The sequence below is a fragment of the Cynocephalus volans genome, chromosome 11, assembly GCF_027409185.1.
Source record: "Cynocephalus volans isolate mCynVol1 chromosome 11, mCynVol1.pri, whole genome shotgun sequence".
Classification (NCBI taxonomy): domain Eukaryota; kingdom Metazoa; phylum Chordata; class Mammalia; order Dermoptera; family Cynocephalidae; genus Cynocephalus; species Cynocephalus volans.
In genome coordinates, this window is record NC_084470.1 from 118,696,715 (window position 1) to 118,839,017 (window position 142,303).

Consider the following 142,303-nt stretch of genomic DNA (forward strand, 5'->3'; position numbering starts at 1 on the left):
GTGGGAGCTAATAAATAAATAAATAAATACACAAACAACCTGGGGGGAGGGAAGAAGACACAACAATTACAATTCCTTGAAGCTGATACAACAAGCGAACAGATATGAGGTTGTTGGGTGGGAGTGGGGAGAGGGAGAAGGGAGGGAGGTTTCTGTAATGGGTCACAATAATCAATCACATTGTATATTGACAAAATAAAATAAAATTAAATTAAAAAAATAAAAATAAAAGTAAATATAAATCATGCATTATCCCTTCACTAGCAATGGATGGTAATGAATGCCCAAATTGACATACCCACACAAGAGAGTCCCCGTGTGAGTATCACTTGGAAGATTTTGTTACCAGCAACACCCAAATCAGTGACAGTCCCCATTCATACAGCATTTGTTTTTGAAACACTCCATCAAGAGTCCCTGTGAATGTAATGACTACATAATCATCCAAGATCAATCTAGGTCGCGATGTTATCACTTGCCCAGGACTTGAATGGACTCTTTAACTTAGCATTTGGAAAAGGAAGAAACCTATCAAGGAGAAACAAAATAAAGTATGAGTAAATCATTTAAAAAAAAACCCTCTTTGCTTTGATGTCATGAAATTCTCCTATATTTTCTTCTCATTGTTTAAAATCTTTGTCTTTTTTATCAAATTCTTAATACTTCTGGAATTTTTATTTTAGCTTGCAAATGACGGAAATTTATTTCTCACAGTTCTGGAGTCTAGAAGCCCATGATCGTGACAGATTTGGTGTCTGGTGAAGACCAGTTTCTTGGTTCATAGATGATGCCCCCTCAGTGTTTTTTTTTCATGATTCAGTTTCTTTAATAGTTATAAAATCATTCTAGCTTTCTATTTCATGTGGAGGCAATTGTTTTCAGGTGGGCTTTTTTTTTTTTCTAGGCATTTGTCTATTTCACCTAAGAATACAAGTTTACTAATGGAAAGTTATTTATATAATTTCTATATTATTTTTAATATTGCAGTTAGCTTCCTTTCTCATTTCTGATATTGTTGTGTGTGCCTTTGCTTTTCTTACTTGACAAGAATGATCATGTCAAAGCAAGAAACAGAGCATGCCCAGGATCCTAAGGCAGGAGCCAAAGGCAACATCCCTCTCTCCTCCCCAAGAAGCAGGTAAAGAGCACACCAGAAACACCACTTCCACGTGGGTGACCCACCATAGCCACCATCATAGCCACAGCTGCTGCAAAAGTGGCTCAACGCCACAGCAGTAGCCACAGCCACCATGCAGATGACCCACCAGACACTCAACTGCATTGACACAGGGAGAGTCACCAGCAGAGACTAGAAAAGGAAGAGGACGTCTCTCTCCTCAGAGCCCACTCCAGAGTAATAAAAGAAGCAATGGCTCTACCAGATATCAATGTAGAGATACTAGAAATACAAAAACCCAAGAAAACATGACACAACCAAAAGAATATAGTAATTCTCAAATACCAGACCCTATAGAGAAGGAAACCCTTGAAATGACTGGAAATGAATTCTGAGCAACAATCTTAAGGAAACTCACTGAGACACAAGAAGACTCAGTTAAACAACATAATGAAATGAGAAAAAAAAAACTAGAATATGAAGGAGGAAATTTACAAAGAGATTAATACCTTAAAAAAGAATGTAGCAGAACTCATGGAACAGAAAGATTCATTCAATGAAATAGAAAACACAACTGATATCTTAGGCAGCAGGCTAGAACAAGCAGAAGAAAAAATTTCTGATCTTGAAGATAGTCTTTTAGAAATAACCCAAGTGGACAAAAAAAGAAAAAAAGAATTTTAAAAAGTGAAGTAAAGGGCCGGTCCTGGCCCATGGCTCATTTGGGACAGTGTGGTGCTGATAACACCAATGCCATGGGTTCAGATCCCTACATGGGAATGGCCGATTAGCTCACTTGGGAGAGCATGGTGCTGACAACACCAAGTCAAGGGTTAAGATCCCTTTACTGGTCATCTTAAAAAAAAAAAGTGAAGAAAATCTAAGAGAGGTAGCAGACAACCTTAAACACACAAACATTTGAATCATGGGTGTTCCAGAAGGGGAGGAGAAAGGAAAAGGCGTGGAAAACCTATCCAACAAAATAATAATGGAGAACTTCCAAGGTTTAAGGAGAAACACAGACCTTCAGATCCAGGAGGTTCAAAGATCCCCAAACAGATTCAACCCAAAAAGATCCTCTCCAAGACACATTATAGTCAAACTTGCAAGGCTTAAAGACAAAGAATCTTAAAAGAAGCAAGAGAAAAGCATCAAGTCACGTATAAGTGAGCCCCTATCAGACTAACAGCAGACTTCTCAACAGAAACTCAACAGGCCAGCAGAAAATGGGGTGATATATTCAAAATACTAAAAGAAAAAAACCTGCCAGCCAACAATACTATACCCAGCAAGGCTATCACTCAAAAATGAGGGGAAAATAGTGTATTTTCCAGACAAAGAGTGCAGGAATTCACCACCACACAACCAGCCCTACAAGAAATCCTCAAGGAAGTTCTGTATCTGGAATTCAAAAAACAATAATCACTACGACAAACCCATGAGAAAGAACAAAACCCACAGAAATACAAATGAGCAAGAAAAAGAAACTAAATCTTACCACACAAAAAACGATCGTGACAATGTAATAACGCCATAGCGTTATTTCTGATTTTAGTGATTTCAGTCTTCTCTCTTTTTTTCTTAGTCAATCTAGATAAAGGTTTGAAAATTTTGTTGATCTTTTTAAAGCATCAACTTTGATTTTGTTAACTTTCTCTGTCGTTTTTTAATTCCCTATTTCACATGTTTCTGTTGTAATCTTTGTTATTTAATCCTTATATTTGCTTTTGGTTTAGTTTGCTTTTCTTTTTCTATTTTATTAAGGTAGAAATTTACATTACTGATTTGAGATTTTTCTTATTTTTAATATAGGTGTTTACAAGTATAGATTTTTCTCTTAGCACTGCATGAACGCTGCATCCTATAAATTTTGGTATGTTGTGCTTTGATCTTTATCTCAAAGTACTCTCTAATTTCCCTGTGATTTTTCTTTTTACCCATTGTTTATTTAGGAGAGTGCTGTTTAATCTCCACACATTTGTGAGTTTTCTAAATTTCCTTCTGTTATTTGGTCAGAGAACATATTTTCTATGATCTTAGTCTTTTTAATTGTATTAAGACTTGCTTTATGGCCAAAAATAAAAAATAAGTAAAGAATTATCTTGTCAAAGCCTTATTAATTTACTTTTACTTTGTTTGGTCTCTCTATCTTATATTTCTTTTTTATTTCATAAGTGTTCTTGGCTTATTTTCATTCTTCTCCTTCCCTTGGGTTTCTTCTGATTCTTTTTCTAATATCTTTATTTGGATACTTAATCCAATTTAATTACTTAATGTTAAGCCCTTCTTCTGTTCTAATACAAGCAATTTAAGGTCATAAATTTTCCCCAAATTTCTACTTTAGTTTTGAAATTTAGCATCTGTATTTGTTTAGATTTAAATATTTTTAATTCATAATTTTTAATTCATATGATTATTTCTGTTTTAACTCTTGAGATATTTAGAGGGATCTTTTAAAAATTCCATATATGTGGCTTTTTAAAAATAGGTATATTTTTGTTACTAAATTTCAACATAATTGTTTTGTGATCAGATAAAAATATGTTTGATACTGATTCTTTGAAATTTGTTTAAAGTCAATTTATGGCCTGTAATAGTGGTCATTTCCAGTGGGCCAACCTTGTTAATTGTTTTATTCATAAATATATTTTTAGGAATTCACAGACTGGAGAAATTTACCTATCAAGGCTCCTTTGAGTAACAAATTATTAACAACATGCTCCAGCAAATATAGGAGAAAGGCAAGGCAGAGAAAAACCTGGGACCCAGAAAACAGTAGCTCTCACTCGGCAAAACAGTGACAGCATATAGTCTGACAGCTGTGCAGCTGGTCTCTTAAGCAAACAGTCCCTACCAAAGCAGGACATTCAAAATCTCCAGGAGGAAGGTGTTCCACAAAATGCAGGATTCAAGCAGTCTAATACCATCCTAAGACTTTGGGAAAATGTGGCCCAGGACAAACTCCTGTTCACTGATATGCCAAAGCTAGGGTCCATTAGACTTGGGGCCTTCAAATTTATCAGGGCATCCAGAGAACATGGCTCAGGATGCTTGGGTTTGCCTCTATGAGTGGAGCAGACTGAAATTGTTGGACTGTGGGGAAGCTGATTAGTAGTCACTTGGTCTCTAACTAGAGCAGGGTCACACAAATAGGTGCTGGCCTCTCTAATCTTATCAAGGGTGGTCTCTAAACTTCAACCACCTGGAGTCCACAGGAAGAGCCACTGGGGTGATGGCAGAAAATGTCCAAACTTCTACTTATCTCATTCCTTTTATTTCTTGTGAGTGTGTGCATATTATAATGTACATAATAAATTAGTGAAGTAGGGAATGTATATGCATGTATGCACACACACAGAGTGCATAAATAGTCAGATATTTTAGCTGATGAGGTGCATAATTATAAATACTTGGAGACCCCTGATAAACAATAGCTACATTGGGAGAGACATTAGAAACCCTCTCAATGCCAGATAGAATAATAATAATAGCAACTATTGTAGTGACTGTGTGCCAGCTGCTATGCAGGATGCTTTTCACTTATTATTTCAGTTAATCCTCAGAACTACCTGTTAAAATGAATACTATTTTTCTTATTGAATAGATGGGAAAACTGAGACTCAGAAAAGTTAAGCAACTTGCTTAAAGTCACTTATTATGTGACTTTAGCTCAAATAGCCTCCAGAGTACATGCTCTTTTCCATTAGCTGAATGTTCCCTTTACACATTTCAATACTGCCATTTGTTATGGGTGAAACTGTGCACCCCCAAAATTCATATGTTGAAGTCCTAACACCTAATACCTCAGAATATGACCTTATTTGGAAATAGGGTCCTTACAGTTGTAATTAGTGAAGATGAGGTCATACTGGAGTAGGGTGGGTCCCTATCCAACATGATGGGTGCCCTTATGAAAAGAACACCCACTAAAGAGATAGATATACACACAGAAAGAATGCCATGTGAAGACTGGAGTTAAGCTACCCCAAGCCAAGGAGCTACAAGAAGCTAGGAGAAAGGCCTGGAACGGATCATTTTCTAACGTCCTGCCAATACTTTAATTTTGGACTTCAAGCCTCCTGAATTTTGAGACAATAAATTTCCATTGTTTAGGCTACCCAGTTGCAATGGCAACCTTAGCAAACTAATATACCAGTTATTAGCTTACTAGAAGATGAGACTAAACTAAATGTTTGGAGCAGGAAATAGAATTGAACTTCTTGCCAGTGTGTGTATAAATACAAGGGACTTTTTGGGACAATGATTCCCTAGTCTTCTTTCAAAATGCCCTAATTATATCACTAATTCTTTTCGAAGACTCACAAAACAAAGGCTAGTCTTACTGAGATTAAACAAATGATTGAAGATGAGTTTTTAAATTCACTAAATTATAAAACCACCTAAAACAATAAAATGTGGCAGCTAAGAACCATTACTCTAGAACCCGATGACCTGGGACCATGCCTTCTCTGACGTTTAGGAAAGCTCACACTCCTAATGCTAATGTTTAGCAAACTCCACAGCTAACACTGATGGCTGGCCTAGAGAATGAACAAAAATTCTTTTTTTTTTTATTGAAACATAATTGATTGCACATATCTGTGGGGTACCACATTGAATATCAATACCTGTGTGCAATACGTGGTATTCAAATCAGGATAATTACTATACTCAGCATCACACTTGTAATCATTTTTTGTGGCCCTTTACCAATTTCTCAATGACCCTCCTCTCCTGTCCCTTTCCCACCTCTGGTGGCCTAAGTTCTGTTGTGAGTGAGAATTCTTGATCATTAGTCATATCATAGCAGGATAATAAGAAAACTGTAGCTTACCTTGAAAAATCCCAAATTCTGCTTAAACATGGTAGATTAGATAACAGATACAATATTTTATCTCTACTTTGTCCCAAAATCCCATTAAAATGACAGTCAGAGAACTTAAAACAACAACAACAACAAAACAAAAATCAAGAAAAAATCCACAAGGACAAGGGAAACAAGGAAAGGAGATGATACAGAAGTTAGACGTTGGCAAATGCTAGAAGATGAAAAGCAAGTGAGAGAGGGGTAACTGATGCAGCAGGGCAGAGACCATGGGGACACAGGCCGGCAGAGAGGGGAAGCCAGTGAGAAGCAAGCCTTTGTGCTGCTGAAGCCACAGAAAGCTCAGGAATTAGAGGCATGTAGTGCTCAGAAGGTGGGGTCGAGAAACATGGCTAAAAATAAGACCATTGACTGCAAGTCTGTGTAGCAAAAAGACTACCTCTCTTTCACCTCAGGAGGAAATGGTTTTCTACTGAAGGGAATTTACAACAGATAAACTCCGTGAAAGCTGATAGAATCACTTTCTGTCAGACCCAGGAAAACAGGGCCACCCAGATAATCCAAGACAATTCCCCCATCTCAAGATTCTTAACTAATCACATCTGGAAAATTCCTTTGCCAGGTAAGGTAACATACTTCTTCACAGGTTCCAGAGATTTGGATGTGAACATCTTTGGGGGGGACCAATATTCTGTCTACGACAGAGGTCATTTTAGGTGGGATTTGAAATGACTCCTGTCCATTTCTCCTTCCTGAACAGACCACTGTAACCTTTGGTCCACAGAAAACTCACTTCTTTGCCAGGATGGAGTCTGAGGCGCAGGCCGACCTCTGGGCAACAACAGTTTCCCGTGGCTTGCTCCACTCCCAAAGAAGCCAGCCAACCTGCCTCACCTCTCCCCTGGATTCTGTGGGCAGGAGCTGGGGATCATTGTAACTGCAGGGAACACACGCACTCACGGAGCGCTCAACTGAAGCTCATCCCGTAGACTTGAGACAAGGGGCAAGCACCAACCTGCTCCTTCAGTGGGGTAGGAAGGCCAGTTGCAGCACAGCCTTCTGCAGAGAAATGGGCCTCACCACCTCCCAGTCTCCCCCGCTACCATCTCGCATCCTCGATATTTTCAAATTGAAAGATGTCACCTTCACCGATGAGATCGGCAAGGTCTCACGGTTTGAGAAAACCCTAGTAAGGTCAGCATAGGCCTTTTAGATACTGCTGAGGAGAGTGTAAATATTTTGGATGGCAATTTTTCAACATGAATGAAAAGGCTTTAAATGAAACAAAAGCCGTTAAATAAGGGATTGGTTAAATAACTTAAAGTCTTTGTGTATTACATAATGCTTTGTAATCACCTGAAGCGATGTTAAAGAAGATTAATGACATCAGCAAATAAATCTTGATATATTGACAAATGAGAAAAACATGGGTTGAAAAATAGTATTTATAGGGCCAGCCCGTGGCTCACTTGGGAGAGTGTGGTGCTGATAACACCAAGGCCACGGGTTCGGATCCTATATAGGGATGGCTGGTTTGCTCACTGGATGGGCATGGTGCTGACAACACCAAGCCAAGGGTTAAGATCCCCTTACCGGTCATCTTTTTAAAAAAAAGAAAAGAAAAGAAAAACAGTATTTACGGATTGGTCTAATTTTGTGGGAAAATATGTATGAGAGATAAACCTTGAGATGTTAAAGTTGGGTACCTTTAAGTGATAGGGCTATGAGTAAACTTTAATTTTCTTCTTTGGCTTTCCTGTATTTTTGATATACAGCTGTGAAACTGTGTTATTATTTTTATAAGATTTATGTTTTTTAAATGGTAATTGCAGTGTTAGGTCATTTATTTGAAGTCTTTCCATTCTTTTGATGTAAGCCTTTATTGCAATAAATTTGCCTCTTAGTACTGCTTTTGCAGTATCCCACAGGTTTTGGTTTTATGTACCTTTATTTTCATTAGTTTCAAGAAAATTTTTGATTTCCTGTTTAATTTCTTCTTGGACACATAGGTCATTCAGGAGCCTATTGTTCAGTTTCCATGTATTTGTATAGTTTATTAATATCCATAATATACAAGGAATTCAAGCAATTACACAGTAAAAAAAAACAAATAACCCAATTAAAAAATGGGCAAAGGAGCTGAACAGACGTTTTTCAAAGGAAGACGTACAAATGCTCAACAGGTGCATGAAAAAATGCTCAACATCGCTAGTCATCAGGTAAATGCAAATTAAAACCACATTGAGATATCATCTCACCCCAGTTAGACTGGCTATTATAAAACGATGGTGAATAACAAATGCTGGTGAGGGTGTGGAGAGAAGGGAATTCTCCTGCACTGCTGATGGGACTATAAATTAGTAACCACTATGGAAAACAGTATGGAGGTTTCTCAAACAACTACAGATAGATCTTCCATACCATCCAGCAGTCCCATTTCTGGGTATATACCCAGAGGAATGGAAGTCATCATGTCAAAGTAATACCTGCACTCCCATGTTCATCGCAGCTCTGTTTACAATAGCCAAGATATGGAACCAACCTAAATGTCCATTGATGGATGATTGGATAAGGAAACTGTGGTATATATACACCATGGAATACCACTCTGCCATAAAAAAGAATAAAATTCTCCCATTTGCAACAACATGGATGAGCTTGGAGAAACTTATGTTGAGTGAAATAAGCAAAGCACAGAGGGATAAACACCACATGTACTCACTCATAAGTGGAAGCTAAGAGAGAAAGAAGGAAGGAAAGAAAGACCACAGTGGTGTGTTGGACTGCAGAGGTAGAGAACATACCTAGCCATACAAAGTGGAGTGGGAGGAAAGGTGGAGAGGGAGGGAGGTTGGGGATAATTGGGCGAGGGACATAGGGTACAATCGCAATTTGTGGTAATGGGCATGCTGCCAGTATGGATCCGGCCTTCACATAGTAGGCACGAGGGGTGACAATCAGCTTTGTATCTCATGAATATTCGTAACCAATTTAAAAAATAAATAAATAGTAGTTTTCTCCTATCTCTGCACAGTTGTCTTTAGGAATTGGTTCTGATGTAAGTGGGGCCTGTTGGGCATGGTAATGTGGAGCCTTCTCACTGTGAAAGGGGACCAAGAAAATTGCCTGGCAGGGACAGGGTGAAAGGACATTTCACATCAAGACAAGTAAGGGTGAGGCGAGCAACTGGATGGGACAGGTTTTGCAGCCAATGCTCTATTAATAGATGGCATGCCTGCCCTTCAGGGGCCCCAGTGAGCAAACATTGGTTCTGTGCCCACTAAGGAGGAAAAAGAGGACATTCTGTTTGAGCCTCAAAGGGCTGGTTATGGAGAAAAAAAATGTATACAGTCGTTACAAAGGTATGCATTAATGAATTCAAAATAATATAATACTGGCTAGATTATATACATGGTAGGGAAGGTGCAGAGAAAATAATCAGAGGTCTGAGAATTTGTTCAGAAAAAAGTAGGGTAAAATACACCAATGGCTAGATTAATTCCAGCCAAAAAAAAAAAAAATACACCTCAAGGTGTGTCTCGTGTCTATTATGCATATTAGATTCTCATAATGTGATTGGGAAAGGAAGGGAGGGAGGAAAGAAGAGAAGAAGGAAAAAAGAAGCAACATTTCAGGTGGGAGGTGGCTAAGCCAGTGGCTTGCAGAATGTGGTCCCCGGCCCAGCAGCATCAGCATCACCTGGGAAAGTGTCAGAAATGCAGGTCCTCAAGCCACTCCAGACCTACTAAATCAGAAACACAGGGGTTGCGGCCCAGCAATCTGTATTCTAACAGGCCCTCCAGAGGATTCTCATGGAGCTGAAGTCTGAGAGCCACTGGGTTAAGCACAGACATAGAAGCCGATACGAGCAGGTTGTGGGTAAGGAACCTGGCTTTCCTGGAGGGAAGAAGCCATATAAGGGATTCATGGGAGACTAGATGGGAAATTTAGGGGCTAGGAAGGCTTTAGATTATTGGAGGTAAAACAGGTTACATTTTTTTCACAAACAATATGGCTGGTATTTACATATAACTAATATGAAGAAAATGTGCTAAAGAGAAAAATCACCCACACTTAGCTTAATATTTTCCCTGTTCCATGTATTTGTTCATATGCATAGGTAATGTTCACACAGTTATAACAAAGTTTGGGAGTTTGTTTATTTTGACGTTTTGTAGTAGACAGACATTTTGATACATTGATCAATCAATGAGTTAAAATTTTTATTTTGGCTTATGCTGTTGTATTTTACATCTTTGCTCTCCTTAGACTGTCTCTGAAGGGTTGTTACAGCACAACTGAATAGTAAAATAACCAAATGTTGAGTTACAAACTTCAAAAAAAGTTGAGGTCCAGGCCAAACACCTTGGAATTTGGAAGTAAATGAACAGTGAGAGTCAGTTTCTCTCATCTCAGAGAATTGATAAAGTGTGCTGGGCTAGGGCAGGGCTGCAGAGAATCAGAAGGAAAGAGATGTGCCTGGCCTGAGGCCCACCCAGTACCCAACCTGCACCCCCAGGACCTCAGGGATGAGACCTGAACCACCTTCCTAAAAAGAACCTGGGAAGTGGCAAGTGTCACAGTGAGGTCCTTCCACTTAGCAGCGTGTGAGAGCAGCAAGGGCTATATGACCCAGTAAAGACATGAGGACCCAAGAACTCCCTGCAGCCCTAAGGGTGGTTTCATGATACAGATCAAATGTGGCTGAGACAGAAGCTGGCCTGAAAATCTTCCATATTAGGGAACAGAGGACAATCCAGGTCCCGCATGGATTGATGACCAAAGCACAGAGAAGTCAATGGACATCCAGGTGGATGCCAGCAAGAGCAGGTATTGGCAAAGCACAAACCCAGGGAAAAGCAAGCAGCTGGGAACAGCGAGTGCCAACGGGTCTTTGAATAGCCTGAAATTACCCAGAATCAGCATAATCGGGCATACCAGGGACGTACCACTTGGCATAACAGAGGCTTGAAAAGGAAAGTAAGTTTTACTATAGAAAATTAAAGAAAGTTACATTTTTGGCACAACTGAGTATGTAGTCTAAGATTCATACTTGCCACAATCGTATAATATTTTTTCATGTCTTATAACACTTGATTATTATTTTAATTGACTGTATCCCCATCAAGTGACTATACTGTATTTTATTTAATCATTTCCCAGTTCCTGAAAATTAAGATTGTTTCAATTTTTATACAACAAAACTACTACAACATAACAGTTAACCTGCAACATTTATCTGCCAGACTAAGCGTAGGGAATTCAGAGGTGGAAAAAAACCCACAATGTCCAATTATCTGGGCAGAGTATCAGATGTGTAAAATGATCATCACAACGAAGTATGAATGAGATTAGAAAAAGCATATATAACTTTAATCTTCTTTTAAATTATTTCCTTAGGATAAGTCCCAAATAGTGAGATTCCTGGATTATATTGACAAATTGCTTTCTTAAAGTGTCAATTTAATCTGCAATGAATAAAGGTTTCTGTTATGTTACACGTGTAATATCCTTTGACTGTTATACATGCTGTAAATATTTTCCAACTCTTTTGTTTTCCTTTTTATTTGTTTATATTATGGGGGGAGGGGAGTTTTTTAAAGTTTTAAATTTCTTTTTTCCTATTTTCTTTCTCCTACGATTTTAAAGCTTGGAAAATTACTCCTTTGGAGATATAATACATACTCATTTTTATTTTCTGCTAGTTTTTAAAGGTGATTTGATTTTTCTTCAATTGTTGAATTAATTCATCTGGAGTGTATTTTAGTAATTAATCAAAGCAATTTATTTTCTAAAGTGCTAGCTAAGATTATTCTTCCTTTACTTATTATTTGGTGACATTGCTTAAATATAAAATTCTCGCTGTAAAAGGAGAGTATTTTTTGAGATATTAACCTGGCAACTCCTAGACTCTGATTTGCCTGTGACTCCCATACATTGAATTAATGGCACCCATGGCTTCATGGGAAAGGAAGAATCATCAAGAACGGGCAAGCTACTATTATTTTTTTTTTTTTTAAAGCAGGGGGCCAGAGGTTTGGAATGCCAGAGCTTAGAGAACTAATCACGGAACAGATCATTGATCAGAGAAGAGCATGGAATACGATGTCAGTTCCCATTCCCACAGGAAGGGGGAAGTTCCTTCTAGTGCTGGGAGTAGGAGCTGGGTGAGAGAGGCAGCAGAGCAGGGCAAAGGATCAGCTGAGAGGCTCTGGCTCCCTTCCTCACCCCAGGATGAACACTGACAAGAGGTGTCACAGGGAAGGAGGGCGTGTCATGGATAAGTCAACCAACTGGATAGATTTGGGAGAGTCTGAGAACTGATGCCCTTCACAACTTGGGCAGAGCTTGGGGAAACTACAGAGCTGGAAGAGAAACCCTTCACCAAGTGGGATGCCACGTCCAACACTATCCAAGAAAGAAGTAGTAATGACTGAGGCACGTGCTGAGGGCAGCCTCTGAGGGTCCCCACACCACAGCATGCTGGGCAGAAACAATCTAGAAGCTTCAGGCACCCCATGGAGATGAGCAATAGCTGGGAGTCCAGAAGAGGCCAAGGTTCTGAATAAGGAAGCTCAGGGTGTGGAGCACTTGTCCCCAGAGGCAATGGCAAGGACCAGCATGTGATGCCCATGGACGGGATCAGGCCAGCTGCGCCCCCATCACCAAGCAGGACAAGAGGCATCTCAGCAGAGGCCAGGGAGGACCAGGAGATGTCTGAGCAGTACCACTGCACTGAGACACCATCCTGAGAAGGGGCAGGAGAGACCCCTTCAAGCTGTAGGAGTTGGAGCTTTGAATTTAGTGTTTTAAGAAATTAAGTCACCATGAACTTCAGGTTGAAGTATCTTGCCAATGTCACCTTATCCCTGCTATCCTAAGTTATTATGAAATAAAAGTTTTACTTTTAATCCCCCCAAATCTGAGTAATATGTTAGTTTTGAAACCACCACCACCAAACACAGACACAGACATACACACAGACACACACACAGACACAGACATACACACAGACACACACACGGACACAGACATACACACAGACACACACACAGACACGCACACACACACTAAGTTCAGCCCTTTTGGGGTTTTTTGTTTCTTTATTGATTTAAAATGCATCTTTAAAGTCAGAACAAAGCTTTAAATGTGTTTGGGGCACACTGTGTTCACAGGCAATGTAGAAAAATGTCTTTTTCTCTTTTCATAGACATAGTTTGGATTTCTTTATTCTTTGTGTCAGAGGAACTCGAAACTCTTCCCTGTACTGTTAACTTTGTGTGAAGTATATGAGGGTCAGCACCGCTAGCAAAGGAAGCTTCGTGCTGCGAATGAATGTAGGAAAGTGGGACAGTTTGGAAAAGTCTGCCAGACTTTCCTTGGGAAAATTCCTGCCCATCCTCTAGCTCCCTTGCGGTCCCTAGGGGTGACCAGACATTACCTGGGACAGTCCTGATTTACACCTGCTGTCCCAACACAACTGTTAGAAGCATCCCCTTTCACTCTCGGAAGTTTTCTGGTCTGAGGTGACTCCACGGTCACTCTAGCAGTGGAGTCTTTGTGGCACAAGGTGGCAGTAGCTGCCCATGGATGGAAAAGTCCTGCAGCTTATCGGCCCTTCCAGCCTGTGGCAGAGAAGGTGGCCCATTTATTTAACCCAGTACAGGGCTCAAATTATAGCCCCAGACTAATGGAACAGGGGTGCCTTAGGATGCAATGGCTTAGAAAGGGGTCCTGTCATCCATCCCCTGCTGTGGGACAGGCCACACAACCCTCCCGGCAACTATGAGAGAAGATATCCCTGGGCTGGGAATTCTCAGCTTGTGAAATTAGGCTTGTTCAAGCATTCCCTGTGTGATATGCAGGGCAGGGTCCTGTCTGCCAGCATTTCTGAGATCTTCACCTCCAGAGGCACTAGTCCTTGCACCACTGCAGACTGTTTGGATATGTGCAACCAGCCCATGGAGAGGTAAACATCCAGAAGTATCATCCTGATGATACTTTGATTGTCAGCTCGCCTTTTTTCTTTTTCTCCCTGTTGTGGTTTGAAATGTACCGATAAGATGTGTTAAACTTCTAAACCTGGTACCTCGGAATGATCTTATTTGGAAATAGGATTATGGAAGATGTAATTAGCTAAGATGAGGTCACATGGAGTAGAGTGGGCCTTTAATCCAGTATGACTGATGTCCTTGTAAGAAGAGGAGAAAAAGAGACACACGGGGAAGACGGCCGTCTGAAGACAGAGGTAGAGATTGGAGTGATGTTGCCACAAGCCAAGGAAGAGCTGGACATACCAGAAGCTGGAAGAGGCAAGAATGGATCCTCCCCTATAAGCTTCAGAGAGATTTGATTTTGGACTTCTGGCCTCCAGAACTGTGAAAGAATAAATTTCTATTGTTTTCAGCCACCCAGTTGGTGGTACTATTTTAACGACAGCCCTAGGAAATGGAAGCACTCCTCTCATACTTGCTGACCCCCTGTGTTAGTTACCTATTGCTGCATAACAAGGCTACCATATAGTTAGCAGCTTAAAACAACACACACAGATTATCCCCTGGTTTCTTTGGGTAAAGGTGCTGGCACAGCTTAGCTGGGTTCTCTGCAAGGCTTCCATTAAGGTGTTGGCCAGGGTGGGTTCTCATCTGAAAGCTCAACTGTAGAAGGGTGCACTTCCAAGTTCACATGGTTGTTGGTAGGATTCAGGTCCTTGTGGGCTGCCAGACTGAGAGCCTTTGTTTCTTTCTGGCTGTAGACCAAAGGCAGCCCTCAGTACCTTGTGTGTGGCCCTCTCCACTGGACAGCTCACAACGTGGCAGCTGGTTTCAACACAGCCATCGAGGGAAAGAGTCTCTTTGCAAGATATGAGTGTTACAATCTTATTATTATGTATCTTAATCATGGAAGTGATCTTTCGTCCCTTTACTGTATTCTATTGGTTATACACATAAATCACAGGTCCCACCTACACTCAAGGGACGGGAGCACACAGAGCATGAACTCCGGGAGGCAGGGATCACAGGGGCCACACTCCATAAGGGGAGTGGACAGCAAATTCCTCAGGAATTAAGTTTCCAGGCTGAATTGGAAAGTCTCTACTGCTCTTCCCAGTCACGGTCTCCCCACACATTTAAGAGATAAAAAATTATTTTTTCTTCCACATTCCCAAATTAAGAGCAGCTTGTCACTGGCCTATGGAATGACTCCTTTCCCAACTTTCCTCCTCTTTCCCTGCTGTCAATAGCACCATGGCATACAAGGAGGTTCCCAAATCCTGGGGTAGGGGCAGAGAGCTACCCCTGAAGCAGGCTGACCCAAGACAAGGACAGGTTGTGTTCCCCCAGAGTCCAATGTGTATTCTCTTCCTTTGGGGCAAAAAAGAGCTACGGCTTAGACCCGTTCACCTCTTCCTGGCCTTTGCTGGCCTGCTGCTGGGCTCTAGGGTCAGTCACATTTTAGGGCAGGGATAGTGCTCTCCTGATAGACCATGTCTCTGCATTTTCCCATTACCCTCTGCAGTTAGGTTGGGACCATGTACCATGTGACTCATTCAGGCTAATTGATGGAGGAAGTTTGGTGTGACAATTCTAGGTGAAGAGATTAAAAGCCAGCGTATGTCCTCCATCCCTTTCTTTTCTTACTCAGCAAATGCCACAAGACGGATTGGTCCCTGAGATGTGGGGTGGGGCAGAGTCCCTGCCAACCCCCGTGGGACTTCGTCTGCATGAGAAGTAAAGTCTGCTATGCTAAGCCACTGAGATGTGAGGGTTTGTCTATTGCATCAGCCTAGCAATAAGTAGCCTGATGTACGACCTTTGTCTGGGTTTCTTTATCAGCCCCCAGGCAAAATGTTGCAAAGAAAAGCTCAGCCGAGAACTTCTAAATCATCCTCGACCTGCACTGGAGTAAAGACATCTGCCAGGGCCACTTGGACGGCAACACTGACTCTTGGTTCTGTTCTCTACCACTTACAAGTATGTGTTCTTGGGCAAATTATTTAACCTCTGTGCCTCAGTTTCCAGAACTGTAAAATAGGGTTCTACTCATACCTGCTTATGTGGTTTTTGTGAAGAGTAAATAAGTAAAAACACGTAGAACAGTGACATAATTCCTGGCTCACTGTCGTTGTCTTGGCTGGGGTGTAGTTGTGCATCTGGGGCACGGAGCAGGCTCTCACCTTAAGCTTTATCCCCAGCCCAGTCAGCACAGGACTCTGGGGGCTCCTCCTCAGTCCAGGAAAAGGACTACACTACCCACCCCCCAAACAAGTCTCAATTTAAATGCCTTCTGCCTTCTGCTTTCGTTCCCCAACTCCCTCTCTTTCAGGCTACAACCTTCCTTTCCTGAACACTAGAGGATGCCTCAGGCTGGCACCAGCCAAAACTCCAGTTCAGACTCTCACTAGGAGTCCAGGCAGCAGCTGGAAGGGCCTGGGCAGATGGCCAAGCTTGGAGCATATCACTTGTAGAAGGAGATGGTGTTAACCTAAATAACAAACAGAGAGAGGCTGTCTAAAAGAATAACGAGTTTATCTGGGAATATAACACTGTGCCTGCCACAATGAACTATGTGTGTATTCACAGAGGTAAAGGGACACAAAGGTGTTTAAAGGCAATAGAGAAAAGTACATGTAATTTGTTTGGAAACAAAGAGGACATTGGTTACAGGGGCTGATTGCAGGAGTTGACACCAAATCATTAGTGAAAACAGAGTCAGGCAGTGTTCTTGTACATCTGGCCAGCTGTCCTTGGGACTCACGTAGCAAGTTGCACTTTGAAAAGTCCTTGGTGTAAGTTTTTGTTACCGGTGTACTGTGTAAGAGAGTCTTTGTAACAGTTCTTATCACAGGAGTGTATGCCTCAGGGTCCCTTCGCAGCCTCCTGGCTACATTGGCTTCATTTACTTATTAGTTGTTAGAGGTTGATGCAGTGACTCCATTTTGATTCTGACAACTGTCACAATGGGCTTTTCACCACCGGAGTGGCCGGCCAACGTTAAAGTCACATGGCACATTTTCCTATTCCAGACCACTTTCTTGGAGCCCTATTCTTCTCCTTCCTAATAGTGATCAACACTTGTAAATCACTCACTTTTGCACAAATTTGTTTCTATGCTGATTGGTATACCATCCCTCTCCCCACCAGACTATCAGGAGGGAAGGGATATACTTGTATTATTCACTATCCCTTTCCAGCACCCAGGATAGTGTCTGGTGCATAGTAGCTTCTTCATAAATACCTGAGGACTCATTAAATTGATCCCCCTATCTCTTCTCACCTCCTACCCCGCCACCCCCCTCCCTCTTCAACACCCCAGGAACATCACCTGGCCTTGTGCTACCCATCACGACCTCCCCAACCTCATCGCCTTTGGTGATTGTCACAATTTCCTAACAGGTTTTCATTTTTTCAGATGCTTCCCTTTCGATACATTTTGTCTACTGCCACTACCCAGCTCAAAAAAACATTATACACAGGCTCAGTTCCCAAATGCTTTCAAGACCTAATGGCAAACAAATTCATCTAGAAGGGAATAGCTCAGACCGTAGCGGGGAGGGGTGTATTGAACTTCCCTGAGGCTCCAGAATTCCTGTGCGTATCGTGGGCATAGTGATACTGACTCACTGGGTTGTTGCAATACTTAAATGAGAACATGGCAGGCCTGGGGATTGGCAGAAAATAGACATTCTAATAAAGAGTGGTTATTGTATCAATAATGTTGGGAAAATAGAATAGTTTGGTCAGGGCGCTCGCCTCCGGTCCAGTTGGGTGTGATTCAGCATTCTTTGTAAGCAAATTGTGTGTGTGTGTGTGTGTGTGTGTGTGTGTGTAGTTAGTGCGCATGTGCACCAGTGTATCTTTTTAGCTTTGTTTTTATTCTTGTTCATCAGAGAGAGAAAGAGAGAGAGTGTTTTGGTGAAGCAGGCAGGTGGGTATCTGCCTCAGATGTACTCCCAGTGTGGCCATGCTTTCCAACGTATGGCTCCAAGGACCTTTTGGCCAGTTACCTAGCTCATCGACCTGCGTGAAGAGGTCTGGTGACCCAGCCTGGTGTGAAGGGTTTGTGACCCAGTCTGTGAATGGGCTTGAGGGGTCTGGGAGCTCCAGACCCAGCCCTGACTCGACAATCAGCCCAGTCAGTGCAGGATTACCAGCAGGTAAAAGAGCCCGACAACTAGCGTGGTCGCCTAGCTTTACAACTGGTGTCACAAACAGGATTAAGAGTCAGACAAATAACATTCTATAATTTTAGTCCAAAGGAATAAGGAATGCTCAGGTGAAGAAACAGAAAACTCTAGGGAACCATTTCAAAGGCTACTGAGGGAAAGGGAGCAGATTTAATCCCATACTTCTTTCAGAAGGTATTAGGAGTACCAACAAGTGGGAATTAAAAGGAGTTAGGTTTTTCTCAAGTAGAATTTCCTAAAAATTAGAAATATTTGAAAATGGAATTGGCTTTGACTGAGTTTCCTGTCACTGGAGGTACCCAAACAGAGGCTGAATACCCACTTTTTAAAGAAATCTTTGAAAATGTTATGCGTTGAGTAGAGATTTGAATGGGTTCACTTCTAAGGTCCCCTACTTTATGATTCCATGAGAATTTACCCTTCTATGAGAGTCCTTTGCTAACTTCTCTGGCTCATTGAATTCTTTCACTCTTTGGAGATCTTATTTTTTTGATATGTAAGTCTGTGTTGATATCTGAGTTCTTGTATTCCTTTTACAATTAGGTGGTAAATTTCTTGAGGATAGTAACCTTGTATATACACCTTACTACCCACTTCCAAATGTACCTAGCATTTTACTGGATAGTCTGTGAGTGCTTTAAGATTTACAGGGAAGAGGGTGGGCTTACTTTTAGAGAGGAAAGCTCCCATGCCGAAGTGGGTGGAGCTGCAAAATTTCTTTCCCTTTTCTCCTTCAAGATGAACCTCGGTTAATGAATTAAACGATTAGGAAGGAGATGACCCCAGGAACACTGGTGATCCTATGTGCCAGCTTTTGAAGTGCAGAGTGGATCTTTACTTCTTTAGGCATCCTTGTGTAGGAGCCATACAAAAAAAAAAAAAACCCAGGCAAATGAAGTATTAAGGATAATGATCTGTGAAGGTAATTTGCTTTCTTAAGTAATTTTTGTCCGTATAGGTAGTGTGAACAAACAGTACTTTAAAACTTAAATCAACTTAAATCAAGATTAAATTCTCCATTATTATGGAGCCTGTTCCACTGCAGCAAATCTGGAGATTAAATATACTTGCTTGTTTCAGTATTTGGTGGCAAAATGATCCTTGAGATCCCCCTTGTCGTTGGGTCCTGTGAGATTTCAGACAAGCTGGGCAAGTCATGTAATAATCTCTCTGTAAAGGAAAATTGGCTCTGCCCCTTCTATTTCATACACATATACAGGTTTAAGTCCAAAGAGAATGGAGACATGGGGGGGCAATGGGACTCTGGAACTTGGGTGGTGACATCAAGGTGAATGACCACCCCAAATTTTAAGCTACCAGAGTTTTCTAAACCCTCTGAGTCTGCAGAATTTTCCTTCCTGTTGCTATTAAGAGCTAAGTACTCTATCCCTCCCCACCCTCCCCTCCTCCACCTTGCTTGAACACAACACAGGGGCCTCTCCACCATCTCAGCTCCTAGTAACTAGGTTTATAAACTAGGCATAAGTCATAGCACAACTCAGTCAGGCATGTGCTGGGTCTGATAATGAAAGAAAGGGACTATACCCCTCAAATGAGCTGCAAGTCCTAGCCAGCATATGCCAGAAAAAGTCAGAGTTTATGTAGATCCTGAAGGTGTTAGATCAAGGCAACTGGAATATAAGCTAGGTCAGGGGAGAGTTTATTGATTTGGGAGCACTCTCCAGAGATACAGGATTTAACACTCTGGCAAGGACCCCAGGAGATGATGTGACCTTGCTGTTCAAATGGCTCCTAGAAGCATGAAGAAAACAATGGCCCAAGCATGAGGAAGTTGAAATGCCAATACCATACCAGCAGGCAGTGAAGGAAGAAATGAAAACACTCAAGGAAGTGAGCATATCCACAGAGTGGATATACCATAAGGCTAGAGAACTCCAAGATGAGTCTGTTCCATTAGAAGGCCCAGAGACTGAACCTTAACAAAAGCCAAAAGACACGAGCTAGTGAGAAGGACACCATCATCACTGAAAAGATCAGTTGGCCCTCTCCTCTATAAGCCAGCACTGATGGTAGAAATACATAGAAAATTTGGCTCAGTGATACTGATGGTGATGATAGGCCCAGAACCAAAGAAGCCAGGTGGTGGCACTTACTGCAGAAGCCAGGTAGACACAGTTATTATGAACAGTCTGTTAGGTTGGAGTGGAACCAAAGTGGCCTGACCTACAGAGAGTTATAGAGATGATTAAAAGAACAAAGTGCCCTAGAGGCAAAATAGGCACTCACCAACAGGGGTGTTTCTTAGCTTCTACCTTTAGAAGAAGACAAGGATGGATGAAAAAGAGTCTCAGGGCAATAGCACCAATGTCATGATCCCTTGGCCATTTTCTGGACCTGAGCCAGTTATCAGACTCAACTCAGCCAGATCTGCAGGAGAAAGAACCCTGCAACACCACAGCAAACACACACAGTAATAATTCCTATCAGTCTTTCGCAAAGGGATCCACAGTCATTTATTTGGGCAGCTGTACACTGGGGAAAGGGGACTCTCAAATATTCTGAGGACCATTGGACACAGGGTCCAAGCTGACATGATACCCAGAGAACCAAAGCATCATCACAGCACCCTATTCTAACTGGTGGGAAATATGCGGACCGCATAATAAATAAAGTTCTGGCTAAGATCCGGCTTACACCCAGTGGTAACTTCTCTAGGATGTATAATTTGGATTGATATGCTTGTTAGTTGGATTATCGGGTCCTAATACTGTGGGTTAAGAGCTATTGTGGTTGGGCCAGGTAAAACCAAGTGAAGCCTTTGAAACTGCCCCACCCCAGCCAAGATATAAAACTGTATCACATGGTAGGGGTGATTCTGGATATCAGTACCACCCTTAAGGATCTAAAGGATGCAGGAGTGATAGTTCCTATAATTTCTCCATTTAATTCAATAGTTGTCTCCTGCAAAAATGAAGTTGACCTTGGAGGATGACAGTAAATGGCCACAAACTCAACAAAATAGCAGCCCCGATTCCAGTTATTGTGTCTGTTTATCTGCTATGAGTAGATTGGCACAGCCTGAGGTATGTGGTATGCAGCTTTGATTTGGCAAATCCATTCTTTGCTATTCCCTTCAGATAACAGCATTAAAGACCGTTTGCATCCACATGGATAAATAACAACATATATTTACAGTTTTGTCCCAGAGCTACATTAACTTCTCTGTCCTCTGTCATAATATTGTCCAAAGGAATCCGGGTCATCTAGACACCTGAAGAAAGTCACATCAATCCATTATTTGATGATATTACACTAATCAGGCCACATGAGCAAGAAGTGGCTTGCATATTGGAGGCCTTAGTAAGACACATGTGGCCCAGAAGGTGGGAGGCAAACCCCATGAAGATTTAGGGATCTGCCACATCAGTAATATTTTTAAGGGTCCAATGACCAAGGCCCTTCCAGGAAATCTCATTTAAAGTAAAACATGAAATTACACCTTGCATCTCCCACCACTGACACATCCGCTAGACCTCTTTTGTTCTGGAGGCAGCATATTCCACACCTGGGAATACTGCTCAGACCCATATACTGAGTGACACAAAAGACTTCGACATTTGAGTGAGATCCAGAGAAGGAAAAAGCTCTGTAGCAAGTCCAGGGTGAGCTCTAGCCCTGCCACTTAGCGTTAGAGGTATGGGTGATAGGAAAAGATGCTGTACGGAGCTATGGCAAGCCCCAATGGGATAATTACAACCTAGTCACAAGGTCCCCTGTGATTCTTTTGCCAGACCATGCCATCTGCAGGGGAGAGTCGCGTGCCTTTTGAAAAACAACTCCTGGTGTGATACTGGGCCCTGATGGAGACACACTACCTGGACCCAGGACACCAAATGGGTATTCATCTGGAACTGTCCATCGTGAGGTCAGGCAGGCCCAGCAGCAACTCATCATAAGCTGTAAGTGGTACATCTGTGGCTGAGCAGATGTACAAGGACCCAAGGGCACAAGCAAGCTGCGTGAGCAGGTAGCCCAGACCCTCAAAACAACTACCATGTTGTACGAGTGCCCCTCCCCCAGCTCACAAAGGGCCACACAGGAGCATACCTTCTAACCAGACGGCAGAGGAGGAGAAACCCAAGCTTGATTAATAGGTGAGTGTGTTTGGTATATAGGTTCAAGTTGAAAGTGGACAGTAGATGTACTACAGGAGTAGTCTTAAAAGACAATGGCGAGAGAAAGTCCTTCCAGTGGGCAGAGCTTTGGACAGTGCACTTGGTTATCTATTTTGTGTAGAAGGAAAAATGGTTTGATGTTAAGTAACATACAGAGGCTGAATGTAGAGAAATGGCAAGATTGGGGTAGAGGCACGTGGATGAACAAGGGAGTAGGCTTAAAGTGTGATGATCTTTGTACCATATGCTAATGCCCACCAGAGAGAATCCACCATGGAAAAGACACTAAACTGCCAAGCAGACAGAATGGCTTGGCCACCTATCATCAGCCAGCTTCCGTCATCAGCCACTCTGGTGCTGCCACAATGGACACATGAGAGAAGGAGCCACGGTCAGAGGGATGGAGGCTGTGCATGGGTCCAACAAACAGCATGGGTTCCCACCACTCAAGGCTGTTAGCTGCCGTTGCTCTCAAACGTTCACCCTGTCAGCAACAGAGATGAGCAAGAGTCGCCCGTATAGCACCAGTGCTTGGGGAGACCAACAGCCTCCTCAGTGGCAAGTTAACTATTTGGAGCCATTCCATCCTGCAAGGGCCAGTGATTCATTATCGCGAGATAATGTCTATTCCAAATAGCATCTTAACCAAATAATCGCAGCCAGGAAGAAACATTTATTTCAATTCCCAGACTCAACTCATTCCAGAATGATTATACTAAGAGCTGTTGGTGATCGTGTTTTTCTACAGCAATCCATACCAACATCCTGATGTAAGCTACAGCTAAGGTTTTAGGCTACTACAATTCCCATCTATGAAATCAGCTCCTGGGATTCTTTACTCTGTGCTTTTACCAGCAGTCTGTACATGAACTTCAACTGTCTCAGCACTCTCCTAACTGCCTTGGGAACACCTTCTGTGTTTGGGGATTGAATGTTGCTGGATCACAAGCTTTGCTATCAATGAGCTAAATGATGGCTGAGGTTGTAAAAGCCTGCTAATTGCCATTATAAAACGATTATTTGAACTATAAAAATACTTTGTTCTGTTGTAATCTGGAGGAGTGACGTGTCTCATAGTTCACCTTCCTTTGCGAATTTCTGGCAAGTGATCAAGGAGTTGTAGTGACACAATTGTTTTTAAACAAAGTTTTCTTCAATAAATTCTGGACTGAGCTTGGAGGGAAAATGTGCTGTTCCAGCAGATACCAACAATAGAAAAAAAGAGCTTACAAAGTGAATACCACAAGCAGAAAACTGCAGTAATGTATAAGGAAGAGTATCAACCTTGACTACCAAGGAAGGGTAAAGTCTTGGGTGAGCCACATGACTGCATAACACCCCTCTGTCCATCGCTGTTATTATACATTTAGAAAAATGTTTTGGAGTAGGAGGAGATCGGTATGGATTGTTTTATAGCATGAGTAAGCTGTCTTTGTTTCGGTTAGCTGTTTGCTGATTTTTACTCTCATGTGAACTTTCAGCAAATAAAATACTGGTCTAAAGCTGGGATTGAGAGATTGGAAGTGGAGTGGGGACAGGAAGTAGATAAAGCTCTTCCCAGATATGACATTTGGTCAAATATAATTTAGCCTGACTCTGGTAGCTAGCGCCTGAAATCAGAAAGTCACAGTGTCATAAACATACATTAAAAAGCCCCCTGTGGCTTTGCGCTGGGCAGAAAAAAATCAGGTATCCTCCCAAGAGAGGTAGCCAGTACAGAGTTCTCCCCCATTAAACTTCAGAGAGGGGACATCGTAGCTCTGGGTCAGTTCCCTGAAAAATGGCCCAGTGTGTTACAACTAATTGTACTTTATGTCTTTAGTAATCAAAAAGTCTTCAAAGTCTTCAAAAGTGGATGGAATAAAAAAAGTACAAGATGCAAAATGACTGTATCATTTATAAAATGATAAAAACACGACAATCATTTACTTAAAAATATAGAATCAATCCAGAAGTGTCCTCAGAGAAGAAAGCAGACCCTGTTACTAACAGAGTTATAAAGGAGACAGTCTTCACAGAATTAGATCTCTGACAAGTGGGGCTTATCCAAGTGGATGACATACTTAAAATGCCCCAATATTTCCCTCTGGAAAATAGTTTATGAGTTGGAATAGATGAAAACCCTCAAAGGGATTTTTTGAGGGTTTCATCATTATAAGACACCTGCTCCCTGTTGCTTTAAGCTAAGCTAGTAATATTATCAGCTAATGTTTACTGAGAATTTACGGCATGCTAGGCACTTTGAGTTACATGGATTACCACATTTAATCTACACAATAACTTTATGAAGTAGGTGCTGTTTTCTCCTATTCAACAGATTAAGAAGACACGTTTTAAAGAGAAAATGTAATCTGACAAATATCACTTTCCCAGTAAAAAGTAGAACTAGGATATTAACTTTGGAGGAGGGGGAGTCTGACTCCAGAACCTATGTGATCAAGCACAATGCCACCTGAGGAGCTGGGAGAAGTGAATCTAGCCAGGAATTATCCACCTCTCTACCACCTGCATGAGGATCATTCGATTCTGGCAATTAGCTTCTGAAGGCAGAGCCACTGTGTACAGTTCTTCAGGTTGTGCACTGCTCAAAGATGCCACACCTAAGGGGATGCCATTCTCATAGTACATGTATTCTGACTTATGTGTGAGGCAGTGTGGGGGGTGAAGATCTGGAGCTCTAGGACTGGAGCTGCTGACCATGTCCTGGGACAGTAGCACACACAGCTGTGCACACTGTCACTGGCACACACACACATACATGCACAAGACTGCCCTGTACCAGCTGTTCTCCAAGCATTGTTTTCCTTCCTCTCCTATTGTTTTCAGTGACTTGCTTCCTACCCCCAACCTGTCTTCAAACCTAGAAGGGGGGGCCGGCCTGTGGCTCACTCGGGAGAGTGCGGTGCTGAGAACACCAAGGCCCCGGGTTCGGATCCCATATAGGGATGGCCGGTTTGCTCACTGGGTGAGCATGGTGCTGACAACACCAAGTCAAGGGTTAAGATCCCCTTACCGGTCATCTTTAAAAAAAAAAAAAAAAAAAAAAAACCTAGAAGGAGGATGTGTGGAGAATACATGCTGCCATCCATGGTTGTGCAAATTGTGCAACAGTTGAATTTTTTCTTAAGAAAGAGACACTCTTTCTAATTGGCCTAAGGGTGCCATATTATCTATTAGGGGTTCTGATGAAGGCCCTTAACTACAACCTGCAGCACCCCTATTCCCTTAAACCCCTTAGTTGTCGAGTGCCTTTTCTGTGCCAGATACTTGAAGGTCACTTTAAGACCAACAGAGATAGGAAGGTCACATCTTTTACAAGAAAAGGACCCATTCATAAACTATTTTCCAAAGGGAAATATTGGGGTATTTTTAAGTATGTCATCCATTTGGATAAGCCACACTTGTCAGTGTTCTTGTTGCATGAAGATTGTCTCCTTTACTGTATTGTGCTTTGTCCAGGACATGACTTAGTAACCACCAGGCCATGCAGTCAAACTGGAGTCAGTGTCCCAAACTGCCCAAATTGCTTTTCCATGGAAGTTGGAGGGACCAGGTCAGCTGCAGGGCACCAGCTGCCAGCCAGACAGCAGGGGAATTCCTCTCCTGGATTCTCAAGTTTCCCTTTTCTAGTGCTCACGTTGTTACATCTTTTGTCCAGGAGATGCCTGAATGGGCCAGCTAAGCTGGGGCATCCCAGCAAGTGTGGGATCCTGGATTGGAGGGGACATGATAGGAGAGGATGTAGCTCAGTATGTTTTCCTTGAAGCTACTGTCACCATCCCTGGGAAAGTCTGCAGGAATAGGTGATAGTAAGAAGGACAAGGAACCAGGACTTGATGCGAGTGGCAGAGAGGTGAATGGCAGGGCTATACCTTGCACCCTGATCTTCTGGTGCTGGCTCCAGCAGCTTTCCAGCCGTGACTTCTCAGTCCCCAGGTTCAAGGAAAAGCAACTAGAAGATGTCCAAACACCAACGTCTCATGCAAAATACAAGGAAAAGTCCAAGTGGATCTTATTTCTGGACTGAGATGGATGGAGAAGCCCCAACTGAGCCCAGAGAACAAAAGGTGAGATGAGGCTTTCTTCCAGGAGGTGGGATCTTGCCTCTGAATGTGGGTGGTGAGCTGTAGTAGTGGCGGGGTCCTTCCCAGAGCAGGTGGGCTCCTTCCCAGGGGGCTAGATAAGGACTCTGGAGTTCAGGCCACAGTGTCTCTCTCTCACCTCCCTACTCTTCTCTCATGCCCACCAGAATGCACAATTCCTTAGAAGCCTTGCATAATGTAGTACCAACAGCTGTCAGAAAGAGAGGAAACATGGTGATAATATAGGCAAAGCTCTTCTTCATAGTGGAGAGAAAAGGAGCATTGATCAAGGTCACTATGCCAGCCTCAGGCAAAGCAGAACCCCCCAAGCCCTGGTTCTGTGCTCTTCCCTCTCCACCACATAGCTCCCCCCTTTTTGCCTACTGCCCGGAGGAGGGGGGAGACAGAAGAGAAGTGGGGCTTGGAGGGGCAGAAGAGATCTGGGAAGTCATATGCCAACTTGGGCTGAAGATGAGCTGGATGCCCTCCCAGCAGGACCAGAGGGACAAGAGAGCTCCCCCATGTGACCTCATCCCCTAAAATGCAATGCACTGAAACCAGGCCTGTGGTTCTAGGCTACTGAACGGGGCTCCCTGTCTCCTGGAGAAAGGATTTCTGAAGGTCATGGCAGTGGGGGGGGGTGACTTGGAGACACTCCATTGAATGTTATCCTCCCTGACGCCAATCAAGACTGATAACCCTCTGGAGACATTTTATCTCACACTCTGTGCTTCCTCATTGCCCCACGGAGGCAGCTTTTCCTGCTGAAGCACAGAGATTGCTGCACCACTGGGCTTCAGAGGAACCGGGCAGCGGGGTGCAGAGACTTTGGCCCAAGCTGTGCTGCCTCAGCACTTAGGACTTTAGAAAAATTAGCCCAGGGGAATGGATTAGGTGCAGGTACACCCTGAGAGAGTCCAGGGGAGGGCAGGAAGCCAGAAGCTCTGTGCAGCAGGGAAAGGTCTGAGACCACCATGGCAGTGTCCAAGATAGGGACTTGCTGAAGGGAAGGCACAGAAGGAGGTGTGAGGAGCCTGGGGGCTTTTCAAAACCTGGCCACCCTTGGGGCTCTACTGGATAGAGCAGCAAAGGCCTTAGTGAAGATGGCTGGCAGAGCCAAGCTGAGGTGACAACTGCACCTGGAGGGCCAACCCAGGGATGCCACCTTCTCCTCTGCTCTCTCTTCCCTCCTCCTTTCTTTCACCTGCTACCCTCCTTCCCTCTCCCTCTTCTCCTTCTCTGTCATCTGTTTTCTCCAATTCCCTTTTCTCCTCCCTCAGGTTTCCTCCTGCACAGCCTATGTCCCAAACTGGTCAGTGTCTTTGCCTGGCTTAGTCTAGTTGTGGGGAAGAGTGAGAGGGTCCCCGGCCTTGGGCCAAACCATTGACTGTAAGCTCCTGTTCTTAACATTAGTGAAGTGTGCATTAGAGCAGGAAGGAGAAAACAATGGCTAACTGTAGTTTGTCTTTTAAAAAAATCTATGGGTCCCAGGAACTGCAGATAGTAGATGGATTCAAAGAGAAGATGTTTAATCGATCAAAAGCCATCCGTGAATACTCTGTGGGGAATACAAAAGAAGTATAATGTGCTATCTGTCATTTTAATCAGCAAGCAGTGAAAGACCATTGAGTAGTTCTCACTATGGTGTCTGTTAAAAGAGGGGTGGGCCCCCGTTCACGGGAGCTGTGCACTGCTGCCTACAGTGTGCTGGTCCTGCTTCAGAGCCTGGAGGTAGAGGAACGAGACACAAAGTCCTGCCCTCAAGGCAGGGGGAGAGACCAGAGCAGGAGCGAGATGAGCATGGACTGGGGGGCAAGGAAGGCTTTCTAGAAGTCGTGGAGAAGAAACAGAATAGGACCCCAGTGCAAACGCTTCTTGGCCTGAGGTTTAATTTTTTCTTTGTTTAAAAGTTTTTTCTCCACCTACCTTTACTCCCAATAACGAAGGTTGAATTTTCAACTCCTCGTTACAGACTGGAGGCACACAACAGTGAAACAGAAAGCTCTCCTTGAAGAAACTGATTCCCTTCTGCAAAGAGGAAGGGATGAGGAGAGAAGGGGAAGGGGACTATTGTGCACCACCAGGCACATTGCCAGGCACTCCACCACAATGTCACTTGAGCCGTTCAACAACCACCCCATACAGATTCTCTCATTCCCCCGGAGAGGAAACTAATCGTGGAGACTAACTCTTCCAAGGTCCCACAATTCCAATTAAGTTTTGAACTTCAAACCTGTAATCTTTCCACTATTCAATGCTCCTCCCAAATCCCAAGCTCCATGCTGGCCAGTGGGAGCAGGGGCTGGAATCCTACGGAGGGACTTTCTCCTCTTCTGAACACAGAAATGTCAAGAGTAAGGGGAATGTTAACCTTGGTGGTGGTGACCCAGGCCAAATGTGCGTGCTTAGGAGCATGAGCAGAGTCAGGCTTTCTCCAGGAGGGCAGTTCTTGTCTTGCTCTCAGATATATCCAACGCAGCTCCTTCACTGAGCAAACTGAGACCCCAGATCCCACCGCCACTCACCTCAGCTTCTCATTTGCCTCCTCTTAGGTCTCTTTTCATTTACAGTGCTTTTTGCAGGTTGCCAACCAGAGGGCAGGATGGAAGATGTCCCTCCTGCTCATACTGTGCCTTCTACAAGGTGAGTCCCAAGCACAGCCCAGATTCATGGCTCACAAAAACCAGACCTGAGTCTTCCAGATGCAGAGAGTCCTGGTGGGCACTGCAGTGGCATTTGGCACAGTTTGGACACATCCCTGGGTTTCTCTCCTGGGATCCAGGGAATGGTCAGATCTGGGCCCAGAAGGAATGAGAGGGGCAAGAACTTACATGCCTCGATGACTTCTAGAATATTCACTGTTTTGACATTCCCCACGTCTCTGCTCTGTGCCACTTAAGTTGATGGCTGGAAGTCAGCTGCAATTTCAAGCAAAGGTTTCCAGGGCTGCAAAAGAAAGCAATAGCGATGCTTCACTACCACTCGTTCTGCGAACACTCTAGTGCCAGGCCCAGCTCCAGGGACATAAAGATGAAGACCCCACCTTACTCTTAAAGAGTTTAGAATCTACAATGAAACTATATGGGTAAATAAAAATTATATTCATTCATGCACTTATTTGACACACATTTATGAAGGGCTTATGAGGGGGCACTGGGGACAGATAAATGAAAGACAGGATCCCTGTTCTAAAGGTCCTTGCAGGACAGAGTGGTGAGGCCGGCCAGGCATAGGGAAGGCTCAGATGACAAATGACCTTGTCTCCATGCTGTGTTACCTGAATTTTATTCTGATGGTAATGGGGTGGAGGGGCACTGAAGAATGTAGCGAGTATGTGACTAGTGTGTCCAGTACCTACAACCTAGTCCCAAGTAGACGCTTAGCAGATAATTGCTGAATGAATTAATGCATGAGTGAAAATGTTGTGATAATCCCAAAAAAGGATTAGCAACTGTGCCTGGCTTATAAACAAATCAGAGTTTTAATGAAGCGAAGGTAGCCAATACTTGAGTAAATATTCTCTTTGTGATATAATTCTACCACCTCTTCATTTTAATCTCTCACTGCCCTCTTAAAAACTTTTCAGTAGGAGCAGGCTTCTCTTACCCCCAAATGAAAAGTCAAGCAGGCCCATGATTTTTCTGCTAACATATAGGTAATAAATTACTTGCTTTTTAAAGTCTTAAACATTCTAAATTCAATCATTTTAAGCATCCAGTTACATATTTTGATCGGCACCTTCTACCCCTCTGCCCCATCCAGGCAGCTGCTGCTTGGGACCCCAGCAGGCTCATAACAGTGGAGGGTTAGGAGGGTAGGAGGGTAGGCCAATGGGACAGCCTGGCACTCTCTGGATCGCTACCTCTTCCTCTTGTGGGTGCCTTTGTGGGCACCTGTACAGCCCCTGATGGCCTGTCTCCTCCTTTGGCCCCAGGTTCTTCTTTGGCCCCTCCACACAGAGGACTCATCTCAGACAGCTGCGGGCTGGCTGTCTCCCATCCAAGACCCACCTCTGGGCCATGGAAGCACTTGCACCTTCCTCAGCCCTCTGCTGGTGGGAGGCAAGTTCCTTCGTGAGTGCAAACCCTACCATCCCTTTGTCCTGCCACAGACCTCTTGCACTTTCTTAGACCAAGTCAGGCTCCAGTCATGGCCTCCCTCCAATGGCAGGCATCACTCGCCTCTCCCCAGTGGTAAGGCTTCAGCTAGATAAGAGATTGGAGCCATGACCTTTCATCGGACTGGGCTGGACATATAATTTTAGACCAGAATTGACTTTTTCTAATTCAAGAGAGACTATGAAAGCTACCATATGTGAGATCATGTCTGAGATTTCATCAAGGAGCACAGAAGTCCACAGAGAAAGTATAAAGAGGCAGGAGAGAAAGAATAAACTTTGTTTCTGCTTGCAACCTGTCAAATTCAAGTCATTCAGGTAGCTGGCCGTATGCTGCGGCTCAACTATGAATTGTCTTTATGCCTATTGCCAAAGCAGACATATTCACATTACCACTTATCTGTGCCTTCACAGTGGCACTTGGTTGTTTCCATTTCTACAGAAAAATGGCCAGTGCGAAAAATTTTGCAAACACTGATCCTGGAATGTACCCACCAACCAGAGCAGGACTCTGGTATTTCAGGGCACCTTGTCCTTTTCAGAGGAAAAGTATACCCACATGTTCTCACTGTTTAGCTTCTCTTGTTCACATTCCATGCAAACCAGAGCCCTTCTGTCCAACACTGCCTCAGCCCTCCTACGTGCACCTAGATGGCATCGTTTTAGACACCTGCACTGGAGCACATGAAGCATCCAGTCTCTGGATGGACTTGGACGGGAACCCCTAGCACATGATAAGTGTTAGCTAAGTGGAGGGTGAGATTATCATTGCATTCTCATCTTTCAGGAGGGGTCTTGGATGCAGCTCCTTTCCATATCTCGGGTGACTCCTGCTGTCCTGATGGCTAAGCTCTGCCATTTCTACATTGATTCTGCTCTACATTCACAGTGCTATTTTCTGACCTGACCGCTAATTGTGGCAGAGTTTGGAGCTTGTACCTCCCCAAACAGTGACTATCCTTACCGCTCTCTCGCCTTTGCCTTTTTTCTCTGCCTGCAGCTGCGAATGCATTGAAGGGCCCAAGACTGGTGTCTGGCGATCCTGGGGGAGCTGTCACCATCCAGTGCCATTACACCCCCTCATCAGTCAACAGGCACCAGAGGAAGTACTGGTGCCGTCTGGGGCCCCCGAGGTGGATCTGCCACACCGTTGTGTCCAGCAGCCACTACACTCACCATCGCTATCAGGGCCGTGTGGCCCTGGCAGACTTCCCACAGAGCTGCTTGTTTGTGGTGAGGCTGTCCCAGCTGTCCCTGGACGACGCAGGACACTACCGCTGTGGCATTGGAGACAGAAATGACATGCTGTTCTTCAGCATGAACCTGACTGTCTCTGCAGGTATGAGCACATGGCTGCTGGGCCAAGCTGGGCAAGCGAGTGTTAGGAAGGAGGAGGTGCAAGAGAAGGCTGAGAGCCGAGTGAGCTTCACATTTTAGGGCATGATGATGAAAAGCTGGGGTGAGGCAAAGACTTGAAGGGGTGGGCTTCCTCCGGAAGGAAGGTGGGTATTAAGAAAACTTCCCATCAAAGGCACATAAGCTCTCCCACCCCATTGCCCCTGAATGTTGTGGAATGTATATTGGGAGATAGTCCCAGAAGGTAGTGAATTGGATAATGCGGCTTCTTAGGGCCTGTTGGCTCTGCATTCATACATGCAGAAGAGGGGTGACAGGGTATAGCAGGCACCGCAGGCGGGACGGAAGAGTTGACGCCAGCTCTTCCTAAGACCCTCGCTAAGTCCCTCAGCAGGCAGCTGACAGCCACCAGGCCCACACCGTAAGTGGCAGTTTCCGGGAGTTGATCTGGAGTCAGGCACCCAGAGTGTAAGGAGGGGCATCCAGGCTGTGAAGGCCCCTACAGAAGAGCAGGCAGGGTGGCAGCAGCCTGGGAGCAGATTCGTTTTACGACATGCTGCCATCCGACCGTCTGCTGAGGCTGGCTGCTCTGCTGCAGCAGGGGTGTTTCTTTCTTTTTTCTTTTTTGAAGAGCAGTACCTGATGGGCTGTGGGCCTCCAGGGAAAGGGAAGCATAGGGGTCCTGGACAGCTAGAGAGAGAATATGTGGGTATGGGAGAAGGAAACAGAAATATAAAATGTCAATATTTGCAACAGACTAGAGAATACATCCGGGTTTCCCAAATTTTTCTTTTAACCAACATATTGGCCAAAGTGAGGTTGCATCCTATTTAGCAAACATTTTGAACCCAACATTCTCTGTTAAATCCAGGAGGTGGCCTGGATAGCCTTTTCATGTGGTCTCCTTCTGCTGTTCGCACAGGTCCTTCCAACAGCACCCCTACTGCTCCTCTGGCTGCCGGTGACCTCATCATGGGCTCCTCAGGAACAACCCCTCCAGTGGCCAACAGATGGACCCCAGGAACCAGCCAGACTATAGAAAGATGGGGAACAGAGTGGAACAGAATTGCTCCAACTCCAGGAACCAGCAAAACCACAGCACCAGCTAAGGGAAGACAAACCCCAAGAACAATCAGGACAGTAGCTCCAGGGACAGGCAGCTGGGAGGAGGGTTCCACCCAGGCAACAGCTCCCATTCCAGTGAGTCCAGCTTTAAAAATCAGAAGCATGTCCAGTACAACAATCAGAAGCTCAGTAACAAATAAAGCTAGGGTCAGCGAGGTCGAGACCAAGATGACCACAACCAAGGCCGATAGGCCGAGGGAGGAAACAGAGAGGGTCAGGATAGCTCTGGATCCTCTGGAACAGCACCTCCAGTGGCCAACAGATGGACCCCAGGATAGTCCCCAGGATGCAACCAGGAAGGTCATAGGAACCATTAAGCCATCAGCCCTGGTTTCAGAAAAATTGGCCTGGGAAACTCTCCAAGAAGCAACACCAGTTTCTAAGCAACAAGCCCTGGGCTCCACTGAAGGAACCACCCCAGCTGCGGGCGTGTGGACCTTGGGAACCACCAGCATAGAGACGGTGTCTGTGGAAGGAAGCACTGAAGGGGACCTGGCCACTGCTGCTGGAGACAGTGGTCCCCCAGCAATGACCAGCCAGGCCCTGGCAGCAGGACCCCTGAGACCCTCTGGTGAGGAGTCCTCCGTGAAGAGGTAACCCCCAGACCCTTCCCCTCGGGCAGGGCCCCCAGACCCATCCCCTGGCGTGCCCTGTCCTATAGCTTACTCTCTCCCTTTGTACCCACAAGACAATAAAGGGCAAAGGACATACATGTCAGGCAGCCTCCCTCCCTCAAGTTCCCTGCTGTGAGAATGCTACTTGAGTGGTTTTCAAACAAAATCTAAACGATAGAATGACAGAATATTTAGGCTGGAAACTTTGGGACTTTTTTTTAAAGGTGAGGAACAGAAGCTTCAGAGAGGGGAGGTGACTTGCTGGAGCCACAAGGAAAGTGGCTTTCTATAGTCTGGCTGGGTCCTGGGGTTCATCTCTTGGTGCTGGAGTTGGTGGCAGAGCCAAATGCCAAGGCTGGCGACCCTGAGCCTCCCCCTTGGTCCTCTTTCTCATGAAGACCCTCAGCAGGGCCCACACACAGGTGGGTGGGGTAGGGCAAAGGATTCGGGGCTTGGGAATCCAAGGACGGCAGGGCTAGTCTCAGCTCTGCTACTAACCAGTCAAGGGAATGGAACAAGGGTGGCCAATTTGCCTTGGCCTCAGCTTCTCCACCTGTAAAACAAGGGGCATGGGTAGGCCGAATGGTCATTAATTTTCTATCCAGCTTCAGCCTCCATTCTCCTGTGCTCTTCCCATCCCCACCCTCGATCCTCCCACTCCAGTGTCTTTCCAGAAGAGGAAAACAACTCTCGGATCCTGACCCCAGTCTCTGCCGTGCTGGGCCTGTTCATGCTTGTGGCTCTGGTTCTACTGCAGAGGAAACTCTGGAGAAGGAGGACATGTGAGTTAAGTTTAAGCAGCCCCAAGGTTAGGGAGAGCAGTGCTTGTTCTCACCTGACACCCTCAGAGCTGGGTCGAGGTAGAGTCGGTGCCAGGACTTCTGAATGTAGAACAGCTTAATTTTAGTCTCAGCCATTTAACCACTCTTGGCCTTGGTATCTTAATGAATAAAATGGGGAAATCGTCTCTGTACTTATGTCTCCATGGCATCCCAGAGCTTAAGGAGAAGCTCTTTAGAGGATGGCAAGACATGTGTGAACTGCAGGCGTAGGAGCCATCAGCAACCCCGGTAGCAGAGGGCAGGAGTGCAGAGCCCAGACCCAGGACCAAAGTTTGCATTTGTACCCTTCTTTACGGCCTGCTGAAATTCCCTGACAGCAATGTGCCTAGGTTTAACTACTCTCAAAGTGAGTGCTCCATGGTGTTTAGGCCTGGTGAAGAAAGCGGGGGATTTTCTGGGGGCTAGTGGAGGAGGCTAAGTTTCTTAGATCAGGACACTGAAGGCCTGGCCCAAGCTCTGTTGATCTAAGGGCTCAGTTGCAAGTCTTCTGTGTTGGAAAGTTCTCAAAAACTGCAGTGGGTGGGAGTGGTTCTCAGGGAATCCAACCCAGAGCTGTCCACACTTAAAACCCTCACATCCTGCTCTGTGTCTCTGCAGCTCAGGAGGCAGAAAGGGCTCCAGGGGTCACCCTGATTCAGATGACATGCTTCCTGGAGCCAAATCGCCAACCAGACCAGCTGCCCCATGTGGAAAGGAAGATGCTCCAGGATGGCTCTGCTCCTACCCAAGCCAGGATGACTGTCCCAGAGAGGGATCCAGGACCCTGAGGAATGGAAGATAAACACCTCCAGGGCCCCAGCCCCTTCTCATCGCCCCTCCTGCAATCCACAAAGAGGAGCTAATGAGCTGCGGCACCACCTGGGGAAGAGGCTGACCATCCCCGGGCCTACGAAGGTCAAGCAGCCTCCATGGCCAAAGGTGACATATGACTCAAAGCAGCCTTTGAGAAAGGACGTGTTAAGCACTGGAAGAGGTCACCTGGGAAAAGTGTGGCATCTCCATTCCTGGATGTTTGAAAGGACAAGAGACTTCTAATCAATGTGAAAAATGGAAAATTCTCTACCATCACTCCCAGCCCTTGCTGGGTGCCCATCGTTAGTACTCAGCCCGCTGCTCACATTAAATGATGTTCACGTGTCTCAGGCTCACCCTCTCAAGTAGGTTCTAAGCTCTTTTAGGACAGCAATTATGCTTTATCCATCTCACTATGTCCCCAGAGAACTGCCAACTCAGTAGGACCCCAGTAAATATCTGTGACTGATTGGCTGACTGGGAAGCACAGGCTCAGTGGCCTCTGGGAACCCTGCCCACGAAAGAGCTCTGAAGCCCCCTGGACATTTGCTCCTTCATTTAGGAGTCACCTAGGTGACCCTGTAGGCAGGTGGTTTCTGCGTAGAGACCAAAAGAAGAACACTCATTCCTCAAATCATCACTCCCCATCGGACCTCATACTCTTTATCCTGGAGACCTCTTGACTCAGTCAAGATTTTCTGGGATTTTCCTAAATTCATGGAGGAAGAAAGTATTTTTCAATATATTTTCACCTACTTCATAGAGCTCCTCTTGTTCAGCTGGTTATAAATCCTTGATATCAAGTACTGCTCATGAAGCTGGAAAATGGTTGTTGGAGATGGGTTGGGGAACCAGAGAGGAATTCTGTGTGGATTCTGCCTAATCCCCATGTTCCCTCATGCCTGTTGGGGACTCTTGCTTCCCCCATGGCCCCACTGTCTTTTCAGGAATCCCATCCGCTCTTTTCTTTTGCCAAATCTGTTAACAAGCTGTCTGGGCTCCATATCTGGAGAGAGCAACCTCTGAGCAGTAAAAGCAGAAGAGCAAGAAAGGCTCCAATAGCGAGTTGAGGATGGTCAGGTAGACATTTCCAGAAAGTTCAGCTCTGCCTTCTACATTGTTAGCAGCATCAGAAATCCTTCAGTGACACCTCTTCATATCTGCTCCTGAACCCAGACACCGTAGCAAGAAAATCAAGGAGTTGCAGTCTTCGTGGCTTGTGAGAGAGACCTGTCGCTTTGAATAAGTAGGGAAGTTGTGTGTATTTAACCCATCATGGAATGTCAGGGCTAATGGATCCTTGCAGATTAACTAGTCCAAAACCCTCAGTCTAGAAATGAGGTAACTGAGGCCCAGTTGGGGTGATCACTTGTTTAAAGTCACTCAGCTAACCCATTTAGTAATAGTAGTAAGGACTAGAAAAGAGAACTCATGACCTCGGTCTAGTGCATTTTCCACCTTACCATTGCTAAGCAGTGTATCAAAGCGAAACTAATCATCAAAAATCAATGATACCACAGTCATCCTTCCAGGCTATTTTCATGCACACTATCTCAGTGACCTGCCCAAAAAACCTAAAAGAGCAACAGGACAGACACCATTATCCCATGCCACCGGGGAGGAAGCAGGCCCTGCGAGGTATGTAATTCAGCCAAGGTCACTGGGCTCATTAGTGGCAGGGATGGGCTAAGAACCCAGACTGTTTGTTCCACCGAACAAGTGTTTTTACCAGGAGCATTACCAGAACACCAGATTCTCAGGATGTGAAGAGATGTTTTGAGGAAAAGAAGGCTTGGTAGATCAAAGAAGTTTGGGAAATGCTGAGTTAAACAACAAGCAGATTCTTCCACGTAGGATTTTTCATAGCCTTTGATACACTGCGGTGCATTGTGGATAACCCTGTGGATAATGTGTATTCCCCAAGTGTTGGACTATTGTGTTTGGTGAAGCAATCTCACACAACTGGAGTTCCACAGATCACTCTCTGTTTGAGGCAGCCCGATGCACTAAACCAGGGGTCGGCCAACTTTTTCTGTGAAGGGCCAGAGAGAAAATTCAGACTTTGCAGGCCATACAGTCTCTGTGGCAACTGCTAAATTCTGCTGTTGTAGCATAAAAGCAGCCTTGACGTATAACAAGCGATTGTGACTGTGTTCCAACAACAGTTTATTAACAGAAGCAGGAGGCAGCTGGCTTTGGCCCTTAAGCCGTCATTTGCCCAACCCTGCACTAAGCCATAAACCACCCAAGACTCTCCTGCTCCCACCCTGATCTGAAGGATTAGATCCTACTCTTTCTCAAGAGCTTCCCTGACCATCCCTCTCAGTGACTTCTCCTTCCTCTGGACTGCTTTAATACTTTCTGTCTAAAATTTAGCAGCTAGAACATCCTATCTGACTCCCCATCCTGGGGAAGGAGGGCAGAGAGGAGGGTACCAGCCTAGCAAGGGCGTTGGTCAAGTGGTGGAGCCAGGAGCAATTCCAGTAGTAAGGGTGTGGTAGGGAAAGCTGAGAGCCACCAACAGGAGGAGCCGGTACAAGTTCAAAGGGCCAGAGCAGAGCCAAGGTCAGATTTCAGGGCCAAGAGTTTAGAGAGGCAGAGATAAGATCTGAGTAAATGCTTTGCAGGGAAGGAAGTGGGGCAGCCCTGGGGTGTTTACTGCTCTCCTTTATGGGCTCACTGGTGCTTGGAGAGGGGCCGAGTGTGGACTTAATGGGCCAGAGGCAAGACAGGCGGAGAAGGCCGACTCCATCTCTCCTACTGTCGGTGATTTTTTTTCATCTCCTATCCCCGGCCAGTACGATGCCCACACTGCTGAAATGAGGGCCAGGGAAACATCCATCACTAGGCTGGAATCAGGGGAGCCCCCATGGGGGTTTCTAATCCAGGATGCAAGGAAGCCATTGACTTTCATATGATCAAGCCGATTCTCGGGTTAGGACACAACTCTCCAGTTCTCCTTAACCTCCTACATATTAATGCTGCTACCACTTCTTAACCTGTCTCTACACAGTAGGCACCATCCCAGGTGTTTTCACATTCTAGATCACGTTTGATGCAGCATTTCTGTCAGGCAGGTATGATGATTCCCATTTTACAGATAAGAAAACTGAGGTCCAGAGAAAGTAAATAGTTACACCACTGGGGAAAGGACATATTGGAACTTGGACACGAAGCGGTTCACCTGCACAGCTTATATCCTGGATCACTGGGCCACCTGCCTTTCTCTTTGTTTGGATTTACGCCCTGGGTAACTGGTCAGGACCTTTCCTGTTTAACACTCTAAAGACTTGCTTGTTTCTCTCTTTTAGGCTCATGTATGGAAGGTTTCATCATCATTTCCCGTAATTTGTTCTCTTTCCCCTAACTAGCTTATTCCTGTACTGACCTAGTGAAGCGTGAAAAAGAGTTCAGGGAGCCAGAACTGAGAGCTAAAAATTCAGGCTTGACATTTGTGCAAATAGAGATCAGATCTTAATTCTCTGTGGGGGCGTCCATCTACCTCAGGTTACCCAGGATAAATGCTTAGGGTCAACTAAGCCAACTTTTCACTGCTCTTCATTAACACTTTGGGGACTTCTTCCTGCCCTCCAATAGCCAGTGTGGTCTGAGAAATACTGAATCAGTTTAATAACAGCCTCAGTCAGACACAAAGAGGAAGGTACTTCCATGGAAAGATCTATTACGCACTTCCGTCCCCAAGCAGACATGGATTACTTGATTATCCTCCACTGGTGCAGATATCCCAGCTCTGAGAGCTTGACAAACACTGAATGGAGAATGGAGATTCTACATAGGAGATGAGCTCTCTGTGGGTGGCCCTGCACGCAGAGTGTAGTGCCACCAAGCTTTCCATTTCTCATTAAGCGACATAGCTTGCCCTACAGGCTCGGGCCTTCCCAGGCCAGCCTGCTCCCTTTGCTGTCAGCAGGAGGATGAGCTGTCACCCCCTCGTCCACTCTGTAAGGGGTCAACTGAAATCACACGGACAGCAGAGTGATGCCAGTCACAGGAGAGGACCCTGTGCACACCTTGGAAGCATGTAGAAATCACAAGCAGACCCCCACTGTGCTAAAGACACACGTCCACTCTGTAGGACCTGGACTCTTCTGCGTCTGCCTCTCCCAACCACTGGCCTGTTCCCAGTCCTCGCTTATTTGCTCATGTATCCAGATCTACCAGTTCCACTCTGAGCATAGGGAGTCAAACAAAGGCCACTTCTTTCCCTGAGTATTTTAGAGTGGAGGAAGAAGTCAGGACTACCATATAGAAAGGCCTTTTCCAGAATGCCCCACAATTGGTCTGAAGGTGTTACACTTCACTGCAGACAAGAGTTCGGGAAAAGGGAATCTGGGAATTTGCTTCCTTGAGGCCTGGCATGGGAAGGGCAGACTGGCTGGTGAATGCAACGGGTCAAAACTTTCCATTTTTCCAGCACTCCACTCCCCCACCTCCACCAGTGTAGTGCAGACAAATAAAAATTAATTACGGTTTACATCACCAGAAAGAAACAGACTCCCATTCTACAGATGGGAACATTGAGGCTCAGATGGGCACAGGCTGTAGGGGATCACAGGGACTAGCTATTTTTCCAGTGGCTGCCGGCCAGGCAAAACTTGGGCTGAGGGCCAGGCTCAGACCAGGAACAAGGAAACAGCAGGTCTTCAGGAGGACCCCAATGGCTTATGAGAGGGGCTGGGCCCTGTCACCTGACACCCCACCTGTTGACTTTGGATGTCTACTCCCCAAATCTTCCTCCTTCTGCACCTCCCCAGCAGGGTGTGGAGGAAAGAGAGAGCAGGAGAACGGTTTGGTAATTGCAGAAAAGCTTTGCTCATTTGTCCCAGCCTCTCAGAACCAGAGAACTAAAGCTCGCTGGAGCCCGGGGACTAGGTCCAAAGGGGATTTGAGAGGGCCTTTGGACCAGGGCTGACTTTCCATTTCCGGGGCTTTCATGTTTGGCTTCACCTCTTGCTGCTGCCTGCGACAGCCTCCTCAGGGCAAGACACGGCCAGTCTCAGGAGGCTCCCACCATAGTCTCCACCTTCACCTCCAGCCACCAAAATGATAAAGGGGACCGATAGCCCCCACCCCAGAAGCACCAGAAGAAATGTGTTCATTCTCTGAGTCAACTGAGCTAGGACAGCAGGCAAGGGCTTGGATCTGGGCAGTGACACAGGGAGTCAGGTGGTCAAGGAGGAGGGAACTCTGGTGTTCATGTAAAAAAAAGATAAGATTTGAAGCTCACATGCATACATTTGGCCAGTAAGTCAGCCTCTCCAACACTATCTAAAGACTAGAGCCACTAATCTGACAACAGCCTTCGCCCTCCTTTCACACTCCTGCACCCCCACCACCCAGCTTGCCATCCTGTGACTTTTCCCTCATTATAGTTGTTCCTGGCGTTGACATGATGCTGTCAGATCATAGATGCCATACCCCGAGCTCCTTAGGAAGGACCCTGGGAGCCCCTATAGAATCACACAATAGTCAGGCAAATATGGAGTCTTTATACTTAATTCTCCTCCCTCACCCACCTGCTCCCTGCTAGGAAGACTCACCTGGGAAAAGCCTTAGGCCTCTGAACATAAGTCTGGACTCAGAAACTCCCAACAAATTTGCCCAAGCCCAGCCAACCAGACTATTCCAGTTCCAACTATCCTAATGAGATCCCAAGCAGCAGCTACACAAGGGACCATGTTGCCAGCCAGCAGCACTGTCGTTGCCAGGTGGGCAACAAGGGCACTGATCCATCCCGTGCTCTTCTCCCCCAGCCCAAAAGGTAGAATTGGTCCAAGAGGAACAGATATGCTCCTGCCAACGGTGACAGCTAGGGTCAGGAAATACTACATCATTATCTGTTGATGGGGGCATGAGTAATTCCAAACAATCAATACCCCTCAGAAAGGGGGATATGTTATTTAGCTTTGGCAGATTCATTGTCACAATTCTATTTTCTAGGGAGTGATACTAAAATGACTCTATATTCTAAGGTTGAAAGGAAATGCTGGATTACAGGGCTGGTTGGCCAAGGATTAAACATTGGCTCCAAACAGGGGTTAAACATTGACTCAGCTAAAGACCTGCACATAAGAGCAGAGAACTGGCAGTAAACAGCATTTCATCTGCCCACTCTTATCTCATTCTTCTGGCAAGAGCCATGCTCATAAGAACCATCCTCTCTGAGGGATGCCCAGTGGGCAGAGGAGGATGGGGAAGGACTGTATGTCTTGGGTCTCCCCTTCTCTGTTAGTGATTGGGTCAACCCATAGTCTTGGAGCATCAAGCTAATAATGACAGCCTGAGGGTTGGATCTGTGTGGGTCTGTGGGCTCCATCGTCTCCAGTCTTCTCTGGATTAACCAAGGTTGTAAATGGAAATCCCTTGCTATCTGTAGAAACATAATCCAAAGGATTCATCTTGAGAGTGAAGGCTTTGGGAAGTGGAGGAAAATGCCCAGTGCTGGAAGACCTTGGTTCTAGACCTTTCTATGCCATTATCTTACCTTGCAAATGAGAGCAAGTCATTTCTCTTCTCTGTCTTCAGTTTTCATCATTCTGTGGGGAATCACTCTGAGTTCTGAAATCCGGTGCTGTCCCATTCCTCTGCTACCGAATCATAAGCACTTGTCAGATGCCAGCCACTGCATGTATTACACTTAATCTTTATAACATATTTATGCACTAAGTATAATGAGCCCCAGAGACATTGAATAATCTGTCCAAGGTGCCCTGGCTAGCAGGTGTCAATGCTTGGATGTGAACCCAGGGTGGTCTATGTCCAGAGCCCATGCTCTTTCCACAAGGCTGCACTGCCTCCCCATGCTTGCTACCATCTGGCTCGTGTGTTTCTTGACAGTGTTGTACGTGGGTGATGACTCCACAATCACACTATCTGCCCTTGGGGAACAGGGACACACATTCCTGTATGTCTCCAATCTCCCTGGACCTTTAACTGGTCATGGTCATAGTAGATGCTTGTGGTAGGCTGAAAATCAACCCCTCAGAGATAGGTCTGTGTCCTAATCCCTGGAACCTGTAAATATGACCTTATTTTGGGAAAAACGTTGTTGTAGATATGATTAAATTCAGGATCTTGAGATTATCCAGGTGGACCCTAACTGCCATCACAAGTATAAGAGGGAAGCAGAGAGATATTTGAGAAACACAGAAGGAAATGGGTCCATGGGGACAGAGATTGGAGCAATGTACCTCCAAGCCAAGGAATACCAGCAGCACCCAGGAGCTGGAAGAAGCAGGGGACAAATTGTCCCCTAGAGCCTCCACAAGGAAGGTGGCCCTGCTGACACCCTGATTTTAGACTTCTGGCCTCTCAAACTGAGAGAGAATAAATTTCTATTGTTTTAAGCCACCAAGGTTGTAGTAATTTGTTACAGCAGCCACAGGAAACGAATTCCATTCTCAGTCAAAACACAGAATTCTAGAACTGGAAGAGCATTGGGAATGATTGGGCCCTGCCCTCTCATTTAACAGATGAAAAGCCTCCAGGCCTAAAGGAGACAGTGATTTGCAAAGGTCACTCAGCAAGTTAGAGGCAGAACCAGTACCAGGACAGAGAAGTTCTGACCTCAGACCAGTCTCTCTCTGGATTTCTCTACACTAACTCATGCCGAGTCCCAGAGCCATGAAAGTCAAAGGAGAAGCAGTTCTTCTTGTATATTTTCTTGTATTATTACCCTTAAAAGGAGGGGGGGGATTGAGCAGATCAGGTGATGTCAGTTTGGGAACGCATGATTATTGCATCGTTATTAGTGAGTCAGGCAGTTGGGGCCTCTTGGCCAGACCGTCCTCCCCTCAGGGCTAGGGTGCAGGGGTTGCTACAGGGCCACCAGTTTCCAGAAGGGGAGGACACAGTGCGAGAGGGGAAGCTAGAGTCTCCAATCACACCACCAGTGTGTGGCTGACCCCAAAATAGGATGCAAGACTTGGACTTCCTGGCTGTCCCCTGGGTTCTATTTCTCATTTTCCCCTTTCCCTAAGCTGGACCAGTGGGGTGTGTGGGCTTCGGGTATGTGGGGGTGTGTGTGTATGTCTGTGCACATGCATGTATGTCTGACACGATCTGCTAAGACAGTTTTGAAGACTACTGGGAACATGAACCAGGACACGATCTAGTAAAAAAAGACCCACTATCATGGAATAATGGAGCAGGGAAGGACAGCCAGGCCCCCCGAGGCTTTGCTCATCAAGTTTCTATGCCAGTACACAGTGGGCCTCCCTTAACCCCTCCTCCAGCCCAGACAATGAGCCACAAGTTATTCCCTGCTTTGGGGAAAACAGATTACTGAGAAATGAGAAAACAAACCCTACAGGTATCCTCACTATTGAGTTCAAATGGAGAGAGGTGTAAGACAGAAAACCTTTGATATCTGGCAGAACCTGGCTTGTCTCGTCACTGTCCCCGCACATCTTTGTCTCCCCTCGCATCCTCCCACTGGATACCCAGCCTGGGACTGGGGAGGAGAAAGATGACAGAAGAGGAAGAAACAGAGCTCAGTTGTCGATGTGTCTTTGTGCCCTCCCACCTACCACCGTGGGACTGAGTCTGGGCTGCAGCAGAGGAGAGGGGATTAACAACAATAGAGATATCCAGATGGGTCTGGAAATTCCAGGACCCAAGGGAACCTGCACCTTGCCCATCCTGTATAGGATTTCGGTGGTCTCCAGTCTTTCTAATAGCCATTGCACCCCCAATTAATTCAGGAACGTTGGAGCGCAAAAGGCTACAAGGGATGTTGAGGGGGAAAGGGACTCTGTCACATAGGGTCTCCCAAAGGCTTTGGAGAGAGGCGGACCAGCCAGACATACCCTGCACCCACAAGAAGGGCAAGGAAGGGCTGAGGGGCCCTGGAAGTCCTACCCAAAGGAGCTCAGCAGCAGGGACAAGGAGGACACAGAGTGGACCACAGAGCTCTCCAGAGGGGCAGAGACAAAGGCCCACGAACCAGGCAGGACAAGTCACATCACAGTGGACAAAACTATTTCCTTCTGGAGCACAAGGCCAATGTAGCACTGTGACAAAGCAAGACCACAGTAATGGACCACTCCTCAGGGTAACACTGGCCGGCACCCCACCCGTGACTATTCTTCCCAGATTTAACAGAAACCCCAGAGGAGAGAAGGGATACAAAAAGGAAAGAAAGTTCATTCTGGAGTAAAATGACTGAGATATTGGATTGAATTTGCTTAGAAGTGACTAGGTAATTTTTTTCTTACATCATTCAGATTATGGGTTCAGGGTCTGAAGTTAAGCTCCATAATGGAACATAGGGGGGTTGGGGGTTTTTTTCCTTCCCATTCAAATCTGTGACTGCGGTTAACAGCCACAAGTGAGCGAGCGGTTAGCTAAAATAAGACGCAGGGCTCTGGCTGCCTTGTGCCTCCGCAGGGCTCTATTTCTCCTTTTCTCCTTCCCCTTCTGGGGTTTGGCCTATAGGACTCTGTAGGGAGAGCCTGTTTAGGATGGGATGGGGCACTGGTAGGATGGGGCAGGATCTCTTAGGGGGGCGGGATGGGGGCCATATGTGTGTGCGTTGGGGAGTGGGCTTCATCATGTGACACAAGACTGCTATGGTCATTTCGGGAATACCTGGGAGTTCCACCAGGTCATGTCCTGGGAAACCACCCTGGACTAACTGTGGTAAGGAGGAAGGTCGCTACCCTAGCTCAGCAGGTCACACTCTCCTTGCTGTGGGGCCGAGCCGCGGCCCTAACAAGACTCTAAAGTCAGCCATTTCCGGAGGAGCCCAAAGCAGCCAGAGTCTTCAATTCTTCCAGGGACTAAAAGGAAAGAGGCAGGACCCTGAGACCCCAGAAGCCCTGGGGCTGATGAAAGGGGCTTTGCAGAAGGTGTGTAAAGGGCGGACTTAGCCCAGGTTGAGTATCCCAGGGACTCGGGGGTGGGGGGTGGTGGGGGTTCCCGAGTGACTGGGAATGTGAGACCAAGGACTAAAACAGCCATTTCTGCCACCTGCGCCCAATCGAACGAACGTCGGCTTCATACCATGCATTGGGCCAGGCTTTTGATATCTAATATCAGGCTATATCCTCCACCTGTAGATTTGGTATTACTACCCCTGTTTTCCAGATGAAAAGAAATACGAAGGTGACTTGCCTAAGGTCTTGTGGCTAGAAAGTGACAGATAGGTTGTTCATGTTTGACGCTCCATCCACATCTTGCAACTGCAAAGATGAAGGAGTCCCAAGTAGCAGAGTCTCCCCAAGGTCAAGGGAAAGCCAATGGAGCCAGCCAGGAAGACTGAAATGAAAGTAAGAGTCATGTGCCCCTGGCCGGCCGCCATGCCTATGGGACAGTGGCTCTTTAAGAGCCAGGTGTGGGTCAGGCACTGAGCATAGTTTCAGTTTTGGCAGCAGCAGCATCCAGCACCCTGTTGGCAGCTCCTAGAGAGGCAGGGGTGACAGACTGGCCGGCAGGCTGTGCCCCTGAGACTGGATCAGCCGGAAAGAAGGAAGGGGCTAAAAGTAAGTGTGGCTGCTCTGGGCTCCCCAAATGGGATGCTCTCTGGGAGGGGACCTGGATGGTAGCTCAGGCAGTCTCTTACAGTCCCGGCTCCCAGCCTCACAGAGAGGGGGCTGAGGAGGACAAGGGGGGACTGCGTGACTGTGGGTGGTGGGGGAGTAAGGTGCATGTGCAGTGGGACAAGTAAGGACACGCATACGTGCGGAAGCCCCCCCCTCCTTTTCTACAAGATACCAGCATTAGGCAGCTCTTCTAAGTTTGGTCCCCAATTCCCTAACTCCTCTGCAGTTTTTAACTGTGTTACCTGAGGCAAGTCACCTAATCTCTCTGAGCCTCAGGTTTTTAATCTGTAAAATGTGGATGTAAGTAATACCTATTACTCTAAAGGTCAATGGGGGTTCAAATGAGAAAATATGTATTAAATGGCTGTGTGACCTCCAGAGCGGATTAACAATTGTTTGGTATTTTTCCATTTAGTTAAATTACTCAAAGATTGATTGAGCACCAGACAGGCCTGGATTCCAGATAACGCAAAGAAAGTGCTGGCACACAGCAAGTCCTCTGCTAGTCTTGTTTTTCACCTCCAGCTTTCTGGTGAGGACACGTTCAGCCCATTTTTCTAGGCTTCTAAGAGGGTCTGAAGTCCTTTCTAATTTCAACCCAGCTTTGTTCCAGCAGAGTCCTGCCACCTGAGACATACGTGTGTATCATTGTATATCATCCTGCCCTTGCTACAGGTAGGAAAAATAAGGTCCTCACAGGACACTGAGTAAGGTGGGGCAGAGCCACCCCCAAGGCACAGGGGCATTCCTGTGTCCTGATGCAGCCAGGAAGCTTGAGATATGGCCTCCCCTCTCCTTGCCTATCCTGACAGCATCCGCAAGCCAGCTGTGGCACCTGCTAGGCACAGGCCAGCCGCGATCAGGCTCCATCCCCAGATCCCTTCGTGCATCTGCTACAGTGGCTTTGCCATTGCCTTCTCCCTTTACTGGGGAAATCACAGGTTCCTTAACATCTGCAGAGGGGATGTACCAATTTCAGGGATTTGAGTAGGAGGCAGCTATCTGGTGGCTACAATGAGAAGTTCTGCCTGAAGCCAGCTCTGGAACTCTCCATCCAACCTTCTCCCTACCCTAGATGTGATAAGGTAGTAGAAAGAAGACTGAACCGGGAGTCAGGAAAGCAACTCACTCTGTGATCATTGCCCATCTCATAGCAGCCCTAGACCTCTGTGGTTTTAGTATATAAAAAGCGTAATGACATCGGTGTCCGTTTAGTAAATCCATTTACCCTAGGCTTTCACAGCTTCATCTCACTTCCATCTGAAACAAACCTGAGAGGTAGGCAAGGTAGGGATCAGGATCCCATTTTATAGCTGAGGAAACTAAGACTCCAGGAGTTTATGTGAGTGTTATCAAGAAAGTCACCCAGTAGGTATGAATGGTGACATTTTGGGACAGCCATTTTGATATGGCCGTGAGGACATTTTGATATCGCCTAAGAAACAAATTGCCTAACTTCAAAAAAAAAATTATTATTGCCCCTGCATTGTGCTCAGCAGAGACCCTCATCCATGGTCTGCCCTCTCTGCGAGTGGGCTGGGGCGGGGGTCCAGAGTCGCTGGCATTGACACACTGTGATGGAGTAGAAGGAAGCTTCGGCATCAATGTGCCGGGTTACGGGAAACATACCCTACACTTGGTAGGTGCTAAATAAATAGCAGCTAATATTTTTCAGGAAGAAATTTCTCTGTTGGCACCTACCTCTGGGTCCAGGTGTCTCTTCACAGGAATTGCCTTTCTTGTGAGAGGCGGAGGGCAGAGCACTGAACTAGCCCTCTTCTCTGAGGTTGGATGTCCTGCTCCTTCCTCTCCTGACTGCTTCCTCTCGACAGCGAGACCCTCCGAGGTACAGCAGAGTGGCTCAGAGCATGTGCTCTTCATCCAGAATCCCATCTCAGTCACTTAGCAGCTGTGTAACCTTGGGCACATTTCTTCCCTCTCTGTGCCTCAATTGTCTCACCTGTGAAATGGGGTTGCCCATTTTGTCCTACCTCCAAGGGCAGCTATGAAGATTGAACAGGTTAACACATATAAAGCACTTTCAAAGAACTCAGTTTGTGTTCTAACCTAGTCCTAGTGCTGGTCTCCTTTCTCGGCCATGTTGGTCCAACCAGAGTAACTCATTCCCAGCTTGAAAGGATGCTCAGCAAGGAGACTTCTATTCTCCTCTCATTCTATGACAGGAGAAAGGACAACACTGTGTTGATTTTAGAGAGGACAGGGGAGAGGAACTAACATTTTTTGAGCTTGACACCATACTAAGGACTTTACATCTGTTGTTTCATTTTATCCTTATAGCGACGCTCTGTGCTAGGTACAATGATCTCCAGTTTACGGATGAGGAACTTGAAGCTCAAAGAATCTAAGTAGCCTGCCCCAGATCACACAGCCGCCAAGTGAGAGAGCTGGTGGCCAAGCTGGGGAGCCGGTGCTCTGTGCCACGCTCAGGCAAGTGCACAGGCCACCTCCCCTCCTGTGCTAAGAGTGAGGGTAACCTCTTACAGTCGAGGAGCACTTCATACTATTTAAGTGCTTCCATATACATTATCCCATTACCCCCACCCCATCCATATTCCCTCATTCCACACTAGCCCTTCAAGCTAGAAGAGTCAGGGACTATTATGCCCCAGTTACAGATAAGGGAGCTGAGCCAGCATATTTCGCCCAAGTGGTAGAGCTCTCCTTGTGGCCTGCAGCAGAGCAGGATGCTGGACTCAAGGCTCCTCTTCACACAGTTAATTCCAAGCTCACTTTAGTCTGTGCTCCTTCTCTCCACCCATGGGAGATTAGAATGACAGTCCCAACCGGACTCAGGCAGCACCTCTCCTAGAAGTGGGGAAGGGCATTCTCAGTCCAGGCTAAGGAAAACCCCCTCCCCAGCCAGGCCAGCCACTCTACACTCCTCTGAACTCCAGAGCTTCCTGTTCCTCCATGTTCGCTAAACAGAGGATGAGCCCAGAATTTCTGCAAGGTCTCCAGGCCACAAGGCTCACCAGAAGCCAAGCCAGAACCTGGGTCCAGGAGATCCTCCTTCTTCTGAAACCTGAAATCAGATGGACAAAGGTTTGGACTCCATGCTATGAGAGCTGAGGAGCAGTCACTTTAACTGAAGGGGAGTTGTCTCCACTAATCTCGTAAGGAGACAACTCCATTCTCCAGCACAACATACACCCCTGCCCCAATCCACAATTGTGTGACATGTGTTATTAATATATTGTGGATAATAATTCATTGAACTGCGAATTATCTGGAACATCTCAGCCTCCTCCATGAAAAAACAACTAACTCCTGGTTTAAGAACCAGAAAAGTGTCTTCATGTAATAATATACTAGCATAGTTATAACCCAGTAAAACAGGTCCCTCTGCTCATTCAAGGAGTGATAATGGGTTAGTGATCTCAAGTTCCAATTCTGTCATGGGTCTTGGAGTCAAGAATGTCTCTAACCCTTCAATTTCCCATCTGCAATATGAAGGTAATGACATCTACCTCTGCAGTTGCTGTGCTAATGAATGAAGTCATATAAGAAAGAACCTAGTAAAGCATCTGGCACATAGTAGGTGCCCAATGAATGCTATGTTCTTTCTTTCCTTCCTTAAGCAAATCCTTTCAATCCAGCTCCAATCACCCTGGAACTGGGGCCTCCTGTGACTTGAATCACCTGGGTTTGGGAGAAAGTCTGTTTGAGAGAAAGGGGTACCTAATGATTCTCAAAGCACGGGATCCTTTCAGCTGCTAGCAGAGAAAATGTGCTCCAATTTTAGCTTTGGGCAAAGAAGAGTTACTGAGAGCATGGGTGCCTTCTCGTGCTGTCATCTCCCTGGAGACTAGGCTTTGTGCTTCCTTACTGATGTCACCCTCAGCCAGATCTTCCCTTCCAGCCATGCGTGCCAGATGCTCTCATCCCTGACTTGAGACTATGCAAAGGGTAAGGGGTACACATACATGCCCCACTCCATGCAGACAGGCATGGCCACCCAAGCATGTCACAAAAGGAGAGGAAGTCTGGGCCGAAGTCGGGACCCCCCACCTTGGAAAACCTGGTATCTGATTCTGTGACTCAGGGCAAGCCACTTCACCAATCCAGAAAAGGGGCTACATCCCCTCCCCCAGCCCAGCCCATAGAAAGACTCACTCTGGTCTTACAGAAATACTAGGAAGCTCGCTTATCTAGAAGTGAGGACAGGGACCAGAACCAAAGGTAGCCACTGCTAGCCCGCTTTTGGGGCTCTAAAAATCACAGGGCATTTTGTCTTCCCACTTGTAACTGCACCCAAGGCCAGCACAAATGGCAAGTGGTAGATTTCCAGGGACTTTGCTTCCAGCCCATCCCAACTATTCCAGAGAAGACAGACTTCCCAGCCTTCTGAAAGTCACTCCCACCTGGGAGCTTCTCCCATGGCCACCTGCCGTGCCCACTCAGGTGATCCCGCAGCCAGCGTCCCCTGAGAGCATCCAAGTGTTTTTGGCTAAGGCACCACTTCAGGAGTTAATCATCGGCCTGGTGAGAAAGGTCTGGGTTGATTAACCAGGCAAGAAATCCTCAAGAGTTGCGACCTGACACCCATATTTGTCCCTACCCTACCCCCCTTACTCTTCCAGAGAATGGAGAAACAGAATACCTTTATCTCCACAAGGAAATAAAAGTGTTCCTTCTTGGGAAATTCCCTTACAGAAGTGAAATAACCAAGATAAACAACTCTATTGCCTTTGGCCCAAGCTCATGAAGGGAGCCTCTGAGAACAGGAGCAGAGGCCAAGGTGGCGAGAAAGGCCTGGAGACGATGCCGGCTCCCTCCTGCCTAGAGCTTCCTTATCTTTACAGTGCTCATTACTGCCCAGGGCTTATCATCATTGTTTTCTCCTTTAACAGTCTCTTTGTCAAGTCTCTTCCAAGGTTTAAAGTCTGTCAAAGTCTGTGGGAAAACTGGGCCTCCTCTCTTCTCCCCTCTCCTCCAGGCTGCAGTTTGGATCCTGAGGACAGCTGCAGGAAGGCAGGGCCCTGGGACCCTCAAATCTCCCCAGCCAGCCCTGGGCTGTGTCCTGGTGTGACAGTGTCCACACGGGCTGCACCCTGTGAGTGGTCTTATCTTGGCTTCTCCATCTCTGTCTGCCAGACCTCACCAGGCAGAATTGCAAAAACCATAACACCTACGTTTAACCTCGACCTTACAACCAAGTCACTTGGAAACCTTGGGCACATCATTCAGCATCTCAAGATCTCTATTTTCTTATCCATAAAATGGTTGTGATTATATCCGTCTTATTTAGAGGGAAGTTATAAAGTTCAAGTGAAATAATGTAAATGATAGTGCTTTGACAAGCAATGGGCTCTACAAGTAACAGGCATAAGCATGAGGTATGCTCATGCAGTTGTATTTGAGGTGCAATGCAGAGCAGTGGAGAGATTAAGAGCATGGACTTTGGAGTCAGACAAACCCGGGTTCAAATCTTCCCCCCACCACCCACAGACACCTAACACCTGTGTGATCTTTTCATGCGCTGCATAATGATGTTTTGGTCAATGACAGGCCATGTACACAATGGTGGCTAAACCATATAGCCTAGGTAGGGAGTAGGCTATACCACCCAGGTCTGTGTAAGTTCTCTCCATGATGTTTGCACAATGACAAAGTCATCTAACAACACATTTCTCAGAATGTGTCCTAGTTGTTGACCTTTAAGCCTTAAGCTTAACCTTTAAGCTTTCATTCCCTCCAGTGTAAGATATGAATAAGAATACCCACTTCATAGGATCGATATCAAGTTTAAATGAGATAACACATGTAAATTATTTAACATAGTGCCTGGGGCATGGTAAGAGAGAAATTGGTGGTGATTGTGACCGTTATCATTACATTTACAACCTTAATAATTATTAGACCTCCTCTATGGATCTCAGTTTAGTCATCTGCACACATGAAAAATTATGCCAGCCACCTCCACCTCCCAGGGATGCAGGGAGGGCAGCAAAAACAGAAAGATGGTGCCACGTATTGGTAGTAAATAATCACCTAGCAAGATGTTCCTGAGACTTTACAGTGTGCCCAGGACCTTGCCTCCTGAATAGGGTTACAGAAGAAATGGCTCCATGAATCTATCCCAGAGGAACTTGCAGCTTAGTTGAGAAGACAAAAACTGCTTGTAACTATTGAGGAACAGTTAGTACCATAGATGACAGGACTTCGAGTTGTTATAGGAAAGGTGGAGCCATTCATTCATTCATTCAACAGGATTTACGTCGGTTGCTGGAGATACAAAGCCAAGTAGGTGCTACTGAAACTCTAAGGTCCATTAGTCTTACAAGATGGCGGAGCTTCATCTCCTGGGGTTATTGTCTTTCAGCATTTCACACCGGAAGTCACAGGTGGCACAGCCTCCTCAGCAGCCACCAGCAATAATGTTCTTCCTGCTTGCCTGCATGCTGGCTGTCTTCCCAGGTGAGTCTGCCAGGTCCCAACTCCCCAGAGCTCTACCCCCTTCACCCCACCCTCCTCCAGGATCCAGTTCCCTGGGGACACTGAAATCAGGCTCATCCCCTGGGAGGCCCCTCTCCAAATGTATACTCCCTGGGGAAGGAGTCACATAGTTAATGCAGATTAGCCATGTCTGAAAATGGATTGGTGAGCACCGGGGATCATGGACAGGAATGTCAATGCCTAATTTCCATTAGGGATCTGGTGAAGGGTCTTCTCTGGGAATAAAAAAAAGACCTTGACCTCAAACCAAGCATCTCCATGATTTGCTATGGGATTTGGGGAAAATCACTTACGCTTCCTGGCTCTCGATATTTTTATCTAGGAAAAAAGAAAATCATCTACAAAGCGTTTTTAGAAATATAAGGAAATAACAGATAGCAAATGCAAAAATGGCATTTAAAAAAAAAACAACGGATATCATAAGTTTTTTGTTCCACTGTCCTTAAAATGGTTATCATTAATGAATTACATTAGAGTTTAACAATGATTAAGCAATCATTTTTCCCAATCGCAGCAATTGTCTGGCTGTAGGACAGTGAATAACCCACAGACGACACATGAGTTGGATAGAAAATTGCACGTCCTCAGGGTGGGCTGTGTGGACCCCTTCAGCAGGCTTTACTGCCCAAGGGCCTCAGAACGCCTCTGTCTTCTGTCCCCACAGTGGTCTCCATGAAGAGTCCCATATTTGGCCCCCAGGAGGTGAGCAGAGTGGAAGGTGATTCAGTGTCCATCCAGTGCTTTTACCCCCCCAGCTCCGTCAACCGGCACACCCGCAAGTACTGGTGCCAGCAAGGGGCCAGCGGCCACTGCACGACCCTCATCTCCTCCACGGGCTATGTCTCCAAGGACTATGTGGGCAGAGCCAACCTCACCAACTTCCCAGAGAATGGCACATTCGTGGTCAACATTGCCCAGCTCACCCAGAATGACTCCGGGCGCTACAAGTGTGGTCTGGGCCTCAATATCCGAGGCCTGTCCTTCGATGTAAGCCTGGAGGTCAGCCAGGGTAAGGACCAGCCTCCCTGGGCTTCTGGGGGAAGGTTAGAGGGAATCATCTCAGGTGCAACGGGAAGGCTTGAGGAAGAACTTCCTGACAGGGAAGCGTGTCCCAGCATGGGGTCAAAAGGCTCCCCCCACCGTAGTGAGTCAAAACCTTCCATAATAGGGCATGAAGGGGAGACAGATGGGCCTACCCAGGGGCAGTGGGCAAACCTGTCTGGGTCTTCTGGGCCTATAACATTTTAAGGTTTACTGAAGCCCTAGCTTGGAAGGGTATCAGGAGAACAATTTCTCTCCTTGTGTTTATTGCATGTGGTACCAAAGGTCTATGAGCCTAAAAAGATAGAAAAAGCTGGGAGAGATTCACAGGGATTCCTAAATTCCTACCATCAGTGTACCTTCAGATCAAGGCCTTGAGTCACCAGAAGGCTTCTTTTAAAATGCATTTTTTAAAAAAATCTGGAATCCATCAACACTACCAGCATAAATTAGATTACCAGTTCTTGACCAAAGGCCAGGATCCTGAAGGGACGGGGTGCTGAACAAGCCGGTTCTAATGGAAGAAAGAGAAAAAAGGAAAGCTCTTTCTGACAAGGGTTCGATAATAAGGTCGTTTTAGACAGTCAAGGGCAACTTAAAGTAGAAAGAGCTCTTAAGAGAGGAAATTTGCAGGGACTTGCAAGGATGTGTTTTGCTCCGTTGAGGTATACATACTGTTGTCTGTGAACTAGATAAAGAGGTCATTCAAGTGGTGATGGAGATTCGTAAAACCACAGAATCTTAAGAGCTGAAGAGAGCTTAGAGTTCACCCTACCTGGACATCTAGAAGAACATTGCAGACGATGGGTATACATCCCAACCCAGCCACCAATTAAACTTTCTAAATAGAGAAACTCACTACTTTAGAAGGCAGCCCATTCCATGTTTGGACTGCCGTAATTTTTAGAAAATTCTATTGCAATGCACTGAAATCCACTACCTTGAATATTCTGTTCATTTCAACACATGTTAATTTGGGCACCTACTGCATATGAGAGTACCTCAAAACATTTGTGGAAATATAGAATTAATATGAATCTTTCCATGAACTGTTAATGAGTACCCTCGTATAGGCATTGTGCTGATTACAGCAGGTAAGTCAAACGTGAGAAAATGTGTCTCTGCTCTCTAGGAGCTTTCAGTCTGTGGGGAACATAATTAAGTATACACTGGACTGGATGTCATGAATGGCATAGGTGTAAGTACCAGAGCACAGAGGGGGGAGAGGTTAGTGCCAGCTTGAGGAAGGTTTCATAGAGAGATGGCAGTCAAGCTGGGCCTTGGAAGACATATTCTGACAGTACCCCTCTGGGAAGGAGAGCATTCCATATTATAGGCCCACCCAGACCCTCATTGGGAACATCAATTAGTTCTGTGTTGCAAGAAAGTAGAATCACAACTTGCCCCCTTGTCCCTCATTCTGCAGGTCCTGAGCTTACAAATGACACAGAAGTCTACACAGTAGACCTGGGCGGATCAGTAACCATCAACTGCCCTTTCAACCGTGAGAATGCTGAGAAGAGGAAGTCCTTGTGCAAGAAGACAGGCGAGGACTGCGAGCTAGTTATTGACTCCAATAATAATGTGAACCCCAGCTATAGTGGCAGAGCAAGCCTTCTTATTCAGGGCACCAGCCAGTTAGTATTCAGCGTTGTCATTAACCGACTCAGGCTCAGTGATGCTGGGCTGTATGTCTGCCAGGCCGGGGATGATTCCGATGGTGATAAGAAGAATGCTGACCTCCAAGTGCTAAAGCCCGAGCCTGAGCTGGTTTATGGAGACCTGGGGGGCTCAGTGAACTTTGATTGTGCTCTAGGCACTGAGGAGGCAGATGTGGCCCAATTTCTGTGCCAGGCGAGCAGTGGAGACACCTGTGATGTGGTCATCAATACCCTGGGGACGAGGGCTTCAGGCTTTGAGGGCAGGATCCTGCTCAATACCACAGAGAAGAATGGCCTCTTCAGTGTGCTGATCACAGGCCTGAGGAAGGAGGATGCAGGGAGCTACCTGTGCGGAGCCCACCCCGAGGGTCTGCTGCAGGAAGGCTGGCCCATCCAAGAGTGGCAACTCTTCGTCAATGAGGGTGAGACCATAGTGGGGAGTGGGCAGGGATGGGGCAGTGTGGCAGGTGAGAGCCTGGCTCAGCTCCTGGTGAGTCCACTCATCAGATTCACAGTCAGTCAGCAATGTTCACTCACTGACCAGCCCTGCACCCGATGCTATGTGGACAGCTGCACAGGAGCACTGGAAAACACAGCCTCTGCCTCGTGTTAGTTCCTAACTTCTCTTCTCTGTTATCGAAGCCTTTTGATGGCTGTCCCTGCTTAACAGAAATGAGGAGGGTGAGGCTCTGATTGAGGCAAGCCCTGCAGACTGGGTTTCAGCGCCGTGGCAGGCCCCTCAGGGCTGTCTGTTTCCTTCCCCAACCCCAGAGCAGGACAGGCACCTCACTCTCACACTCAGATGGGAAAAGGATTGGTTACCTTGGCCACAAAGCTTTCCCAGAAAGGCAATGCCCCAGCCTCTAAATTCTTCATGCCCACATCTCTTAGGGTCATGTGTCATTGAGCACCATCTAGCCTACTCAGCTCTACGTTGGCCAGCCATCAGTGACCTAATGGTGAAATCGTTAAATCCCTGCTCCTTCTTGCCCTGGAGCACTCTGCATAGACTTGCCCTTATGAGAAGCAGCAAAGCAGTGCTTGCAGTTCAAAGCATCTTTCCTTTAAAGGGTACATGTTTCCTGTGCATCCTTTCTCTATCCAACTCTGGGTCCTGACCACATTCCTCTACATGTTCGTCACCCGGGATTCTCTCTGGACCTCAGCTTTAGCTGCTTGGAGAATAGCTGTCCTTCTCTTTGAGATGCCTCTTAGAGTCCTTAACAATTTACCTCTGCTACATAGTTTGTATTTTAAATCACACCATTCTAAACATATATTCTTAATTTGGAAACCATCCATCTGGCCATTTTTGTGGAATGAGCTAATAAATGGACAAAAACTTACATAGAGGAGACTTTGTAAGAAACCAAAGGAGAAGTGCTACTCGTCTCTCCTTCTATGCCCTGCTCAGGATAGAGTGGGAAAGAGGAATGAGGTGTGCAGCCTGTTGGTGAAGGCCACCGGGGTCTGGTCCTGGTGGCTCCAGCTACAGGCTCTGGGACATTAGGAAAGTCTGTTTCGTTTTCTGAGAAGGGTGAGGAGCTTTGTCTAAACTTCACTCTGCTGTGGCTGAGACCATGGGGAAAAGGCCACTCAGGCCATGCAAGCCTGTTCCTATGTTGCTGTTCTTCCATCCCATCTCTGTCTGTGCTTTAGAGACCGTGATTCCCCGTAGTCCCTCTGTGGTGAAGGGCGTAACAGGAGGCTCTGTGGCTGTGCTCTGCTCCTACAACCCTAAGGAAGACAACAGCCTCAAGTACTGGTGTCGCTGGGAAGGGACTCAGAATGGCCAGTGCTCGCTGCTGGTGCAGAGTGAGGGGCTGGTTCAGGAACAGTATGAGGGCAGGCTTGCACTGTCTGAAGAGCCAGGCAATGGCACCTACACGGTCATACTCAACCAGCTCACCACCCAGGATGCTGGCTTCTACTGGTGTCTGACCAACGGTGATAATCGCTGGAGGACCGTCAAGGAGCTCAAGCTTGTTGAAGGTAAGAGTTTGCTGAAGGGGCAAGTAGGAAGAGAAAAAGCCCCAAGACCTCTCCAGCTGGCAGCAGTATCATTCCCTAGCTACTCTTCGTGCTGTCTCACCCATGTCCATGCTGATGGGTCCGACTTCAGGAGAGAGCCTACCTGTCCAGAGGTCACAACATTTTCAGACCTGTAACAAGCACCTCACACTCTTCAAATTACCACAGGCAGCACCTCCCAGTGTCAAGAACATTGGCCTCTTTTGCAGTATGCAGGCATCAACTGAAGTAGAGTACTGCAGATAGCTCTTTGTATTGAGTCTGGAAGAGAAGGAAGAATAAAGAAAGCGAACCAAAGTCCATGTGCAAAGTTCTATGTTCTGTGATAGACTGCATTGATCGTGGCATTCCTCAATAAAAATTATTGCATAAGTGCATAATTACATTTAGGTATTATGCATAACGTGTTTATTTGCAATGCTATCCAAAGAGGAAATGTGGACAAAGGTCCCCAGCACAGTCACTTCTCTGCAGCATCTCCAAGTGCCAACTTCTGTGCCTATTTCTTCCGCCCTCTCTGTTCCAGGAAAACCCAACCTCAAGGTACCAGAGAATGTCACTGCTGTTCTGGGAGAGACTCTGAAGCTTCCCTGCCACTTCCCGTGCAAATTCTACTCCCATGAGAAATACTGGTGCAAATGGAGCAACCAGGGCTGCCAAGTCCTGCCCAGCCAAGATGAAGGCCCCAGCCAGGCCTTTGTGAACTGCGACCAGAGTAGCCGGCTCATCTCCTTGACCCTGAGCTCAGTCAGCAGGGCGGATGAGGGCTGGTATTGGTGTGGAGTGAAGCGTGGCCACTTCTATGGAGAGACAGCAGCCGTCTACGTGGCGGTGGAGGAGAACGTGGAAGGTGAGTCCCAGAGAACAGGGCCTGGACCCCATGGGACCCCAGAGGCAGGACTCCTTGAAGGCCACTGCCTAACAGCTTCTCAACCCTGAGGTTTGGTGATAAGAGGTTGGGGGGGGGGGGTAGGTGAGATTTAGGCCCCACATAGTCTCATTGAACTCTCCAAAAAAGGGCATCCCAAGTAAATATACAAACTAAGTAAAACTAGTGGGTTTGCTATTTAACTTCAGCATTAAGACAGGTCCCACAGTTGCCCCTTCAAAAGAGATTGAAGTCCTTTCTATATCTAGAAATTTTCCTCTAGATATACAAATTTCAGAGTCACAATCATATGGTGTACACTCACACCTCCCTCTGCCAAAGCCTGCTTTCAAGAGAGGGCCAGATACCTTAATTTAGAATGTCTGAGCAAGAGCATTAAGGCAATCTCATGTAGTAAGTTTGCATTTCAAGCCTCTTTTAAAAATGTCACAGGAAATGATTTGTCCCTAGTGAGGGTATTTTTAGTCCCCTAGAAATCCTGCAGTGCCTGGGTCCAGCAGGTCTGGCTCACTGAGGAGCCCCGTTGCCAAACTACCACCAGGGGACAGCACTGTCACACCTAGCTTTGCCTTCAGGAGGCCTGGGGCAGGGTTTCCAAGCTGAGAAAAATCTCCCTGATGCAAAGTAAGGAGTCTGCCCTTATGCACAGCTAGATCTATGTCATGGAGGCTTGAAGATGGAAATGAATTTGGTAGTAATGGAGCAGGGATCATCTGTGACGAGCTAGAGAAGCTCCCTTGTTTCTAATGGCATCCTGGGTCCCACCCCAACATCCTTGAGACCTAATCCTGACCCTGTGGTTCCTAATGAAGTCTCGCACCTCAGACTCCCTAACCTCAAGCAGTAAGAATGTGGAGAAAAGGCCATAAAGCAGCCCTCACTCTGTTCTGCTCTAGGGTCCTCCGGTGTCAGCAATGAGGTGGTAGAGTCAATTGTCAGGGGGAGAGAGAACAAAGCCATGCAGAATCCCAGGCTTTTTGCAGAGGAAAGCGTGGTAGAGGATGCAGCAGACCAAGCCAGTGGCAGCAGAGCATCCTCGGATCTCAGCAGGTGAGCTTCCCACTTGGAGAACACCCCAGAGGCCGAGGACTGGAGGCTGGGCCACCAGGTCCAAGGAGGAGACTGTTCCACACTTGAATAGCGGGGACAGTCTTACTGCCTCTGCTTGTGCTCGGGAGGGTCCTGTGGTGCCCTCGGCCCTTCTCGCATGGCTGGGGCTGTATCTACAACTCAGTTCAATCCCTCAGGACTGGGAGGCAGAGAAGGCCCAGTCCTCGCCTTGGCCTTGTCTGGGAAGGCTTCTTAAAAGAACAGAGCTAAGGAGCAGTATCAGGAGGACAGAGTGAATAAACCTGGGAGGAAAACCTAGTTGGAGCCAACCTGCAGGCACATCCTGGGACCCCCAGGTCTCCCTTCCAGTGACTAACTAACTGGATCCTTCTTCTAGCTCTGAGGGACAAGGCAGGAGCTCCAGAGTGCTGGTCTCCACCCTGGTGCCCCTGGGCCTGGTGCTGGCGCTGGGGGTCGTGGCTGTGGGGGTGGCCAGAGCCCGGCACAGGAAGAATGTTGGTGAGTCCCCAGATGCCTCCCCACCCCCACCTCTGATCCCCCACCCTTCGTCCTGGCTCAGCTGCCCCTAGAGGGGGGCCGCTACCACCTCTTCTTGTTCATAGGCTGCAGCACAGGATTCCGAGAAAGCAGGGTGGGGAAAGATAAACGTAAATGCTGCTGTCCCAAGACCATCTCTGGAAGGCCATCTCTGATTGCTCAGAGTCTAAGTTCAGAGGTGGAGCTGTCAGGAAGAGGAGGTGGGGATGCCCGAGGCCTGGGCCTCAGTTTCCTCGTGGCTCAAGACAGGGATGAGAACAGTCACCTCGCGGGGCTGTCGTGAGGACAAAAGGAGGTGCTGTGCATTGAAAGGTCTCGGAGTGGCAAACGAAGGTCAGGGATTACTGAGTCTTGATTATACATGAACAGGGACTGGGAAGGAGATTCAGGTCATTTCCTTCTGCTTTAGGTCATAGTCAAAGGCAAGCAACTAAAGACACCCAGCCCCTCAGCTGTCTTGCAGGGCTGCAGCAGATCCTCTCGGAGAGGGGCAGCACATCCAGGCTCCTTTGCCCTGGCCCCTGAGCCTGCATCCCCTCCTCTTGCTCCCCAACAGACCGGCTTTCCATTAGAAGCTACAGGACAGACATGAGCATGTCGGACCTCAGGAACTCCAGGGATTTTGGAGCCAATGACAACATAGGAGCCTCTCCAGACACTCAGGAGACATCCCTTGCAGGAAAAGATGGTACGTCCCTCATGAGGGAATGCTCAACCCCTGGAGAGCAAGAACGGGACCTGACCCCACCTGGGCTGGGACAGGAGGCTAGTGAGTGCTAACCCACACCTTCTCTTCCCACAGAGTTTGCTGCCACCACTGAGAGCACCATGGAAATCATAGAACCCAAGAAGGCAAAAAGGGTGAGGGTGAGGCAGGACAAGGCAGTCCCACTTTGTGACCAGGAAATGCAGCATGAGGGACTGCAGTTAGACACCAGGAAAAATTATCTCAACGTGAGGGCTGATCCCAGCATGGGGGAAATGGTGTTAATCGTATTCAGGAGGACTTTCGAGGGAGAGATGCATCTCAGTGGCTGTGGGGTGTTGATGTGCACGAGGCTGAGGAAGGTGGTGAGCTCATGGATGGGCTGCCAACCTGCAGGCGGGAGAATGAGGAAGGCGGGTGCAGAAACGACGCCATCATGGGCGGGCAGATCAAATGTCACACTGGTGATTACGTGGATGCTCTTCCTGAGTTGTGGGACCCGTGGTCCACGGGTCACCCTGCTCCCTTGAGGGTTTGCTCAGGACCAGCCTTTTGCTTGGGCCTGGAAGACATTTGCTCATGGTGGGAATCTGATAGTCATTAGAAGCCCCTGCCCACCCCAACCAAGTGCCATGTTACCTGAAATCCCACCAGAGGCAACTCCTCCCCCCACGCCTTCCTGAGGCTCAGGGGCCTAGAAGGGTAACACCTTGAGCCTCTAATCCTGAGGCGTTAATGCTTTTTTATCATATCCACTCCCCCCTCGACATCCCCGGCAGAGACCCCTGTGCTTAGCACAATTAGATGAAAGACTCAGCCCTAGAGACAGCCTTCCCCTCCAGCCTCGTTGTGCTGAAAAGCTACCTCTCTGGGCTGGTGGAAAAAGAAACACATAAGCTGCCCTGGCTGACACCAGCCAAGGCCACCTTGCCCGTGGACTGTGTGGGCACAGCTTCTGGGGACAGGCCCAAGCCACAGAGATGTTTCCACCCCATGTGTCGGAAGGAGGTAGTGAGACAGAGGGAGATATTTTTAGAGGGTGAAACTTTGCATTTGTCCTTGGTGAGCATGGGGTCTAGAATGAGAACTGTGAATTGCACTGGCTTGTGCTGCTTGGGCCAAGATCACAAATTCGGGATACTGAGTGCATCCCTTCCCTCCCAATCCCCACCCACTGGGCCAATGCCCCCAGTGCTGACTCCTCTCCTGTTGTGCCCTTAGTCATCCAAGGAGGACGCCGAGATGGCCTACACAGCCTTTCTGCTCCAGTCCAACAGCGTGGCCACCGAGGTCCAGGACGGCCCCAGGGATGCCTAGGCAGTGCCGGCTGCTGCCCCCCACAATCCCATGACAATCACCTTCAGAATCACATTGATCCTCGGGCCCTCAGCTCCAGGGGGCTCCACTGCCTGCACTCACACTCACCTAGGCTTTTCCTACCTGTCCTCAGAGGTGTGCTGGTCCCTTTGTAAGTGGCATCAAAGCCTGGCCTAATTTGAAGGTGGGTGTCCTGTCCCTGTTGGGGGTGGGTGGCATGAGGAACTCCCACCCGCAGCTTATTTCTATTGAGAGAACCTAAGGTGCGGAAGAGAACTAAGCTCACAGAGGAGCCTCTGAAAGAAGAAAGACCAGGGTGGGATGGGAGCCAGTTTCAGAAAGCAGAGACATTTAGAGCCTCTCTCTGCACCCTTATTGTGGGATGTCAATGGGATTTTTCCCTCCACTCCATCCTGCCCTCCCTTCCTTCCTCTCTTCTCTTTCCTTCATTCAAAAGATGTATCTGAATACGTACTAGAATCCAGGTGCTCTGCTAGACTCTGGAACAGATAAGCCTCAGGCCCCCGCTGGCAGCCTTTCTGTAAACATCGCTGAACCCTGGAAAGCCGCAGCTCCTCTCAGTTATTTATACTCACAAAGGCCTGAAATTCTCACCAGATATCCTCACCTCTGCCCTTATTGGGGACATCATAAAATGTCAGGAGTCCAAAGCCCTTAGGGATCCTATATGATGGGCATACATACAAGGAACCATAAACACACATTCTTACATTGCACAGGTGAGCAAATTGAGGTCCTGAGAGGCAAAGTTTTTCTCAAGGGCATCCGGGGAGATAAACTAGCATCAAACTAGATTTGGCTTCTACAAGAGCCCCCACCCCCTGTTGGAGGCAGAGTTTTAGAATAAGGAGAAGGAGGAGGAGGAAGAAGAGAAAAATGCAGAGACTGATCTTTCCCAGGCCCCATCTCAGGGAAGATGACCCTTTCCCTTTCTGTCACTCTCCCAGATCTAAGATCAAAGAAAGGTCAAACACTCATAGCCTCTCATATCTGAAGAGTTCAAGTGGAAGGGAAGGAAAGAGGGTGTTTGACAATGCTGGGAGGGACTGGTCTCCAAAGAGCCAAAGCTTCAGGACTTTTTCCCTCTGAGCTCTGTACTTCAGCTAGCATCTGGTACTTGCTGACAAATCAGAATGTGACTCAATTAATAATTAAAGACTGTGATTGCCACCAAGGAGGCTCAGACTGCATCTGTCCCTCATACCTTCTGTCTCCTGGACAACTCCTCCAGAGTGTTTTGCTTTGGTTCACTTACAGACACCCCAGGACATGTGTCTAAACCAAAGTCTCCGCCAGCTCCGAGGCTGGGCAGAGGGGGACTGGGAGAGTGCCTACAGGTGGGACAAGATTATCTTCAATAAAAGAATAGTTTTGTGTCTATTCCAGTGGTCAAGACCCCAAATTTCTATTTTGCAGAACATGATTCAGATTATTTATAGTGAAATTAACTGAAAGCAGCTATAACCAGTGTTTTTCTTGGGCATTAAAAAAACCCAAAAAAACCCCAAAACCATCTTGGTGAAGCACCGATGAGATACTTAACCTTGAATCTCATGCCTTCCTAGGCTACCCTCTAAGATCAAGAGGCTGCTAACCAAAACTTAGGTAACCAAATGTGGAAACTCTTTCTATAGGACTAGCAACTAGAAACCAGTTATGTGATAACTTGGGTTTTAGAATTGTTGATGCAAAGTCTCTTTGGGGGAACAGTAATTAGATAAAGAACCCCCTTGTCTATTAAAATTGTTCCTAGGGTCTGGCACTAAACTATGCCTAATCCTATACGAAGGTCCAAACTCTCTGTGGGCAGCTTGCTCCCCTGTTTCGTCCCTAGACAATTCCACAGGGCCCCCATGTGTGGAGAGTTCTCTGGGAGAGTGTTCTTCCCAGTCTTATATCCTGCCTGGCCTTTGCTTCTACCCAGGCCTTGTGGATAATGCCTTGGATGCCACATGCTTCCCGGGCCTGCCCTTGCCCAGTACTCAGACTCCAGTCCTCCTCTGGTCTCCCCTCCAGCTTCACAAACTGCAGTGCCCAGTCTCAATTCCCAGGCCCCACCCTGGGTCAGAGCCATGAGCTCCTCCCCAGCCAGGAGAGATGGTCATCAGGGATGTTTATTTCTCTCTTCTCTATGATGGGGATGCACCAGATTGCAAGGTGTGTCAGGACCTATCACTGTCTTACCCCCTGGGAAGCTGCTGTCACCCCCAAAGGGCCATGCCTACAGCAGAGGATTCAGATATAGTTTCTGTATTCATGCCAGTAACCAGCAAGCTATTCCTGAGCTCCAGTAGCCTATCCTAGTCCCTAGTTCCTAGGCCAGGAAATGTCACAAAGGCCACAAGCAACCTTATATTATTCCTAATTGATATTGTCGATGGGTGACAGCAAGTATGATAGTTACTGCCCAAAGTACACCTTCTCCTTGTGCAGCACGTTGGACAGAGAAACTCTTTTATGAGGAAGAAAGCTAGTCCACAGGTTCCAGGTGACATGAATTTTGGGGAGAAGCTATTCAGCCCAGTACAAGGGAATGACGATTAACTGCAGGACTGATGATAATAAACCCAATTAACAATGATTAGTGACCAGCAACCATTCAGGGAACTACTTAAATATTTGATGACAGGGAATCGCCCCCAAGTTCTCGAATTACCTTGATTTTTTTTCTTTTTAGAAGTCCATTATGTAATGATACTGAGGCCCAATGGTTGTTAGAAATTTGTTTGTAGCAGTTGATTTTGTTTTGTAAAGCTAAAAAAAAAAAAAAAAAATCTCTAATTTGTTTAAGACTTTTTTAAGACTCAAGAGAGAACATCTCTCCTAAGAACATTAGACAGCTGACAGAGGAAATGACTGTGCTACGGTCTGTGAAGCTGGTCCCTAGAATAGACAAACATGTAGAGTTTCCCACCCCATACCCCTCCCCCAGCTTCCCTAAAATGATCGACTCTGCTAGGGATTCTGAGCAACACGTAATGAGAGATCATCTCAGAAAGACTATATACCTAAGTGGACAGTGGGCACTCCCAAGAGAGAAGATGGAAGACTGTGCCCCAGCTGGCCATAGAGCTAAAGCAGGAACGGACAGACCATCCAGCCATATCAGCCAAGTAGTTCTAGAGTTCTCTTCCAGGGCTGATCAAGAAAAGGGTAGCCAGGCTGCTCTCACTAGAGCCAACCATCTTTGTCCTAGATATGGGGACATGAATATTCTAAAATCCAGGGTTTTGCTGATAAATTGCATTAAAATTCATCCAAAATTTCCACGTATTTGGGATTTTATCCTCAGAACACCAACAGGAATATAGCCATATTCAGGAAAGAAATCTTAGTCATCCAAATTCCACCATTTCTTATAGAAGAAAGTCATAAGTAGACGTATTGTAAAGGTGGACAAGAAAGTCTGTGGTCCAGGTTTCTAGAAAGAGGAAACTGCAGAATGCCTGAGCCAAGTGCCTGAGTCACCTGTGTGGGGGGGCAAACAGCAGGGGGCTGCTGCTGGTGAGTCCACCAGGCAAGGGGATTCTCACTGTCTGTCACTGCAAAGAGCGGTGTTGGGTCATGGGCAGGACCACCTGAGGATGGAGGCCCTCTGTTTGGAAAGGCTCAGGAGATGGCCCTTCGGAGACTGGCCACACGAGCAGTCACACAGAGTAATGCAATAACCACCCCAGTGACCAGGGCTAACCTCTGCTGCACTTACCGTGTTCCAGGCAGCGTGCCAAGCCCCTTGTGACGCTGACCTCTGCAATCCCCTCAACAGCCCTGTGAGAGATGCTCTTCTCAGCCCGCTCTAACACAGCAGGGAGAGCAAAAGCTGAGTTAAGGGGTCATTATGGGGAGTGAATAAATACACCTAGTCCACGGACCTGCCATCGGGCTGTTAGGCCACCAAGTCCCTGTGTCCCATGTACCTCAGCCTGTCAGAGGTGCTCCTGGGAACAGGAGCACCAGGCGGTATGGCAGCTCTGAGAGTCAGAGTCAGAAAGGAGAGAGAAAATTGGGGGGAGAAACAAAGAGAGTAAGGATGGTAAACCTTGCAGTTTAGCCAGGGGCCCCACCCCTCAGACCCTCAGGCAGCATCTGAAGGTAGAGATTGGACAGGCTCAGGTCTGGGAGTTTTGGTCCCCCACACTCCAAACCTTCACCTCCTACCTGGCAGTCCTCAGAGTCCCAATTCTTGCTCTTACCAACCCAATGGAGTGTTTTTAAGGTTTTGTTGTGGCGATACATGATGTGAAAAGCTCTCCTGCCCACTCTCAGCCCACACATCTCCAGCACTGTCTGGCAGGCCCCACCACCACGCAGCCAACCCCTGGGCTCATGGACGTATGCCCGTGTGCACACACGCACACGTGACACTCCACACCTTCTCATGCTCACACAACACACACTCATAGCCACACATCCCACACGCACTCACTCCACATGCACATGTCACATGCCATACACATCGTATACCACACAGTGCACACCCACACCCTGACAACTGCACACCTCACACTGATGCATCACACAACAGACAGGGCACACTCACACTCCACATGCTACACTCACAATCACACTGGACACGTACTTCACACACTCACAGATCACAGTTACACAGACATTCACACTCACACACGCTCACACCTACTCACACACACACCCCATTCATTTATTCACAGTCTCTCTCTGTGTCTCTCTCTGTCTCTCCAAGGTTACCACAGGCCTCAAGCCCAGTGGACGGCAGAGCCCAGCTGTGCGACAGCTGGAGGGCATGGGGAAGAGCCCTCTAAGTAGGGAAGGTAGGGATGATTGAACTGAAAGCCCCAGCAGCCGGTCACACTAACCAGAGGCCCGAGGTTGCCCTCTTGAGTCTTGGAGGGCAAGACCATTTGGTGGCTAGAGGACATCACAAGACAGCCGCTCCGAGCCAGTGGAGACCGGATGGCTGGGGCAGGGCAGAGCAGGGTGCTCGCCCCCACACACGCTTCCTCCACACCTGCTCTGAGCCTCACGTTCAACCTCCAGAGCGGATGTTGTTTTGTGTTTTGGAGAAAGCGTGTGACAAATCCGGTGTGTGGGGGCGAGTGGGGAGGGGTGCACACATGACCACTGAGGAGCCTAGGGGCTCCCTCAGCTGCACCCTCCCAGAAACAGCGTGGGAATGGCCTGAAGCCTTGTGGGCATCAGAGGCTGCAGCGCCTGCAGGGGCCCTGGGAGTGACACCCAGGAATGAGACATCCAGGAATGAAGGCTGGGAGATCCTCCAGTAAGTGGCAGCCTGGTGCATCTCCACATGAAAGGGCTCTTCAAGCACATCTGGTTCTGTGATTTCTGCTGACCTCACAAAAGCCAGGAGAGGTTGGCAGGGCAGGGACCATCCCTGTTTTATCGATGAGAAAACTGAGCCCCAAGGAAGCTTCCCAGGGCTGGAAAGCGCCGAGCCAGGACCAGAACCCAGGTCTTCTGACTGTAATCCAAAGCTCTTCCTGTGACACCTTGTGACCTCAGTACCCTCCCTTCTCCCTCAGTCAGTGGGTCTCACTCTCAGACCCTCAGGGTCCTGAAGGATGGCTCTTCCAGGCTGCTGTAACTTCAGGCAAAGTCACTGTATGACCTGTCACACCCTAGTCCTGCACTGCTCCTGCCAGAGGGCAGCACCTTATGGAGATGGTTGGGGGAAATGAGGGCTGAGGAGCTGGACCAGCTGTGGTTACAGCCCAGGAACTATGTTCTGTAGGGGAAATGCCAGGGATCATCTAGTCCCACCTTCATTTATTTTCTAGAAAAAAAAATCGAGGCTCAGAAAAAAGTAGTGAATTGTTCAAAGTCCATAGTTAGTATCCCATTTAGTAGGTGCTCAAAAGTATTTGTAAATTAATGAATGAGCTAATGACTAACTAATGTTAAGAACTACAACCAGCATCTTCCAACGTCAGGCCCAAGTGTCTGTCCCTATAACCTTCCTTCGATGGGAAAACTGATGATAAGGCTCCTCTGTGCTGATGGCAGGGACAGAGCAGGTGACTCTGGGTCAGGAGTCAGTTAATACACACAAAGCATAGGAGACCCCTCAAGAAAAAGTGTCATGGCAAAGAAACATCAGGCCTGGTGGTTGCTCATAGTCTCAGGGTGCTTCCTGGAGGCCCTTTGAACCCTGGCGACCCATTCTCACTTAAAACAATGTAATTTTCTCAGCTCCTGACTTCCGCTGTGGTTTGCTGGTGTTTTCTTTTTTTAGTCGAACACTAGTTAGCAAACAAGACAGGTTGTCATTTCCTCATTTTGAAGCCTTGCTCCTCGTGGGGGTCAGAAGCCTATTTCAAGCTCCGGATTGTGAGAGCTCCTGGTGAGCAGTGGGTCTCTGTCTCCCACTCCGGGGGCTCTTGGGTGAGACCTTGCTCTGGAAGGAACCATGGACCTCTTGCTTTGGTCACTCTACTTCCTGCCAGGTAAGTGCTGCCGGGAGGCACTTCAGACTTCCTGTGCGGTTTGGATTGGCCACAGGTAGGGGAGTTGCCAGGCATCTCCAGCTCTGATGTTTCTGGACAGATTCACTGGCAAACCAGTACCTAGGGCAGACACTTCCGATCAGGTTAAGGGCTGAAGGTGTCCCCTCTCCTCGATAAATTTGCCTATTAATATGGGATATCGAAGCAGGTGCCTCCCAAGTTCTTACTTCTACATTCTCTTTCTTTAGATCTTTTTTACTTCTGAATTTCCAACTTTCAACTATAAATGAAGACTCAGTAATCCGTTCAGTAACCCTAATCTGTTTCCTGATTTCCATACCTCAATTTACAATGGTCTTCTGGCCACCCTCATTTCTGTATGCCACCAGGATCTCAAATGCTACTTGCCTAACAACTTACCTCAGACACCTCACAGGTTGCCATCCAAACCAGCTATTCTGTCTGTCTTTCAGACATCGGCCACAAAATGCCAGAATGGCTTTTCACCACCTCTTCCTATTTATCCTCACCCAGACCTTGGTCCAATCAATAGCCAGTTCATGTAGTTTCTAGACCCACATGTACTGGGATGAGAAGTGCAGTCTCTACTAGGGAGGCAACAGAAGAAATGGAGAGGAAAGGAGCTCACGATCACCTCCTAACTCTCTTTCCCACGTCCTCCAACTCAGCCTGCATGCAGCTCCAGATCTGTTTCCTGAAGCTTGATTCTAATCATTGGATTGCCCTTCCCAAAAACCTTCAATGGCTCCCACTGCCTACTGAGTGAAATACACACTCCTCCCTTGGACTGACTGTTTACACTCTGAGCTTTCCACACTCCCTGCACTTTCCTAGCTTCCAGACAAACAGGACATCCCCATGAATACACGCCACACGTTCCTGCCACCACGCCCTTGCTCATACTGTGCCTTCTGCCAGGAACACCCTTCTTCTCACCTTTACCTTTTACAGGTTCTTCAAAATTCATTTCAAATTCCACCTCCTTCTTGTAGACATTCCTGAGGCCCCTCTTCTGAGCCCCAGTAGCTGATCACATTCTGCCTTGTATTCTGGGTTGAAGTGTGTCCATCTTATTTGGTTTATTAAATGAAAAGCTCCTTGAGGGTCAAAATGGTTTCTTATTCGTATTTTCTTTCTACATGATGTCTTGAGGATGGAAGAAACTCAAATATTTATTGAGTTGAAGATTGGAGATACCTAAATGCCCAAAGGAATGGAGTTTTGATGAGCTGTCAGACTCTATGAGGGTAGTAGGACTTATATGTGCACAGTGGATGATTAACTAGACTGAGCCTGAGAAGGAAAATGGGGTTGGATGGGGAGTAGCAGATCTAAAGGAGTGAAAAGTACCCAAACAGAACCACCTCAGTCTGTCCCGAGCAGCCCCACCATTCTAGCAGGGTCAGCGGGGTCCCTTCTCTGGGCCCCATCCTTCTCCAGTCATGCCCTTCCCCACAGGGTAAGGAGTCTGCAGTCTCAAGAAGATGTGCTCACCCCAAGCCCATACCCACGCCCCCTCTTCTAGACCTGGAATTCCCTGTTCAAATGACTCTGGGTCCATTTTCAATGACTATGCAAGCTTCTATCCTGCGTCTCTCCTTTGAGGTTGACCCCTATGCTTATACAAGATGGACACAGGTAGATTTGGGGAAGGAGGTGATGTGTGTGGAGCCTGTATTTGCAAGCTGGGCTACCTACTATGTATACACCAGGTCCCCTGTGGTGTGGGCAAGAGTCAGAAATGTAACGAGAAGGGAGACAGGCAGAGGCTGGGGTCAGGAAGCCTGGAGCCATTTTTTCCTGCATAGCTATGTTTTACAGTAGACTTCCAAGGACTGTGTAAATTTGCCAAGATAGTGGAATAAAACATTCTTTTCAACAGTTTATTAGCTTTATTTATCACTTAAAAATATTTAGACATATGATATTTGGGCTTTTATTTGTACTTCTGCTCCAGGTCCTGAAAATGTTGGGGTGGGCTTGACCGCTAGACCCCAGTACATGAGACACAGGCTGTGGGCCACACTGCCTGGGGCCCTCTGTGGCATTCTGTAATAAAGCAAGATGGTACCATACAGCATGGCCTTTCAAACCTTTTTAACCTTGACCCATAATAATTATTATTATAATGATACATACACATGATGTTGTGACCCAATACATACACACTCACACAACTAAAATTTATTCTTGATTCTTTTTTTTTTTTTATTGAAGCATAATTGATTCTACATATCTGTGGGGTACAGAGTTGAATATCAATACCTGTGTTCAATGTGTGATGAGCAAATCAGGATAATTAGCATGTTCATCATTACAAAACATGATCATTTCTTGTGTCCATTAACCAACTTCTCACCAACCCCCTCCCCCTTTCCCACCTTGATCCTTTAATATGAGGATGAGTTTTGGGCATTGGCAGTTGGGTAGATGATGGTGTCATTGGAGGAGTATGTGAAGGACAGGTTTTGGAAGAGAAATCAAGAGTTCCTTTTTGGCTTTTGTGTGTTTGGAATACATTTTATATATTCAAGTGGAGTCCAAGTGGAGATGTCAGAGAGGCAAGTCTGGAGCTCAGAGGTAAAGAAAAGACTGAGTTGGCATGAAAAGCCATGGGAGTAAATGAGCTAGCAAGAGGAGAGAAGGGGGAGGGACAGAGAAAAGAACAGGCCCAAGGACCAGGCCCTGAGCTGGCCCAACACTGAGAGGTGGCTGGAGAAGGGGCAGGAAAGGGACTGAAGAGCAGCACCGTTGAGTGTACGGTGTAAAGGAGCCAGGATGAGACAGTGCTGCAAGGTGGGAGGGCTTGATTCTGTCAACTGCTACAGAGAGGTAGAGTAAAAGACAACAGAGAAGTGACCGCTGAGTGTGGCAACGAGGACAACGTTGGTGACCTTGGCACGAGCAGTTTGAGTGGAATATTGGAGACAAACTTCTGATGGGAGTAGGTTGAAGAGAAATGGGGCGGTGTGGAAGTGAATTGATTTAGGGAATTTGACGACTCATTTGAGAGGTAACAGAGAAGGGCGTGAGCAGATTCAGAGCCTGGGCGTAAGCTATGGCAATGCTAGCAGAGAAGGAAAACCCAACGGTGCGGGGAGAGACAAGGCGTAATAGCAGAGGAGTTCTAGAACAGGCGGGAAGGATAGACTCCGGACACAGAAGGAAGGACTGGCTTTGGGGGCAGGGGGACACCATTCACTGTGACAGGACAAAGGTCACACAGCAGGCTGGACACAACTAGGTTGTTGCTGTATATGGAAGTGGAAAGCTGAGTGGGACTCTTCTTATCCTTTTTGGAAAAAGTTCCATGCTCCTTTCGATAAACACGAAAACCTCAGGCCAGCTCTCCTCTCCCCAAGATTCTGCTCTGACTTGAGTTGATCGGGTCCTCAGCTCCACTCCACTAGAAAATCACCACTAATAGTCTGTCTCCAGGGCATCCCCAGCGCCAAGGCTCTGTGGACTTTACCTTACTCTGCAATAGGAAAATCATAGGGTTTTTTCCCCCATGTTCCAAACATGCATTAACATCCAATCGTATATTGTTGGCCGGGCCCCAGACTCAGCAGCTTTCCTTGAACTTCATCCACCCAGCATTGGAGCAGGGAGGATCCGGGCAAGCCAGGAACTTACCAAAAGCTCAACCCTGAGCAGAATGAGGCCGCGGGAGCTGTCTGCACAGATGATGACCCCCATTTCTGCTCTGTCTTGCCCTGGTCCATTTCATAACATCTTGCTCTTGCAAAGGCAGCCTTCAGGCCCCCTTTCTGGCTGGGCTAGTTTCATTCAAACACCTTCACATGCTCCCCACCCTCAGTGTCCAGCTTTCCACAAAGATGTGGGCTGGGCTGTCTGGAGGCACAAGGTGATTCCCCAACACCCTTGATTGGGCCTTGGTCCTTTGATTGGGACTGTGTGACCAGTAATGCTTCCATTGAGGGGTTCCAGTCGTGAGGCTTCCTCATGACTCAATTTCCAGTGGGTTTTAAGCAGTGTTGGGTTTTCCACGTGGGGGGGTTCCACGTCAGATCTTGTGTCTCACTGGCCCCTTGCCTCTCCCTGCCACGGTAACATCAGCCACACTTTTAGATCTCAAAATGCTCCTGTAAATGCTCCCTCTCCAGGCCCTCCCCGCCCTCCCCTAACCTCCATCTCTGTTCCCATGATTGTTTCTACCTCTTTACTGTTGTCCACATTCTTCCCTCCACCTGGAACATCCTTATCCAGAAGCCTCCAGCCCCACCTCTTTCCTGCAGCTTTCCTTGACTGTCATTTGACTAAAGCCCTTGGTGCTGTTCTTCATGTATGGTCTGTGAATAAGTTTCAGTATGTTTGTGAACTTCTCTCCCCCCATGGACCTGCTACGTCCTCTCTCACACCCCAGCCTTTGTGGGACTGTTCCATCTATCTGGAAGTCCCTCTTGTCCTCTGTCCCAGACTTCCAGCCCCATCCCAACACACACACATACGTATTACCTTACGAACCCTCTTCCCAGAAGTATGCAGACACTTCCTGGGACCCACTTAGTTGACAATTACTCATGCATGGCCTTGCCCTCTTCTGCAGATGGCTCAACTGCATTAGACATTCCTCTCTCACCCAAGGCAGAAGCTTTTTGATGTCAGGGACTCATGAACCACATCCTTTATCCTCCCCCACTCCACACCCTTCCCAACACACATACAAGGTGTGCACACCCGTGTACACACGCACACACACTCATACACACCCTGGCTGTCCTTCCTCATTCTCTACCTCAGCGATGAGCATTGTCATTCTGTCAGGTGCTCTCTGTTCCCATTCCTTCAGGTAACCACTTAGACATCGCTTCTTCCAGAAAGCCTTCCTCAAATGACACCATCCCCCTGGATGAGGCTCCTCTGCTCACTCCTTCCAAGGAACCCCATGCCATCTCTGTCATGGGATTTGTTTCACTGTGCTCTAGTGGCTGTCTATTGGTGTCACTCACTAAATGATGTCTTCTGCGAGGGAGGGATACCGGCTATCTTACTACCAAATGAAAGGCATTCAATAAGTATTTGTTGTATTATTTAATAAATAGAACTGTGGATAAATGGTTGGATGAATGGATCTGAGCAAAACAAAACTGGAAAGGAAAATCTCTTGCAGCATAACCATACCATGCCTCCCAACACCACACTCAAGTTGCTTTGGGGTCACCCAGGCAACTTAAGTCTCCTTGGAGTGGGTGTCGTTGTTTTGACTAGATTCTCAGGAGTTTGGTGTCTGGGTCTTTATGGATTTGGGTTTGGTGATGAGGCCTGGGCTGGGGCTGAGGGTTAAGGTAAGGCTTGGGCATAGGGTTGGGGGTGGACATAGATCTGGTCTGAGGTTGTGAATAGGGTTGGGGACAGGAAGGAGCTGAGAATGAGTCTAAGAGTGGACATCAGGATAGAGCTAAGAGCTGGCTGAGGCTGGGCTGATAACCGGGATGGGGCTGGATCTGGGATGCGTGTGAGGCTGGGCTGGGGCCTGGGCTAGGGTTGGAGATGTGGCTAGGGTTGTGATATAGCTGGAGGTGAAGCTTTCTCTGCATTAACTCCCTCTTCTTTCAGTATCTGGGGTTCTGAAGAGCCTCCCAGAAGTAAAGCTGGAGGGAGAGCTGGGCGGATCAGTTCTCATCGAGTGCCCACTTCCTGTAATGAACGTGAGAATATATCTGTGCCGGGAGATGGCTAAATCTGGAGTGTGTGCTACCGTGGTGTCCAACACCAACTTTGTCAAAGAGGAATACAGGAGCCGCGTCACTCTGGAGCTGTGCCAAGACAAGAATCTGTTCCTAGTGGAGGTGACAAAGCTGACCAAAAGTGACAGCGGAGTCTATGCCTGTGGGGTGGGCGTGAACACAGACTGGGCCAAGACCCTGCAAGTCACCCTGAGTGTCCACAATGGTAGGTGCCCCAGCTGGCTGACTGGAGGCTCAGACCACCCAGAAACATTTCCACTCAGGAATATTGGGACAGTCATCTAACAGTCCCCCAAACTTTTATGCTATTGCCATAATAGCCAGTCCAATTATAATTGGGATCTACATAGCTGAAACCTCATAGTCAATTAACTTTGTGGTCCATGGAATTTTCTGTCCAAAGTGGATGAAAGGAACAAGTTAGGAGCTCTGTTGCTGCCCATCCTACCCAGGGCATGAGGGGAATGGGGGCTTCAGATAGAGGAGAGGCTTTGAGACTGGAAGAAATGGGAAGCAAAAGGACATAATTGTCCCATGAGAAATGTCAGGGATGAATATTTAAAAAAGACACCCATTTATTAAGCTATATTTGTAGGCCATACTTGTTACTTGATGGTCTGATCTTTTATTTCTCTTGAATCCTGCTTTTCTGCTTTTCTTCACTGACTTCCCTACACACATGCAGCACTAATTCAACAGCCTATAATCCCAATGGCCTCTGATGGTTTTGCAGGGAATATTGACTGAGGTAGGGGGAAAGGATATTTCTTTAAGGAAAGCCCCAGCCCAGTCCCTTTTCCACTCCTCTCAGTGGACTCTGTCTTCATCCCGTCACTGCCATCCACCCTGGCTGACTCAGCTTCAGTGTACACCAGCAGTCCCTTCCCCAAGCCTCAGTCTCCCCCTAGAGACCACCAACATGTTCTTGCTTCCAACAGAGTATGAGCCATTCTGGGAAGAGGAGCCGACACCTGAGCCTCCAAAATTGTTTCAAAAATTTCTGCGCCTGCAGATGTCCTTTTGGCAGATGTCTGCACATGCCAGTTCTGAATTCATATCCAAAGGTCAGTTCACGAAAGTGAGGGTGGGAGAGGTAGGGGATGCTGTGGCATTGTGAAAATGGGGGACGGTGTGTGTGTCCTGTTCATAGAGTGGCTGGCAAAGCAGAGCTGAGTCTCAGATGTGTGTTTCCCTGCCTTGGGAACGTGAACCTCCCTGAGATCTGCTTTCCATATCCTTCAAACCTATCCTGCAGCCAGGACATCCAGCCCTCACTGCAGAACCTAAACATGACCACCAGGTGGCACCACAAGTAACAAAGTTTGCGCTCCATTCACAAAATCTAGCTTTTTAATGAATGACGGACGAAACCAACACTGGGCAGACGTTTCCCAGCTGGAGGTCATCATGCCTCCTGCTCCTCACAGGGCTGTATTCTACCTGCTGGCATCTAGTGATTTTAATAACTCTATCCAGCAATTAAAAGACGAATGATGAGCATATGATACCTTTACATTTCTTTTATTTTTTTTTATTTTAACATTTAATTGTGCATATTTCTGGGGAACAGTGTGTTGTTTCAATGCATGCATACAGTGTACATCGGTCCACTTAGGGTAGATAGCATAGCTTCATATCCGTTAACCCACCACTTCCCCTGCCCCACCCTCTCTCCACTCTGGCCTCTGGTAACCACTATTCTACTCTCTACTTCTATGAGAACCACCTTTTTTTCCTTTTTCTTTTTTTAGATTTCACATATGAGTGAGGTCATGTGGTATTTGTCTTTCTGTGCCTGGCTCATTTCACTTAACATGATGGTCTATAGTTCCATCCATGTTGCTGCACATGACAGGATTTCTTTTAAATATATATATATATATATACATCTGAATAATATCCTATTATGTATACATAGCACAGGGGTTTTTTAATCCATTCATCAGTTGATGGGGATTTAGGTTGGTTCCTTCTTTTGGCTATTGTGAATAGTGTTGCAATGAATGTGGGCGTGCAGGAGTCTCTTTGATATATTGATTTCACTTCCTTTGGATATATACCGAGTAGCAGGACCCAGCAGTGAGATAGCTGGGTTGTAAGGTAGATCTATTTTTAGTTCTCTGAGGAAGCTTCATACTGTTTACTGTTTTCCACGATGTCTGTACCAACTTATGTTCCCTCCAACAATGTAGAAGGGTTCCCTTTTCTCTGCATCCTTGCCAGCATTTGTTATATTCTGTCTTGTTGATAATAGCCATTCTAACTGGAGTGAGGTGGTATCTCATCATGGTTTTAATTTGCATTTCCCTGATGATTAGTGATATTGAGCAGTTTTGTTCTTTTTTCTTTCTTTTTTTTTTTTTTAAGATGACTGGTAAGGGGATCTTAACACTTGACTTGGTGTTGTTGTCAGCACCACGCTCTCCCAAGTGAGCTAATTGGCCATCCCTATATATAGGGATCCGAACTCGTACCCTTGGTGTTCTCCCAAGTGAGCCATGGGCCAGCCCATTGAGCAGTTTTTAATGGGTCTGTTGGCCATTTGCATGTCTTCTTTTGAGAAATGTCTGTTCAGGTTCCTTTGCCCTTTTTTAATTGCTTTGGTTTTTTGCTGTTGAGTTGAGTTCCTTATATATTCTGGATATTAGCCCCTTGTCTGATATGTAGTTTGCAAACACTTTCTCCCATTTTGTAGGTCATCTCTTCATTTTGTTGTGTCCTTTGCTGTGCAGAAACGTTTTGGTTTGATGTAGTCTTTTTTTTTCTTTTGCCTTAGTTCCCTGTGCCTTTTATAGTGTACCCATTCCCATTTCGTATGGTGTTTCCCCTATGTTGTCTTCTAGCAGTTTCATAGTTTTAGGTCTTAAATTTAGGTCCTTAATCCATTTTGAGTTGATTTTTGTGTATGGTGAGAGAGATACAGGTCTAGTTTCAATCTTCTCCAAGTGGATATCCAGTTTTCCCACCACCCAGTTTTCCCATTTGTTGAAGAGGCTGTCCTTTCCCCAGTGTACATTTTTGGCACCTTCATTGAAAATCAGTTGGATATAAATGCATGGGTTTATTTTTGGGCTCTCTATTCTGTTATATTGCAATACCTTTACATTTTTATATCATTTCCCAGTTTTAAACGCATTTTGACATGCAATATTTTCATCATATCTTTACATATACCCTGTGAGGTTGATACATTAATTACACAAGGGGATCCTGCTGGGTACCAAGAGGGACAGTGTAACTGAGCAAATCATTTAACCAAGGTTGTGACTGATAGGTATGGGATGGGGGAGAATAGATAACCACACAAAATAGCACAAGACAGAGTGGGAATAGAACTACAAACAAAGCCTTCCCCCTGTCCAGAGGAGGGCAAGCGCTTCTGCCTAGGAAGTCATGAAAGGCTTCCTGGAGGAAATGGTATCTGAAGCAAATATATATAGAATTGACTAGGTATCTATCACATGCTCAGAAGGCGTTTCAGGCCATGAGGACTGCAAGAATAAAGGTAGTCTGGGTGAAAGGGAAGAGTGTATTGAGAAAAGCGATGGTGACCCAATCCTGTTGGAAACTAGAGTGTATATATGAGAGGTCACTTTTTCCTTCTGTCTCTTGCAGTTACCACACCAGCTCAAAGGACAGAGGCTCCTCCAGCCAACCACACCTCCCCCACCACCCTAATCAGACACTACCCTCGAGTTTCCAGAGCATCTTCAGTACCAGCTGCCAATCCCTCAACCCTACTGCCATCCACCACAGCTTCAAAGACCCCAACTTGGGAGGGGCTGCTCAGGCCCCAGACAGCCAGCTACAACCACCACATCAGGCTGCACAGGCAGAGGTAAGAGGCCTCCACAGTTCAGGAGGGGCTGGAACCCAGGCAAGGTAGGCTAGAGCTAGGAGACCCACTGAAATGTTCCTGCAATGTCCACTATTAGAGACCTTCTTGGCTTTGTCTCTAGAAGGCCACTGTGAAATATACTACCCATGAGTATAGCACATTAACTCATTAGTGCCATTAACAAGAATATCTTGTCAATGCCCCAGCATTGACACTGTAGAAAGAGACTCAAGTCTTTCAGTAACTCAGATTCATTCAAACCTGTTTTGATGGGAAGAACAAAACGAGAATAAAATTAGAATGAACTATTCTCCTATTCAATATTAAAATTACTTTCATCTGTGATCGCATATATTTCTATATCGGACAGCACTCGTCTAAAGGCCGGGGTGCAGCTCAGGGAAGTACTGCAATTGACCACTAGGGGGCAGCATTATAGCATAGTCCAAAGAAAACCTGTAGTAATTGGAATTATTTGTGCCTAAGCAAAGACAAACATGTTAGTGAGGAAAGGAACCTCCAACATCATTTGGGTTCTATAGATGGGGAAACTGGGGCCATGTGAGCTAAGTGGTTTCAAATATAATCAGGACTCCTAATTCAGCAAATCACACCAACCTACCTACTATTGGAGAAGATACCAAGTAAATTCAACCAACCACTGTTAGTCTCTACCATGTGCCAGGCATTGTGCTATGTTCTGAAGATGTAAAAAGATAAAAACATGCAATATTCAGGTCTTACTAACACAGGTCTGACTGTGATAAAGTTTGTAATAGGCATGAAAATAAGAATTAAGAACACAGAGCACGAAAAAATTGATTCTGGCTTGCCAAGATTGGGGAAGAAAAGAGGACTTACACACTGTCCCTTTAAGAAAGTAAGATTTCGATATGTCGAGAAAATGAAGAGGAGACCTTCTAGGCAGAGGAAGCACTGTGCGATAAACATCCTGTCTTCCAAAGTTACAAGAAACTAACTCATTTAATATTTCCAATAATCTTGTGAGAAAACCGAAGTGCAGACATTGTAAGGGGAACCGGCATTTATTGAACCCTACTATAGGCCAGGTGCATTAAATTCTTTACGACCACTATTTTGTTTTATTCTCATAACAGTTCATAACTTATGGGGAAATAAGGCTCAGAGAAGTTGGGAGACTTGTTCAAGATCACGCAGCCAGTAAAGGATAGAATTTGAATTCGAACCCAAGTTTCCTAAGTCTATAGACCAGTCTCTTTGGGGGAAATGGAGAGAGTTTTGTTAACAAAGAGACAAACCTGAGTCATCTCCAAAACAGCTGGCACAGGAAAGCTTCCTTAAACCCCCCTCCCTTACTAACCTTGTCTTCCTCCCTCTCTCCCTTTCCTTCCCTCTCCAGAGCATTCGACTATGGCTCACAGTCTGGGAGGGAAGGCCCAGGATTTCACATCCTGATCGCGACCTTCCTAGGCCTTATCTTGATAGCACTTCTGGGGCTGGTGATGAAAAGAGCCATTCAGAGGAGGAAAGGTGAGCGGCGGGGCCGGCGCTCCAGTAGGGAGAGCCGAGCTATCCAAAGAGCACAGAGTACTCAGATCCCTGCGTGCACGTCCCGGGGAAACTCGGGGAGTTTTCCATGAGCAGCCCGGAGTGTAGGCAAGTGGAATGGCGGTCAATGACGTGGAAATGGGGACGAGAAGCAGAGCGCTGGGCCCTTTGGTCGTCAGGCTGTGCCTCGCACATTCTGCACACTTTGACGATACCCCTGCTCGTCAGGCCCGGGGAGGGAGGCGGCAGCCTTTAGTTTGGGAAGGTTGGGTGGGGAAGCCGCGGGCCTCTGATGCCATTTTCCTCTCTCCTTCCCGGTGGCTTTGCCGAGAAGCCCTCTCCAGGCGGGTCCGCCGACTGGCCGTGAGGATACGCGCCCCGGAGGCCTCCCGGCGGCCCGGGTCGCTGCGGCCCCTAGCGTCGCAGAGGCCGCACTCCCAAAACAACGTCTACAGCGCCTGCCCGCGGCGCGCTCGGGGACCGGACGCGGCGGGTGAGCGGACGCGGCCGGCGGGCGGCGGGCGGCAGGCGGGAGGAGCAGGAGCGCCCGCGCCGAAGGTGCGCCCCGCGCCACGGCTGGGGAAAGCCCCTGCGGCAGGGCCGCGCCCCCTCCCCGGGCTCCCGTGGCGGGGCGGGGCTGGGAGCTGGGGGCGGGGCTAAGTGGGGATTGAAGCCAGGCCACGCCCTCATCTCGGCGCTCCCCTTCCCGATAGGCGAGAGTGAGGCGCCGCTGCCAGGACCCGGATCCTCGGCGCCCGCCCCGCCGCAGGTAAGCTCCGCCCCTCCCCTGATTGGCAGTCGTGGCCCGAATGGGCGGCCCCAGCCCTAAGCGCGTACCCGAGGGCGGTTACTCCAGCCGCGTAGCCGAAGGGAGCGGGCTTTCCCAGCAGCTCCTGGGCCCGGGTCTGGGAGCGAGTTGTATCAGTTTTCTCCCGTGATAACGTCAGGAGACTACCCAGGAATGGTGGTGGACTCAGTTGCATGGCTTTCAGCCAAGCATTTCTCATGGGATAAATGCTTGCTGGACGCTGGCATCTTAGTGGAGAATGGTAGATGTAACTGCAGTGACGTGTAGGGCGTTCACGTGTAAGAGATTAGATTCTCAGGAGGTCCTAAGGGAGTGGAAGCTACCTAGTTTCACCTTAATGTGAGGGAGAACTTTCTAGTACACTCTCTATGATGAGAGGCCATTTACCCATCACTGGAGGCAGTTAGATCTGGTCCAGAGGATGAGCTGGCAGAGATGTGGACAGGATTCAACGTTGTGGGTGATTTGGGGTCATCGTTAAATCTAGGAACGGATCTAGGGGACTTGGGTGTCCATCAGTGGCCATTGATGGATGGTAAAAAGACTTTAAACTACCTACTCATCTTTGTTTTTCCAAATTAAGAAGAGGAAATATTTTATTCTCATAGCTCACAGTAGCTAAAACACCATTACCTCAGGAACCAGAGAAAGACTGCCAAATATCCCTGTTTTAATTAGTGTAGACGAAGCTAATGCAACAGACTCCAGAACACAGGGCTCACAAGATGGAAACCTATTTTCCCCTCAAGTAAAACTCAGGCAGAGGGACGGGAAGAGATGGCCTGAGCCACAAGGTCATCCAGGGAGTCAAGTTCCTTCTGTCTTATTGCTCCACTGTCCCCTGGAGTCTTGCATAGCCCATGGTCAGTACTCAGTCACATTGCACATTCCAGCCCAAGGAGGGAGAAAGAGAAAGCTGCTTCTTTAAGACTGTGACCCTGAAGTTTCACCTATCACTTCCACTCACATCCCACTGGCCATAAGTTTATCATGTGACACCTCCCTTCCAGGGAGGCTGATAGCCCTGGCTGGGCAGTCATGTGCCTTGCTAAGAAGCAGAGAATGATACTCAGCAACAAGTAGCAACTCTGCCACTGTCACCTCCACCTTCTTGAGCCTGCCCTTACCCACCCCTGCTAGACAAGGTTGGCATCAGCTTAGGAATGACCCAACAGAGCCTGTCCGTTCTACCCTTCCACCAGCCCTTTTCTCTGGAACTGCCCTGTGACCACACAGACCCTCACCTTGGCCTGTACCTTGCTCAAAGCTTACCATACCTCCCTATTTGAAACTCTCATTCCCACTATTAAGGCAAAACATGTGATGGAACGAATTTACAGCACAGTGCGTATACCTAATGGCTGATTCTTTTAGCTTTCACAGGGAGTATTTTCATTTTTTTAAGCCAAATAAATTAGTCTCAAATGATGAACTGTAACAGGCTGTGGGAGATGTATTTTTGAAGCAAGCTGCTGCTGCTTCCCTCTTTGTAAAGTACAAAATGTAAAAAAGTTCCTTTCAAAGAGCACTCACTGAATGCCTGCTATGTTCAGAGTACTGCCTTCCAGTTCTCAGAACTTGTGTTTAAAAACGTGAGATCCCCACCATGGCCTATGAGTGGATGTCACAATAACTGTGCCGTGCTGGGTCATTGGCACAGTCCTGTTCTCCCAGAATTGGCCATCCTGAAGGTCGATGACCCTGAAGTTTCTGTCTAGGAAGACGAGCACCACCGTACCCACATGGTATGCCACCCTCCTCCCCCGCACCACCCAGCCCACTCCTGGAATGCACTGTCATGTCACGTCACGGCCTGCCTCTCTGAACCCTTCCAGGGGCTCACGGGGTGACTCACCCTACTTCTGAATAACTCCCTAAAAAGATGCATATTTATTCCACGGTCATATCATCTTATCCCTGAAGGGATAGTCTCTCTGGCAGCTGGGTCTCCTTCACACCTGTGCTTAGCCACATGATTTTAGTCTGAGCCTCATTTAAGGCATTTCCTGCCCGTATTACATCTAAATGTTTTCCAGTTACCTTGGGTGAGACATCACTCTGAAATCCCCGGGGCTAGCCCACTCAATGGAGTTCAGTCATGTCTGTGTCTTTGCCTTCTGGAACTCAGCAACCAGGCCCATACACTCCATTCTCTGCTGTGGAAACCCACCTGGAGAGATACTAAAATCACCCTATTCAGGTCCACTGATGCTTCTTTGGTTGTTCCCAGGTGTCTGAAGGTCCCTGGCTCCCTGCCCCGTCTCTAAAGACCAGCTATGAATATGTGGGCTTCTACCACCAGCCTGCTGCCACGATGGAGGACAATGATTCGGATGACTACATCAATATTCCCAGCCTGACTCACCCACCCAGCTGTCCCCTGGGCCCAGACCTTGGTGCCAATGAGTCTTGTCTGTCTGTTGATTTCTGATACCTGCTCCATCTATTCTTGGAGCCCTCATTACCTCCCATGCCCCATCTGGACTCTCATCCCCATCTGCCTGTGCCCTGAGCATGGCTCTGTCCCCAGTTCCTCTTGCACACCTTTCCAGCTCGCTGTGGTTGTCAGTGGACTCTGGCCATACAGAGAATTTGTCCCAATGCCGCTTGCCTCCTTTCCATGACATCTTACAGGCTGTGGGATTTGCAGAGAGTCTCCTCAATATCTTTGATCACTGTGTCTTTGCTGCCCTGGTTCTAGATCATGTGGCATCAGGCTGGAGCGTAGGCCTAGCTGTTGCTTCAGGAGCCTCACACAAATAGGAGGGTGCTTTTAAAAGTTCATGGAAAAATAGAATTGGAAGATAATACAATTTTTTCCATGAACTCTTTGAAGTACTCTCATAGAAAGCCCTTGAGCTATACCCATAAGGTAGGGGGCCTGGTATGAAAACACCCCTGGGAACATCTTTGCCCTGATCCAAAGGCAGGCACCCGCTAGTTAGCTTCTACTTATCTCTAGTGCTATGTAAGGGCAATTTATTTTGATGTGATGCTGTATTCTAAATTTTCAGAACAAAGCTTGTTTGTGTTAGTGAGATATACATATATATCCGTAAGTCCTCTTTACTGTAAGTCTCCCTCACTTGGTGCACATAAGTACCCTGACCCTTGCATCTCCCCTCTTTTAGAAATAGTCTGTCATCTCCTTATCCTTCTTCTGTAGCCTAGCCCCAATATTTGTGCATTTATGTTAACTTTGGCCTATTTTAGTCATCCAAAACCATTACGTTTCTCTGCTGTCAGAAATGGACCTCATCTCCTTGCCAGTTTCAGACAGCATATGGCAAGGTGGGGAGGGAAAGCAGTCTGGGGTTCCTGAAGGGCCAGGGGCTCTGCAGGACTTATGTCATGGAAGAAGAGATAGCCCACCCCCTACATATGCTCTTCCTCTTACATTTTTTAACCAAGGTGATAGTTGAACACTACACCTTGGGATTGATGACAGTTACATAGAAGCAAGGTCAGAGTCGGACACTATATCTTGGGATTGATGTCAACTACAAAGTTTAGCCAGAGCTAGAGAATTTTCCCAGATACAAGACACAGCCTTACTGGGCGCTTATCCAGAAATAGAAAGGAAAGGCTGCCAGACTTGAGTTGTGCTGCCTTCTGTTATCAGGAAGCATCATCACAGGTTGGACGGTACATCCAGGTACAATGACACCGTCAGCAACGTCCGCTTGACACTGGCGCTCTCTCACGTGGCAGATAAGAGAAGAATGAGTAAGACAGGAAAAGGAAGGCACTTAAGGAAAAGGGGTGGTGGGGGGTGGGCGCAGGAGTGGGGGCGGAAAATGAAATGCTCAGTGAGAATCCATTTTGTGTCGGACAGTTCAACCTACATTTTATCTTTTATTGTTTGCTTTTCAAACCGGCGCCCCTTTCCCCCACCCCAGTGCTCTGTCCCTGCAGATATTATAAGACAATGTTATTTCCATGCCCTAAAGTTCAATTTCATATCCTAGCATCATTGTTCCTCAACAATCCACAAACATGCAAAAAATATGATTTATTAAATGTTCACTGAGCCCCCATCCACTGCCCCACACTGTGGCAAGGACCATGGGGGACACAAGAAAAGCACAGGGCACTGTGTTCTGATGCCTTCATGGAACTTAGAGTCTCACAAATAAATATAACGTCAGTTGAAACACTGACAGTAATTAAATAGAGTTGTAATAAATACAGGAATCCACTTTGTAGATCATTCACAGCATCCAGAGGAGTCTTCCATGACTGTCGTTGGGTCTATTGAAAGAATGACATCTTTGAAGACACGCCTGGTCCAAGAATGGAACCTAGGGCCAAGGGTATGAAATGCCCAGACAACAGCAGAGGAAGGGACACCTGTTCTAAATGATACAGAAATGAATGAGGAGGTTATCCTGGTCTAGGCATTCAGAGCTGGTAGAATTTCTCCATCCAGGTCAAGAGAATGTCCACTTCCCCAAAGGCTTTGGTCAGAGCTGCTTCTATGTCCAGCTAAAGAGAAAGGAGAGTAGAAGGTCAGCCACGTTAGCTATGAGCATAGTTTTCCCTCCAACCTTCCATGCCTGAAACAGGCCTGGCTCCAAATCATGGGCTAGGTCACCTTCGGGATGGCCTCTGTGATTCCACGTGCTCATCACTTGTCCCCATCTGTGTGTTTGTTTACTTCATTGGGTGAGGACCCAGTGACTGGCAGTCAGCGAAGGTCAAGGGAAGAGCATCTGGTGCCAACAGCAGAAACCATGGGATCCAGCGTGGTGGGTGCGGCCCCCACCTGAGCCCCAGTGCAGATGGGAGATGAGGCCTAGGGACCCCTTTCTGTAGTGCGTTGCTGCTCTTCATCATTTATGTATAGACTGATGTATGTTTCTTGGAAAAGTGATCAAAATCACATATGTTTGGGGAGGGGCTGGGGATAAGATTTGGATTTTTTTGGTCTTAATTTGGGCAAAAGTAATATTATTTTCCATAATTTCTCTAGACCATTTGAGTATTATGGAAAATACTGCAGATATGTATGGGGGGGCATCTCCCTTCTCCCTCCCCCACTTCTGACTTCAGTTGTCCAGCTCAAGTACCATAAAGCTCTCTCCCATGGAAAGTCCCTGATAGTGAAATCATCTTGTAGGGAAATATAGCATTTTAACTTGAAAACTAGCAGGAAAAAAGACCACTTACTTTGCAATACTTATACCAAATATATGCTAATGTATGCAAATATACCTGTGCTCCTGCCTAAGTCAGATGGCTCTTGGGGAAAGTCTGGTGGAGTCACCTGCATTAAATTTCTGCATTAAGTCTCTGAGGCACCCTTATATGACAATTTAAGCTAGACTACTTCTGCTGGACGGGCAAGCTCTCCCACCTTACCTGTTTAAATGCTCCCTGAAACAGCAGAAACCGCCTGTGCGCATTCTCACTGGTGGAAAACATCTCATTTTCCTGCTGCATAACAGAAAAAGAAAGTTGTGCCAAGTGTCAGGCAGGAGCAGACGCACTTTCCCTCCTAGTCTTCCTGGTGATTCCAGAAGGTCTCCAAAGGCCTGAGAGTACAGGGCTGAATCCTGCATCCTCAAGGTAGCCAATGTCGAACTCCCACCATGTAGCAGGGGGTGCCTTCCTGAATTCTCACACCAATCCCACCAGGTAGAAGTGAGCCATCCTCACTTTACAGATAACAAAACTGAAGCCCAGAGAGGTTGAGCGCCTTGCAAAGGGTCACCTAGCTGATTAGAAGCAGAGCTAGACTTGAACCCACAACTGCTGGTGTCCAGAGCCTGTGCTCTTTTCCATGACACCCATGACTCCCTTGTTGTGAAGTAGAAGCCAGGAGTAGATAAGTGGAGAGGAACATTCTCGAAACATACCATTTCCTGGGGCTCCTAGTCCCAGCTCTGTTCTACTCACACTGGGTTGCAGTTTTGACACGATGACCATAAAGTTGTTGGCCAGAGTAGAGAGTGACTTCAGCATCCTGACTTCAACTGTTTTACTGTGGTAGTTTTTGAAAACGGTATTCAAGTAGAACTTCAGCAGGGCACGGATGAGGTAACAGCTCTCAGCATCCTGGAGAGAGTCGGGTCACTGCGGAGCTGAGGCCTGTGCCTACCCAGCCCCCTGGAGGAATAGCCTACATGCCACCCAAGGCAAGATAAGCACAGTGGAGGTAGAGACTTTCTAGGAGATGATGATAAACATTAGATCTGAAAGGACCTTCAGGGGCCATGTAGAGCCCAGGAGACACAGCCAGTCAGTGACAGGCACAGTCTTCATTCCCAGGACTCCTGAATCTCCATCTGGTTAATAGTCTCTTTTTTCTATGCCACACAGCTTTTCTAATAGCTATGGGGAGGAGAGGAGCCCTGAAAAGCACTTGAACTTGGACTTGGTGGTTGACAGTTGGCAGGAAAATGACTAGGAGCAGAAGAAATGCAGAGAAAAGAAAACAAATGTCCTCGAACACAGCAATTGCACTCAAGTCCCCTCAAGCTTTGGAAGCTGAGCACCATTCAGGGATCAGGGATCAGGGCTCAGTACATTTATGCTCACTGACTGACTATGGCTGGGCGATGGGAAGATAGTGCTGGGTGAGAGCAAAGGATGGAAATGGGAGAGGGGAGGTGAAACTACACAAGCAAAAGATCAGTGGCAACTCTCTGGCTAAATGGAGCTTTCTCACAAGCCTCAACGCCCACGCCTCCCCATGCTGGCACGCGCACGCACACACACACACTCACACACACGCACATGCACTCACGCACACACGCACACACATGCGCATGCACACACGCACTCGCACACACACGCACACACACACACCATGCACACGCACACACGCGCATGCACACACACAGACACGCACGCACACGTGCACACACATGCACACGTGCACACACACTCTCACACACACACACTCACACACACACACTCACACACACACACACAGCAATAACCACAGACACTGACTGTCCTGGCTCGCTGCCTGGCCCTGTCCTGGGTAGGTCAGTCCAGGGCAGAAATGAAGGGCTTCCATCAGCCTCTCCTAAGACGACCCCCACCCCACCTAGAGTAGATCAGCCCCACAGAAGGAGGTGGCACCCTTCCCCAAGGTCTGATTACCGAGACGTTCTGCAGAACCTCCCGCCGCAGCAACCGGACACTTATGATGTTATCCTGAGCTTGCTTTGGGGACAGAAAGAAATGATGTCTCCAGGTTAGAAGTCAGCATAGAAACCAGCCCTGCAACTATGTGCTGCTTCCCCAGACCCCTAAATCTCTCCAGTCTGAGAGATCTCAGAGGCTGGAGAGGACTGAAGGAGGACCCAGGAAGAGTTATGCCAAGCTGGCCCTGGGGAGAGGGTACAAGGTTCCAGTCATAAAAACTATTAAGCTGGACACTCCCGCCCTCCACCTGCCAGGGGCAAATGGAGTCCCAGGAGTTCTTAGCCTGAACACGGACATGAGGAGGGACCTGTTGTATTCCTTTGGTCATCTGAGACTGGAGGAAATAAGCCTATTTGGTGTAAGAACAACTAGGGGCAGGAATTTGCCTCCCTGTCCCTAGAGCTTGTGGGGAGGACGGCCTGGGAGCTGCCTCCTGCCCTTGCAGCCGCCCACTCGAGTTCTTGCTTTTACAGCCAGAGTCCATCTAGATGAAGCCTGCGTGAATCAAGCTCTCTTCTTTCTGTCCCTTGGGCTCTGTTTATTTTACTAGAGGTTGACCACCACATCTTTCTGAGCCTCAATTTCCTCATGTGTACAACAGGGCTTGTGGTGCCTTCCGGCCTCACAGCTATTGTATAGGAAACCAAATCGCCAGCCGCGAAGGCTCCATAATCATAAAACATTAGCCTCTCCCTGCAGTAACCCACCATGGCTGAGTCCAGAGCAACACTTTACCCACCACAGTGTCCTTCACGGTCCAGAAGGCCTCCCACAGGTCCTGGAGGACTACCCCCTCCACTCGGCAGGGCCCAAATCGGAATTCTTGGCCCTGCACCCCTGGCACCTGGCTCCAGAGAAGCAGGATCAGAGCAAGGCAGGGGAGGGTAGCCATCTGCATTCGAGAGCCCATCTGCAGCCAGGGAAGGACAGGAAGATCCTGCTGAAAGAGAGGGATGCATCCCCCTGAGGTGGCACCCTCTGTCCAGGAGTGATTTACTCCAGAATAATGCTGCTTGGATCTGCCTAGGCCAACCTTGGGGACACACACAGGAAGCATGAGACTAGGGCGGGTTCCCAGGCTAGAATGTTACAAACCTGTGGCCTTGCTGGATGCACTGGGGTGGAGCAGGGGTCTTTGTGCCCCTCCTCTCGTGCCTGCTGGGCTTGCCATTGCTCCAGCTGCCCGTCCCGCTGCGCCCATCCACACCCTGCACCTCCTTTCCTGTCCACGACAGTTCTCTCTAGCCTCTAACCTGCCAGTCAGAATTTGACTGAGAAGAATGAAGAAATGGGAGCTTCTCGTGTGCCTAAGAACACGTCCGGAGAGCCCAAACTCGGGAGGATAGAGAGCTGAAGTCGACGTTTGCTTGCCTGAGTTCTGCCCGTCAGTCACCAGGCACACTAAGGTGGGTCTTTTTCTCCTCCCAGGAGGCAGCCAGCCCTGATCCCTCATCACAAGGGAGCCGAGGGGTTGATCCTGGCCCCCAGGAGAGGCACAGAAGGCAGGATAGGCTCACACCCACTCTGCCACCTCAACCAACCGACTCACTCTTGACTTCAAGAATTCATTTTTGAAGCAATTGAAGAAGAGGGAGGAACTAGATTTCCAGATGAATCACTTTTAAACCCTTCCTGTAATGTGCCAGTTGAGGATGACTGTGTGAAGAGCTGCTAAGCTAGAGGAACTTAACACCATGATCCATTTATTATATCTATGCTGAGAATTCCTTCCCAGTGCCTTCTCTGCCCTTTGCTTTCCTTCCTTCCTTCCTTTCTTCCTTATGTCCTCCCACAACCACTTAAGAACCTTTCTTATTTAGGGCACTGGTCTCACACCTGAAGAATCTGTCCTCCACTCCTAGACTGGGCAGGAAGACCAGAAATGACATGTCTTTGGGATGATGGCAACATCTGGGCTAGGGCAGCCATGCGGCCTGTGCCCACTACCCTGTGTGACGCAGGTCTGCGCCTCGGCATCTCCCTCAAAGTCTTCCCATGTTGTTTTTGCAAACTCCACAAGCTTTGCAGCCTCTCTTGCAAATTCATCTCTGGGTCTCATAATTCTCCTGGCTTTCCTCCCATCCAGGCTAAATTCTTCTGGATGTTAAACTGGAGAAAGTCGCTCCATGTCCACAGTCATGTCTTGTCCTTGCATAAACACTCAAAAGATGACTTCTGCCATCCCCCCTCGACTCCTGTTCCCAAATCAGGCAACAACAGTCTCATGCATCAAAGCAAAGTATTCAAGAATCCACATTGCTCACCTTGGGTCCTATCAGCGATGCTTGAGGGCTAATGGTTGGAGGTGGCTGTTTCTTTTCATAGAGGTGGAAGCTGGGCAGACACCCCCACCATTTGCCGATTGGGGTTGAACTGTGGCCAGAGGGTTTCTGTCCCAGTCATGGGAGTTGTTTCAAAAACAAAGGTGTGCAGGCAAGCAAGACTCTGTGAAGATTTGTATATATGGGGGCTGTTGGGGGCGGAGGAAGAGTAGAGAGGTGGAGAAAGGGAAATTGGTCATGCTTTCCTAGAGAATTGCTTCAGTGACTAGTCACCTTCCCTATAAGGCAGTGTGGCAATGGAGCAAGCAGCTCCTGTAGTGAGATGAGATCTGGGGCTGAGTTCAGGCTCTGTCACTGGCTGTGTGACCCACGGCAAGTCTCCTAGCTTCTCTGAGCCTCAGTTTCCACGTCTATAAACTTTTTTTAAAAAAAATCTGTCCCACCTTTCCCAGAGAGAAGGTGTAAGGAGCAAAATACAGAAAGACACAGAGGTGCTTTGTAAATTCTGTACACGTACAAATACATAATTACTGTGTGGAGTACACCAGTCTCCTTACCGTCAAAATAATTCAATAATTATGCCCTATTAGTGATGGGACAGTAGCCCAGAGACTCAGAATAACCCGTAAGTATCTCTCTTTTAATCCCTTGGGGCTAGGAATTTGAGGAGTGTTTCCTGACATGCAGCCACACATAGTCCCTAGGATTACAATGGCTCAACCAAAATATGCCTCTTCTCAGGTTCTGGAAACCAGGAGGAAGAAAGAAGTGTATGCATGGACAGGCCTGGAAAGCTGGGTGGCCGAGTGTCCTAGTGGGCAAGCCTAGACCTGTGCTGCTCTGCCTGGCATCACCGAGGGGACACAGGCAGTGTGGCACATCAGGAGAGCCCGTGCAGTCACGAGCTCTAACCTTATGTCTAGAAGCAAGACGCTCGGGCTTCAGTCTGCCCATGTATCAGATGAGGGCATCAGCTGGAGCAGTGTTTTCCAAAGCACATTCCACAAAATCTAGTCTTGAGAAATGCTTATCTTGCAAGACACTCTGTGAAACAAATGAGTTCATAGGTTGATTAGAGAAGCCCAGTACAGGCTAGCCCCTCTTGGAAATGTGTAATGCTCCTGGAACAGTAAAGACTTTGAGAAGTCTGGTAGGGAGTGAGGGAATGTGTTTAACTTTGTTTAACCCAGCATTTGCATAAGTATTTGATCGTGTCCCTGAAGAACACGTTTTGGAAACTCTGGGCTCTCACTCAGAGATTGGCAAACTACAGGCCACGGGCCAAATCCAGCCTGCCACTGCTAAGCTAAGAAAAGCTTAGGCCTGTGACCTAAGCATAGTTTTTACGTTGTTAACTTATCGAGAAAAAAAATCAAAAGAAGAGGAATATTTTGTGACATGTGAAAATAATGTGGAATTCACATCTCGGTGTCTGTAAAGAAAGTTTCACTGGGACACAGCCAAGCCCATTTGCATTGTCACGGCTGCTTTTGTGCCACAACAGCAGAGATGAGTAGCTATGACTGAGACAGTATAGCCCAGGAAGCCTAAACCATTTGCTGTCTGGTCCTTTACAGAAAGTTTGCCACGCCCTGCTCAAATAACCCTCCCGCACAAACATTCAAGAGGTTCCATAAACATGGGTCCAGGCAAGAGAAATGGGAGTAAGAAGGTGATGTGAGGCACAGGATAACTGTCTCCAGCTCAGTGGAGAAGCAAGAACGGGGGACACTGGGCAGAACAGGCCCTTGGCAGACCCTACCCAATCTCTCTGGCACCAGCACCCCTCTCTCCATTGCACACTCTGTGTGGTTTTTCTTAAGCAAACAAAATCCTTGCGTGCAATCCCAGCCGGCAGCCTGCTTTGTCGTCGGAGCTGCTAGTTTGAGTCCGTTGTTCTTGGAAGTCCTGAATCCTGCTCTCCAGCCTAGGCAGGAGCCATAGCACTCTTTTTTCCCTCGGGATCTAGGGCATTAACAAAAGTCTATTAACTCCTGTTGGAAGAAGATGCCAAGAGGCAGAGATGAGACAGAAGAGAAGACCTGATAAGAGTGCTAGGGCAGCAGATGAGGGGGAGGCAGGAGAGGGCTGGAGAGCTAGACTGCTAAGGCAGGAAGCTGAGCGGGCAAGTGAGCCCCCAGGCAGCTGCAATCATAGCAGGAGCGATGAGCTGTTACCAGGGCAGGCTAGAACAGAGGCATGAGGTAAGGGTATGCCTCAGCAGCTCCAGGAGATCCACCTGAGACCATGAGCAGCTCACTCCATCTAAGGAAGGAATAATATAACACGGATAGACCAGGGAAATGCATGCCCGGACCTCAGCCTCAGGTGAGCTTATTATAGCACCATTACTTGAGAGGGGAGGGCACGGAGAGAACTCAGGGACCTTGGCCCAACTTCAGCTGAGACTGCTGGTTATGAGCACATGCTTTCAAGGCTGGCAGATCTGGGTTCAAAATGTGATTGAGCCACTTATGCCCTCTCCTGGCTTCAACTTCCTCACCTGGAAGAGAGTCCTCACAGGGCCATGAGGACGCAATGACATGCAGCCTTGCTCGCAAAGTGTGGTCCATGATCCAGCAGCAGCAGCGATACCTGGGAGCTTGTTAGAAATACAGTCTCAAACTCTTTCCTAAAACTACTGAATCAGAATATGCATTTTAGAAGTTCCCAAGGTGACACTCATATACATGAAATTTTGAGAAGCATCTACCTAAAACACATGAAGGGCTTAACCCAGTATCTTCCACGTAGCAAATGCTTAATGAACAAGGGCTCCAAGTGAAGGGAGAAAGGACTAGAGCGGGCGTTCTCAGTGGAGTGATTTTGCTCCCAAGGGACATTGGACAATTTCTAGAGACAATTTTGGTTGTCATAACTGGGGAGGGGTGCCACTGACATCTACTGGAATGAGCCAGAGATGCTGCTGAACATACTACAGTGTGCAGGACAGCCCCTCACTACAAAGAATTATGTGACCCAAGAGGTCTATAGTGCTGAGGTCAAAAAAGCCCGAACTAGACAGCTATGGAGGAAAGAGCTGGACCAGAAACAGAAAAAGGTAAGAAGGCAACCTTACTGGAGAGGAAGACAGTGGAATGATGAGATGGCTGAGGGGGTGGGAAAGACAAGATGGCAACTTGGAAGGCTGTGCCCAAAAGCCCCCAGGTAGGAGCAGATGGGTGAGGCCCGGCCTGCTAGCTCACCCCTGGGAAACCCCACATCTCAGACTTCAAGAGGTTGTAGAAAGTGATTGGTCCTTTAGTACACATCCATGTATTTTTATCCAAACTCCATCCTGAACCAGACCAAGACCTGAGGCTCTTCGAATCTATGAAAGAACTTGGGGGGGGGGGTTCTTTTACAAAAATATTGGGTGGAAGAAAAGTTCATCTGAGAGTAAACCTTCACGTACAAGGGAAGTTTTTTTTTTTTTTTCAAAATACACTTTTTTAGATTTAGGGATTTTATTCTGATAATTTCATGCCCCTTCTGTCCAGAATATTTCTCTGCAGAGACTGAATTTTACACGTGGGAAATAAATCTACTCACATTCCACACGCCCTATGAATTCCTCTAAACCTATATACAGAGAAAGGGATTGAACCAAAATAGTGAAGAATCCCTTCTCCACTTCTGGATTAGGCAACAAAGAGCTCACTCTTAAACCTAAACTTCCTTTCTTTCTGATTGATGAAAACGCCATGCAGGAGAGAAGGAATGAGTATATTCATTTGAATTTCCTGAGAGCCAGAGATAAGAGAAAGTTACATCATCATTTTCTTCCAGTGAACTGAGTTTAATTTTTGCTCTAAAACAGATTTTTATCTCCCCAATTGTCTGGAAACTCATGTGGTAATGGATGTGGCATACCTGGGGATTTTGTTAGCCCTCTTCCCTGAGTTAACTGCAGCCACTCCAGGAGCAGGGATGATGGGTGGATGTCCACTGGTTGGCCCCCTTAGACTGACACTCTGTCCTTCTGCCTTCTCCTCTGTCATCAGTGCAGTACACGATTTATTTTTACAGACATTTCAAGGGGAGAGAGGAAACACAAACATAAATTATTCTTACATCTATACAGCATACTTAGATATACAAAATACTTCCAAGTGAATTTTCTCATTTGACACTCACAATGACCTTTTGAAACAGGGAGGACAGATATTACTATCCCTCTTATCATATTAGTAAGCTGACAGTTAGAACAGTCAAGTGATTTTCCCTGGGTCCTGTAAAGAGATGACAGAACCAGGACCAGAGAGCAGGTCTTCTGGCTTTTAGTCCAGCATTCTTTCCCCGACCACACTTCAGTGCAGCTTCTCAGTCTTTCGTACACGCGCTCATTCATTAAACAAACATTTCCTAAGCACCTACTGAGTGTCAGAACAGGCTATACAAAAACATGAATTACTATGATAACATTTACGTAAAATGTCCAGAAAAGGCAAATCTAGAGGGACAGAAAATAGATTGATGGTAGCTTAGGGCTGGGAGTTAGAGTCAGGGTGGGTGGGGGAAATGGAAGTGACTGCTAAGGAGTATGATGTCCCTTCAGGAGTTAATAAAAATGTTCTAAAATTAGATTATGGTGATGGTTGCACAACTCTGTGAATACATTAAAAACCATTGAATTGTACACTTTAAACAGGTGAGCTTTATGGTATATAAATTATATCTCAGTAAAGCTATTTAAAAATGAATTAAGACAGTCCTTGTGTTTTCATGACTCAGTAGAGTGGAGATGCACTTGCACACAGGTAAATGGCAACACTGTGTCATGGGTGCCCTTAACAGAAGGATGGAGCTGGTGGAAACACCAAGGTAAGGCATCTCTGGCAGTGTTGGCACAGTGCCAGAAAGGGTGCAAAGGCACTAACGCTACCCACACGCACAACTGGTTTATAAAGAATGTGCTGCACCACACCCAACCAGACCCGAGGTGAGGGGGCCTGATTAAACTATTCTATTTTCGGGCCGGCCCGTGGCTCACTCGGGAGAGTGTGGTGCTGAGAACACCAAGGCCCCGGGTTCGGATCCCATATACGGATGGCCGGTTCGCTCACTGGCTGAGCGTGGTGCTCACAACACCAAGTCAAGGGTTAAGATCCCCTTACCGGTCATCTTTTAAAAAAAAAAAAAAAAAAAAAAAAACTATTCTATTTTCCCAACAGGAAGGAAGGAAGGATTCAACCAACTGAGAACAGAAAATATTCAGGAAAAAAAAAAAACAATAAAAAATAACACAACAAAAAATAATGCAAACTAAAAAAAATACAGTATGACAACTGTTTACATTAGCATTTAGATTGTATTAGGTATTATAAGTAATCTAGAGGTAATTTAAAGTGTACAGGGTGTGCATAATTTATATGCACATACTGTGCCATTTTATATCAGGGACTTGAGCATCCTTGGATTTTGTTATCTGTGGGGGAGTCCTGGAATCAAGGACCCTACAGATACCAAGGGACGACTGTAAATCCTATTCTCAAGCATTAATTTGGGTCAACACTCCTAAACAAAAAAAATCCCTCCTTTTCTCCTATGCAAATCCATTCTCTACACCTTCAGGAGATTTTTAGATTCCCAAACAGCACTAATTTCCCCCTCTCCCGTTTTCCTAAAGTGTTACTGGTCCCTCTTTGATGGTATTGACATCCTTCCCTGTCCCCTGGCTGTCTCCTTCACCAGGCTGTGAACTCCCCAGGCACCAGTACTGAGTTTTATCCGTCTCAGAATTCCCCCTCAGAACCAGGCACAAGGCAGGAGCTTAGCCAGAATTTGTTGAATAAGTAAATTTCATATGACTGGTGTGACATAACTCCTATATTAGTCCGTTTTTGTGTTGCTATAACAGAATACCTGAGACTGGGTGATTTATAAAGAAAAATGACATTTATTGCTTACAGTTTCTGAGGCTGGGAAGTCCAAAGTCCATCTGGTGGTGGCAACAGTGACCCAGGGGCCTCACATTGCAAGATGGTGGAAGCAGAGAGAGAGCAAGACAGACTTTCCTCTTTTTTTTTAAAGCCCTCAGAACCATGCCCTTGACCATCATTATTAATCCATTCACTACTGCACGGTCCTACAAACCAATCACCTCTTCAAGGCTCCACCTTTCAATTACCATGATAGGATTTCCCACCCTCTTAATAGTCACAGTGGGGGCTAAGTTTCTAATACATAAAACTTGGGGGACACAATTCAAGCTTCAGTGAGTTTTGGGGGGATATAATTCAATCCACTATAACCCCCCACCCCATCTCTTTCCTGACACACAGGTCTTAAACCCCTTCGAATCTTCAAAATGATGTGTCTTTTTTATACTAATGAGTTGACTGATGGCTGGGGACTGCTGCCAGGGGAACCAACCATGTGGTTCTTAAGGGTTGAAACTTTCAGCTGCACACCCCCATCCCTACCTCTAGGACAAGGAGAGGGGCTTAAGATTATCACCAGTGGCAGGGATTTAATCAGTCGTGCCTAGGTAATGAAGCCTCCATAAAAACCCTGAAGGTTGGACCGAGCCCGTGGCACACTCAGGAGAGTGCGGCGCTGGGAGCGCGGCGACGCTCCCGCCCCGGGTTCGGATCCTATATAGGAATGGCCGGTGCACTCACTGGCTGAGAGCCGGTCACGAAAACGACAAAAAAAAAAAACCCTGAAGGTTGGGATTCCAAGAGTTTCTGGGTTGGTGAACATGTGGAGGTGCTGGGAGGAGGACTCGGCCAGAGATGGCATGGAAGCTCCATGCCCCATACCTTGCCCTGTGCATCTCTTCCATCTGGCTATTCCTGAGTTGTGTCCTTTTATAATAAACTGGCAATGCAATAAGTACATAAATTGTTTACCTGAGTTCTGTGAGTTATTCTAGCATATGATCTAACCAGAGGAGGGTGCTAGAGTTCCGATTGATAGCTGTTGGGTCAGAAGCACAGGTGGACTTGCGATTGGTGTCTGCAGTGGGGGCAGTCTTACGGGACTGAACCCTTAACCTGTGAGATCTGATGCTATCTCCAGGAAGAGAGTGTCAGAATTGATCAGCATTCAAGTAGGAAACCCAGTAGGTTCCCACTGAGAATTGGAGAGTTGGTTAGTGTGGGAGGAAAAAAACCCATACGTTTGGCAGCCAGAAATATAGGTGTGAGTAGAGTAGTACAATTACTACCACATAATTTGGTCCCCATATCTAATTATGCACAAGGTCAAATAGTCTCCCGGGCTACTTGTCCTGAGGTCTCTTCCAAGGAAGGTTCCTCCTCTTTACGCAGACAATGGCCACAGTCTGTGACACATGACCTGCGTCTGATTGCAGTATTAGAACACCTGGACCATCATCGTGTGTGCCCCCAGTATAAGAGTAAAAACTCATGAAATGATGTCATGACCACCCATCTGGATGTAGAACCCCAGGGAAACAGGAGAGTGCCCTGGGTCTGAGAACAAGAATATCTTAGTCTTACCACTGGTGCTGCTGCCCTGCTGCCCTGCACATGTCATGTACTTTCTCTGTACCTACTGACTCACTCTGTCCAAGAGGGAAAATGATCCCCTTTTCGTCTGTCTTGCAGACTCTCCTCCAGTCTCATCCTGCTTTAAAATCCCTCTCCGTCACGTAGGAAATTCTTCTAAATCCACCAGTCTGATCATATTATTCCTCGGCCCCCAAACCACTCACATCCATTGCTCTTTTTTTCATTTTTGTAACTTCCCCACATGCACCCCCCAAAGCCTCGTACAGAACTTCCTACCTATCAGGTGTTCCTTAAATGTGGTTGTTCACGAATCAATTCTTAATTTCAAAGTCAGGAAATGGAATGTATTTATGTATTTAAGGGGGAGGATAATTAAATTGCTTTTTAATTTTGTGTGCTTTTCAACTGGTTATTTCTATCGGTAAAAGTCTGTATAATGCGATGTTATTCCACCATGAGAAATAATTTCTATTACATTCTTAAAAATAAAAACTTCTATAACATTTTAGGTTTAAAAAAATCAGGCTGCAGATGGCATATACAATATGATCCCATTTTTGTAAAAAATAAAATGGACATGTGTTGAAATCATCTAAAAAGATCAATACTAGGTTTAACAAGATTATCTTTAACAGGTGAAACAGTAGTAGTTTTCCTTCACTATGGCTTACCTATATTTTCCAAGTTTTATACAATGTGCAAACCTTTTTAAAAGTTATTTTAAATTTAAAAGAACCACTGGTTTCACCATTGCCCACTGAAAATTGTGGAAATTCCCTGACCTGGCACCGCACGTTCTGAGACCTAGTCCGTTCACCTTCCCGCTCTCTCTCTTGCCACACCTCTGCACAGTGTGCTGCCACCCGTGAGGATGTTCATCTCCAACTCATGCCTCTATTCTGCTGTCCAACAGGATCTGGAATGTCCTTACCACCTGCCAAACACTAAGCACCCTCTATTGTCTTGACATGGAAGCATGGGATATGGTGTCGACTGTTAAAAGCAGTTGACACATATACATATATGCGTGTATATGTATACATACATACATGTATATAAGTGTGTATGTGCACACGCACACACATACACATCTTGTTAAGGATGCTTATTTTGAAGGAATCAAATTACAGCTGGGTGGAGATCCCAAATTGGCGTTGGCTGCGGCGGTTGGCGCAGAGGAGCTGAGGTGGAAAAGGCGGCCACTGGGCCTTAGGCAGCCAGGAAACTTGTGGACCTTCCTCTTGCCATCTCTTAAGGGAGGACCACTGCTGGTGGCCGGTCGTGGGGGCTGACCGCCACTTTGCCCCCGGCAGGAGAGGCTGCCTCATTTACAGGCAACAGCTTTGAAGTGTGGAGCAGGAAAAGAACTGTTTCTTAGCTGCAAAAGCGAGTCTCTAAACAGGGAACATGGCGCCAGTGCTGCTGTGGATGCAGCCAGGATCCCGGAGGCTGGGGCCATGCTGAAAGCGACCAGCTGCCCTATTCAGGATTCGAGGTTTCAGGCCGGCATAAAAGAAGATTCCTGGGAGTGCCTGAGCCACACCACGGGACCGACGTAGCAGCCCGAGGGGGCAGCGGCCGAGAACAGGGAAGGCGACAAAGCAGAGGCAGAGAGGGAGCCGCCCGACCCGGCACAGCCCTGTGAGTGACCCCCGGCCCAGCCCTGCTCGGGGGGCAGACGCCTGCCCGGCTTCCGCCTGCCCCACCGGGCCACTCACTGCCCCCGGGGCTGCCTCCATTTTCTCAGGTGGTGGCAGCTCCAGCCCAGCTCAGCCAAGCCTGTCCTCCTCACCCGGCTCGGCTCCTCACTGAGCCTTCCCACTTGCTTGCCCTGGTGCGGGGCTTCCCGGGGCCTGCGGGCCGGCTTCCCCTCCCACTCCCTCCGCGGTTCTCTGGCGGGGCTGGTGGCATGGGGCGTCCCCGGCCAGCATCGGGAGGGCAAGGAAGTACGGGCTGGGCCAAATGTCACTCCACCGCACCCTGGGCTCCAGCCCCCGGTAAACTTCCTGTTACTGGGAGGCAGATACCATCTCTATGGCCACCAGTTCGGAAAAACGCCTAATTGATTTATGGTTAGGAATAGTGTGCTTGGAGAGTTCCCAAGTTTGCTTGAACCTGCCAGAGAGCTGACTGCAGGCGGGCACCAGACTCAGTCCGTGCCGGGGGGATACAAAGGTGAACCGTGTGTTGTGGGCTCCTCCCCTGAGGAGCTCACGCTCTGGTGTGGGAGATAAAACAAGTACACAAATAACCGTGATACCAGGAGGAAGGGGACAAGTCCCAAGAAAGATCTACACAGTGCTACAAAGGCACCCAGAGTGACCGGTCGTCTGCACCTAGCAGAAACCTGGTAGACTTCCTGGGCAAGGCAGTGCCGAGCAGGGTCTTGAAGGCCCAGCAGATAGACGAGGGTTGCAGAAGACACGTCCCAGCCCAGCCCAGTGTGCACAAAGCGGGGAGACTTCCAGCTAGGGAGGCGGAGACTCAACAGAAACCACACACCCTGTGGGGTCGCTACTGCACGATCCAACAGCCCGGGCCAGAGTGCATGGAACAGAGAGAAGTCCTGCACAGGAAGTGGAAGCTCAGCAGAGACCACACCCCTGCGGTACCGCCCCGTGATCCAGCAGCCCAGCAGAGTCCAAGCTGACCAGAGAGGTGGCTCCCCAGAGAGGACAAAGACCCGAGGCAACCACACACACAAGGCACTAGAGGCCAACTGAGCAGTCACGGAGGTAGCCATACCAAATTGGCAACCAAAGCAACATCTTAGTTAGTCAATAGCCTCAAACCAGTGGACTGTGAAACGCCCTGCCACAATGAATAAACATAAAAAAAAAAGATACCAGAAATACAAAAAATCAAGAAAGTACACCACCAAAAGTTAATAAATCTCAAATTCTAGATCCTATAGAACAAGAAGCCCTTGAAATGACTGACAAGGAATTTCGAGTGATAATTCTAAGAAAACTGAATGAGATACAAGAAAACTCAGCTAGACATCATGATGAAATGAGGAAAAGTATACAGGACCTGAAAGAGGAAATGTACAAGGAAATCAATGTCCTGAAAAAAAATGTAGCAGAACTTGCTGAACTGAAGAAGTTATTCAGTGAAATGAAAAACACAACGGAGAGTTTAACCAGCAGGCTTGTCGAAGTTGAAGAGAGAACCTCTGAACTTGAAGATGGGCTGTTTGAAATAACACAAGCAGACAAAAAAAAAAAGAAAGAAAGAAAAAAGAATCAAAGACATTGAAGAAAATCTGAGAGAGATATCAGACAACCTTAAGCGCTCAAATATCCGAGTCATGGGTATTCCAGAAGGGGAGGAAAATGGAGATTGCGTTGAAAACATATTCAACAAAATAGTGACAGAAAACTTCCCAGGTATAGAAAAAATCACAGATCTTCAGATCCAGGAAGCTCAACGATCTCCAAATGTATTCAACCCAAAAAGGCCTTCTCCAAGACATGTTATAGTCAAATTGGCAAAACTCAGAGACAAAGAGAGAATCTTAAAAGCTGCAAGAGAGAAGCGTCAAATCACCTATAAGGGAGCCCCAATCAGGCTAACATCAGACTTTTCATCACAAACCCTAAAAGCTAGAAAGGAATGGGATGATATATTCAAAATACTAAAAGACAAAGATTGCCAGCCAAGAATACTCTACCCTGCAAGGCTATCCTTCCGAAATGAAGGGCAAATAGTATATTTCTCAGAAGAACAAAAACTGCGGGAGTTCACTGCCACACGACCACCCTTACAAGAAATCATCAAGGGAGTACTGGGTTTGGTTCCTGAAAAATAGCTAACACTGCCATAAAAACCCAAGAAAAATCAAAACCCACTAGTATAATAAAAATGGCATTCATGAAGAGAAAACAAACAAACAAAACCACTATCTACAACCTAAGGAACCAACAAACACAGAAAACAAACAGTAAATCAGAAAGCAAGGAACAAAAGATACCTAAGACAACCAAACAACCAATAAAATGCTAGGAATAAATCAACACCTTTCAATAACAACTCTTAATGTAAAAGGCTTAAATTCCCCAATCAAAAGACACAGACTGGCTGACTGGATCAAAAAGGAGGACCCAACTATATGCTGCCTACAAGAGACCAACCTCACCCATAAGGATTCACATAGACTAAGAGTGAAAGGATGGAAAAAGATTTACCATGCAAACAGAAAAGAAAAACAAGCTGGAGTAGCTATTCTTATATCTGACAAAATAGACTTTAAACTAAAAACCATAAAAAGAGACAATGAGGGACACTACTTAATGATAAAAGGACTGATCCATCAAAAAGACATAACTATCATAAATATGTACGCACCCAATGTTGGAGCAGCCAGATTTATAAAACAAACTCTATTAGACCTAAAGAAGGAAATAGACACTAATACCATAATAGCAGGGCACCTGAACACCCCACTGTCAATATTAGACAGATCATCTAGGCAAAGAATCAGTAGAGAAACACAAGATCTAAACAATACTCTAGACCAATGGGAATTGGCAGATATCTACAGAACATTCCATCCAACAACCTCAGAATATTCATTCTTCTCATCAGCACATGGATAATTCTCCAGGATAGATCACATATTAGGTCACAAATCAAGTCTCAATAAATTCAAAAAAATTGGAATTATCCCATGTACTTTCTCAGACCACAATGGATTAAAACTAGAAATTAGTAACAAATGAAACTCTGGAAACTATACAAATACATGGAAATTAAACAGCATTCTACTTAATGACATATGGGTCCAAGAAGAAATCAAGCAGGAAATCAAAAAATTTATGGAAACTAATGAAAACAATGATACATCATACCAAAACCTGTGGGATACTGCAAAAGCAGTATTAAGGGGGAAATTTATTGCATTAAATGCTCACCTCAGAAGAATGGAAAGATGGCAAGTAAACAACCTAACACTTCACCTTAAAGAACTAGAAAAACAAGAACAATCCAAACCTAAAGTTAGCAGACAGAAAGAAATCATTAAGATCAGAGCAGAACTGAATGAAATTGAAACCCAAAAAGCAATACAAAATATCAATGAATCAAAAAGTTGGTTTTTTGAAAAGATAAATAAAATAGACAAACCATTAGCATGGCTAACAAAAAAAAGAAGAGAGAAGACTCAAATAACAAAAATTAGAAATGAAAAAGGCGATATTACACCTGATTCATCTGAAATACAAGGAATCATTCAAGACTACTATAAACAACTATACGTCAACAAATTTGAAAATCTGGAGGAAAGGGATAAATTTCTGGACACACACAAGCTCCCAAAACTGAACCGTGAAGACGTAGAAAGTTTGAACAGACCAATAACAATAAAGGAGATTGAAGCTGTTATCAGAAGGCTCCCAACAAAGAAAAGCCCAGGACCAGATGGATTCACAGCAGAATTTTACCAAACATTCAAAGAGGAATTGACACCGATTCTTTACAAACTATTCCAAAAGATTGTAACAGACACAAATCTCCCAAACTCATTCTATGAAGCAAACATCATCCTGATACCAAAACCAAGTAAAGATATAACCAAAAAAGAAAACTACAGGCCGATATCCTTGATGAATATAGATGCAAAATTCCTCACTAAAATACTAGCAAACAGAATACAGCAACACATACATAAAATTATTCACCACAATCAAGTGGGATTCATCAACATACACAAATCAATAAATGTGATACACCATATTAATAAAGTCAAACACAAGGACCATATGATCATCTCTATAGATGCTGAAAAAGCATTTGATAAAATTCAGCACTCATTCATGACAAACACCCTCTATAAGTTAGGTATAGAGGGAAAGTATCTCAACATAATTAAAGCCATATATGACAAACCCACTGCCAATATTATCCTGAATGGGGAAAAGCTGAAAGGTTTTCCTTTAAGAACAGGAACTAGACAAGGATGCCCACTCTCACCACTCCTATTCAACATAGTTTTGGAAGTACTAGCCAGAGCAATCAGAGAAGGGAAGGAAATAAAGGGCATCCAGATTGGAAAAGATGAAGTCAAACTGTCCCTGTTTGCAGGTGACATGATCCTATATATCGAACAGCCTAAAACCTCTACAAAAAAACTCTTGAAATTGATAGATGATTTCAGCACAGTAGCAGGATACAAAATCAACAAACAAAAATCAGTAGCATTTCTTTTCTCCAATAGTGAACATACAGAACGAGAAATCAAGAAAGCCTGCCCATTTACAATAGCCACCAAAAAAATAAAATACTTAGGAATTGAGTTAACCAAGGATGTGAAAAATCTCTATAATGAGAACTACAAACCACTGCTGAGAGAAATTAGAGAGGATACAAGAAGATGGAAAGATATCCCATGCTCTTGGATTAGAAGAATCAACATAGTGAAAATGTCCATACTACCCAAAGTGATATGTAAACTCAATGCAATCTCCATCAAAATTCCAAAGACATTTTTCTCAGAAATGGAAAGAACTATCCAGACATTTATATGGAATAATAAAAGACCACGCATAGCCAAAGCAATGCTGAGCAAAAAAAATGAAGCTAGAGGCATAACACTACCTGACTTTAAGCTATACTACAAAGCTATAATAACCAAAACAGTATGGTACTGGCATAAAAACAGACACACTGATCAATGGAATAGAATAGAGAATCCAGAAATCAACCGACACACTTACTGCCATCTGGTCTTTGACAAAGGCACCAAGCCTATACACTGGGGAAGAGACTGCCTCTTCAGCAAATGGTGCTGGGATAACTGGATATCCATATGCAGGAGAATGAAACTAGACCCATACCTCTCACCGTATACTAATATCAACTCAAAATGGATTAAGGATTTAAATATACACCCTGAAACAATAAAACTTCTTAAAGAAAACATAGGAGAAACACTTCAGGAAATAGGACTGGACACAGACTTCATGAATCCGACCACAAAAGCACAGGCAACCAAAGGAAAAATAAACAAATGGGATTATATCAAACTAAAAAGCTTCTGCACAGCAAAAGAAACAATTAACAGAGTTAAAAGACAACCAACAGAGTGGGAGAAAATATTTGCAAAATATACATCTGACAAAGGATTAATATCCAGAATATATAAGGAACTCAAACAACTTTACAAGAAGAAAACAAGTAACCCAATTAAAAAATGGGCAAAAGAGCTAAGTAGGCATTTGTCTAAGGAAGATATACAAATGGCCAACAGACATATGAAAAAATGCTCAACATCACTCAGCATCTGGGAAATGCAAATTAAAACCACACTGAGATACCATCTAACCCCCGTTAGGATGGGTAAAACCCAAAAGACTCTGAACGATAAATGCTAGCGAGGTTGTGGAGAAAAGGGAACTCTCATACATTGTTGGTGGGACTGCAAAATGGTGCAGCCTCTACAGAAAATGGTATGGAGTTTCCTCAAACAATTGCAGATAGATTTACCATATGACCCAGCTATCCCACTCCTGGGAATATACCCAAAGGAATGGAAATCATCAAGTCGAAGGTATATCTGTTCCCCAATGTTCATTGCAGCACTCTTTACAATAGCCAAGAGTTGGAACCAGCCCAAATGTCCATCATCAGATGAGTGGATACGGAACATGTGGTACATCTACACAATGGAATACTACTCAGCTATAAAAACGAATGAAATACTGCCATTTGCAACAACATGGATGGACCTTGAGAGAATTATATTAAGTGAAACAAGTCAGGCACAGAAAGAGAAATACCACATGTTCTCACTTATTGGTGGGAGCTAAAAATTAATATATAAATTCACACACACACACACACAAAAAAAATAAAAAAACCGGGGGGGGGGGGAAGAAGATATAACAACCACAATTACTTGAAGTTGATACGACAACCAGAGGGGACATTGGTGGGGGGAGGGGGGGAGGGAGGAGGGAGGGAGGTTTTGGTGATGGGCAACAATAATCAACCACAATGTATATCGACAAAATAAAATTAAAATAAATAAATAAATAAATAAAAAACAAATTACACGCTGGGCAAACTTCTATTTTCATCTTCAAACTATTTTGTATAACTTGCGTTAAGAAGATAATACCTACTACTCCAGAGAGAGAGATTGAGATTCACACTAAAATTTTTACCTATCCTTCAAGGGCTCTTCCTTGCAGTCATTTCCCAAAGCTGGAAGGTATTTCTGTCATGCCTGAACACTGCAGCAATTTGAACTTCTTTTGTGGTATTTAATCTTCTCTTTCTTTCTCTTCTGGAGTAAAATCTTGGGAAGACAAAGGGACAGATCTCATCTGTTTCTCTTTTCCTCACACTGCTCAACACAGCTCAGAAGCTTGTTGAATAAATAAACTAATGGTGAATGCGATAGTCAATAGGAGGAGTGTTTAGAATGATTTGAAATCTGCACTTTGTTGGTTGATCTCATTGTATGAATGATGAACTTTAAATCCCAAAGTATTCTAGGTTGGACATCCACTTGAAGGTTTGATAGACGTTGCGGTTGTACCTCACACCTATGATTTTCCTCTTCTTGGAGCACAGAAAACTACACGACACTGTTTCGTTGAAGTCAGGCATGGCCATGTGACTGTTTTGACCAATGAAATGTAAGTGGAAGAAACATGTGTCATCACAGGTGGAAGCATTTAAGGGCCAGTGCACAATTCCTCATGCTTTCACATCCTTTGCTTATGTCGAGATGGCAGCATTATAGGACAGTAGCATTTCCTTCATCCTGGGTCTGAGTATCCACAATGAGCAAAGCCCCATGCTAACCGTTACACTTCTCACTGTGTAACGGAGATGCAGAAAGGATTACTCAAAGCAACATTAATGCAATGAGAAGCCCAAAGGGACTGCACCTCGGCAACTCCTCTGTTAGAAGGAGAAACTGGGTACAGCCCCAATTCAAAGTTAGCTTCTGTTCTTAATGTAAAGACAAGGAAGTTTTACAAGAAAAATGAGTTGATACAATCATTTCAAAAGGACACAAAGACATGGGCAACATGACAAAAGTTATCTATGGCTAAGTATAGCTTAAACAATAGAAATTAGTAACATCATTCAAATTAACAACATGACATTCCAAAGTACAATTTGTGAAAAACTAAGTAGATCAAACTGTGATCATTATCTAATCTAAAATATCACCTCTCCTTAAATGATGTAAGCAAAAGTTACATTCCTATGATTAAATCTAAGTATAATTGTCTCTAAAGTTTCCACCAATGAACAGCTTGCCCTTAGCAAATATTTTTTCACATTTTTCCCTACAGCAATTCTTTCAATATCTTTTAACAAAATCAATACATTAACAACCAGTTAACAATCAGTGTATACACTTACCTAAACAGTGATTAGGGCTGATTAGGGCTGATTAGCCTACTAGCTGTAGGCTTTTGCCTCCTAGCTGAGGACTTTTGTCCCATAAGTTTTTTAGCTAAAGCTAACATCTATCAGACATATAAAATAAGTGAGAAATAACTTTTGTTGTAATAAGTCACTGAGAGAGATTAAGGTGTTGTTTGTTACTGCAACATAACTTACCCTATCCTGACTAATACAGAAGGGATGTTAGAGTGAAGAAGGATTTAAACACTTTTAAAGGTTTAAAATAAATTTAGATTCTGCTACAGTTAAATGAATTTAGACTGCTACAGACAATGCTATAGACCCCTCAGACAATGAATTTAGACTCTGCTATAGGCAAGACTGTGATTGCATATGCTACTTAGACAACTCATAAATCTCAGCAATTCTCAAATTCCTCCTTTGGTGGAAAGCACTGCTTTCTCCTTGAGCACAGTGTTAACAATGCATTCAGCAGGGTAAGGCCAGGTTATAGCCAGATGCTAACCAATTTGGAATCCAGCAATTGGCTGCCTAGTTCACTCAGAGGGCCACATAATAGGTACAACAGCTCCAGACTGGATGATGGATGGAAGAATGAGAGTTTATCTTTCAATCTTGGTAGTAGTGATGTAGGGGACCATTCTACTCACAGAAGCCTAAAATGCCATAAAAAGTTTAGGACAAACCAACACACACACACACACACACACACACGCACGCACGCACGCACACACGCACACACACACGCACGCTCACTACATGGATTTTAAAACTGGCAAAGAAAGGCAGCCTAAGGCCTGGCTGGTCTGAGCTTGCCCCAGAATAAGAGAAACGAGATCATGTCCCTGAAAAGGCTTACATAGGATGCCTGAAATGCAAAATGACTTGGATTCTTAAACCAAAATCTTTTCCTTTTTTCCTTTGGCTCCTCATCTCCAGCCTTTGCCCACAGCTAAATGATCAGAATCTTGTAATCATCAAAAGTCAAAGGAATGACGAGGAATAGAAGTTACTTCCAGCAACAGCCGGTGGGGCTTTCTCCACTCAGACTCTGCCTTCAACTTCCGAAAAATATCCTCCTGGAAAATGCATTACTCATGAAAATGGAGAGACGGGGTTTTCCCTCGTGGAGTATTTCCTGCCTTGAAAAGTCACCACCTCTCTTCCCAAGCCAGAGAGATGGCTCCACAAAAAAATTGGATTTAGTTGCTTAATCCTGTTTGAGTGGATTCTGTTATCTCACAATAAAATAATAAAAATAGTTTGAATAGCGTAAACTGAATGTCCATGTTTCTGTAGCCTGTGATTTGAAATTAGAAATAAAAATTCAGACCATGGTCTCATCCGCTCATGTAGACATAGCAGGCTCTTGCAGAGTCTCTGTCCAAGAGTGTTTTGAGAATTCCCACAGGGGTGTTCCTCCTAAGTCCGTGAACCAGTCTGTGCCGTCAGGACTGGCCGAGCCAGCTCCAGCAAGCTCCAGCTGCTGCCCCAGTGACGGAGAGAGTGGGACACCCCTCACCAGCTTCTCAGCGCCAATTTGCTCCTGCCAAAATATGTTGCAAGGTCGCATCCACCCCACCAGGGTGATTGGGCCCAGAGTGTTGCAGAGTTCAATGAAGCAGCTCTCTCAGTTTATACTCAGAACCCTTCTTGACTCCAGGATGCCCACATACCTCCAAAGTGGTTGATATGGGGAAGTTTCTGGTCACATGGGACCAGAATTCATGATATCAGCGACATTGGTTTCTGTTACTGAGCTCAATCCACCCTGTCACACTCCTTTCTTTCTCACGGTGAGTTATCTTTGCATGGTGAGGGTGTACCTTGCAATCTGGTTTCTCCGTGCTTCAGTCCCTCAGCCATGTCTGTGAATGCCTGAACCCCAGGTGTGCACAAAGTTCAAGCCTTTTCACCAGAAAGTTCTTCAGCCTCACTGTCATTCAATGGAGGCAGATGAATACTTGCAGGGAGGGGTGTTGCCGAGCTCTAGGGGCTGGGTTTGTTTGAGGAGGGGAGCCAGAGTAGTCTCAGCTCTAGTCCAATCAGCCAGCCAGTGGTGTAGGCTTTACAAAAGAACGTCTACAATGCGGTATTCACAAAAACCCTGTGAGATAGATAAAGCAGACATCATTAGCTCTATCATATGGATTAGAGAGCCAAGTCAAAGAGAAGTTTAGTGATTTGCCTAAACTCATAGAGCTAGAAAATGGAATCACCTAGAATTGATCCCAGGTCTCCAACTCCAAGTCTAGGTACTCATATACAGATGGCAGTACCGTGTGCTGGAAAACATGCAGACCATGGAGTCACACTGTGTTTGGATTCCTGGCTCTGCAACTTCCTAGCTGTGTGACCTTGGGTAAGTCACTCAATTCATCTGTGCTTCAGTTTTGTCATCTGTAAAGTGAGAATAACAACAGTACCTACCTCATAGGTATTTGTAAGGATTAAATAAGAAAATACATGTAAAGTATGTGGAAGAGATCCTGATACATTAGTCATCACTAGAATGGGTCAGCTATTATTAAAACATTACTAATATTACTTTTACATATTATCATTCCCTATTCACCACCTTTCACTAACAAAGAGCTTGGATCAGAGTGGCTGGATGGCTACAAACAATTTTTTAGCCTTTTAACTACATGATTTTAAAAGGACAAATACCTGAGAGAGTGTTCAAAATAGTACTCCACGTAGAAACAATAAAATATACTGTGGTTAGTCCCAGTTTGTATCAGTCCGTTTAGGCAACCTGCAAAGTTGCTTTAAAATAACAATAAGAAAAAGAAAAATAATTTTTTTAAAACAAGGGAAAAAATGATGACAATAGTTGCTATAGTTTGAAGGGCTGAGTGAGTTCTTGCTCTGTTAATTTCCATGAGAACTGGTTATTAAAAAGAGCCTGGAACACACACCCCACTCCACCCTTCCCCACTTCTCTCTCACCATATGATCTCCTTGCACACACTGTCTCCCCTTGCACTTTCCGCCATGAGCGGAAGCAGCCTGAGGTCTTGACCAGATTCAGCTGCCAGAATCATGAGCCCAATAAACCTCTTCTCTTTATAAATTACCCAATCTCAGGTATTCTGTTATAGCAACACAAACAGGCAGTCGTCTAACTCCAAAACAAGTCACGTGAGAATATGATATGAAGGCTTCAGGACCAGAATTCATTGAACAAACTCTTTTTTGATTAACAATAGTAATGTAAGTAGATGAGAACAGAATCATTTTCTAATAAGCCAAATCATTTTGTTTTAAAAACATTACACTGTAAATAACTATTCCCACTTTCCCCTAATGTTCAACAATCTAAATATGTTTTTATTCCATCTTTGTTCTTTGAGAATAGCTTTATTGAGATATAATTCACGTAACATAAAATTCACCCTTTCAAAGTCTACAATTCAGTGATTTTCAGTATATCTATACAGTTGTGCAACCAGCAACAGTAACTAATTTTAGAACATTTTCATCACCACAAAAAGAAACCTCATACCCATTAGCAGTCATTCTCCATCTCTCTCTCCCCTCAGTCCCTGGTAACTAATGGCTCATTTTCTGTCCCTATGGATTTGCCTATTGTGAATGTTTTATATAAATGAAATCATGTAATAAACATATTATATAAATGGAATCATACAATATGTAGCTTTTTGTTACTGGCATCTTTCACTTATTGTTTTTAAGTGCATTAACGTTGCAGTATGTATCAATATTTCATTCCTTTTTCATTGCTGAATAATTATTCTATTGTATGGATATACCACATTTTGTTTATCCATCCATCAATTGTAGGATATTTGCATTGTTCCAACTTTTTGGCTATTATAAATAATGCCACTATGAACATTCATGTACAAGTTTTTGTGTGGGCACATCTTCAATTCTCTTTCAATACCTATGAGTGGAATTTCTGAGTCATATGGTAATTCTATGTTTAACATTTTGAGGAACTGCTAGACTTTTTTCAAAGTTCCTGCACCATTTTACAATTCCACCAGCAATGTATGGGGGTTCAATTTCCCTGCCTTCTCGTTAATGCTTATTGCTGTTTATCTTGTTCTATTTTAGCCATCGTAGTGGATGTATAGTGTTATTGCGTTGTGGTTTTTATTTGAATTTCCTTAATGGCTAATGATGTTGAGCAACTTTTCACATGTATATTGGCTATTTATATATCTTTTCTGGTGAAATATCTATTCAATCTGGTTTGTCTTTTTTCATTAAGTTTAAGAGTTCTTTACATATTCTGGATACCAAGTTTCTGATCTGATGTAATTTGCAAATATTTTCTCCCATTTTGTGGATTGTCTTTTCTCTTTCCTCGTGGTGTCCTTTGAAGCACAACAGTTTTTAATTTTGATGAAGTCCAATTTACCTATTTTTTCTTATGTTGCTTGTGTTTGGGGTTCATATCTGAGAAACCCTGGCCAATTCCAAGGTCATGAAGATTTACATTTTCTTCTATAAGTTTTATATGCTTAGCTCTCACATTTAGGTCATTGATCAATTTTGAGTTAATTTTTTTATATGGTGTGAATATGTGGACACCATATTCATTATTTTGCATGCAAATATCTGATTGTCCAAACATCATTTGTTGGAAAGAATATTATTGTCCCTATTGAATTTTTGTGTCACCCTTGTTGAAAAGCAATTGATCATAAATGCAAGGATTTAGTCTGGACTCTCAATATTACTTCATTGATCTGTATGTCTAGCCTTATACTAGTACTACACTGTCTTAATTACTGTAGCCTTGTAATAAGTTTGAAATCAAGAATTACAAGTCTTCCAACTTTGTTCATCTTTTTCAAGGTTATTTTGGCTATTCCGGGTTCCTTAAATTTTCATATGAATTTAGAATCATGTGATGGTTAATTTGATCTGTCAAGTTGACTGCACCCCAGGGTGCACAGAGATTTGGTTAAACATTATTCTGGGTGTGTGCTGTGGAATGGATGTCCCCCCAAAGCTCCTTAAGACTTAACCCTCACTGTGACAGTGTTAAGAGGGTGAGAAATCCTATTATGGTAATTGAAAGTTAGGGCTTGAAGAGGTGATTAGCTTGTGAGGACCATGCCCTAGTAAATGGATTAATTCATCTATGGTTTAATGGTAGTCATGGGTGTGGTGCTGAAGGCTTTAAAAGGAGAGCTGGTGGGAAGCTTGCTCCTTCTCTCTGCTCAGCCATCTGCCATGTGACACCCAGTGTTGTTGTCACCACCCACAAACAAGGGCCTCACCAGATCTGTTCCCTGGACTTTGGACTTCCCAGCCTCTGAAATTATAAACAATAAATATTGTTTCTCCATAAATACACAGTTTCAGGTATTTATGTTGTAAACAACAGAAACAGACTAAAACAGTGTGTCTGTAGGGGTGTTTCTGGATGATATTAATGTTTGACTCAGTAGACTGAGTAAAGCAGATTTCTCTCCCCCACATGAGTGGACCTAATCCAAACTGATGAAGGCCTGAATAGAAAACAAAGGCCGAGCAAGGGAGAATTCACTCTCTCTGCCTGATTGTCTTCAAGCTGAGACACTGATTTTTTGCTGCCGTCAATGTTGATCTTGAACTGGAACTTATAAAATTGGCTTTCCTGCTTTTTAGACCTTCATACTTGGAGTAGAACTATACCATGGGCTCTCCTGGGTATCCAGCTTGCCAACTGCAGATCTTGGAACTTCTCAGCCTCCATAACGCATATATCCTATTGGTTCTATTTCTCTGGAGAACCCTGACCCCTGACTAATACTGATTGGCTCGTCAATTTCTGCAAAAAAAGCCAGTTGAGATTTTGATAGAGAATATATTGAATCTGCGCTCTGCATTCACCATCATTTAGGAAGAATATTTTCTCTGGTTATAGAATTCCAGACTGACAGTATTTTGTTTTTATTTTTGGTTGGTTCTCTACACACCCTCTTCTCCACCCCAGCAATTCAAAGATAACATTCTCTTATTTTATGGCTTTCACTATTTCTGTTGAGAAGATGGTTGCATGGTCACTTGAAAGTAGTTGTATGTTTGTTTGTTTCTAAGATTATATTTTTGTCTTTAGTTTCAGTAGTTTTACTATGATGTGCCTAGATGCAGTTTTCTTTGTGTTTAGATTGCTTGGGGTTGTGAGATTTCTTAAATCCATGGTTTTATGCCTTTTATTAGCTTTTAAAATTTTCCAGTCATTATCTTCAGAAATATTGTTTCTGCCCCACACTTTTTCTTGTCTCCAGAGACCTCAATTATATATATGCTGGACTTCTTCACTGTGTTCCCTATGTCTTTTATATGATTTTCTGTATTTTTCATTCTTTTACCTCTCCATTTTTTATAATGGATATTTTCTTTGACCTATCTTCCAGTCTACTAATTCTCTCTTTATTTATATCTAATCTTCCATTGAACTTCATTCACTGAATTCTAAATTTTTGTATTATCTTTTCAGTTCTAGAATTTTAAATAAGTTCTTCTTTATAGTTTCCAGTTCTCTGCTGAAATATTCAATCTTGCCATTTATTTTCTTGCACATATTTATCATAGTTACTTTAAATTCTATCTGATAACTCCATTATCTGCATTCCCTGTATGTCTGTTTTAGTTGTCTGTTATTTTTCTTTGATTTGCATTACATTATTTTGTCTCCTCATATGTTGGTTATTTCTATTTGAGTTCCATACACTGTATTTGAAATATTATGAAGATAATTTTAAGCTTAGTATAATATTATCTTTCTCTGAATTGGATTTATATTTGCTTCTGGAAGGAGACTGGAGGATTAGTAATCCCAGATTACTTTGATCCAATCATAGACTGAGACGATTCAAAGCTGATTTTCTGTTCCTGTTATGGCTAATCTTTTTATGGATTACCATTACTCTAGAACTGTAGCACTTTGGGATCCCAACCCAAAGTTTGGCAAGGAGATTACTAGGGCCCTTCTTCAGCAGGGTCTGAGCACCTATTTTTGTTCCCCTGATCCTTTAAGTTTGTAGAAAGTTCTACATAGCTTCTCAGTCTCCCAAACTTATATCAACGTCTGTGAATTTAAATTACATCCCTAGGGGAAAAACAGTCCCCAGTGCTAGGCTCACTTCTCTGCATTTCCATCTCCCAAATCTTGGCCCTGTAGTTGTTATGCCTTTCTGGTTACCTCTTCAATACCTTCAAATATATATTTTATAATATTTCCTGATTTTTCTGATAGTTCCTGAATTCTTCTCAGTGAGAAGATTTATTTACAGTCCCACAGCTACTTCCTATTCATGCATAACAAAGAGGAAGCTACTCCCACATATTTACCACCTCCTCAACAGCTCCAGAAAAATCACTGATATCTGTCATTGGTAGGAAAGGCATGCCTACTGTACAGAGTATGTGAGGATTACATGAGATCACCTAGACAAATGCTTGGTAAGTTTTGTAGTGATCATGTTTCTCTCTTTGTTCCAGTTTGTAGAAAGCTCACAGTCAAATTTCTGATCCTTCTATCAACTTATGACTCAAAACCTCATGATATGTCCTTTGTGGCAGCTCAACTTCATTGTATTGTCTCTGTGTTAGTCCATCTGTTGCTTTTAACAGAATACCTGAAACCGGGTAATTTATAAAGCGATGAAATGTATTTCTTACATTTTGGAGGCTGGGAAGTTCAAGGTCCAGTGAATACATCTGGTAAGGGTCTTCTTTTTGGTGGAGAAAAGGGGTCCCATGGTGACCAGGGTGTCACATGGCAAGAATGGGCTGAGCAAGAGTGAAAGCTAACCTTCTCACTCTCTCTCTTTATAAAGCCATCAAACCCTGCCCATTACTCCACGAATGGATCGATCCATTCATGAGGGCACAGTCTTCACAATCTGATCACCTCTTAAAGACCCTACTCTTCAAATACCATAATTGGATTTTCCACCCTCTTAGCACTGTTGCAATAGGGGTCAAGTTTCCAATACATGAACTTTTGGGGAACACATTTTACCTATAGCTGTCTGTATTACAAATGTTTCACCTATTTTTCCTTAAATATTGTTGTATTGCATGTATCTTTATAAGCCTCCCTAAATCACTGTTATAGGAGGTGGGATATAAGCCAGCAAATGTAAAAACTTAAATAAAAATATTTTGCACTGCTATATGCTATACATGATATAGGGAATATTAATACTAGCACACAATTGAGCCACATCCCTAGGGTAGAAGGATTTCAAATTCCCCTGTCCTCCCATGCTGACATCCTTGCTCATCCTGCAGAGGATTCCTCTTTGGACAAGTATTCACTACTCTCCCAAATGGATGTCTTTCCTTAATCACATTGGGTCCTATAAGGCTGGACAGCGACTTGCCCTATCAACTTCACTCTCTTTACACACCTGTAACATCTGCAATCCCTAGAAAGAGAAATTGCCTTATATTGAATTATTTCTTAACAGCTTTATTTAGCTTTAATTAGCATGCAATAAACAGTACATATTTAGAGTGTACAATTTGATAAGTTTTGACACATGTATATACCCGTAAAACCTTCACCACCATCAAGATAATGAACATATCCACCACAATTTGTTTGCCATTCATTTGTTGATGGACATTTAGGCTGTTTCAATTTGTTGGCTCTTAAAAATAAAACTCACATAAACATTCATGCACAAGTCTTTGTATAGACATAGACATATACTTTCTTTTCTCTTGGATAAACATCTAAGAGTGAAACAGGTCATATGGCAGATGTTCAACTTTTTGAGAAACCGTCCAACTATTTTCTAAAGCGGTTGTGCCATTATATATTCCCAAGAACAGTACAAGACAGTTTCATTTCCTTCACATCCTCCCTAACACTTGGTACGGTCAGTGTTTTTAATTTTAGCCATTCTAATAGGTGTAATGTGCTATCTCATTGTGGCTTTTAATTTGCACCTACACGATGACAGATCATGTTGTGCATCAGTTCATGTGCTTTTTTTTTTTGGCATCTGTTTATCTTATTTGGTGTCTGTTCAAATCTCTTGCCCATTTTTTTTACTGCATTTTTTTCTTATAATTGAGTTTTCAGTATTCTTTATATTTTCTGGACACAAATTCTTTATCATATACAGAATTTACAAATATTTTCTCCCAGATTATGGTTTGTCTTTTCATTTACTTAGGTGTCTTTGAAGAGCAGAAGTTTTTAACTTTGATGAAGTCAAATTTATTAATTTGTTCTTTTATAGATTGTACTTTTGATGTCATGTCTAAGAAATATTGGCTAACACAAAGTCACAAAGATTTTCAAAACTCTCAGGTTTTCTTCAAGAAGTTCTATAGTTGTAGGTTGTACATTTAGATTTATGGTCTATTTCGAGTTAAATTTTAATTATGGAGTGACGTATAAATCCAAGTTCTTTTTTTTTTTTTTTTTTTCTGTATGGACATTTAATTATTATAGCACCATTTCATGAAAAGACTATTTTACCTCCACTGAATTGCCTTTGTACCTTTGTCCATATACATATGCATCTTTTTCTGGACTTGCTGTTCTGCCCCATTGATCTATTTGTCTATTTTACACCATACCACAGACTCGATTGCTATAGCTTTACATAAATTTGAAATTGGAGAGTATTAATCCCCTACTTTATTCTTTTTAAAAGTTATTTCAGCAATTTTAGGTCTGTTTTATTTTTCTACCTAAAACATCTGCTGGGATTTTGATTGTAATTACATTACATTTACAGGTCAATTTGGGGAGAATTGATATATTAATAATATTGAATCTTTTAACCCACGAATATGGTATATATCTCCTTTATTTAGATCATCCTCAATTTATGCCAGCAATAGTTTGCAGTTTTTAGTACAGAGATCTCTTAAGTCTTTTGTCTCTGATTTACCCCCAAGTATTTCAATTTTTTTTTTTTTTTGATGGTATTGTAACTATTTTGGGGGGTTTTTTTTTTTCAGGTTCCAATAGTATATTGCTGGCGTATGGAAATACTATTGGTTTTTATATATTGATATTTATTCTACAACCTCCTTTTAAATTTTCTTATTAACTCTAGTAGCATTTTGGTAGATTCCATCAGATGTTTCTACTTAGAAAAGCATGTTATCTACAGATAAAGACTTTGTTTACTTCTAATCTGAATGACTTTTATTTCTCATTGAATTGAATTGAGATTTTGTTCCTTTGTGTTGCTTCACCCCTCATGGATTTTTCACCCCACTTCCCCTGGGTGACAGACACAAAGGATTACTCAAAGCCCATCTCTTCTGAGCAGTGAGAAGTCCCGAAGTGGTTAATTTCCCTGGGAATGCTCCCTCCAGCGAGAGGCAACCCTTCCTTGAGAAATTAACCCCAAATTGGGGTTCTCTTCCTGCATTTATTTTCCAGACCAGGAAGTTACAGGAAGAGACATAGGTGGGGTTACAGTTTAACAGTATAGGCTGGTAACTTTCAGTGAAACAAGCCAGATGACATTCCAGTAAAGCTATCAACAAAAGCTTGATCTTAACAAACATTCCTTCTCCCTTCAACAGTTGTCCAGCAACTTAGATATCAATCAGTAACTCATCTGTCTTTGAGCCAGCAACCTTGCTGTGCCACAATTCTTATCTTGCAACAGAGGCTTTATAGCCTGAAGAAAATTTCCAGTCCTCCACAAGGTCAATATTTGAAACTGCAAGGCTTTGGAAAACAGGCCCTCTGAGGTACATATGCTCTATAGTATATTACACAAGATTTAGTGGTCCTGGAAATACTCAAGCTTGAGGTTTAATGCCAACTCTGACATAACTCACCATGTAAACTCACTATGTAAACTTTGACAAGTCACTTTCCCTGCATATTCCCTGTGATTAGTATGTCCCATCCCACTTCTAACGTTCAGCGAGACTAAGAATGCACTCATAAAGATGGTAGTGCTCTTGTAATCCATGGCTTCCTGCCTCCAGGCCTCTGAGTCCTACCCTCTTCCCGTTAAGCAAAACTGGGCTGACCCGGCAAGTGTCACCTTTTTCTCTTCCCAAACCTTCCAGTGAAACAGGGGAGTGGCCATGTTCAGTCATTCTTTCACAATTCATTGTACTGTCTCCTGTGAGCAAGGCCCAGGATGCAGAGCAGGGTGGGTTGTTTGTTTTCTAGCAAAGGCCAGAAGTCTTTGGCTCATGAAAAAATTAGCTAGGAGCCACTCACAAATAGAAAGCAATTTAATTTGGTTTATTATATTCTTAAATTCTCTTTTTAAACACTTTCCATTCTCTTGCTTTTAAATTCAGTCCTGATCAATAATGTATCCTATATGAGATGGGGTAGGGTGGAAAGGGCTGAAAAGGTGAGAAGAAAATAGTTCTGTCCTCCAGACACTTAAGAGTCCAAAGGAGAAATGGTCCATTTGCTCTCCATCCATATGAAGGACAGGCAGACAAAAGTTCCAGTGGACTATTTTGGAAAAGTCCTGAATTTTTGAAAATAGGGAATCTGGGCAACCCCAAGCCATGGTGGAAATGAGGGACAATATATAAGTGAGGTGACTCATGCTATTGAGTCACTTGCACCTAGACCTCATTCTTAGGTATGAGATGCCCCTTGTTTGGAGAAAAAGCCCGCCTCTCATCAGAGGGAAGTCTTGTCCAACCTCCCCAGCATGCAGAGCACAGAGCATCATGTAGGCCTGCCCCATCAGATGCACTCACCCAAGACTCTGTATCTGAAGGTGGTAAAACAGGAACCATGTACACTCCTTCTCGGCAATAGAAGGGAGTGGGGGCAGCAGCTATATCTGGTGTCCTGAAACAGTGGTAACACATCCAGTTTCGAGAATCCAGAATCATCTGTTCCAACCCTTTTATTTTACGAGTGCACTGTGGAAATAAATGAAGACCAACCCAATGAGAACGGGCAAAGTCTATTTATCCAGAGCTTCCTCTAGCAAGGGGGTCACCCTGCTTAGAGGCTGCTGGCACAGGGAAGCTATAGGTGGTGCAGAGCACCCTTTGTGATTGGTTAGGGGTGCGTAATCGGCTTTCTCTGGTTGGTCCTAAGTTGGAAGCAGGGACAAAAATTAGGGAAATTGTCAGCTATTAATCAAGCCACTTTGGGGGATCAAGCCAATTGTTATGGGGATTATTGCTTCCTGTGCTCATTGCTAGAGATAGTGGTCTGACTTCTCACAAGTCTGACTTAAAGATAGTAGGCTGGCTTCCTGGGCTGGTTACTGTAGAAAGTGGGAGCGTTTCCTAGGCAGGTTGCTGCAGATTGTGGGTCAAAGTTCTACTTTTATATATCATCTGGCTATTGCCTGTTTGTATATTCAGTCTTTCATCAGAAACTGAGGCCCAGAGAGGGGGAGTGGCTTATCCAAGGTCTAACAGCTAATGGTAACCAGAGCTGATAGGTCAACCTGAATTTTAGCGTATTTCTCTTGTTAACTCCAAAGGAATTTACACCCTGCTTATGGAGGAGACAAAGTTTAGACCCATGGAAAAATGAAATTCAAAACAGATATCATAGAGGTTCATGGTGAATGCTACAGTGAGGTAGGAAGCCTTGTCACTTTCGTCTGATACAGCCAGAGCCACTATTGGTCAAGAGCTTTCTATGTACTGGGTGTTCCATCCGTTCAGCAAAGTGAGGCAGTTAAAGCAGGGCTCTCTAGTCTGCCTACCTGCGTTCGTATTGTATCTCCACCACTGGTAGCTGTGTGAACTTGAACAAGATACTTTACCTCTCTGGTCTTCAGTTTTCTCATCTGTAAAATGGAAATTAAAATGGCACTGTGTCATCATGCTGTTGTACAAATGAAATGAGCAGACACTTCCAACACACTTAGAACGGTACCTGATACATGATAAATGCCTGTACGGATTAGCTATTGCAATCTCATTTAGTACTCACATCAGTCCCGTGTGGTGAGCAATATATCTCCACTTTGCAAATGAGGAAGCTGAGAATGGAATGTCACTCGTCCAAGACAGTGAGGATCGGAGTCAGGATTTTCACTCATGTCTGTAGGAAGCCAAATCTCATTATTCCTTTCTACTATGCTCTGAACACAATATGCCATTGTTGGGAAAGAGGACGGTAGCCTGGGAAAGTATGCTGGGCTGTGGCATCAGGCTGCCTGCATTCGCATCTTGATTTTGCCTTCAATTAGCTGTAAAACTTTGTATAAGTCACTTACCGTCTTTGAGCATATTGTCACTTGTAAACTGGCAATAACACTACCTACCTTACAGGGTTGTTTTAAGGATTAAAAAATGTAATGTGTGTAAAGTTTCCAATACAGTGCCTGGCACAAGTTGAAAACTTTATAAATGATAACAATCATTTTAATTATTGTAATTGGAAGTGACTATCATAAACCATCCTTTGAGTCTGTCCCTCAATGGCTCCACCTTCATGAAGTTTTCCCTTAACCCCTAATCTGGTTTGACTCTTCACTATTGAATTCCCCATTATTAGTACTGTGGTAAGTCAAGCAGAGAAGAAACAAATATCTTGGAGGAGGAGATGGGTCCTGCTGGGGAGAGGAACAGACAAAGAGGTAACAAGTCCATGGTAGCGTGGAGCCCAAAAGACCAAGGCGTCCCAGGGTCCAGACTCACTGAAGAGTCACAAACACTTCCTAGGAAACAGAGGAGCTTTTTCCTCAGCTTCGCGGGTCAGCCCCAGACATGTCCATCCAGAAGGCTCCTCCGTGCCATCTGACATTCTTGGGGGAGAAAGCTCTAATTTTAGCACTGAGTTCAGTGCAGTTAGCTTCTCAGCTCTATTCCTTGAGAATTAAAGCCACGTTTGTCAGACTGGTCAGAGACAACGAAGGGACACGCAGGTGTAAAATCTGATAGAAGAGAGGTGCAAGGGGGTAAAAATCTGATAGAAAATGGGTGACAGTAATGGGGGGTATGAGCATATGAAAGCAGGGAATGCCTTGTTTTCAGAGAAACATAAAATGCTACCTCTTTTGTCACCCTGCAAAGTAGATATTATCATTTTGTTCCCCAGATGAAGTAACTAAATTCCAGGAAGATTAAGTTTTGTACTCCAGATCATTCAGACAATGAGACTTGAGTCATGATTTGAACCCAGCAAAAGAGATCTAGAAAAAAATACATAAAAATATCTAAAGTGGTTGTCTACCAGTGATAGAATTATGAGTGATTTTAATTTTCTTTCCTATATTTCTCTGTATTTTCCAAATTTTGTCTGTTGGGCTGTTGTTACTTTTATAATGATAGTAGAACCCAGTAAAGTTATTAAAACTATAACAGGGTCCAGACTAAGGACAGGAAGCAGTGAGGAGATCTATCTGTAGGAGCCAGGACATCGGCATGAGTTCCTGAGATTGGGAAAACTAAGCCACTAAGCTGGGGTGCGGTTCAGAGAGAGGTGGGGGAGGAAGGAGGGAATCAGACAGGCCAGAACTCTGGCTCCTCAGAGTCCAGAGAAGCTCAGCCTGAAGGGGGCCTGTAAAGAAAACACTAACTTGGACACAAAGACAAAGACTTGATTCAGCAACAACTTAAACTCGGGCTGGACAAGATCTAAAATGCGATGGCCTCAAAAGAGGCCTCCCTGGGCAAGGCTCTGGAACTACGCTTTGCACCTCTATGTTCTTAACCCTTGTAATAGAGCTTCATGCCCATTTTAATGTGTGTTGCAATCAAGACCCCAGACACCATTGTACAGGAACCTGGGATGAGAAAGAAAACGGAGATATAGAAAGGACAGTGCTCCAACCCAAGGTGAAGTCAGGGATGGCTGAAGCCCCCCACTCAGTCACAGTCCCTTTATGTGGAGGTCAGTCAAGGGATCAGAGATGTGAGTGGATTAAAATGTAGAGCTGGGGATGAATTCAGCAGGAAAGGACCCAAGGGAGCGAGAGAACCCTCGGTGAAATGAGATTAAAGCTTATCCTTAACATTGTCTTTGCTCCTGAAACATTTTCAAAGTCCATGCAGATATTATGCAAAGAAAACTTTATTTATAGAAATACACGTTGGCCATGTAGTTTCCGTAGCTGGAAGAGGCTGGTAAGTCGGGTGGGGGTGGTCAGTAACTGTAAGACAGGTCTGTCCTTTTACATCTGAACTTCTTATTGACCCACAATAAGTAACTACTGGCTGAATTTTAAATTTCTCCAAGAGCACTGGCAGTGAGTCAATACTCCCTTAATTTAATGAAAATGAATAACCCTCCTAGCCAGCCTTCTAGAATTTAAAGGGTTCATTTACTGTACGAAAATACATCACCTGCTCTTGTCAATATAATCTGTGAATGTTTTTAAAGTCTCCTGTTCAAGTACAAAAATAAATAAGCTAAATAGCAAAAAATAAATAAATATATTAACTAATAAATATATCCAACAGTAGAAAAGATACTACAAAAAATCTTATGACAATATAGTCTCAATTAAGATTGGGGACACATAAAGACAACCACATAAGGAAACAATTAATAAATAAATAATATACACTGTGACCAGCACTAAATTATATGGCAAAGAGATGGTGGTTTGGGGTCAAGCTCCCGTGGGTGCTGAGGACGGGGACTCTTGGCCAGGACCACTCTCAGCAGCAGCGTCACTGTCCTCCTATTCTGTCTCCTCTATCCACTGCAGAAGAATGTCCAGCTCCCCCAAAGCTTTCACGACTGCGGCCTGCGGCTCCAGCTGCAAGAGACACGCAGTCACGTGGTTAGTCACTGACAAAGAGACAGCGTTTGCTCCAGGGCTCATGCTCTCTTATTGGTAGGTCTGCAGGAGAGAGTGAGCAGAGCATTCATATCAAGGTAAAGAACTTGAAAGAAGTTGGAGAATTTCAAGATCTCACGAGAGGAAGGGAAATCATTGAGTCCATCACACTGGTGTCACATAGGGAAACTGAGGCCTGGGGGAAGTATAGCAGAATTGGCTACCACCTAAGTCTCTTATGTCACTGAAATCAAAGTACTTAGGGTGTTTTCTTTAGGAAAGGGGTGGGTGGGGGCGTGTGTGTAGGGTTTGCCTACTATACACACTTCAACTGATCAAATACTGATTGGTGCCAAGCACTGGGCTGGTGGCTAGGGATTCGGAGGTGAATGGCAATCCCTATCCACAAGGAATTCACAGTTGAGTGAGGGGGATAGGCAGAAGGAAGTAACTAAAATGTAGTGTTCTCAACAAATGACAGAGTCCCCACAGACGGCAGGGGGGCCACCTAACTGAGAGAAGCTGCCAGCACCTTCCTTGTGGTGATACGTAGGCTGAGTCTTATGGGATGAGTAGGAGAAGGGCAGTGAGGAGTGGACTGCAGGCCTTCCTGGCACAGGTGCACAGGTGCACAGGTGTTGAGAACAGTGTGGCCTGGGTGTGTGTGGTTGTGAGCAAGTGTTTTTGAGTGTATGTACAAGTATGTGAATGCTGGAAAACTATTGCCCTTGTTTGTGCAGCTGGAAGATGTGGATGTCTCTAGAGAGTCTTGATGGAATCACGGCCATTCCCTGTCTATTCCCAGAGCATCGTTCAGAGAGCATGGATGGGTGTCTCCTGGGTTAAAGCAAGGATGGCTCACATGACTGCAGAGGACTGTTACCTGAGGGCTATAGGATTTCTAGCAGCATGAATAACCATCCCACCCAGCTATGATCTCATATCTAAAAACACACCTATCCCAACCAATGCCAAAATTTCATATACCTCTTCGAAGTGACTCAGAATCTGGCTGAATTTCTCCGTTGCTTCCTTCCCACAATGGCATGTCATGTGGGCATGCTGAAAAGGACCCAAAGAATGAAAGATTTTGTTAAAGTTTCTGATTTTCTGCTCTTGCCATTGACATGAAGCAGGTGGCAATTCTACTCTTTCACCCGCAACCCCAAGATACTCATTCCTAGAGAAAAGTCTTTTCAGACCTTATCCTTTGGGATCATTAAAATAATCATCAGCTTGAAGAGGATGACAGCTTTGGGGGCTTAAATATGGAGCTTATTTCTTCCTTTTAGAAGCAGGTAGTGCTGAAGGAGTTTGCAGTCACTCCATCTGGCCTCCCCAGCCTACTCCAGCTGTAGTCTAGGAACTCCATCCCAGAGCCCCCATGGGAAGAGAAAATTGGATTCCTAGATCCTGTGTTTACTATATTCTGAGATCAAGGCAAATGGCCTGTTGATTGGCTGCCTGGACACAGGATGTACCAGTACACCATAGGTTAACTCACCTACAGAAAAAGAGTAATTTTGTGGATAATAGGTAATTATCATTAGTATCAAATACCTAGCATTTTATAGTTCCTTAGACATTGCAAAGTTCCTCTTGCATAGAGCATATACCCAAAATTTGATAATACTGAATTCTTATTACCTAGTCACATGGCTCAACACAGGTTTAGAACTGGTGGACTCAGTTCCTCCATCCAGTAAGTGGAGACAAGAAAGAGAGCTTACTTGATAAATCATTGAATCTATGTGCCAAGATAGATCCTGTTACCCAAGACCCTCACTCACACAGAGCCGGAGGTCCTTCTTGATGGTAAGAAAGGAATTGGCGAGACCGCTGATCCTCCGGCGGGTGTGATGGTCAGAGGTCTGGTAGTTTTTGAATACCCTGTCCAGATACAGTCTCAGTAAATGGCGCAGGAGGCAGCATCGATCAGCTGGCTGCAAAGGAGACACGTGTGTTAGTTGGGGGAGAGGAGAGACAGAGACAAGGTCAGGGTGCAGAGGACGCTCCCACTGCATACTTCCACCCAGGGCACATCTGAGCCAAAGACATACCTTTGCATCTTGCAAAGACTCGGTCCTCCTTAAGATTCTCATGTCAATGTTTTCATCTTTGGCTTGCTAACCAGGAGAAGGCACGACAAGAAAGCACGGGTCAGTGACTGCTGCCAGAGTCAGACATCAAGACTTCTCATCCCCTCCCTGCCAAGGCCGGTGGAAGGCGTTTCTTTCCAAAACACTTTAAAATTATGAACTACAGAAATTTTGGGGAATGAATCCTCCTGGTAATGCATCCCCAGGCTGCCTCTCTTCATGATCACACTGCCAGGGCTGCCAGGAGAAGAGAGACAGACAAGGAGGCAAGAGGAGAGGCAGCCAGGAGACGTGGGGCCTCCCTTACGTACCACACTGTCTCGTATCGCAGAAAATCCACTTTGTATTTCCTGAAGGTTTGTGGTGATCACACAGCTTCCCAGGTGGAGTGTCTTCAGGCCAGCAGAAGGAGTCCAGAAGAGATACAGCACAGCAGAAAGAAGGCCGAAGGCAAGACCAGAGTCTCTCATCTTATGCCTTGAATCTGGAGACCACGGGAGCTAGGAATCAAAGGAAAGCATGACTTACTGATGTCTCCACCTCATCCTTAAGAAATCACCAAAGCCACCAGGAACATACCTCCCCCAGGTGTCTGCTGGGGGGGACTGAACAGCCTTATCTGGCTCCAAACAGTGCGGCCCATTGATACAACTTACTAAGAAAAACTGTTGAGTCTCTCCTGAAGAGAAGCTTTTGGTGCCTGTTCAGGGTCTGAGTGCAGGTTGGTGCCACAGGTCCCGCTCCTTTATTCTGTCCCCATCCTGTCTCCACTGTCACTGCCCAGCAGGTGAGGCCTGGAGCAGCAGGCATTTTTCAGTGATCAGACAGAGGATGACACTTCAGGGGAAATGTCAAAACTTGTTTTGGGGAATTGACGCATAAAGCCTTCCCTTCCAGAATGCCGAGGTAGCTCACCCTTCTGGTCCCCTTAGACCCGCGGGGCAACTGGGGAAAAACAGATTCTCCCAGAAGCTGTGGCTGTGTCATCCAAGACACCTGGAGAAAATCGTCTGAATTTTATGGCCAGCCACAGTGCAGAGGAGCTTAGCCCTGTTTGGCATTTGTCTGAGATTAGATAGGTTTTTTGAGGTTAACAGATTCATTTCAGCCCTGCAGGCAAATACAGAGTCGATGATTTCATAACAATCCTACTGCCAGGGAAAAAGGCAAGACCCAATGGGCGGTCAGCCAGACTCCACCTAACACGCCTCTCCACAGCGCCCTCTGCAGGAGGACAGTAGGAGGGCATGCCTGGGCTGAATCCAGGAGTACAACCTTTGCTGACCCTGCGACCTCAGGCCCCAGGCCAAGCATCATCCCAAAAGGAAGGCGGTTTCCTCACTGCCTTGTTTCTTCTTGGGGTGAGGCTGCTCAATAAGAGGGCAGTTTATGGTGTCTGCTGAGTTTTAAGATAAATGCTAAGAAGCTGGGGTTAGGGTAAGGCTATTGAGGCACTCACCTTGGACACAGAATTTAAAGGGGCATCAAAAAAACCCATCATCAAGATAAAGACTATTTTAATGCAATATCAAAATGAACAAAAGATATCCACAATGAACAAAATATCAAAATTTTAAATAAAGAAAGAATCTGACAGTACCATGCTGGGCCATATTCGAGCAAAAGGAAACATATGCACCTCAATGCATATGTTTTCATGTATTTTTATTGGTTAACTTTTTTCTCAAAAGCATATGATGGAAGTATTGTTGATGAATTTTTTTCTCTTAAAACCAGGGAAGTAAATTATAATAAATTTTGTTTGGGACATAAATAAAGTATTTAAGATTAAAACCATGTAATAAGGCTACCATTTACTTTTTCAATATTTTTCAAGTACTTTAATATTTTGGGAAAAAAATAACATTCAGAAAATACTTAAGGACGTGTGTATTAGGGATACAATCTTTCCTTTCTCCTTGGTTCCATGGCTCGGCACAGCACTAATAATCATTACCATGTACTGAATTCTTCCTATGTGTCAGAAAATATGCTAGACATTTTTATATTCGTGGCCACCTGAGATACCGCCAATTGTAGGAAAAGAGAATAAACAAACCAAACCCAAAAGTATCACAGAGACCTCTGGGTTTGGAGACAAGAGGACTAGGTCCAAGTAAACCTCTGCTGTACAAGTTCCCATCTAGGTAATTTACCCTAGTTTGCCCAGAACTGAGGGAGGTTCCTGAGATACAGAAATTCAGTTTTAAAACTGGAAGAGTCACAAATAAATTGGAATGAGTTGGCCACCCTGCGTCTATGTGACTTTGAACAAGTCAGCTCACTTCTTTGAGTTTCATTTTCTTAGCCTTGGAAACTTGTTTTGACATTTAAATAAACAATCTATAATTCAAACACCCAGCATAGAGTAAGTGATCAATTCATTTTAAGTGAAGAGATTGATGTTGACTACCTTGAACTAGTAGTTGTAGAGTAAATCTATCTTAAATTCAACAATTCGATCAGCATTTATTGAGCACCTGTTGTCCTGAATGTTGTGCTAGGCACTAAAGTACACAGGTAAACATGACAATTCCTTGTCCTCTAAGAGATTTCATCCTCATGAGAAAGGCTCCTTTGGATGAGGCCCAAACATACCGGGGCAGATGATTGAAAGGACTGGGCTGATTCCCAGAACAATATGATCATTGTCCGTAGAGGAAATGGTCTCTTACCTGAGCTCAGGTAGTGCTGCTGCTTCTGGTCTCCTAGGAGTCTGCCTCAAGCTGAGAGGCTTCCAATTATTTATATGTCTATATGCATGTCACATAAAGGAAGTGCTCTCCAGCAGGTGAGGGCTGGAACTCCCTTGGAATTTCTCTGGTGGCATCTCACTTCCTCAAGCCCTAAGGCATTTTAACTGCAGTTGGCTTACCCCAACACCTTCCTCCTCCAAGAAGCACTGCCTGAGGGGATTACTGGTTGTAGCTGTGGATAAAGGATGTGCCTCCTTCTGGCTCCACCTTCCTGCTTGGTAAAATGATAGTTAGGACAGAGAAGATCTGAATGACAGAACTGGAAGAGAATTCCAGGGGGTGCTTCACCCTCTCCTCTAAATCCAGTTCTCCTTGACCTAGTTCCTCCCCAACCCCAGACACTGTGGGCTCATTCCTGGATTTCTCTGTTCCTCTTTAACACGACCTCCTCTCTTTTCCTCCATTCATCATTAAAGAGAGGACCCAAATACTTCATTTCCGAGCTACCCCAGGCTACACCAATCCCTCCCTTCTTTAGCAGAGTTTTCTTTGGCATGTGAGAATATCTAATGTCGCCTTCTGTTTTCTCCCTAATGACAGGGGAAGATTTTCTTAGATAGGGATTGGTCCGTCACGTAGGATCACACTTCCTGGAAAGATTAAATTCAGTGTGCCTGAGATGAATTACAGACAATGCTTCGAAAATTGTCAAGATGGTAGAGACTATAATATGTTCCTTTTTAACTTTTTTCCTCCTCAATATCTAAAATTCTGAAGGCTTACACTGGAGTCCAGGAATTCCACGGTTTACACAATGACTTCGGCATATCATTTCATCTTTCTGGATTTCAGTTTCCAAATCCGTAAAGTGAGAGCAACAGATGATGTGTAAGTTTCTTTCCAGTTCTGACATTCAATGATTCTTTGCTCTTCCACTTTTTGGGTTAGACTGCTCTTCTTAAGGTCTTTCAAACGTCTTCCTAAAGTTCCCTGAAAATGAAGACCATGACTTTTCATTATAATACTTGACAAATGTTGAAAACGTGTGTGATTATCTAATCTAACTATCTCTTGAATGATTTAAGCTCATGGCTATTTTTCCATCATTGGTGCTAAGTAAATAATTTCTCACGATCATCCATAAGTGTGATTAAAGTGAAATTGGAAAACGTGGGCTGACAAGAATATTGGAAATAAAGATTTTCAGTAAATCTGGGCCAGTCAGCTCTTTTCTGTTAACCAAGAAGAAACCAAATGCTTCATTTTAAGCTACCTTAACGATTAATTAAGCTTAGTTATTCACACAATCCCAATTTTCCTTGAATAATTGTCTCCCATTTTCTTACATCCAAATACTTCAGTCTTTTAAAATCCACTGACTGGATTCCATTCACACTCTGTACAAAGATTCAATTCATCTTCACTACAAAACTTTTCCTGCCTTACCGTAACCTCTTTCTTCACTCCCATTTCCCAAAGCAAAATGAATCCTTCCCACCTTACACCTCAGCTTTACCTTGTGTATACCTCTTTTGTAGCTATCACGGTCAATCACAATTTCTTGGTTACACATCTGTATTTCCCACTAGCCTGAGAGCTACGTGTTCATCTTCGTGGTCCCAACACCTGATGGCTCCCGGTGGTGCTCGGTTAATACTACCGAATGAACACATTGATTCATAATTGTTTCTTCTTTATACTACGTCCTAAAGCATGAGCTCCATCATTTACCTTTTAAGGAGATCCAGGTGCTCCCATGCCATGGTATCTTGTCCAGTAAGGTGGCGAGATTCCACAGATCTTTTGGGTTAAGGAATTCTATCCCAATGTCAAAACTTTTTTAATCTAGTGGTAGACTATCCCTCCTGGACTGTTAGAGCTAGAAGTGACTTTAAGTACATCTAGTCCAATTTCCTCATTTTACAGATGGGGAAACTAGAGTTCAGAGAGGTTAAGTACCTGTCTAAAGTCACTCGGTGGGCAAAAAAGCAGACCCAGAAGCGAAATTCGGTAAGTGTTAATTCCGCGACATGACACTCTTAATCATTACGAATGCTTCTTCTATAGTAAATAACTTCATTTAAAATGGGACTGAGAGAGACACTTTCTCACTATGCAATTTTGGCAGAAGAAACAAGTCTTCAAGGGAAAGAAGGCAGAGGGTATTAGCACTGACAATCACATGGTACTGAAGCCAGGAGACCCATTTTTTTTTTTCTTTTTTTTGGCAGCTGGCCGGTATGGAGATCCGAACCCTTGACCTTGGTGTTACAAGGCTGCGCTCTAACTAGCTGAGCATCCGGCCAACCCTAGAAGACCCATTTTTAATATTCACTTTCTCACTAACTTTCAGGGTGATCTTTTGTGACCCAAGACAAGTTCTTACACCCTTCAGGCATTCAGTGTTTCATCAATAAAATTGAGATAACACCTGCCTTGCCTGTCTGGCTCACTGAGTTGGCAGAAGGAATATACCTGTACGTGAATTATTTATATACACCTTTAAGCATGTAAGGTGATTTTTATCTCTCCTTGTGTCTGATAGAATATGTTTTTAAAGCCATTCTTTCAATAAACATTTACTAAATGCCTCTTATGTGCAGGACACTGGGCTGAATGCTGCGAGGATTACAGAGATGCCCCAGTCAGTTCTCTCGCTCCTAGTTTCTTACAGCCTTGTTGGGGGGATAAAGGGTGTGCTCACAAAACCACCAGTAAAGTCAGTACTACTGAGTGTGCAGAAAGTAAGTGCCAGGAGCACAGAGGAGGGAGCTATCACACAGAGGAGAGTTTGAGCTGAACCTTGAGAGATGGGCAGAATTTAATAGGCAAAGGCATGGGGGGGAGGGGGATGGAGGTGGGACAGAAAGCGTTCAGGGTGGAGATGAGGCAGGCAGCAATGCCAACCATGTACTTGAGGACTGGCCAATGGATTAGCTTGGCTGGAGCTGGTTTCATGTAGAGGAGCACTGAAAAATCAAGTTGGAAATACACATATGCCTACATCATCAACGACCAAAAATATCATGCCAAGGAATACAAATTTGGACTGGGAATTTAGAAACCTAAGTTCCAGCTCTAGACTTCAGTTTACCCCACTGTGTGACCTCAGGAAAATCACTTCCCTTCTCTGGGCCTCAATTTCCTCATCTGTAAATAGTGGGGGAATAAACAAAATGATTTCTTAAGTATCTTTCAACTTTCAAAAATCAGCCTTCTTGATTCTGTAATTCCTTGTTTTTCCCCTGAGGCAACAGGGAGCCACTGAAGGGTCCTACAGCAGGCAGCAATATGGTAACAGCTGTTCACTAACCAGGAGAATTTCAGGGGCAGCAAGTGCCCGGCACATCATTAGTGCTCAAATGGAATGGATAGGGTGGAATCCACGGTGGAGAAGCTGGGGGAACCTTTCATGAGCACATCAAGACAACTTGAGAAATCGGGGTTTCAGAGCTCGGGGTCAATATATAATCAGTGCTAATGTAATTGTAAAAATAACCTGGGCAGAGGGAAGAGGAGAATCCCTTCTTATAAAACAAACAGCTTCCTCACCAAGCCATTTTTGGGCAGGAAACAGTTTTCTAGACAAGAAGAAGAAAACCCAGCCACTCCTTCTTCCCATGGCAAGTCCTGACCTTGCAGCTCTGGGTTTTCCCTGTCTATGACGTCATAGCTGCAGGCACCTGGGCTTCCTGCCCAGTTGCATCGCTTTGCAGGGAAACCTACAGGCCTTCGGGCACTACTGGAGGAAAAGCCTCAGCTCCTGGGGTGGGCAGGAGAAGGCCTTTGCCACTCCCAGGCTGGCAGTGCTGGGAGCTTTGCCCTGTCTGCGGCCCCTGCTAGCTTCTCCAGAGACAGGCAGGGTGGGGATGGGTGGAGCAGCTGACTACCAGAAGCATACATTTTCAGTTCCCTGTCCTCAAAGCTGCCAGCAGGAGTGATATCATTTCCCTTTCCTGCATATTTCTATCATGCTCTGTTTAACCAGCTCAACTTGCTGCCATCCTTTCTCCTGAGGATTCCTCTGATGTAGATGGGTCCCCAAAATTGGCTAACTCCTCCCGTCCCCTGCCTGCAGAGTGGGAGCCTCTGGGAAGATCCTCCCCTGGACATGGAGTTGGGGACAAAAATCCAGACAAGGCCTTGAATGAACGGTTTCCTCACTTAGGAAACTAGGGATGTACTCAGTTATTTTCCTTTTAATTTCATAAGCAAGCATGGAGAGTCTCCCATGTTCAGGCACTGGGCTAGATTGACCCAAGGGGTACCAAAGTAGAAAGACATGATCTCTTGGAACCCCCAATGGGAACTCGGAAAGGGACAGACCCTCTAATGCAGGAGTTCTTAACCTGGGAGAAGGTAGATGGGAAGAAACTACATCTGTTCTTTTTACTAACCTCTAATCAAAATTGAGCATTTTCTTCAATTTTGAGGATAGGCAACAAATACAAACCACAGCAGTACTGATGTATTTATCACTGACGGAAATCACAAATATTTTCATATCACATTTCAGTGGTTTCATATATCTCAAAATATCACTTATCACTATGTAGAAATGTCAGTAGTTTGTAGGTCTGCTGCTAGACCATGTTAATTAATGCAGTAATAAAGAAGTACATATAAAATACTTGTCATTTCCATACTTTTATACCTGGGTTTTAGTATTATTGGCTTCCCTTATAATCCTATTTCTTTTATTTTCTACATTTAGAGACATTATTCTGAGTGGAGTTCATAAGTGTCACGGATATGGTTAAGAATCCTTGCCATAATGGCAGGGCAAAGGCCCATGGGTATGGGGACCACACCTCCCGAATTGTGACACCTGATCTGAGAAGAACGAGGCTATTTAGGGGGTGATGGGAGAGATTGTTTGTTATCAGGACTTTCCTAGCAAAATTCAGAGTCTGTGTTTACTATAGGCCTTTGGGTGATGGGGAAGGGCATTGAGATTACTTCTGAGGGACAAGCAGGGAACCTGGGAAGCTTTCCTGAAGAGAGCCGGATTCGAGCGAGGCCTTGAAGGATTATTGGTTCTGTGAGCTTTAGGGATGAAGGGACTGTGGCAGGGGCAGACGGACCCTTGCTCCTCACAGCAAGAAAAGCTGGAAGAAAATTCCTGAGACAGAAAGCACTTCTGCCTCCTGTGCCTGAGGGGAGGTGCCCCTGTGGGTGGTGCCCCTGTGGGTGTCGGGTGGGGAACGTGGCCACGTATTGGAGAAGGTTGAAAGGGGCCAAACTGCACTGAACTGTGAACGTCAACCTGGGAACTACTCTCTGAGACTTTCCTTTTCTAAGAATCAATGACTGTTTTCCTTTGGTAACCTACTCAGAACTCAGACCGACATCGCACATGTCCCAGGAGCTCAACAGACTTGCCTATGGATGCGTTTCTCTGACTTAATCCACAGCACTTTTTTATTCACTGGTTCCCTGCAGAGACACGGAGCTCTCCAACACCCAACTACTTTTACATTAGACACTGATTCCAGCCACTTGGTTGTCGCAACGTGACCACTCTGGGGGTTGCAAGAGAGACACTATCTACACCCTGCCGCAGGGTATCAGCTTGAGTTGCACCTTGCTGTTCTTGGGCTCAGTGTGGGGTGTGTTGTGGAGGACTGAGGAGGTGAGGAAGAAGAGGCGAATCTACTTCCTGAGCTCTTCCTCCTCTCTCACGGGGCTGCTGGCTTGAAACAGCAGAGAACCCCCTGTTCACGTGGGAGAGCGCCGCACTGTTGCAACGACTACACACCACGCGCTGTAGAAACGGGATCTCGAATCCTCGTAACAATGCACTCCATGAGGCTGATATTTCCTTCCTTTGTACAGATGAAGAAACTGAGGCTCAGGTTTAGCAGCTGTTCCTGCTGCTGCTACTGGCCTTTTGCAGCAGACGATGTCCATAGTCTGCACACTCAGGACCACATCGCTCCCAGGGGAGCAGGGCCCAAGTTAGCAAGATGCCCTGGAGCCTTTGTCAGCCCAGGAGTTGGGCAGGAGGCACTGACCTTCAGGCTCAGGACGTGGAGTTAAGGACCATAAGACAATAGTCGGGCAAAATCAAAACCAAAACCAAGCAGGCTAGTCGGGGGTGGGGGGGGACTGACTCCTTGGCTAGAAACCAGGGACACCAAGCAAGAGATAGAGGATCCAAGTGGAGGATAAGAGGAAACCTGAGAGATTTCTAAAGCCAAAGACAAAGCCACAGGCTTCCCCCAAGAGGCTGCCTCCACAGCAGGGGTGTCTTTGCCTTAAGCATGTGAGCATTCGTTCGATGAACATTTATTTACTGAGTGCAGTCCCTCACAAAGTAGCTGTGGCCTCAGGAGCTCAGATTCTGGAGAAAGGAGATGGATGCTGAGCTATCTCCGACTCTTCAAGAACTGCAAAACCACTCTGAGTCCCAAGGAACACAAATGGAGGTGGGGGTGGGGAGCAAGGAGCAGGAGGAACTGCTTTCTGCCCTGGGGTTTGGGCAATGGTCCTTGGGAGGTTGAGCCTCCCTAGCAGGGACTCAGCAGAGAGCTGCCTCGTGCTGCAGACTAGAGGAAATCACAGCTGGCCTGGGCCACCACCTCTTGCCCTGTGTCACCTGCTAGTTTAAAAAACACATAAGGGGAAGGCTCTCTTAAAACAACCGTGGTTTATGGGAAAAAAGATTGAGAAGTTGAGAATTATTAAACAGTGACAACTATCCTTTTGGATGAGTACCTACTGCACACCAGGAACCGTACAAAGAGCATCTCGAATCTTCATAACAATTCAATGAGACAGGTATCTCCATTTGTACAGATAAAGAAACTGAAGCTCAGGTTTAGTAAACTGCTCAAGGTCACACAATAAGTGGCAGGGTCAAGATTTCACACAAAAGTCTACCCTCTTACCCACTTGGTCTAACTTCTTGGCAAGTCCACAGTTCTAAAAGATAGCTGCCCTGAGCATGTGTGGCTGTCAGCAATTTGCTCTGGAAGATGGAAGGAGGACTGAGCAGGAACTCAACTGAGACAGGAACATTGTGTGACACATTCAGCTCTGCTCCTTTGCTCTGTGTTGGTCCATAAATTTGTGTGTAACTTGAGAGGCATGCTGCCAGTAAGTCCAAGACCTTTTTGGTGCATTGGGGTTTAGTTATCTGCATTGCCGGCATTCAGTGTCGTAACCTGGGCCCTAGGTTCTTTAGCCTTGGCCAAAATAAAATGAACTCCCCCAGCAGCAAGGGGAGAGAGCACTGAAGCCAAGAAGATGGGGTCTGGATTCACTTTCTGGATCTGCCATCCCTTAGCTGTGTGGCCTTGAGCAAGTCCCACCACTTCCCTGAGCTTCAGACACCTTGACTGACTGCATGGGGGTAAGAACTCCAGCCTCCTTGGCCTCCTCTGAGACTTGAATGAGATCCTACATGTAACGTACCTGGCAAGGCCCTGGCACATAATATGGTTCCCTCCCCTTGCACCTTAGCAGTTGAAGGTGAGCCCTAGATTTCTCAAGGGTACCTGCTGGGATCTGACAGAGGACTCAGAAGGTATGATTTGCAAGATAATTTTATACTTGACTTTTCAGCATGTATTTCTTATGCACCAGCTCTGTAAAGGAAAACACACACACACACACACCTCTGTGCCAGACCCTCTGTGGACTAAAAAAGAGTCAGGACACATTATTCAAGTCTGGAAGGAGAGAAAAGACAGGTACAGAGTGAAGTAAGCAGTCTAGAGACCCAGCAGAGTCTCAGGTCAAAGGCTCTCAAGTGCAGACAGAGGGAGCTCTTCCCCTTCAGTGTTTCTTCCTCCCCCTCGAGCTCCATCTTCTACTAGTAGCTCTACCACCACTGATAATGACAATATTTCTTTCATGCAGGTGCAGCTCCTTATGCCAGTGAAGCGCCTTCTCCCTGGGGCCTCTCATCATGCATGTGAGATGGGCACACCATGCGCCATCATGATTGAGAGCCCAGGCTTTGGAGTAGGACACCCTGAGTTTGAATCCCAGTTCCACAACTAGTTGCATGACCACAGGTGTATTGTTGGACCTCACTAAGCTTCAGACGTCTTCATCTGTATAATTGGGTTGGTCAATAATATTTGCCTTAGAAGATTATCATGAGAAGTAAAGAAGAAAACATAAGTTCTCAGTGCCTGATGCATGAGTACTTAACACGTGTACACTGTTGATGACATGTTAGTTCATTCTGGAACTGGGCTGTCTGGATTAGAAGCCTGGTTCTGTTGCTTGTGAGCTGTGTGACATAGGGTAAGTTACTTAGCCTCTCTGTGCCCAGTTTCCTCCTTACAGTTTAATTATCTATACTGCTAACATTGAACATGGTGACCTGTTTCATTTTATTTCATTCTCAGAACTTCTAGGGTTGTGAGAATAAAATGAAATATATATATTATATTATAATATATTCTATAATGCATATTTCTTAGACATTGCCTGGCATATAGAAAGCACTACATAAATGTTTGCTATTATTATTGTTTTAATTCATTCAGATCACTTATTCAAGAAATGTGAATTTAACACTTACCAAGTGCCAGACAGTGAACAAGCCAAACTATCTCCACCCTCACGGAGCATACATTTGGGGGTTTATGCTTAAGTAAGATACCTTTTGAGCAAAGGCCTGAAGGAGGTGGAGGTGCAAGCCATGCAGGTATCTGGGGAAGCCATCCCAGGGCATTCATCCCGGGGAAATGCTATAAATGCCACCATCTAGCCAGCTCAGGATGGATATCCGTCCAAGGTCACCTTGGAAGGGCTAGGTCTTCTGCAAACAAACTTGCACCTCCTTAATAGCCTATTAATCACATTAAAGCATAACATGTGGAGGGTTTTTTAACACTGCCTTCGTTTACAAGTGTATGTGTGTATGTGTGCATGCAAAGGCCCTAAGGTGAGAACATGTCTACTGTGTTTGAGGACACAAAGCGGGCCAGCAAGGCTAGGTCAAAGTGAACCTGGGCAAGCAGTAGGTGATACAGTTAGAGGAAAGAGTTGGGAAGGGGTGTGTGTGCAGATATTAGGTCTCCCTAGGCCAACATAATGACTTGTTTAAATGATCATTATATCATAGGTGGGTCAGTATCTACATATCAGACAATTAAGACCAAAGAAATTTAGTTACCTGCCCTAAGCAATTCATGGCAGGAGAAGCCTTAGAAGCAGAACAGGGTACCTGGGTTGGCAATCTTTACACTGCACCATGTGGCCTTTCACCCCGCTGAGGTTACTGGGCTCCCTTGGCCTCCCCTCATGCTCACAGCAACACTCTGAGGCTGGTGCTAATATCTCCATTTTACAGCAGAGGACACTGAGACTTAGAGACATTAAGTGCTTTGTTCAAAGTGACATAAAATTGGAGCCAGTTCTGCCTGACTTCAGAGGTCTTGTTCTTTCCACTAAAGAATGTGCTGTGAAATCCCTTTCTCAGGTAGGAATAAAGGAAGGTTGCTTCAGCCAGCCAGTTACAGTAATAGACACTGACCCAGGATAATGCATATAAAGTGCTTGTCTCAGCTCCTAGCTCATGGCAGGTGCTCAGTCAATGTCAATTGTTACCATCCTTATTAAAGATAGGCATTTGTGCTCTAAGTCATCTGTGGAGTGTCCGTTGAGAAGGTGGAGCCATTTGGGTCTGGGCCCTGGCCCCTCTCCCCAGGGTACCCCAGGCCTGTGGGCTGTACTTGTTCTGCTTTGTCACCATGACAACCATCCCTCTGTCAGAAACACACTCTCCCCAGCCCAATGCATACACCTGCGGTGGATGGATTATGGTCAGGGAGGACATACAGAGATTGGGAGGAATAAGAAAGAAATGACAGTGACAAATGCAGAGAAAATCAGAAAGATGGAGAGAGAAGACAAAGAGAGATCAGAAATGGAGTGAGGTTGAAAAGGAGTCAGTGGTCAAAGGCTCCCTGTCCCATCTTCTCAATCTTTATATGGAAGAAAAGGTGCTGAATAGAATTTTGAACCATTTTTACACTAATTTGCTTTGAGACTGTATTAGTCAGTTTTCTGTTGCTTATAACAGCAGAAGTGAAGCTGGGTTATTTATAAAGAAATGAAGTTTATTTCTTACAGTTTTGGAAGCTGGGAAGTCCATAGTCTGGGGGGCACATCGGGTGAGGTCCTTCTTGTTGGGAACTCTCTATTAGGGTCCCATGGTGACCAGTGTATCACATGGTGAGAATGACATGAGCAAGAGAAACTAACCTCACTTGCCCATCTGACAGAGCCATCAGAGCCACACCCATAACAACCCATTAAACCATCAACCCAGTACTCCATGAATGGACCAATCCATTCACCAGGGCACCATCCTCAAGATCCAATCACCTCGTAAAGGCCCCACCTTTTTATCACTGTTACAATGGGAATCAAGCTTCAGTGAGTTTGGGGGGACATTTAATCCTCAGCAGGGACCCTGGGTAAATTCTTATCCCCCTCTAGGCCTCAGTTTCCCCATTTATTTGTGTTTTTTAAGGCCCCTTTCATTTCTAATAGTCTCCATTTATGATTCTTTCTTTGTCTGGCTGTCCCTGGACAGAAGACACTTCCACTCCTAGACAAAATAGAGTTTATTCAGAAGAATCAGTCAATACAATACGTACCACAGAATATCACTCGGCTCCCATCACAAACATGGGATAAACAACTTCACAATAAATTAGATGGGAGCTGACACTTTTCTTTCAGGACAGCCAGGAGGACCTTTCAACAGACATGTGTTGTTATAAATACCTCAGAAGACCATGTGGCTATTTTCCGCTGGGATCAGATGGCCTGAGACCAGCCAGTGGGACTTTCAGCTGCCGGGTAAGATCTGCTCAGACCCAGATTTTTCCCTACAACGCCCCAGCCCCAGAGGGGAGAATTTCAAATCAGCAGCAGGGTTTCTTTGAAAAGACCCTTATTTGGATAAACATGGGGGTCTTCTTCTACACCCTGTCCTTCAAAGTTCGCTGTCTCCCACAGGGGGTATTCATCCCCCAGATAATTCGGCAGGCTCCTGTTGTCAAGCAGTGGAAGTTTCTTGATTATTCTTGTCAATCCAGGCTAGAAAGACATCGAGCTCACCCAGGGACTTGACAGCGGCGGAGCGGACCTCCAGCTGAAACCAGTGAAATCGTTATAAGAACCTACCTTTCCAGACTTTTGTAATAGTTTTCAAATCGCTTTCCCCATATTCTGCTCCCCACAAGGTCTTCTTTTTAGTCATCAAATATATTCACATGGCATATAGACTCAAAATTATTTTCCTAACAGGCAACCAAAGGGTTTTTTTTGCACCAACAATCACTAAATCATGTCAACTCCTATAAACACAATGAAAAAATTCTTTCCTTTCTGTTTTCTTTCCCCTATTTTTCTTAGAAAAACCTTGCCTTACTGGCCAGTTCTCCTGCCTGTTTTCTTTTCACATCGGCTTGCTTTCGTACTTCTGTTCTCCCAGAAAGTCTTAATCCCTGTGGTGCTCTGCGGTGGGTAGGGAGGGCCATGTTGTCCCCATTTGACATAGTAAAGCACAGAGCCCCTAAGGATGAGTGTCTTATCCAACATCACACAGCCAGTTAGTAACAGCTGGAAGCAGAGCCCCAGCCTCCAGATTTATTCCTCCTCCTCCCTCAGCAGACCAAAAGGAGGAGGTAAGACCTAAAAGCACATTCTGTGGAGCCAGGCAGCATGGGATCACATCCTAGCTCCACGACTTAGTTGCAGCGTGAGCTTAGTTATTTAACCTACTCGTGCCTTGGTTTCCTGATTTATTCAGTGCAGATAATGACTCACAGCATTGTTGTGAAGGATCAATGTGTTAATACTTGTAGTGTGTTTAGAACAATATCTAGCTTATTCTAAGAACCACGTAACTCAGCTATTTCTATAATATTATCCTTTAGAGCCTCTCTACAAAGAAGCAGAGCTCAGAACAGACTCCCTACCTCCTTGCTATTCAAAGAGCTGGCATCATTTGGGAGTGTGGTTGAAATATAGGAACTCAGGCCTCACCCCAGACCTACTGACCCAGAATCTGCATTTTAACGAGATCTCCAGTGGATGCCCATGAAAAGCGCTGCTTCTCCACCCACATCTGCATGCGACGTGCATGTACATCAGCAGCTACATGAGAAGCACTGTGTCTTCATCAGCACACACGATGCTGGTGACAGGTATGACGGCAGTGATACCACCCAGGTCACATGTTTCATGCCTAACAGCTTACAATTCACTGCGGGTCTTTGCTCACCCGGCGTCATCCCCATCGCAGCTGTATGTGCTATCCCCAAATCATAATACAGGTCAGGTCTGATATGCGAGGGTCTAAGAAGACGGTGAAGGGGAGCTCAGGGAATTAGTGAGTGAGACCAACGCACTCTTTGCAGACACAGAAAACTGAGAGGGTCCACAACTCATGCCCATTTAGTGAATGAATGAATCTGAGTGGAGGAGGCTCAAGGGTGGGCACTCCCTCACACAGGCTTCTACCTCTCATCTGCCATCTTCCCAGTCCTCTTCCCCGACCTTACCTGATCGTAGTTGTCATGGATGATTTTGGTGGCATTGGTGGCTTCCTGCCTGCAGTGACACCGCTTCTGCTCCTGCTGTGATAAAGTGGAGGCAGCACCTGTCAGAGGACCTTTCCTCCCTGGCCTCTCTTAGCACCAGGGAAGAAATGTCACCTCCTCCTGTGAGGAGTGACATTTCTCTTCCCTCCCATGCTAAGAGTCAGGTGAATAAACTCTTGTGGGGGCAACCAGAGGAGAACAGGACCTGTCTGTATTGTCACCCTGCATCTGACCATAGCTTTTGCTTTTCTGGATTCACAGCCTACCAAACTATCAGCACCAGGAAAGCAGGCACCATGTCTGTCTTGTCACCACTCTGTGAATGCAGCACCCCTCGAGGAAGGCACTCAATAAACATCTGTGGGGTTAATTAATTAAATAATTGGTTACATGACTCTTTTTGATTCTATTATCGTATTAATGTAAGTAGGACAGGGGTCATTACCCCTTCTAACAGTTTTAGAATCTGAGGCACAGAGAGGCGAAGTCACTTGCCACAAAGTCACACAGGAAATTAGCAGAAATGGGCCTAGAACCCAGGTTATTTCCTGATCTAAATTTTTGTTGATTTGTTTTGGTTTTGTTTCTGATAATTTGTTTTTAATAGATCACAATGAATTTATAGGTGACCCTTAGGGACAGGCTATCCCCAGGGACTACCCAGAGGTTAACTGTTATGCAAACCCCAAAAGATCAGAAACAAAGAAAGTAGTGGTCTGTGTATGGTAAGACTGGAATCCTTGGTATGCCTCGCCCATGCGCCAGCCCTGCAGCTACTTAAGGAATACTTGGGTCACCCCAGGAGGATTATCCATGAAGACACCATCTGATGAGTTATCAGCAGGCAGGAAACCCTGGGAAAGGAGTGACCACTGGAAGAGATTCTCAGCAGTTCTCCTCGTGGACCACAGGGAAGGGAATTTCCTTTGACCCCAGGAACCACATCAGAAGGCCAACTGGGGCCAGCACGTCCTGGGCTCTCCCTGGGCAGATGGGGAACAGATGCTTGGAATCCTGGTGCAGTGACTCACACATCGCTGCAGAGCTCTCTGCATGTAGAGGAAAGAGTTGGCAATGCTGCTGATTTTTCTCAAGACTCGAGGGTTCGGCTCCTGATGGTCCTTGAACACCCTGTCCACGTAGAATGCCAGCACGTTCTTGGTCATGCAGCACACATCTGAGGGCTGCAGATACAAGTGACAGACATTCCCAGAGGCCCTCTTCTCTAACCATCTTAGACACAAAAGCAGTCTGTCTGAGCAGGGGCAGCATGAAGCAAGAGAACTAAAGCCATTATTTAAAATTCCTAATGGTCTCAGCGAGTTCTTTCCCTCTTATGTCAAAGCTGCTCATGGCAAAGGTGGTGGGGACAGACTCCGGTTGACCTTCTGCTTGTGTACAGCCGGAGATATAGGAACAGAAGAGGGGCCCAGAATCCAGTCATACACTAGAATGCTCCACCGCATCCCCATGGCATCACTAACCTCTGCTTAAATCCTCCCAGGAATCAGGCGCCTCATTTTTAAGAGGACTGATGGCTGAGCAGCTTTCTTGAAAAGTTCTTCCTCACATCACAGACCCTGTAAACTCTCCCATCCATCAACCTTCAAGGGCTAGTGCGTGCCAGGCATGCTTTCCTTCAACTGTAATGACATTGTGTTCATCCTGGCCACTCTGCTCTGGGCCACACGGCTAGGCTCTCCTCCAGGGTGCTCTTTTTAAATTGCAGGGATTGTTCAAATGGGGCTGAGGTGTACAGAAATGAGAGTGACAGCTGAGAAAATGGGCACATCTGGGTAGGTCCACAGCCTGCAGAGTGTATTTCCCTTTAAGAGAGAGCTCCTAAGTTCCCAGAGCACAGCACCAGAGAAGCTAGTGAGACAGTTTCCTTCTACAGTTTGCACCCTGCCCAGAGAGCCAGTGAGCTACTCTGCAGATGTAAGGAGGGAGCGCTTCACAGCAGAACAGCGCATTCATCTCCATTAGCGTGAAAGGAGCAAAGCCTCCACAGCCCCAAAGGCAGCTTTTCCTAGATGGTGAGCTCTATCTGGAGCACAAAACCGTTCCCTTTCTCCACCCCTACTGGTTTCCTTAACCAAGGGAGCAAAAAGTTACACACTTCGTGTTATCAAAGATTGGGGTTCTAGAAAAAGGAACACGGTAGGAGGAAGGAAGGAAGGAAGGAAGGAGGGAGGGAGGGAGGGAGGGAGGGAGGGAGGGAGGGAGGGAGGGAGGGAGGGAGGGAGGGAGGGAGGGAGGGAGGAAGGAAGGAAGGAAGGAAGGAAGGAAGGAAACATGATAAAGTCTTGAATCTTTATTGACTCCTTTCCTTATTCCACGTCAGCTATATCCTTGACAGGAGAAAGAATCTCGAAGTGGAGGAATAAACTTGGGGGTCTAGTCCTGGCTCAGCCACTAACTAGTCATTCTCCCCCCCCGAAGTCTCCATTTCCTCATGTGAAAATGATGGTTTGGGAACACATGGTCTTTTGGGTCCCTTCCAGCTGTGATATCTTATGAGTCTGTAATACAGTTGGCTGGAATATTGTTTAGTAAGTGAGGACATCTATTCATCACAAATAAGTCACTGCCTAGAAGAATTACGGACATGTCTCTCTCATGTGTACAGAGAAGACTGAGGAAAAAGGAACTTATTACAGATATACCTTACACTCTGTCACATAAATCCCTGAAAATATGGGATCTTTCTAGAATGATTTCAAGGACTGGAGGTGCTCACTTTTAAAGGCATCTCTCCTGGCCCCTGTTGTAAAGTGAATTATCACCTGCAAAGCTGGCTGTTCTGTGACACACTCTCCTCACTTCTCGCCTGCACAGCTGGGCGGACCGCCTCCTTGCCTTTCCTGCCTCAAGTAGTCCTCTGCAAAGCACATCACCAGGCTGTCTTTCTCAGACATTTTGTGCTTGTTTAACTTTTGGCTCGAAAACCTTCAGTGACTCTCCATTGCCTCTATTATAGGGCCGAGGACCAGCCTTCAAGGGCCTTTGTAAAACGACTCCATGGTATTTTTTCACTCACATACATATCCCTCACACCACAAACCTGGTCACTTCATTGTCCCCAACTCACATTCCCACC

At 45.6% G+C, this 142,303-nt stretch overlaps 6 protein-coding genes across 7 annotated transcripts in view; 3 read left to right on the forward strand and 3 right to left on the reverse strand.

The window, feature by feature from the left end:
• Positions 1–28,935: 28,935 nt before the first annotated feature.
• Positions 28,936–35,168, forward strand: FCAMR (Fc alpha and mu receptor). Its single transcript, XM_063115330.1, has 6 exons — positions 28,936–29,012; positions 30,303–30,424; positions 31,465–31,803; positions 32,743–33,538; positions 34,223–34,341; positions 34,999–35,168. The coding sequence occupies exons 1-6, from the start codon at positions 28,957–28,959 to the stop codon at positions 35,166–35,168; spliced, it is 1,602 nt and encodes a 533-aa protein (XP_062971400.1). The 5' UTR covers positions 28,936–28,956.
• Positions 35,169–45,618: 10,450 nt separating this feature from the next.
• On the forward strand, positions 45,619–62,680 carry PIGR (polymeric immunoglobulin receptor). The gene is made up of 11 exons (XM_063114948.1): positions 45,619–45,695; positions 52,099–52,193; positions 52,897–53,241; positions 54,700–55,356; positions 56,594–56,926; positions 57,492–57,815; positions 58,751–58,904; positions 59,302–59,423; positions 60,019–60,150; positions 60,265–60,323; positions 61,390–62,680. Exons 2-11 carry the CDS (start codon positions 52,154–52,156, stop codon positions 61,483–61,485), a joined length of 2,262 nt encoding a protein of 753 aa, XP_062971018.1. The 5' UTR covers positions 45,619–45,695; positions 52,099–52,153; the 3' UTR covers positions 61,486–62,680.
• A 5,229-nt stretch (positions 62,681–67,909) lies between these two features.
• On the forward strand, positions 67,910–82,285 carry FCMR (Fc mu receptor). Its single transcript, XM_063113461.1, has 8 exons — positions 67,910–67,946; positions 73,548–73,883; positions 74,617–74,742; positions 77,294–77,516; positions 78,898–79,028; positions 79,381–79,539; positions 79,760–79,815; positions 82,085–82,285. Exons 1-8 carry the CDS (start codon positions 67,910–67,912, stop codon positions 82,283–82,285), a joined length of 1,269 nt encoding a protein of 422 aa, XP_062969531.1.
• Positions 82,286–83,872: 1,587 nt separating this feature from the next.
• On the reverse strand, positions 83,873–89,394 carry IL24 (interleukin 24). Its single transcript, XM_063115279.1, has 6 exons — positions 89,274–89,394; positions 87,749–87,949; positions 86,965–87,027; positions 85,753–85,911; positions 85,216–85,290; positions 83,873–84,339 (listed from the first exon to the last, which is right to left on the reverse strand). The coding sequence occupies exons 2-6, from the start codon at positions 87,917–87,919 to the stop codon at positions 84,256–84,258; spliced, it is 552 nt and encodes a 183-aa protein (XP_062971349.1). The 5' UTR covers positions 87,920–87,949; positions 89,274–89,394; the 3' UTR covers positions 83,873–84,255.
• A 32,174-nt stretch (positions 89,395–121,568) lies between these two features.
• IL20 (interleukin 20) lies at positions 121,569–126,653 on the reverse strand. 2 transcript variants are annotated; one of them, XM_063115283.1, is made up of 7 exons: positions 126,608–126,639; positions 124,589–124,726; positions 124,244–124,432; positions 123,894–123,959; positions 123,624–123,776; positions 122,821–122,895; positions 121,569–121,812 (listed from the first exon to the last, which is right to left on the reverse strand). In XM_063115283.1, the coding sequence occupies exons 3-7, from the start codon at positions 124,400–124,402 to the stop codon at positions 121,735–121,737; spliced, it is 531 nt and encodes a 176-aa protein (XP_062971353.1). In that variant the 5' UTR covers positions 124,403–124,432; positions 124,589–124,726; positions 126,608–126,639; the 3' UTR covers positions 121,569–121,734. The 2 variants fall into 2 exon arrangements, with proteins under 2 accessions (XP_062971353.1, XP_062971354.1); XM_063115284.1 differs by lacking the exon at positions 124,589–124,726 and having other exon boundaries at positions 126,608–126,653.
• An 11,001-nt stretch (positions 126,654–137,654) lies between these two features.
• IL19 (interleukin 19) overlaps positions 137,655–142,303 on the reverse strand; it is a 5,403-nt gene continuing 754 nt past the window's right edge. Inside the window, exons 3-5 of the mRNA XM_063115454.1 lie at positions 140,235–140,387; positions 139,165–139,239; positions 137,655–137,750 (exon numbers count right to left, since the gene is read on the reverse strand). Of these exons, the coding sequence (XP_062971524.1) occupies positions 137,655–137,750; positions 139,165–139,239; positions 140,235–140,387 (324 nt within the window). The remainder of the gene's footprint in view (positions 137,751–139,164; positions 139,240–140,234; positions 140,388–142,303) is intronic.

Excerpts from the sequence above, each read along its gene's own strand:
- FCAMR (XM_063115330.1), top strand. The coding sequence starts at position 28,957 with ATGTCCCTCCTGCTCATACTGTGCCTTCTACAAGGTGAGTCCCAAGCA. Across the intron at positions 29,013-30,302 it reads GAGTCCCAAGCACAGCCCAG|ACAGAGGACTCATCTCAGAC; the intron begins ATTCATGGCTCA and ends TGGCCCCTCCAC. Across the intron at positions 31,804-32,742 it reads GAACCTGACTGTCTCTGCAG|GTCCTTCCAACAGCACCCCT; the intron begins GTATGAGCACAT and ends CTGTTCGCACAG.
- PIGR (XM_063114948.1), top strand. The coding sequence starts at position 52,154 with ATGTTCTTCCTGCTTGCCTGCATGCTGGCTGTCTTCCCAG. Across the intron at positions 56,927-57,491 it reads GGAGCTCAAGCTTGTTGAAG|GAAAACCCAACCTCAAGGTA; the intron begins GTAAGAGTTTGC and ends TCTCTGTTCCAG. Across the intron at positions 58,905-59,301 it reads GCATCCTCGGATCTCAGCAG|CTCTGAGGGACAAGGCAGGA; the intron begins GTGAGCTTCCCA and ends TCCTTCTTCTAG.
- FCMR (XM_063113461.1), top strand. The coding sequence starts at position 67,910 with ATGGACCTCTTGCTTTGGTCACTCTACTTCCTGCCAG. Across the intron at positions 77,517-78,897 it reads ATCAGGCTGCACAGGCAGAG|AGCATTCGACTATGGCTCAC; the intron begins GTAAGAGGCCTC and ends TTCCCTCTCCAG. Across the intron at positions 79,816-82,084 it reads CGGCGCCCGCCCCGCCGCAG|GTGTCTGAAGGTCCCTGGCT; the intron begins GTAAGCTCCGCC and ends GGTTGTTCCCAG.
- IL24 (XM_063115279.1), bottom strand. The coding sequence starts at position 87,919 with ATGGGCTCTCGAATGCAGATGGCTACCCTCCCCTGCCTTGCTCTGATC. Across the intron at positions 87,028-87,748 it reads GGACCGTGAAGGACACTGTG|CAAGCTCAGGATAACATCAT; the intron begins GTGGGTAAAGTG and ends CTGTCCCCAAAG. Across the intron at positions 85,912-86,964 it reads AGGTTCTGCAGAACGTCTCG|GATGCTGAGAGCTGTTACCT; the intron begins GTAATCAGACCT and ends GACTCTCTCCAG.
- IL20 (XM_063115284.1), bottom strand. The coding sequence starts at position 124,402 with ATGAGAGACTCTGGTCTTGCCTTCGGCCTTCTTTCTGCTGTGCTGTAT. Across the intron at positions 123,777-123,893 it reads AGTCTTTGCAAGATGCAAAG|CCAGCTGATCGATGCTGCCT; the intron begins GTATGTCTTTGG and ends TCTCCTTTGCAG. Across the intron at positions 122,896-123,623 it reads AGAAGGACCTCCGGCTCTGT|CATGCCCACATGACATGCCA; the intron begins GTGAGTGAGGGT and ends GGTCCTTTTCAG.